Source organism: Porites lutea, chromosome 3, assembly GCF_958299795.1.
Source record: "Porites lutea chromosome 3, jaPorLute2.1, whole genome shotgun sequence".
Lineage (NCBI taxonomy): Eukaryota > Metazoa > Cnidaria > Anthozoa > Scleractinia > Poritidae > Porites > Porites lutea.
The window spans coordinates 43,056,072-43,180,598 of NC_133203.1; the positions used below are offsets into that span (position 1 = coordinate 43,056,072).

The 124,527-nt window shown below is 38.4% G+C and overlaps 8 protein-coding genes across 10 annotated transcripts; 6 read left to right on the forward strand and 2 right to left on the reverse strand.

Moving 5' to 3' along the window:
• The first annotated feature begins 3,982 nt into the window (after nucleotides 1-3,982).
• Nucleotides 3,983-29,574, forward strand: LOC140931185 (cyclin-dependent kinase 4-like). 2 transcript variants are annotated; one of them, XM_073380948.1, is made up of 7 exons: nucleotides 3,983-4,117; nucleotides 20,120-20,537; nucleotides 24,733-24,874; nucleotides 25,926-26,093; nucleotides 26,985-27,145; nucleotides 28,652-28,787; nucleotides 29,293-29,574. In XM_073380948.1, the coding sequence occupies exons 2-7, from the start codon at nucleotides 20,326-20,328 to the stop codon at nucleotides 29,443-29,445; spliced, it is 972 nt and encodes a 323-aa protein (XP_073237049.1). In that variant the 5' UTR covers nucleotides 3,983-4,117; nucleotides 20,120-20,325; the 3' UTR covers nucleotides 29,446-29,574. The 2 variants fall into 2 exon arrangements, with proteins under 2 accessions (XP_073237049.1, XP_073237048.1); XM_073380947.1 differs by lacking the exon at nucleotides 3,983-4,117 and adding an exon at nucleotides 19,698-19,897.
• A 5,496-nt stretch (nucleotides 29,575-35,070) lies between these two features.
• LOC140931184 (THUMP domain-containing protein 1-like) lies at nucleotides 35,071-42,350 on the reverse strand. The gene is made up of 6 exons (XM_073380946.1): nucleotides 42,251-42,350; nucleotides 42,057-42,161; nucleotides 39,610-39,884; nucleotides 38,505-38,625; nucleotides 36,421-36,570; nucleotides 35,071-35,534 (listed from the first exon to the last, which is right to left on the reverse strand). The coding sequence occupies exons 1-6, from the start codon at nucleotides 42,317-42,319 to the stop codon at nucleotides 35,196-35,198; spliced, it is 1,059 nt and encodes a 352-aa protein (XP_073237047.1). The 5' UTR covers nucleotides 42,320-42,350; the 3' UTR covers nucleotides 35,071-35,195.
• A 578-nt stretch (nucleotides 42,351-42,928) lies between these two features.
• On the forward strand, nucleotides 42,929-44,032 carry LOC140929778 (uncharacterized). The gene is made up of 2 exons (XM_073379487.1): nucleotides 42,929-43,231; nucleotides 43,654-44,032. Exons 1-2 carry the CDS (start codon nucleotides 42,938-42,940, stop codon nucleotides 44,020-44,022), a joined length of 663 nt encoding a protein of 220 aa, XP_073235588.1. The 5' UTR covers nucleotides 42,929-42,937; the 3' UTR covers nucleotides 44,023-44,032.
• Nucleotides 44,033-47,417: 3,385 nt separating this feature from the next.
• Nucleotides 47,418-48,323, forward strand: LOC140929779 (histamine N-methyltransferase-like). Its single transcript, XM_073379488.1, has one exon. It carries the CDS (start codon nucleotides 47,559-47,561, stop codon nucleotides 48,321-48,323), a length of 765 nt encoding a protein of 254 aa, XP_073235589.1. The 5' UTR covers nucleotides 47,418-47,558.
• A 764-nt stretch (nucleotides 48,324-49,087) lies between these two features.
• Nucleotides 49,088-63,863, reverse strand: LOC140931186 (ATP-binding cassette sub-family F member 2-like). The gene is made up of 11 exons (XM_073380949.1): nucleotides 63,470-63,863; nucleotides 61,975-62,173; nucleotides 60,685-60,939; nucleotides 60,013-60,115; nucleotides 59,273-59,368; nucleotides 57,701-57,820; nucleotides 56,349-56,438; nucleotides 55,481-55,654; nucleotides 53,571-53,699; nucleotides 51,543-51,746; nucleotides 49,088-50,792 (listed from the first exon to the last, which is right to left on the reverse strand). The coding sequence occupies exons 1-11, from the start codon at nucleotides 63,777-63,779 to the stop codon at nucleotides 50,679-50,681; spliced, it is 1,794 nt and encodes a 597-aa protein (XP_073237050.1). The 5' UTR covers nucleotides 63,780-63,863; the 3' UTR covers nucleotides 49,088-50,678.
• Nucleotides 63,864-63,994: 131 nt separating this feature from the next.
• On the forward strand, nucleotides 63,995-84,120 carry LOC140931187 (cilia- and flagella-associated protein 221-like). The gene is made up of 26 exons (XM_073380950.1): nucleotides 63,995-64,107; nucleotides 64,214-64,314; nucleotides 64,467-64,553; nucleotides 64,767-64,862; nucleotides 65,381-65,481; nucleotides 65,912-66,015; nucleotides 67,011-67,093; nucleotides 67,394-67,470; nucleotides 68,287-68,431; nucleotides 69,519-69,633; nucleotides 69,729-69,775; nucleotides 71,848-71,912; nucleotides 72,672-72,759; nucleotides 73,634-73,723; nucleotides 74,474-74,569; nucleotides 75,587-75,680; nucleotides 76,053-76,183; nucleotides 76,550-76,630; nucleotides 77,778-77,885; nucleotides 78,854-79,105; nucleotides 80,347-80,487; nucleotides 80,960-81,060; nucleotides 81,252-81,344; nucleotides 81,951-82,079; nucleotides 82,173-82,253; nucleotides 83,559-84,120. The coding sequence occupies exons 1-26, from the start codon at nucleotides 64,008-64,010 to the stop codon at nucleotides 83,683-83,685; spliced, it is 2,733 nt and encodes a 910-aa protein (XP_073237051.1). The 5' UTR covers nucleotides 63,995-64,007; the 3' UTR covers nucleotides 83,686-84,120.
• A 2,291-nt stretch (nucleotides 84,121-86,411) lies between these two features.
• LOC140931188 (uncharacterized) lies at nucleotides 86,412-101,708 on the forward strand. 2 transcript variants are annotated; one of them, XM_073380951.1, is made up of 11 exons: nucleotides 86,412-86,549; nucleotides 88,031-88,253; nucleotides 89,031-89,090; nucleotides 89,303-89,595; nucleotides 90,967-91,056; nucleotides 92,532-92,597; nucleotides 93,377-93,954; nucleotides 97,490-97,646; nucleotides 97,996-98,040; nucleotides 98,827-99,470; nucleotides 100,240-101,708. In XM_073380951.1, exons 1-11 carry the CDS (start codon nucleotides 86,501-86,503, stop codon nucleotides 100,405-100,407), a joined length of 2,373 nt encoding a protein of 790 aa, XP_073237052.1. In that variant the 5' UTR covers nucleotides 86,412-86,500; the 3' UTR covers nucleotides 100,408-101,708. The 2 variants fall into 2 exon arrangements, with proteins under 2 accessions (XP_073237052.1, XP_073237053.1); XM_073380952.1 differs by having other exon boundaries at nucleotides 90,970-91,056.
• Nucleotides 101,709-116,125: 14,417 nt separating this feature from the next.
• On the forward strand, nucleotides 116,126-121,410 carry LOC140929780 (uncharacterized). The gene is made up of 5 exons (XM_073379489.1): nucleotides 116,126-118,264; nucleotides 118,534-118,621; nucleotides 119,303-119,536; nucleotides 119,813-119,890; nucleotides 121,169-121,410. Exons 1-5 carry the CDS (start codon nucleotides 116,156-116,158, stop codon nucleotides 121,360-121,362), a joined length of 2,703 nt encoding a protein of 900 aa, XP_073235590.1. The 5' UTR covers nucleotides 116,126-116,155; the 3' UTR covers nucleotides 121,363-121,410.
• Nucleotides 121,411-124,527: the final 3,117 nt, after the last annotated feature.

Below are 124,527 nucleotides of genomic sequence, written 5' to 3' on the forward strand. Positions count from 1 at the left end.
AATGTTAGGGCCTGTTTACATGGAGTGGGGTAACCCGGTCTAGTGGGGTTGGTTTCTTTTGTTTTCACGCTCTGGGGAACACAAAACAAAAGAAACCTACCCCACTAAACCGGGGTCCCCCACTCCATGTAAACAGGGTCTTAATTAGATCTAAGCTTTGAAAGAAAGCCCCATGGTACACACCTACACTTTTACTTTTTGGTTCATTGTTTTGAAAATTGTGTAATTTTTGATAATAACATCCTGATCATGCTACATATATTTACAATTCCGCCAGCAACGCAGGCTAATATCTATAACAATTAACTTTCATTCAAGTATAACACAAACAGAAAAAAAGTGTGTGAAATTTGATTTGTTCGCCATTGCGACATGCAAGATATTTTTGGTCAGTTCAAGTCGTCTGCGCGGCCATGTTTCCTTGGTCACAAAATATTTTTAGTTTAAACGCCACAAATTGTCTATTCTGTACTTGGAGAGAAAGGTGATTTTACGGTGTTGAGGCATAGTTTCACCTTGATGGGGACCAATCTCAGAGGTAAAGAAGCCATTTTTTAAATTTTCTATTACCGTTCTATGGAAATTAACGCGACTTAAATTACCGCGAATTTAGTGGAAAACGACTTTTTCGAACAAAGGAAATTAACGCGAAATAGAGGGTAACAGTTCAAAATGAAGGAAAGTGATGTGACGTTCACAAAGGAACAAAACGTTTTGAGACAAAAGAAAAAAAGTTAAACGTATAATTCGAATGGAAACTTTGTTCGTGGTACTCTCAGTACTCTCCCCAAACGAACGAAGGGGGGTCAAGTGAAGAAATCTGGCCACTTCGAGGGTTATACACAGTTTCACTGTTACTCAGTGGCGGATCCCTACCCTAATAAAATATTCCTCTTTCTTAGTTGTCGAGAATGCATTAGGGCCATTATACTACTACATGAGAAATTTCGGCAATTTGATTGGCTTAGAGCAGTGGTATTTCAGCTTAATTTGAAATACCTACATGTGAAAATTACAAACCTTTTGCGGGTAGTAGTATAAACAAATAATAGCATAATTTGTACGTGATATTTGGCATGAATACCACTCGTGATATTTCAAAATTGTCTCAAATTTCACTCGCCTACCGGCTCGTGAAATTACGTATAACAATTTTGAAATATCACTCGTGGTATTTATGCCAAATACCACTACTAATCATGCTATTACCTATACAAATTATAGAAATAAAATTTCCATTCAATTAAATATTAAAGGCGTAGAATTGAAATTAACGTTTACCAAAATTAACGAGACTTAAAGGCGGAAATTTTTGAAATTTACGTTAAGTGTAAATTTTCTATAAGAAGGTATACATCTGTATCTTAATCCAAGCTTACTTTTCGAACGCTTTATAAATAGTTCTTTTAGAATGAAAAAAAATTCAATAAATAAATGGAAATCTAAAAACTGGTATGAAACGGTTTCGAAATGGATACAGCCGGCGAATAGACTTACATGGCATATCACAGACACAAACAAGAAAGTGAGTTATTTTCATTTCAAATCTTATCGAAGGTAAATTTTAGGGCTTATTTTTTCAGTATTCCCATACATTTTCTTATGACATTCAAATTTAAACGATTCCCTTCGTTTGAGCTGCCTGTGCCTATACCATCGGTTCAGCCGGTTGAGCGGATGAGTTCAAGAAGGGCCTCCGAGTCTGGAGTGATAAAATCACAAACTGCCGTTTAAACAGAATTTTTAAATGCAAAGAAGAAAATCGCGACTTTTGCAATTGCGAATTTTCAGGCAAAATTTCAGGCTAATTTCTTTTAGGATCTGACAAGAACCCATTATGGCTCTTGGAACTGAATAAGTCGCGTCAAGAGAGGATGAAGCCTTACTCCTCTCTTAGCTTGTTCAACTGCTATGATCACTTTTGCATTTTCATTTGTTCAATCCGCAGTTTGTGTAAATTTATGAACTTCATACATTCATCACTTTAAAGAATTTTCTCTATGCTCGTAAAACAACTGTTCGCCTTTACGACTACCCCCACCGGGGGCACTACAGTTGCCCTGTGATGATTCTACCCAGACGCAAACCCCCTCCCCCTGGATAGGACATGCAGAACATGGTCGTCATGTGTTTTCCCCGAGTAGCTCATGTGTCATTCCCCACGCGATTGCCACTTCCGATCTGGTATCTCTATCACTCCCACGCACGGGGTTGTCTTAGGCATGTCTTCGTTTTGAGACTGAAATACCATGCAGATCATTTCGCAAGATAATTTTTGGATGTTTCTTCTCAACAGTTGGTCAGGAATGGGACGTAAGCAAAATACGAGGGAAAGTACCTAGATGGCATAGGTTATAATTTTTATGAAAGTTGATTTTCGCCGATTTTTGATAATTTTTGTAGCATGCATAGCCGGCGGGATCGTTTGCGCGAGGAAAGTTTTGGAACAGGAGCTGCGAAGCCTTGCGGAGCATGAGGCATAGTTTTGTCGGCCATTTGGGACATCAGGGGATAGGAAACCTGACAGCTAGGTTTACCATCCATCCCTTTTGGTGGACTGTGATTTTTAATTGACTGCGCCCGTTTCGGATAAAACAGATAAACTGAAATCTAAGTGCGGTACTAAGGACTTTTTTGAAAGGTCAAATGGAAACAAATTCTCCACAAAACATGACTCGAACACTTTGTTGAACTTCATTTATTTGAATTCGTTACTGTGAGGAAGCTTAAGCATCGACGACGGCGTCGACAGCAACAACGCCACCATTAAAAAGAGTTCGCTTTTTTAAAAACTTGGTCGAAGTTATTTCGATTCGGCTTGAACTGTTTCAATTGTAGATGAATTTTTTTGGATTCCTGGGGAAAAGAACCCAAATTTAGAAAGAGCAAGAGAAGTTCGTCGTGTTGTTTTTACGTCCTCTATAATTATAAAACGTTGCTTAAGAGAATTTCACGTCGTAGTCGTGCGGTGACGGCAAAAAATGAACAAAAAAGTGTGCTGCACTTGCAAAGTTGTTGTTTTGCTTATTAAAACTTTTGCTTTTTTGACGTTCTCGTTGCCATCGCCGTTGTCGTTTCCAAAGCGACCTAATATGGTGTTGCGAAGGCGGTGCCATCTAATATGAACAGCCGTGAGACTGCAGGAGTTTTGATTTTGTTTTTATTCTCAATGCACACTTGCCATCGTTTCAAACTCTATGTGATTATACTTTCAAACTCTAAATGATCCTTCTTGTTTTTTCTTGTACCACAGATATCGTAGACGTGTCTGCCATCTTTGATTTCACTTCGGAGGAAGCTTGGAGAGAGTAGAAATAGCAACCCCTCACCTCCCCCCCTCAGCTCCATTTCCCCTTTTACTCGCCCCAGCTCCTCGCCTTTTTGGAATTCAACATGGTGGTTTCGCGAGCAGAAACATTCGCACGGCAAAAGAAAACGCCTCTAATGTAAGCTACCCTGCCAAACCATACTTCAAATACAGCATGTTGGTTACTTTGACATAACAGTACAGATTTTCAGAAAGCTTCAGCGTGAAAAAAAAAAAAGGCTAATTCATTTGATATGAACATTCCTTGCTGTCGTTGCCCATATAGGGTTCCAGACAAGTCTAATTAGCAACTAAACTCTTTCATCCGGAGCGTTTCTCCAAAATAGAAAACGCGCAAAGTGAGTGCAAGCGGCAAAATTGAAAGATATGATGGAAGGGTCAAAGTTTTTTCATATTGTTTCAGACCGTCCGTTTTCAGAGGGAAATTCTCTTGAATTTGTCTCATTGATGATAATTTTTGCATGGAAAACTTGAGGATTTCGCCCACACGTATTGAGATTTCAATTAAAGCAGTGCTGACCTCGAATCTTAAGAGGTTAATAGTTTCCCTTGCGGTATCCTTTCAGTGTGTCATCCAACTAACGCGTGCTCTCCTGCGGTCATTAATTACAACACGACGAAATAGCTTCCAAAATACCTCAGAGGTCGATAAGCCCAACACTTGAATATAAAATATCTTGTATCAAAATGACCTATTGTAGTTGTCGTAATAACCTCACTCAGGGGAGAACAGCAAGGCAACTGTGTCGTACTGAGCAATTAGAAAGCTGCCAAGTCATACGCTCGACGGTAAGAGTGAATTACTGCTTTACTTTGCTAAGGAAATTGTTACTAGAGAATCATGGCAACTCATCAGTCATGTTAACAGCTAGCAGTATCTCCCCGATTAGTAAGTGACTGTTAATGATTCACACTTTGTATCTAGATTCCATTTTGTTACGCATTTGCTGAAGATAATCGATAGGATGAAATCAATGATGCAACAAAAACAAATACTCTTCAAACCCTTGTCAATTTTCAAGATTCTTCCACATAGATTTTTATTGAAAAACTGAAATAATCATTTTTTTTATCCATTGGTTTATTCTAGTATTTCCTACAGTTTCTCTCAGCTGACAGTCACCTGACACTTATTTTTTGGCTTATTTTCAGAAATTTATTTAGCCCCTTCTACCTTGCATAATTCAAATCTAGTAGGTTAAAAAGACGATGCATGGCTTTTATTTTACGAATGGTCGCCGCACTTTCTTGAGGGATTAAAAACTGATAAAGAGCACAGAATGAAGTTAAAGAATGACGTAATAAAACCTACAATCTTACCATATTGTTCATTTACAAAGTAATTATAGATAAATAAATAGTAAATAAGTAAATAAATAAATAATGGATTGAATAAATAGAACGTTTGCTGAGCCTACTACATTTTACGAAGGCAATTTTTTTTTTAAAAAAGGTCGCTCTTATCTTTGAGGTCACTTAACACTAATTGCTGTCAATCTTAGTTTGTCTAGTGGACTTTGAACGTCGGTGTGCTGAAATCTTCAGGCCGGCAAATAATTGGCTTGTTTTACATAATTCTTTGGCAAATTGTTTCCCTATGAAAGACAAAACCAAAGGGGTGCTACATTGTAATGCAGCAAATATTTCTTAAATTTCTTGTCTAAATAATGCATTTGAATTTTGGGGCGATGATTTCATTCCAAATCCTAAGTTTGCTCGCTAGACAGCCTGCGAATTCAGCCGTTTTTCAATTCTTATCGCCGATTGTGATTGGGACGTTTCGCGAAACCCAGGACCAAACCTGCTCTGGACGGTGCTCAATTTTCGCCGTCTTGGCCATTCATCTCCAGAAGGACATACTTTTTTTTCTTAATTAAACGTTTCCGGTGTTTGTGCTAAAATTAATAAGCAAGGACTTTGTTCTTGCTTTTTAAAAAAATTTATACACCTATCGGCATACCTCCCAGGGGGGTACTCAACAAATGTTAATACGGGGAGGCTCCGCCCCGAGGTCTAACCCCTTACCCTTTATATACCATTTTTCACGAAAAAGGTACCCCTTTCGTATACCTTCTATTGACAAATGGTACCCCTGTCACATACCTTGTTTAGAACTTTGCACCCCTTTTAACTGCTGTAAATGCACTGTCTTTTAAATAGGAATCAATCACAAAAATAGAACGTTTTCTTGACTTTAGAGCGGTTTTCATTTGAGTGTCGAAAAGTAATTGGTTTTGCACTTTCTACAGGATGCGATTGGCTTAAAAGATTCGCGCCACCTTTTAATCCAATCAGAAGTAAAACCAAAGCCAATTGTGACGCGCTCGCATGCATTTTCCCGCGCTTTGCGTCAGCCACATGTAATTACTTCGAGTTTTGATTGGTTCAATGTATTGTCTGTGTCCTATGTGATTGGCCAGAGTAATTACTTTGGTTTTGGTTTTACGACACTCAAACGAAAACCACTCTATAAAGCCATAACATTCATGTGTTAGCCCTTTTAAGCCCTTTCACAGACGCAAATGACAAATTTCTCTACCTTTTTATATACTTCAACTGGTGAAATCCCTACCCTTTCATATACCTGAAGCCTGAAACTGAGATACCCCTGGCCACTTTCGGGCGGAGCCTCCACGTATAGGCCATTATAGGGAGTACCCCCCGGGCATACCACGAAAAAATGCCCTAAGGGCTAATACTTATAACAGTGAACACCACCTAGTAGAATTTGGTCTCAAATTCATTGTGAACGACATGTTAATTCAATCTTGACTGAAAATAATTTCTTTGTTCCAAGAATAACCATGGCCTCCCTACACTATGTGTAGAAATACTTATGATAACAGAATCAACCAGAAAGCAAACCAGCAATGTAAAAGGGCAGTCACTCTTTATAGAGCGACAGAAAAGCTTAGTGACTATTGAATTTCCTGACCTTGAACTGAATTTCACTAAGCGGCCTTGCAGTTTACATTTTCTTCAGTTTCTGAGTGTTGCAGGCCACGAATAGTTTTGCGTTTATTTTCTATTTCCTTACGTTTTATATCCGTGTGACGCGGATTTTTACAGGATTTGGATGGAATAGGTTGATCAACTGCAGAATGTCTCTGCACCAAAATGTCTCTAATTATAATCTTTGCGAAATTCAAACAACGTAATTTCTTGACTTTGCCCTGATTTTGCCCAGAATCGATCTTATAACTTTTTCGTAATTTGCTGACTTAATCCTGACAGTGACAACCTTAAAAAGCTTGCTCTATGTGTCAACATAAAATCATCATGGGGAAGGATTAACGGTGGTTAAAGACATAACTGAGAAAAGGGTCTTCTAAACGCAAAAAGAGAAATCCTTTTGAACAAGACCCCCTGCAGTTTCAGTGACTTCAAGAGATCCCAAAGAGATTTCGGAATTTCAAGGGTGATCACCCCTTCCATGCATTTCTGCACGTGCTCAAGAAGTAGTTAGTTAATAGGTGTTGATAACTCGCAAGAAGCACCTAGTTAGTTAGTTGATGACTAGCTCATTGAAATACAAACCATCTCACAGAAATGGTCACACTACACAAAACCGCGAAGTGACCTGTTAATTGAGCTTGCGCACAACCAACTCACCGAAGTACAGTGGCAACCAACTCGGCTCTTTTAGTCTCACACGCAACCGTTTTTGTCTGGTCACGCAACGTTCGTCTAAGAGAGAATGTGCATTGCGTGACGAGGCAAGAAGACTTTCTCTCTTGTCCTCCTTTGCGATTTGATCAGCATGGCATAGCTATCAGTCAAAAGTTTAGAGAAACACCGGGCCCATTAAGCGCTAGTCTCCCTCGCAGCCGTTTTACGGATGTCACGCAACTTGTGACATCCAAAAAACGGCTGCGAGGGAGACTAATTAAGCGCCAGCTTCCCAGAAGCCTGGTGGTACCGTTTTTGGCTATGTCTGGTAGTTGCATTGGATTTACAAACTGCGAAAAAAATGCCATCACTTTTGGAGTGAAACTTAAGACTTCTTCTTAGTGCACCTTTAGTCCAATTTATCTACTTTTGAAATAAGGAAGCATTATAACCGCCCAGGAACTAATGCCTCCAATCTCCAACCCTCTCTATTCCGCTCTTCTTAGGGATTTGCCTTGACTAACGTGTTAGCGTTTGTTTGCTTTAAAATCTTCTAATCTTTTTATCAGCTCAATTGTGTTGTCTGCTCTTTGGTTTGCTATCTGGACTTGTAGTGTTGACTTTATTAAAGAGGTTATTAACAGCAGTTAAGAGGCTAAATAGTTCCGGTCTTAAAAAAAATGGTGTTAAGTCCGCGCTGTAGGTTCTGTTTGTTTATAAGCAATTACTATTTCGCACAATCTTTTCTTCTCAAGACTTTTCCCTTGGACTTTGGCCCCTCCCATTAAAAAAACACCGGATGAGGCTGTATTTAGCATTTGCGGGGATCGTAAGGTTGATCATGTTAGAGCATGCGGCATAAATTACAAAAAGATTCGCAATGCGCAAGTTTGTGATTTAGCCGACTACCCGGTAGGATCCAGGAGTCGTTGCTTCTGAGCAAACCTGATATATAGTGAAGTGCCAGGGGAATGGGAAAATGTGATATCATCGTTGCTGGAATGTCTCCACTTTTGGCATGACGCGGCATTTACATGTTGGCTAAGATAGCTGTCACGAGGGTTAAAAAAGTGACTTATTTTAGGGGATTTTGATATCTGAACAGTTACTTTATTACAATGAAGTATTACTTTAATGTGTATGAATTGTTCGAGAGATGAATTCAACATTCCTTAGCAAAACTCAAATACTTGACAAAAGACAAAAAGTTTCCGGCCCCGTTGGTCCGAGTTGGTGTTCATCCCAGGGGGGGAAGGGGGGGAGGGGTTACTTGGGTTAATTTTTGCTGGGTATGTGGAGCTGGCCTCTCAGAGCCCCTACCCCATTATAGTCTATTGTGTGGCCAATTATAGACCCCATCTTAGTCACTTTTGGGCAAATATGTAATGTTTGCAATTCCAACTTAGTCACTTCCTATGTTAATTAATTGACCCATTTTTTAGATTGAATGAAGAACACTTTACTTTTCACCCACAGTAAAAACATTCTGATACGTTTACTAACCGTAAATATGAAGGACTGTCTTACCCCCCCCCCCCCCCCCCCAAAAAAAGTGCAACCCCATTCTAGTAACCATATTGAAAATGCGACCCCATTATAGTCAATCCAGTCGTGAAAATGAGAGCCCATCCAGCGACACATCCCCATTAGCCTCTTATAAGGAAGTACCACCCCCCCCCCCCGGGTGCCCATCCGGATAAGATGGAAACCAACATGGTGTCTCCATACAAAGCTCCATCAATTTGAGCTGAATCTTGGGGAGGGTCTTTGCACATTTACCTCCTTTCATTTCCAGGATTTTGGACTTTATTTGAACGGCTTTGATTTTTACTTTGATGGCATGACAGTGAAAACCAGCATGTCTTGACATAAACCGGAAACCGGGCGTGAAAAGTCAAAAGTACATGAAGCGAACATAAATATCAGACTATGCATCAGGTGGTCGTTTACGAGAGGTTACAACAGAAAATCTCAAAACCGACAGCCCCAAAAAGTGGTCGTTGTCGCTGTGAAAAGTTTGGTGTTTTGGATAGGTGGTCGCAACATGTCGCAACCTCTTCCCTGGGTCTCTCTCCTGACCCGTCCAGAGACGTCTCTCTCTCGCTCCGTAGGGACGGGCAAGAGAGAACCCTCGGGACGAGGTTGAGGTTGTCACTTATGGTAGGTGGTCGTTGCCGCCGCATCACCCGAGTGAACTGGGCAGCACTTTTAGAGACCACAAGGAAACTGGGTCGAATTAACTTTCGCACAGCCTTCTGGGACTGTTACTAGGTGTAGGGGAAAGCATTGGCCAATAGCTGAACGGCACGTCCCCAGTAACAGTCCCAGAAACAATTGCGGGATACATTTCATTTCCAGTTCCCATCTCGTTTCTAAAGTGGCGACCTTATCGAGATCATGGTAGTCTAGAATTTTTAGATTACAATTTCGACAGTAACGCGTAGGAGCTGTAGGTTTATCAAAAGCTGTTCAGTTTTTCCCCTTGAAAAAGCTGGATTTATATGGTGTTCAGTGTGTTTCAGGTGTTTCAGTTCTTTTTAGTTTCAAGCCCGGACACCATTGATGAATATTTCAGCTTGTCACGCGTTAGTTATAGAGCTTATCTGATGGGCTCCTGCTTGCCTTAAATAAAAAGTAACCGATTTTTACTACAGTTTGCATACTACAAATAACTCACAACCTGAATCAATAAAGCAATAAAACAAGGTACTGAAATTAGGAAGCTGATGCATCGACGACGACGGTAAGGAAAACGGCAAAAGACTAAAGAACTGTGCACGTGCATCACGCTTTTTTGTACATTTCCCCAGTTGCCGTCGTTGTGGAAGTACTCACTCACGTTTGTTGAAGTGAACAGAAGACAACGATCTTCTAATTCTTTTTAAAACTAAGATACGGTCCTTTAGAATTCAACTCCAGAAAAATTAACCAATATTTGACAACTTGAACGACATGGAATGAGAGCGATGAATTTTGAAACAGCATGGTTCACTTTTTAATAGACGTTTTCGCCACTGTGGTACCTATTAATGAAGGACCTTTATAGGATGAACTACCAGTTCAAGTCGTTCAAGCCACGATCTTTTTTAACCGGTTTTTATCCCTTTCAAAGTTCACTACTCACTGATACATTTCTCTCTTTTTTTTCTCTCGAGTCAATCGTTGCTACACGTGCACTTTGATTTTATCTGTAGTTGACCAACACCCATGTGCATGACTTGCAAGCCCAACTGCTTGACTTGGATGACTGGGATATGATCATCGCTTGCCCAAGGCTCATACTAATTGGACAGCAATGACTAATTAGCATAAAATCCTAATCCTTCGAGTTGTTTGTTTGGCCAGGACAATAGCGATACTCATGCTGTCGTCACCTATTGATATTAATGTGCCAACCAGAAGCGCATTGGTTCTTGAAACAAAGGATGCTTTTGTTTCACTTGTTCCAAATTTGAATAACAAAAAAAATGTTCGTGAACAGTGATGTCTCCTGTAGACCTCTTTAGCTTTTGTTTTTGTTTTCCAAAAGACGATCGCGGAGGAATTTGACCCTGTGTGTTTTCCTCGGCATAAATATGTTATGTGTACATATCCCGGGGGTGACTCGGCATATGAAAAGGGTGGGGATGCTAGTCGGAAATTTTGAATTAAACCCCTAATGGAGACCGATCTGGGCGGAGCCCAAACTTTTTTGGACCCCTAAAAGAGACCATGTTAAAACACAGACATTATATATATTTTTATACTTTTTCGCGTGCAACCCTAAACGAGACCTTCACGGCTAAATATGATGGCGTTTTGCCCAGAACACCCTAGGCGAGACCAAAATCCGAAATTTGTACCCCTAAGCGAGACGAAGAGCATCCCACCCCTTTCATATGGGGAGTCCCCCCTCCGGGGTACATATGCAGTGAATAATCCAAAATTTGAAAGAAATGCTGAAATTTTTCCAGTATCATCACGTAACATCTATTGGGAAAACAAAACACGCAAAGTAAAGAGGTCTATTCTCTTTCCTAAATTTCGTTGCAAAGCTGTATTGTCCGTCAAATTATGTAAAACAAGGTGAGCAGCAAAAAAATCACAAATTCATAAAATCACGTAATTCGTAAAATAATACTCAGAAAATTACTAAATTTACTTTTCGAAAATCACGTCAAGTAGTCGAACTACGGAAGGTGTAAAAGCTTCTTCATAAAAGATGATTAGATAAGCTTTTCCGTGAATAAATTACGTAAATGACTAGAAAATTCCAAAGGACAATTTCAAAATGTAACATGTGAAAACCTGCAGAAGTAACTGACAACTAAAAATATTTTTGATAAACATCTGAAAATCAGGAGACATTCAACATCACAATATAAAAAACAACCTTATCCAAAGTAAAATATATATACTGCATGAATATTCGTTGAAAAAACACGAAAAAAACTCAGCAAAGAAGTGTGTCATTAGCAAACATAAAAGTGATTCACTGGGAATCCTCAGAAGAGGTTAGGGTAAGGTCAATACAGTAAAAACAGGCGTTTAAAAAAGGTTCTTGTATTTTGGGGGTAGTTATTAGAAATTTAACCTACGTAGGTTCCGAAATAAGGTTATTAAATATTATGAAGGGTATGGTTTTACGGTTGAGGTAAGAAAATTTTATAAATTTGGGTTGGGTCCATAAATTTTTTTATACAGTATTTTATTTTAAATTGTAAACTTCATTATTAATTTATGCAAGTTCCATGAAGGAAATTGTCGTCTGTCCTTTTTATAAACCCTGAGTTTCTGCTGTAGGAATTACAATAATACTTTTCACTTTTAATTAAAGTTTGTTACATTACTATATGGTAATATAGTAACTTACAAATATCACAGTCAAGCTCCTTGGTTAAGGGCGTTTATCATAATTTAACTGTAACCCCGCCGATATAAAAACCTGCGTGATCTTACTTGGCTTTACAGGTTCTTATATTTTTGAATATTAGAATATTAAAATGGCGAATTATCTGCTAGCAGGTTCTTAAGCCACCAAGTTCTTACACGCGGAGTTTTATTGTACCTAAACTTTGAATCTGGGAAACATTATTTAAAACCTGACTTAATTGTTAGTTCCACATGTGAGATATGCTTCCCGAATTATATCCGAAACACCAAATAAAATCCTTTTCGAAAACAATATTTCAACCCAAAACACTGGAATTTTTTTCATCGCTAGCTATATTTTATAATTTAACAATATAATCAGTTTTTTTGGCACTGATAACTAGATAAAAATTTTAAAAAATACAAAGCTGCGCTTTTAGGAACGGCAGGGAAAATTTAAAAAATTGTCCCGTTTTGCTATGAAGTACTAAATACATGAAGTGCGGGAAACCATCGCCAAGTATTAGAGGTTGTTTTTCAAGTTGACCACGGATGAATTGACGAGTGGAAAATTAAACTCAAATTGCAACTTCGAGAGCTAAGCTTAAGTTTTTGGTTTTAGGGCGTTATCCACACGAACCCGGTCGTTTTGGAAACCGTATATGTTTTACCCGGATTTGGTGTGAACCGGACTTTAAACCACCCTGGAGAGCAGTTTTAAAAAGATGCGGTTTCGGTGAGCGGATTTACTGGTTTCGTGTGAACGACAGGCTGATTCGCGCAAAAAAATTGTTTAAAAAAAATATCCGGACTCGTGTCAGACGGGGCCTAAGTCACTTCTCACCTCAGTTTTAGGATTCATGTGAAGCTTTCTTTTCAGGGGCCAGGAAGAGGTAACTGCTTTTAATTTTAACAAACAAACGACAAGAATTGCCGTGGGGCAGCTTTTGGGCCTTGGTAGCTCATTCAGGTCCCTTCCACACGAACCCGGATATTTTTGAAACGGTATAAATTTGAATACGAATCGGCTTTCGTTCACACGAAACCAGTAAAACCGGTTGCCGAACCCACATCTTTTTAAAACCGCTCCCCAGAGTGGTTTAAAGCCCAGTCCACATAAACCTGTGTAAACTTAATATGTTTATATAAATATATGCGGTTTCAAAATTCTTCAAATTCGTGTGGACGGGGTATAAGGGCGCTTTAAAAACGAAGAAGGCGACAATGACGAGAGCTCCGGTTAAAAAGCAATAGGGTAATTGGGATGAAGATTGAACGAATAGACGTGAATAGACCTCTTTAGGTTGTATATGAAGGTCTCGGAGGAATTTGCCCTTTTGTTTTTTAATAATTTTGCGTACATGTACACGTGAATAAGGACGACATTTGAATGAAACAGTTCTCTGGAGTATCATCACATGAACCAACTTTGAGCAAAACAAAACATACAAGCAAAATGGGTCTATTCACTCAGTTTTATTCGTTACTGTCGCTGTCTTCGTTGACAAAGCTCCCAACGTCACAGATTCGATTGCCTGACGGACTGATGTATGGGGAAGGTATCCCGGATTCATTTCTCCAGTCGCCAATGTCACTGACAGACAGAAGAAAAAGATAGAAAAACATAATTCTTATTGTCGTTCAAAGTGTGGAGGAAGCAGTTCTAAAACGCACGAGTTGTGGTTAACTGATCGTAACTAATTTCTCATTCTGTTTCCACAGGGGCACCCAACGTTTTCTTTTTAGTAAAGTGACTGTTCGAAGGAGCAATTGCTGCCTAGAAGTTTTTAAAGCTAGAGACAGGCTTAAAATTTCTTGATAACCGTTCCATTCGTTTATGATATTCCGAAATTTTCCTTTAACTCACCATCGAATTTCGGGGGCTGTGTTTTCCACATTTTGATCACCAATATATCCTGATATATTGCGATTATTGTTAAAACGGTCACCTGAAATTTCGATATAAAGACAAAACGTCCCCTATTATTTGCTAATGAACAAAGTACGGCTTGTCCATGACTTCGAACTTTCGACTGGACCCAACACGGTACTAACAGTTTAGCTACCTAAACTGTCGAGACGACCAACACAATAGCTTTTTGGACAGCTCCGTATTAACCAAAAACACTACGAGACATCTAAAGCGTAGAGGAAACCATTCGAGACACTCCAGAAGCATTTGGAAACGTTCAGTCGTTGGGTTGCCCCTGATCATGATTTCATTACGTGACTTTCTATGCGGACCACCGAAGTCGGTTTAAACTAATCAATACTTTTTCCTCCCAATCTATTGTTAGGTATATCTTGACCAGAATACCATCAGAACTAGCTTAGTAGCGGTTTTTCATTTAGGAAACCCTCTTTTGTAAAGCTCTTGAGGTTAGGTTACTCGCAAGGAATATAAGATCAGTAAAGCGAAAAAACGTTTCGCTGATACTTAAAAACGGGTGAAACCAAAGAGCATAATACTCGCTTTTACTAGCATAATCCGACCCTTCGAAATCTTTTATTCTTGAATTTGATAATGCGTTATGATGGTTTTTTGACTCGCGTTTTTTTGCGTTTCAAGTGATCAGCTCGTTGCGCTAAGCGAGCAGATGAAGTAGGTCCTTGAAACCTACTTACAAAACACGCTACATTACAATGAACATGTGAAGTGTAGCAGCTTGCAGACCACGAGAAATGCCTTTTATAACTAATGTAATAATCATCCAGTGTGATATTAATTTCTTGGGCCTGAAACATCCGCATGGGCAGAATCCCTGATTCTTTTCAGACATTTGTTCACCCGCATTAGATTAAAAGCAATATTACATCAATTTCCTACGACAAAAACGAAGTATTTAAAACACTAACAACGCCGTTTTTAAAATATCTTTATTCAGTTTCAATATGGTTTCACTGTCGATGATTCATTGACAGCTGAATGTATTTCTGTCACTGCAAATCACTGTCCAATTTCGTGTCAGAAATTGTCAAGAGTGACCCTCGTGTCTGATTTGAATTTAAAGTTTGATTTTTTTCAGGCAACATCTCTCCAACGAGAAGCTGTTTTCTAAATAAAATAAAATAAAACAAATAAATAATCAGAAATAAATAAGAGTCCATTTTGTTTATTCTCTCAAAACGACACAACGATTTAAGCTGTGAGGACATCTACCGTATCAATAAATTAAAAATAACAATGATCACTTCCAACCATAATTTACCAAGATAAAGAGTTAAGATAAAAAGTTCTTCATTTTCTGCTGTCTAGAATGAACAAATGACTCGACCGCGATTTCTTGCAAGGCCAAATTTTCTAATGTTTGCCCATGAAAACACGCGACGTCGCTTTTATCCCATGAGTCCTTTATTGAGCCGCGCTAGCAAAGATGGCGAGAGGTGAGATTTCCCAGCCAATCACAATGCGTTTCCGCCTCTCTCTCGGTCTTAGTCCTCCCCGAGAAAAGTCTTTTCGGTGGAAGAAGCGCGGGCTCATTTCCCGAACAGCGGCTGGTAATCGAGCCAACTGAACATTCACGAACCCTGGGGACGAGAGGATGGCGAAATCATACAGTGAATTCTTTTTAAGTCCATTAATATCCCAGTCTTTCGTCGACCTTCTTTGAGACAAAAAGTCCAATAAACGTGTGAAACTCTAGAATGATACAAATTGTTCAATGAGATATTGAAATATAATATTATGGCAATACTATTTGTCTAAGACTGAAAAAGAAGTAAATTAGATGTATAGCTAGCTTACTATCTATCAAATCCCCGGGTGGCTCAGCCGGATGCGAGAGGGACCATCACGGTGTGGACACAAGATAACTGTTTTGTTTATTTAAGATACAAAATATTAAGGAGCTACCGATATCAAACCAAACTTCCTACAATGTTGAAAGATATTAGCCATCTCGATCCTTTCATTATTCGCAAACTTAGTAATTTACCAATAAACATGAACTAAAGAACTGAAACTCAAAACACTGAACAAAATCACAAAGCAAAGAGCCATATGGCAAAGTCAAATGAAACTGATAAGAGAACCAGTATTGGAATTTTGGTCTTCAAATTGTTTACTTTAAGAAGAGCTCATATATTTATATTTTTATCATGGTCTATAACACCTAGAGTCTGAGAAATGGGACGGGATTCTTGAGAAGGTATTCAGTTTATAAACAGTAAATAATTATACAACATGGCATGCAACGTGAAAAGGGATTAAACTGATCGCAAATAAATCAAAGAAAACGCTCAGGAGAGCAAGAGGATTTATGTTTCTTTGCTTGTATGCTCGTTTTAGAGCAAGAATAACAAGAAAACTTCGTAGATTTTGCGTGATTCTTTGATGAACCGGAAAACTGATTGATATCTGTATTTTTTCAAGACACTCAAGTAATTTAATGACTGTGAATCGATACGATACTGTCGAGACTGAACTGCAACAATCATGTAGTCAATCGATGATTAAAGCTTATTGTTTGAAAGCAATTTCGAGCAACACTTCGCAGAACGAAGAGAAACCCATGAGGCACTGTTTCCGCTGATTTCTTTATCACATAAAATGATCTGGCCCTCAACGAACTCGGACAGGGTACGTAAAAATAGTACCATGGAAACTGAAAGAAAAAAGCAAGCCAGTCTTCTCTTCGCCAAGTAGAATATTGTTCGAGGAAATGGGATGTTTTCATGATTAAGCATTCAATATTTGACAAGGAACAAAATCTGTATACGTAGAGTCGCGCAAACGAAACATGAAACGAGCTTCCTCTGGCAATGATTGTTTCTATTTTTAGTTTCACTGTTGTCTGATTGGCAAGCACTCGATCAAAAACCTGAATTTTCGCTTTCTTCGTCACTTTCGAATACTTTGCTTGCCACGCCCGCGTGGAACTACTGTATAGATCACTCAAGGCAGGCGGTGTGGTATGCTCTGAAGCAGTTACCGTTAGTTTGAATTTCGGACCAAATGTTATTTTTCCGATACCTTAGTATTTCAGACCTGGATCGATTTTTTCAGAGGCAATAACAACAAGAACACTGTTTGACATGACTATAACAATGTATTACAGTATTGCAAAAGCTACTTGAATTTAACTATTGATTCCTTTTAAAATTAATTTCTAAAATAATTTGAAATATGTTAATCATTGCTTATTTTTAACCATCAGTAGGATTAATTATTCCGGAGACAAGTCTGTCTCTCAATTCAAAGCAAGATATAAATGAAATTAATTGGATGTTAATTAAATAGTCAGTAGAATTCATTACATGTTATAATATGGTCTTATGTGATTGTAGCTGTAGGCGAGGCGACGAATGATAAAATATATACCCAATTCCAGACTCCAGATCCATAAAGCGCAATACCTTGCTCTATTTCAGACCAAGAAAGAAAAAACCCAGACCCTTTGGCACCGCACATATCTATAAAGCTTGTATTAGAGTGTACCCCTAGACTGCTGGCTGCTACGTGTAGCACACTAGGTCAGTACTGCAGTATAGCATGTGTATCAGGCATTTCTTTGGGGGAAGGAGAAGAGAAACGAAAAGAAGGGAAAACGAAGGGAGAAAACAGGGCATCTTCCCTTTTCCTCTTCCTTCTCTTGCCTCCCTTCCCCACTTTGCCTGTACAAGGCCGATACTCACAGTATGTAGAGGAGACTGAACCAAACGCGTTTTACTGCCTGGTAACCAAACCAAATTGATTTTCCACCTAGTACTTATTTGAGCAGTGTTCACGTCGTTAAAGCCAAGCTAGGTTTTTGCGGGCTGTTTTTACAGTACAGATCATTTGACTGAGTAGTTCTAACTTTCGCTCTGGAGTGTTCCCTGAAACAGCCGGTGTGCAGGGAACATTTTAAATCAGGACATTTCTTGAAATCAATGGCTAAAATAATTTGAAACAAACGCTTGTCAGTAAATGGATATAGCTATAAGAGAAATGATCTTTGATTGTAATGTGTATTGTTAGTTGAAATATCCTTTCCACAAATCACTAACAAGGCAATGTATTATGACTTATAAGATTATTACTTTTATCATGGTTAAATCATTTTGATGATGATATCATAATTATCATTATTACTGTATGACGTTCGTTCCTTGATAGCTATCCGATGTCTATGATAATTGTATAGTATCGCTTGATACACAGATACACAGATGACTAACGCAAAAGTGAATGCCAGAAAATGCTTCACCTTTTGTTTTACATACCGCTATATGCCGCACAAACAACTTAAAAATCGTGGGACTTACATACATACCAGTAATGGACACACAACGAAACCAGTGATGAATTATGTGTGAACGAGACGCTCTACCGCGAACTTATTTTGAAACAGCCGGTGTTGAGTTTTAAGCAACAAATGCAATCTTTAATGACCGAGAATGGACAAGGTTATGCATTTTGGACGTTTCGGCAACCAAGCTTGAGGGAATAGAAAGGTTTGAAATACCGCGTTACTCTTTCATAGAAATAAAAAAAACTAAACAAAAAAATGTGAAAATAAACAAGGTCACAAACAATAAACAAGCCACTAAAGAAATTTTAATTTTAAACAGAAACTGACAAATGTAACTATCAATAAGCCAACTAACTACGAATTAAACTTGAACCATACATACCATACACGATAAATTCCTAGATATTTTTAAAAGATATTCTTTCGTAACAGTGATCAAGACTGAGAAGATTTTACATTATTTTCAAGCCCATCAAACCAAATAAAACTTTGTAGCACCAACCAGAACGTCAGTATTTTCAGTTATTTAATAAGAGTTGCATACTTAAAATTGCTGTTAGCCACTCCTCAGTATTATGTGGAAACTGTACCGTTCTCAAGAGGTTTCGAAAGCCAGTGCATTAAAGTCATTCCAGTCTTAAAACCTGATGGCAACCAAAAGGACGTTTCCTCCTGACTTTTACAGCTACTGTGTTTGAAAACTTTATTGGAGTGGACATAAAGTGAAATGTTTACTGCCAATAGCATTTAAGGGAGGTACTCTCGGTGTTATTCAAAGTCACATAATAACAAGGTTGAGCCTTAGCAATTCAAATGATTAATTACATTGTTTGTTCGGTTAAAGAGCCCATGTCCTGTACGTTTCATGCAAAGAACAGCCTGTGAACTCATAGTGTACCAAGCAAACTAGCTTCTAAAGCTACAAGCAAATTGTAGGTGTTACTAAAGTTAACTCTAGTTTTCATTCAGGAGGAAAATTCGACTTTTCATTGTTTTTAATATTGATGAAATCAGTGAAGTTGAACTCTTAATTATTACTTGTTGAGAAGTCAAATCTCCGTGACGAGCAGGTATATATATCTAGGCCGTGAGAATTTACTGGATCGTTCCACCTTTGCGGCTTGTTTATCCGCTTTCAATACACAAGAACTTGCTTTTAATGCGTACATGTATATTGTGAAAACCGAAATCATAGGTCACTGTTTGGAAAAAACATCTGCCAGTCTGCCACTCATCTCCTGATATTGATTGATTCGCCGTTGCCTCGACAACGGGACTTAGATAATCAGAGATAAGATCGGAAAAAATGTTCTCGAGATCTCCATGTTTTGGTATATTGTTGGATGCTAGGAGTTGAGCGTTAGTTTTTTGCCGAGTTTAAATGTATTTTTGGCTGTGATGAGTAGGTGAGGTGAGGTGACAAGAGTTGTTTGGCTCTTATAACTTGACAGAGTGATGGATGGGGAGTGAAATCGGAGAACACCGCGCAGATGGTTAGCCATGTGCTGTAAAACAACATTGGTTTTTAAGCCATCATTCGCTTTCCGTTACTGTCCACTAGGTGGTAAATGAGTTCCTTTTCTTTTTTGTGGCAGAAAATTACGTTTTGAAGGACACTAATTGCCACTATTGGACGTTCTCGAAGAGGGCGTGATAAAAGGGACCAATGAATATACCCCACATTCCGATACACAAGACAACTAAGGCCCCAGCAACCAATCACAGAGTAATTAACAAACCGGAAATAAATAAGCCAAGCGGTGCGCACGTGGAGGCAGTGAGACGTGCAACCTCAGAATTATTTTTTCAGTGTGACTTTTTCATTCATTTGTGTTCTGGGTAGTGTTGTCGGGCAAGCTAAGACAAAATTACATCGGTGAGTAGATCGCGATCTTTCAGGCTAATCCAAAAGGAAAATGTCATTATTCAGCTCTTTTAACATTCTTTGACGTAAATTGCCGGTTGAATTGAAACCGTATGCGATTTCCAATTCCTAAGAGACCTGAGCGGAATTAAAGGTTGAATATTTACCTTGCCTTTGGTGAGCAGTATTCATTTTTGTGGCTGTTTTAGCGAACGATCCTGTTGCTTTCTTTAGCTCGTCGGAGTCTTCCTGGTCAGGGTAACCTTATGGAATACTGAAGACCGCCATCGGAGATTTTGGAGCGAGTTGGCTTCGCGACAAGATAGCAGGACTTCGTCTACCTAAACCATCAGCACCCGCCATGTCACGCTAAAATGATCAAAGCACCGAGAAAGAGAAAGTGAAATCTTGGCCCTTCTTTCGTGTTCTGAATAAGTGGCATGGCTCAAAAATATGAAGAAGTGGCTATGATTGGAAATGGAGCTTACGGGACCGTCTATAAAGCCCGCGATCTTCAAAACGAAGGACGATTTGTGGCTCTGAAGAGGGTGAGAATAATTGTAAACAGCGAGGAAGGAATGCCACTCTCTACCATCCGCGAAATAGCCCTTCTTAAACAGATCGACAATTTCTCTCATGAGAACATTGTTAGGTAAGCTAAGCGATTTGTTTGATTTCTCTCAAGTGATCTAAAGTAATATTTTAGAGATCTAGAGTTGCTGCTGTACCCAGTCGTCCCGAAAATCTTGCGAAACCCTCGACCCTTCCCCATTACGATATTAATCAAACAAATATTTTTATTTTATTTTATTTTTTACTTTACGTACACGAATTGTTTGATTAGTTTCACACAGGCTGGCCAATTAAAACTAACTTCTCGAAAAAAATGGAAAGAGTTTAATTTCTGTTCAATTTAGCTATATTGAGACTTTATTAAAATGCATCTTTTGTTTAATCACTGCATTCCTCCAGCCAGCAAACCTGCCGTTTTTCAATACAAATGTGCTAAGTTCACACATTGATTCGCCCGGGGGGCTATTAGTTAAGATTGTATTCATTTTCGTGAAACACAGTAAGAGATTATAAGGGTTTGCTTTACAGGTACCATGCAAGAAAGTAATTTGGCTCCGAATTCTTGTTTATTCACCACATAATTAAGGGCTTTAGCATTTCAATAGAGGGCAATTCAAGCCTTCAAGGAATAGATCACTGTCTCTTCGGTTGGATTTAGAACAAGCTTTTCTTAGTTTGTTTTCCTAACGCTAAAAAGTTTTTCAGATTTACGAAAAAGTGATTGAATAAAACACGAAAAAGACCGGAACTATTTGGCTGCAGGCATGTAAGTTTGTTGATGTCTCTACACCGGAAGTGAATAACATTGGTCTAGAGCCTTCGTGATTGGCTAAACAGTTTCCCGCGACTTGGTATGGAAATTTAAACCTCGTTCTCGCGCGAACAAATGAAGACCGGAATATTCGCACTTTTTTTCTTTAATAAAACGCCGTTTTCAATGCTTAAATATTAAAAACACCTCCTCTGACATCAAAATCAATAGGATTTACAGAAAGCGATGTTTATTTAGCATTTATCCCTCCATTACACCGAAAACACACTGTATCGACAAGCAGTATTTACATTATCCCGACGTGTCGTGTTTCAGAAATTGGATTCGAGATTGATATGTGCTACGACCTTTCATTGCCGCGCAATTTTCTTGTATGAAAAATGGCAAAGACGTCCATCGCATGATTTGATTAAGGATTAAGTTCCCGTTGAGATTACTACTACTTTTGGGAGTTGTATATCCAAGAATTTCCAAAAGGGATCGGAATGAGGCAATTTTAGAAACCAGCGAAAAATTGATAGACAGCAAGATGCTTTTCATGAAGCCCTTGTAAAGCCATCCTTCGGTAAGTCGTCAAAATAGTGCCTTGCGGCTCTTAGACATTTTCCCGATAAATTATTTAATGTGATCTAAGCCGAGACGGTTTTTTTGCTCATTTATAAGTCCATTGTTTAATATAAACAAAACCGTAAGGAAAACCGTGACCTTAGAGACATCTAAAAAAGCTATGTTTTGCGCGCGGCTTAAGGAGTTTGAAACTTGACACATATCCATGCCGAAACTTTCGATGCAAATTATTTACAAATCAGTGACATTGCTAATTACATGTGTAGCAACTTTCTATTTTACATTTTGGCGCGATCACTGATACAAACTGAGGTACGATTAAAATTCGCAAAATCTTTTTAATTAAGTTTTTGTTTCAGATCAGATGACGTATAAATTGGCTTATTCTTTTTCGTTCAGTCGATGATTTGTTTAGACAAAACACATTGTTGAAAAAGTACATCAAGCACCCAGTTAACAATAGAACCCAGCAGATGACTTTGGCCTTTAGAAAGCTGACGTGATTTCACACGCAAAAGTTAAATTCTTATGTCTCATGGGCAATGACCTTCCAACTTTTAAATCTTTTAATCACGCGAAGTATGAGTTCTATTTCTGTTATAACTGAAGAGTTTATGTATTTCCACCAAATTTTTGACCGATCTGAATGTGAATAACCACTTTTGTTACGTAAGTGTTAAGTTCTTTTTGTTCCATATCTATGCATAATTTCTTCTTTTCATGAGGTCTCAGAAATGCGAATTTTAATTAAAATGTCCTTTGAAGTCAAAGCCAAGCCTTTTAAACTCAACTCCCAAGGGTGGATGGAATGTAATATTTATTCTTAGTGCAACTAAAAGAAAATAACATTGACCTCGAGTTTATGCGGTGTTGGTATGTCTTGATGGCTCCACCCCAATTTTTCTCAAAATATAAATACAATACAGCAACTGAATGAGGTGCTGACATTGGGAATGGAGTATTTAGGATGACAAGCTTCTTTTCTATGTGCTACAGTACAGGCACAATACTATAAGGCTGGAACAAATTTTGGCTCTTGCTGTACAATTTATCTCATTAATCACGCAGTTTAAAATAAGATGTATGTTGTCCTTAGTGGGTAGTGAAAAATACATTTTTGGTTACAGATTAGACAGAATGGTCACTTTTTTTTCTTTAGACCATACCATTTTATTTTAAGAATATTGTGTTTTGTTCTGCCCAGTAGCCTTTTCTCAAAGCAATCAGTCCTCCACATTCTACTATAAAGACACAGCAGGATCAAAAGTATTCCTCAACAAATAAGAAAGAAACAAGAGAAACAAGAGATTGTAGTTTTCTCTGCAAGTAATGTTGTTTCCTCCTTCTGTGAATGGTGTAAATTTAAAGAGATTAAACCAAATTTAGTACAGTTAAACCCCACTTTACGGGCAACAACATAAAATGGACACCTCATTCTTATGAACAGTTTGCTTTTTCCCTGGGAGAAGAACGCCTTTACAGTTGTACCTTTTCTCTAAATTCACCCCGCTTAATACGGAAACCATTTTGTATGGCCTCCTTAGTGTCCATATTAAGGGAGTTTGATTGTACTACTAAACCATGTTTGTAAGTAAACATTCAGTTAAGAAGTTTATCAATTTATCAATACTACGAGTGTAGTAATTCTAATAATAACCTGTCTAGCAACCCTCAGATAAGATGCACCTAAGAACTATAGTTTAACAGCCTTAGCACCTATGGTATACCATCTGGGACCTGTTGGCGGAATAACACCCAATGTCAGACTGCGTATCAAACACCTGGTGTTAAAATACATGTATAGAGCTTGACTGGATGGATGTTTTATGTTCAACTCCTCCCGGGAGAACTCAGTATTTTTGCGAGTTGCCTCTGACTGGGTAAATAACCTTGCCAGGCTATGAAGTTCATTTAGGGTACTAGCCTTCAAATCTAGAGTTCCCAGCTCCCTGCTCTGATCATAACCTGGAGTTGTTTGTGAGTAGTTATTCTGAGATAACCTACACCATGTTTGTAAATATAAACCCACCGGGTTATTTTCCCACCAGCTGGGATTTTTAACTTCTCACGTTCCAGTGAAAATATTAATTGTTTACACTGTTATGTTTATTATCTAGAAAAGCTCCTTAAGGGGTAATTTAAGCTTTCCTATTTACACTTTTTTTGTAATTTTAAATCTCAGCAGGAAATAGTGAACTGATTTTTTTTGCTCTGATCGTGAAGACAGCCAGTGTGTGCCTCCAACACACAGCACTCCTAAATCTAACAGAAACATCAATGATAAAATAACGTGATTCTCTTTGTCAAAGAGTAAAAAAAAAAATTCCATAATTTCAAATCCAACCCTGATGCTTTGGATGACTACAGCTGTAAATGCAATATGCTTTACTCAACTTAGTACATCAAGTCAACTAGATGTTTTGATTTCATAATTATGTATCATAAGGAAGTGCTCTCCAGTTTCCTTGATTAGCTCAGCTGGATTTAGTTCTGCATGCAATCAATAAATAAACCCTCTTCAACTATATTTACACATGATGGTGTTTTTTAAAGCAGTTGTCAAACTGAAACTTCAGGATGTCTCTCGCAAACACTGAGTCAAAGCTCAGTGTGGAAAGACATTTTGATAAGCAGACAATGAGCTCGTCACTTAATATGGCTGCCTTGACAAAACCCTATATGAACTCTCCACTCCCAAAAACAATTTCCATAAGTGACCAGCTCCACCATGGACTCTTTCTTTGCTTGCTGAGGGTTTCTGAGCTGACTGCATGTATTTTAATTTTGGCTCCTTCCAGGATTAAGGGGATTATGTGATAAAATTCCTTGTTTCCTTTCTGAGATTGAATTGCTCTTCCATAAAACAGGAAACTGCTGACAAAAGTGAAAACTACGGGCACGTTTGAAAGGTTCAATTTTTTTCCTGTTACTATAGGTTACTAGATGTATTCCACACCAAATCACCATCACGCCCTGATGAGACCCATTTAACTTTGGTATTTGAACACATTGAGCAAGACCTGAATGCATATCTTGAACATTGCCCTCAACCTGGCCTACCAGAGTGGAAAATCAAGGTATGGGGATTATAACAAAATCTAACAAGTAAAGTTCTTATCCCTGCTTATCCTCAGTGTGCAGAGGCCCTTTGGTCTGCTTATCTAAGAAGATTGTAAGGGCCTCTGCTTGGGAAAATTCCTGTGCACGGTACAACCAGTGAAGTTCCCTTCTTTTTTTCCTTAAAATCAAAACCTCAAATCTTCTTTTTTGGTAATTTACCACTGTATCAGGGTTCGTACAAAAAATTGCAACCATTTTTCAAGGACTTTTCAAGGACCACCTACTAGGAAATTAAAAGTTCAAAGATTGTACAAAAATGCACATTCCCAGTCTACTCTAATAAGGCTTTAAGGCTTGAACTGTTTGCTTCACCAACTTCTCTACATTTTTCAGTTCACTTGTCTTAAATTGATAGTTAAACATGAAACATTGAGGACTTTATGTAAATAACCTTGAAATTCTCTGAGCTATAATTTATATTGTCTTGGACAACCAAAAAGCATCAACAAACACTTTTGAGGCCACTACATTCAAAGTGGAAGAAAATTCAAGGACGTTTTAAGAACTTGCACAGGAATTTAAGGATCTTTTAAGGAAAAAGGGAATTCAAGGACTTTTCAAGGACTTCCCCTAAAATTCAAGGACTTTTCGAGACTATTTTTGAACCCTGTGTATGTGTAGGGAGCTTAACCAACCACAATGACGATGACAACAAAAATGTCACGAAAAAAAAGCTTTGCACATGCATCACATTAATAAATATTGAAAGACGACAAATTGTTCTTTCATGATGGTTCCATCGTTGTGCTTACTAATAATGTGTGCTCTCCAATGACTCTACTTCCACGACAGCTTGAAAAAGCAATAAACTTTGGGGTGTGGTCATTGATGGGTACAGACCAAGCCACAAATATCATTGCTATCATAACAGTGTGTATTGTGATAAAGAGACTCAAAATTAATGGAATACCCCCATTAATGTGTTTTCTGGGCACTCTTCATGGGGTGAATACACTGTAAACTACAGTCTGATCAAGCTGCTTTTAAAACACCTTTTACTTGTGATAGGATATTACACATCAGCTCTTAAATGGTATAGACTTCTTGCATTCCCATCGGATAGTCCATCGAGACCTGAAGCCACAGAATATCCTGATCTCCAAAACTGGTCAAGTGAAGATCGCTGACTTTGGATTGGCAAGAATTTACAGAGATGCCATGGCTTTGACATCAGTGGTGAGTGACTCAGTCAGGCACACTTCTACCGAGACTCTTGTTATTTTTACTGTTATCCTTTTGTTTTACCTGTATGGGGTTAAATACATAACAGATGTTAGTACAATAATTATTGTTAGAAGCCTTTTATTCTTACTGGGGGAAGGGCGGGGGGGGGGGGGGGGGTGCACTCCGGGGAATTCTTGGTGGGGGTGTGCCACCCAGTCCTCCAAATCCTGACCCAGTATTTCAGACTAAAAAATGTAATTTTCCACACCCATTTTCAGACCTGGCCCCGGTTGTTCAAATATTGGATAGCCAGTGGATAAGTAATGGGGAAAATAATAGCACTATCCACTGGATAGAGATTTATCTGCTGGATAGCGCTATGCCGCCTTTGAACTACTGAGGCCTGGCCTTTAGCAGATTAAATTATGTTATCATTTCTTACATTAGAGTGCAAACACAAAAATTCTTCAAATCCAATTGGAATTTGCATATTTCTCTTTCTTTCTTACTCATTTGGAATTGAAATGATAAATACGTTCATATGCTCCCATAGTTTCCTCAAAAACCATACCTGATTCCAGACGAAAATGGGCAAAGTGTATACCCATTTTCAGACCAAAACGGCGCAAAAACCCTACCTGATTCAGCAGCACATACCTATATAGCTTATATAAGGGAGTACCCACCGGGCTTTCTTAGCACAAATTATATCCTGTGGTGTTACCATTCAAAAAAATCTCTTAACTGAGATTTTGCAAAGGTACTATTTATTTCTTTGGATTTCACAATGAGATTCCCTCAATTAAGTACATTTATCAATATATTCCTAAGGGAAATGCATGGATATCAGTGTGGGTTGTTTGGGAATTAAAGGTTAAAGAAGCATGTTTGCTTATGTTTAAGGTTGTGACATTGTGGTACAGAGCTCCTGAAGTGCTTCTTCATTCCAGTTATGCCACAGCTGTGGATATTTGGAGCATTGGGTGTATCATGGCTGAACTTTATAACAGAAAACCATTGTTTGAGGGAAAATCAGAAGTGGATCAACTCAACAGAATTTTTAGGTGAGTATTAAACTGGCATACACACTCTAAAAAATAAAAGGGCCAAATAATCAGAGTCTGCATAACATGAGCAAATCCCATAGTCATAATTTATTAATAAAGGGACATACTAAGTTTCAATATTTCTGGTTTTTGAGGTAAACAAATCTTAATTTTATTTTATAAATGGAGGATATTACATGCCCGTGCGTGCATGGATAGGAGTTGATCACAAGAAGATAAAATTTGTATCCACAAGTGGGCACATAATATTCTGTTTATGATATAGACACTGATAGCGAGATGCAGCGATGCTCTCTTCCTATTGGCTAAGACTGAAGTTGCCATGACAACCGTGATATCTTCACATGTGAAGGATAAAAATTGTATCTTCACTGGATACCAAATTTTCGTCACTGGAAAAATCCTGGTATTTCATCGGTGTCTATAATTATAATAAATAGAGATGTCCCAGTTTCTTTAAATAATTAATATATTCTTCAAAATGTGTCAGTTAATAAAATGCTAAGAGGACTGAGTGAAGTCCAATTCTGTCTGTAATCATATTTGTGATTGAACAAATCGGACTCCTGTTGTTTTGATTTGTTTAATCATGAATACAATTACAGACAGAATTGGACTCCACTCAGTTGGACGAAACGAAGTTCTGTTACCAATTAATCATAACTATAACAAAATTTGTGATGTTTTAGCCCTCAACACAAGACAACACAAGAAATTCTATGAGTTTTCTTACATGCTGTGAAAAAAAGCCATTCAAGTGTGCATGTGCGATGGTGCATACTGTCCAATTTCTTAGGCATGACGTGTACCATCCTTTTACACTGTCGGGGGGGGGGGGGTACTGCCATATATGGGCTATATATGTATGTGCTGCTGTGAAGGATATAGTTTTCAAGCAGTTTACTCTAGGATAGGGTATATAAATCAGAGCGTTTGAGTCTAGAATAGGGTATCATTTTTCAGGAAACTGATCAGTTGGTTGAAGATTTTATCTAGTCTAGGGATTGTGGTATAAGGTTTTGTTTTGTTTTGGCTAGACTAATGTGCTAGTGACCTCAGTAGTTTTTTCTGGAAAACAGCCACTCTAGGATAGGGAAGATTTGGGGAGTTTACTCTAGTATAGGGTAGCAAAATTCAGCTGAACTAGTTCTGGTATAGGTTAAGGGTTCCAGGGTCCCAGCAGCACATCCCCACTCAAAAATTCCTAAAGTACCCCCCCCCCCCCCCCCCCCCACAGACACTGTCCTATTAGTGCTGAAATCAGGACAGTTGATAGCCAATCAGATTTGAGAATTTTGTTATAGTTATGAGTAATGCTGTAATGGCTCGAATGGTTCTACCGGGCATGAGAAATTAGAACACAGGGGTCAGTAGTTATGAGATCTAAGTTTCTGCATGACAATCACACCCTAGGCAAGACACTTCACAGGTATAGATATGTACTTTAGTAAGTCATTTATTTCAAACTGGAAAACTAACTTTCACTGATTTAATATTTTTCAGTGTTATAGGTACCCCTCCACAAGGTGATTGGCCAGCCAATGTTACTTTACCAAGATCATCCTTCTCAAGATATGCTCCTTTTTCTCTGTCTGAACTAATACCAGAGATGTGTGAAAGTGGAACTCACTTACTCAAGGTCAGTATTATTTCTGTTGCCAAAAATCATTGAGAGAATTAAGTAAATGATCATCAGTGGTGAACTGCCATCTTTTTTTGCACACTGTCTTAGTAAATCCAGGTAAAACTGTCTGAAGTTAGTATAAGAAAACGGCTGATATTTTGCCATGCCACCAATGTTTTGCTGCAAAATGATGTTTTAATAATGACTACAGAAATTCCATGCTCGATATATGACATATGCCACTACATTTTAATTTGGGACATGCCATTAAGTTGCTTCAACCGATCAATCAAAATCAATCTATCACATCACTATTTGTGACATATCACAAATACTTGCTTCAACCAATCAAAAGCACTGCCCAGATCTGGGTAGTAAACATCAGCAGTATGGGATTTCTACACTTTCTTAAAAGTTACTTAGAGGGGAAACCAGTGGAGGCATCATGAAAATAATGTTGCTTCTTTTCTCAGGCTATAAAAGTAATCTTTAGTACATGTATGCTCTTTTTTTTTTTCAGAAAATGCTCACATTCAGTCCAAACAAGAGAATTGTTGCCAAACAAGCCATTCAACATGAGTACTTTGAGGAGTTTCACGATGGTAATAAGGAAAACACACAAGGCAGTAGTCCAAACATATCCAACCAAAAGGAAAATACCTCTGCTTTCTGAACCAATGAGGGTTGCAATGTACAACATTGCAGTCATGTTACAATGTCCTTTTAACACTGTGTGAGCGCATTGCAAGAAGTATATTGCATTGTACGTGGGTGTGTTTCAGTGAAGTACATGTATGTAGCCATTGAATTGTATTCACTTGAATTGCATTATAGAATACAGCTTTAATGCATTGCATGCAATTGCATGTTTGGTGTGCATGTTAACAGTATTATTGATGCAAGTCCATTTTCATGGACATAATTGTTTTGCACTATCAATGTATTCAAATTTTGCAAGTCCAGCAAGTTTATATTGATGTGTTTCAAAATATTTACTTCTGCTGTTCTACTGTAGAAAAATATTTTGATTAGATCAAGAAACACCAGTGGTAAGAGATTCTTTCCAAACCATTCATAAACATTTTAAATTTGTTACTGTTAATGATTTCAAGTATTAAATAATATTACTTAATACTTTTACTCCCAGAGTGAATGATGACGTTTTGTACTAAAGGTGGTTCTAACTTTTGAGTTTGTGGACGAAAATATATAGATCCTTCCATGGGTTTTTAAACTTTTGATTTGTAAACACTTGCAACTTTGAGGAGCTATTAATATCTTCCTAGTTTTTTTAGCAATCACTGTCAAATTTGGCAATTTTATTAATTTAAAGGCGCTCTTTGTGGCCAAGTCAATGGATTTCCCCTAACTTGTCCATGTCAAAAGTTGGAAAAAACTCTGGAAAGGTCTATGTACGGTGTGAGTAGTTTCTCATGATTTGTTGTTAAAAAAGTACTAAATGAATATTATTTTTAAATTTTTTGTCCAATAACTCAAAGAAAAATTAAACCAATAATTTAGACAAGAAATAGTCTAATAATTTAGAGAAAATTTCCTCTTTGGGATTGAAAGGGTTAAGGTGAGTTTTTACTAGGGCCAAAAGGGCAATATAAAATTAATGTAACCTACAGTAAATAAACAAAGTAGATTTATTGTTAAAAGTTAAGCAATTAGAAAAAAAAGGGTAAAAAACTAAAATAGACAATTTAATGCACAGTATTGATATATGGCCAACCTCCTGAATTAGGACAACAGTTGTCACTGGGTCAAGTTTCTGAATTTAGGAGGTACAGTGGAACCCCAATTATATAGAGTACTAAAGTGATGACGTCATAAAAACGAAATTTCTGAAATTATGGGATTTGTCAGGATATTCTGAAAGAACAATGTCCAAGAGGCCTACTTACCAAAAATGAGCATTTCGGGGCAAATTGTCTCTGAGATGTTAGCCGGTTAAACTCAGAAAACTCCATACAAATCCTTCTAATTTTTTTTTGGGTCGACCCAAAACAAATTTAGAAGGGTTTGTATGGAGTTTTCTAAGCGTAACTGGGCTACGATCTCAGGGACAATTTGCCCAGAAATGCTCATTTTTGGCAAATAGGCCTCTTGGGCATTGTTCTTTCAGAATATCCTGACAAATCCCATAATTTCAGAAATTTCATTTTTATGACGTCACACTTTAGTACTCTATAGCGATCCTCCGTATAATGATACTATGTCCCCAAAGAAGTTACAGTAAAATGTATGGGACAGATCCCTGATATAATGATCTTCGATAGAGTGATATCCTGAGGTAACAATGAGAATTTAGCAGACCGCATATAAAATCTTTCCTGATAATAATGATATTATCAGTACACAGTCCACTTTGAATTTAATACAACAACATTACAGTAATCGAGTGTTCTTCAATGACTCTGTCAACAGTTTTGCACGATGATATATGAAAATGATACTGTGCCTCTTTATCAACTTAATATCCTCCTTGTCATTCAATTCTATCAGGTTTACCCCAATATAACAATATTTTCGGTTATTTTACGGCCATATTGTTATATTGGGAGTTTTGATATAATGAATCTTCGATATAACAATATAATTTTACTTCTTCCTTGGTATTTAACAATTTTTCCTCAAGCCTGAATGGGCTCTGAGTCAATAGCCCATGAGGCCGAAGGCTAAATGGACTATTGACTCAGAGGCCATGAGGGCAAGAGGAATAATTGTTTCAGTAACATCCCACTAGTTGGTCAAAAATATTGAGACAAAACAACTAAAAGCAAGACTTTAATCCTTTTTTGCCGCCAAAAATTTGGCGCTTTTCGCTACAAGTGGGCTATAACATATAGCCTAGTAGTAGCTCAACCAATCAGAATGCAGCATTGATAATAGATTACTATAGTTGGATTTTACTAATTCGTTATATTGGGGTTCCACGGTATAGATTGTCTGAAGTTAGTGGGAATGGGGAAAGAGGGGTCTGTAATATGGTCAGCAGGGTCCATTAGGAAAGGTCTGACTATAAACACATAAAATTTTCATAAAAAATGTAGCAACCAAAACAATAAATGAAGAAAATCCATTGCTCTTTTGAGTATTTAAGTGTCTCATGAAAGAAGTGATTATTTATTTGAAGAAAAAGGAATCTCTTGAATTGACTTTCAAAATTCAATGCTAAACCAGTAATGTTTCAGATTTGGTAATAGAGTACTAAAGCGATGACGTCATAAAAATGAAATTTCTGAAATTATGGGATTTGTCAGGATATTCTGAAAGAACAATGTCCAAGAGACCTACTTACCAAAACTGAGCATTTCGGGGCAAATTGTCTATGAGATTTTAGCTGGTTAAACTCAGAAAACTCCATACAAAACCCTTCCAATTTTTTTTGGGTCGACCCAAAAACAATTTAGAAGGGTTTGTATGGAGTTTTCTAAGCATAACTGGGCTACGATCTCCGAGACAATTTGCCCCGAAATGCTCATTTTTGGTAAGTAGGCCTCTTGGACATTGTTCGTTCAGAATATCCTGACAAATCCCATAATTTCAGGAATTTCATTTTTATGACGTCACACTTTAGTACTCTATAATGATTGGTTTTAATTTTGTCAATGATACCTGGCAATGACCACAGTACATGGAGTGTCTTGGAATTTTTCTTAGGTAGCTCTTTTTTTTTGAACAAGCAAAAATATGATATGTTTTGGTGTCAGATACACAATAAGTTTTATCAACAAACTTTCTTGGAAAACACTATTTTGGATAGTACCAAAAGCATTGTTAGTATTTTGCTGCAAAAGGATAGATTAGGATATAATGTTAGTGTATGCTACTGGGCACAGCACCTGTAAAACAGTTAACAATAAGATGTACATGGGCTGTTGCTCCTCTAGACTACTGCTGCCTTAGAAATTATCCCAGGCCTATTGTGGCAAAGATACACAAAAAAATTAAGTTACAGTTCTGTTGGCAAGCTTGTATCAACATCAGTAATCTTCCTAAAGATATAATGATGGTCTAGCCTATGTTGAACAAACAACTGGAAGTCTGTAATGGAACACAAACTGACCAGTTAGAATGAATTCTTGTAGTCATGCTGACAGAATAAGACAACTAAGTAGTGTCAGACAGCATATTAAGCATTCTTGTGACAATTAAGCATAGCAGACAAGGCTGCTGAACTTTCAGTCTAGGAAGTTTTATTGGTTCTAGCATGATGAAGCAAATAGTATAGTCTTACAAAGGAGAATAGTTCTACAGGTATTCCTTTTTGTTCTGGAAAAATATTAAAATGACTCTTCTAATTAATAGACTGTTCCATTTAAATGTTCATTTTTTTAAATCTATAGAAGTAATGGGAAGTTCTTCAGTTTTCACTCACTGTGTACTTAATTATGCCATCTCCATGAACAATTTGCCATGTTCTATTAAAATGAGTGGGAATATGGGCATGATTTACGACCAGAAAGATACTGGAGATGATTTGAAGGGACAGTGCAAAGCTAATAAAAAGTTCATGCACTAGGACTGTTTTACTCCAAACTGCAATTATAGTCTCAGCAATGCACCTAACCTTCACAATAAATTATTACAGAATCCCTTAAGACTCTGGAGCATCAGGCACATAATTTACTACTCTCTTTCAGTCAGAATAAACTTGTGAGTGTCCTTGGCAGTTGGCTTGCAGCTGCCTGTGATGTTTTTGCTGTTCATTGGTCACAAATCACGCTGCTTGTCTAGAACATGGCAAATTAAAAAAAAATAAATAAATAGGCAGTCCTTTGTATGTACTGCACATTTGAAAGTCAGGTTTCAAAGTTTTCCTAAAGTGTGATCATCTATGTGTGAGAGTTGTCACCGTGTTCAAAAATGTAATCTTTTGTATCAAAAGGTTCTTGTAACCTGTATTTTGGTGTGAAAAAACATTTTAGCACTATTTTACTTTTGGGAGTGTTCTCAATGTAGAGTACTATAGTCAATCTGAGTGTGTTTTACAACTAAACATTATTCATGGCATGTATTTCATTACTGCTGAAAATTGTTTGTGTAAGGTACAAGTTCAATAAAAATTAAAATTTTTACTATGCTGAAAAGTGTTGTGCCTTACTTTAGACATAAGCAGAACAAACCCAGGGCTCTCTAAGATTTCAAGTTGCTGGTAAAGTAATTATGTTAGTGAGTGGGGGAATTGAACAGTAAGGAAGTTCTTTTGGTTCCATATTTCTTTTGAAAGAAGCAGGGGATCATGTACATATTAGGGAGCTTAAGCAACAACGGCAACAGCTACAAAAACATCACTTAAAAAAAGTGAATTTGAGCTGCCTTGAACTTTATTGCACTTTATCCATCTCATTTAATTTGTCTGATGTTGGCAAATTTTTTTAAAGTTGAATTCTAAAGGACTGTATCGAAGTTCTGGAAAAGAACTGTGTTCCCATCCTTGACAAATCATGAAATAAGGCATTTTCCCGTTGTAGTGGCTGCAAAGAAATGTACAAAAGAGTGTGATGCATGTGCAAAGTCATTGTTTTGCCAATTTAAACCTATTACTTTTTTGCTGTTCTCGTTGAAGTCGCTGTCATTGTTGCTTAAGCTCCCTATCAGCTGGAGGAAATCCCCAGCCCCCTGCCCTCAGTGACAGCCCTGAAAGCATGCTTACTTTTTCCCTTATCAAAATAACATTATTTCCCAGGGTACTTGCTATAATAACCTGAGATCAGGCTCTACTTTTGTTTCCCTTGGTAAATAAAATGGAGAATGTATGGAAGCTGCTAAAATTGGGTCTGATCTGAGGTTATTGCTTTAACCCTTTAAGCCCCAAGATCCACATACAAATTCTCCAGACTGATCTCCATACATTTCTTTTAAGAACAGCTGAGAGAATTTGGTTTACGATCATAGTGTTATCCCTTTAGTAATCAATTTAGTAGTTCTCATAACCTTTACTCTTGATGATCTGCTGATGTTGCTAGGAGAAAATTAATGTTGGTCACTTTTGGGACCTAAAGGCATAATATGGCCTGTATGAGGTGGCTCTGCCAGAAAGGGGTACCTTTGTTTTTAGGCTGTATATACTGGTTAAATGCAAGGATTTCACAAGTTAGAATATAAGAGCAGGTAGGTACCCAAAAGGCCCTCCATTAGAATATTGGTTTACACCATTCTTTTTCTGGTAATACTTCATATTCTAGTGTAATATTTCAAGGTTAAAATGAAGCAATTTTTTAAAACATTGGACAAAAAAAATCAATAACATACCGGTACATGTATATTCAAAGGAATAAGAAAATGGATCAGTGTTTTCAGGTTTTAGGTACGTGAGGTATCCTCAGGGTGGGGCCTCTCCCCAAAACCTTCATTGAGTACCCCTCTATGCGTGATAATATCCCTGTAACAGCAAATACCTGTGTGTGTCAAATTTCACTTGATCAGATTGTTATCCTGGCAGTTTTGACTTTCTCTTTCATCTTTCGGCTCTTTGGTAACTGAGCTAACATGGCTGGCATTTTGGTTTAAAAGTTCACCAGAATTGTCTTGGGACTCTGTATTGTCTTGCGCACATGCAGGATTGTCGACTGTTGTACTATGAGTATCATCTTTACTGACAGTTCTACCTTCTGGTTCAGTTGCTTCATTATTTACTTTGCCATCTTCAATTTTGGAATTTTTTTGGGATTTGTGGATTTGCTCATTTACTTCGTGAATGTTGTACTTTCTCAGTTTGAAGAAATCTTTCACCACACTTATGCAACAGACATTCTAGTGAAAAAAGCAAAAATCCCAATAATTTTTGTGACAACATCAAGAAACCGACGAAAAGGAGCAGAAAAAAGAAAAAAAAAGTTGTGTAGAAAGGGCTAAGGAAGCATTAAACTTTGGGTAACTCTTGTAAGGTTCAGGTTGAGGTTTAAGCCTTATTACGTACTTAATGGGACGGTCAGTTACTTTTGGTACAAAAGGCCAAAAACGTAAGGTTACTTTCTGGGATCATTACATTGGGGGGCTATTTCTCCGCTAGCTCTTACTTTTGAAGGGACCAATAATTTCGTGGGCCCTGGTACTTTCAGGCTAAATTAATATAAAGGTCAAAATTTAATATTATTTTACTTTTAATGAGCCATTACTTTCACTGGGAAGCCTGTTACTATTAGTTGGGTATTCGTTGTGAAAGTGTACACTTAGAAATATCCTTTGAAAGGTCGATTTCTCAAAAAATTAATAAATCACTAAAATGATCTGGAACTAAAGAAAGTTAGGGGATTGAGGCATTATGATCCTATTGCTGTCTAATGTTATTATTTCATTAACAGTGATAAAAAAATGACCTGACTGCATATATATGTTGCTTTACATTAGCACTTTCGCACATGGAAATGGTAAGTTCTTCCACTTCTAAAAATAACGTTCTTAACAATTCCCTAAGAGCTTATGTCACTCATCAACGCAGGAAGAACAAGTTTTTTCTTTACAGAATGATCTATTTGTATGTTCTCAGAATAATAATATTGTTATTACAAAAATTAATTATTTATGATATCATTATTATTTTAATGAAGCATGCACTTGATGTAGGACAGGAGTTTTAATGAAATCCACTGGAATCATTTTGACCAATTATAGTGTGGGCATAATGTTGAACATTTACCTTGATGATCTCCACACAGATTGCTAGATCAGGGTTATTAAGGTCAACTTTATGACCCTTCCCTGCACTCATTACAAGACCTGCTAGCATTGCTATGGTTTCATCTCTGTCCACATTACTGTTGTTCCTGGATCTGTAGATAATGCAAAACTGCAAACCAGCACAGTGTTCAGATGACGCTCACTTATAAATTGCTGGAATAATATTATCATCGTTAGGTGAAAAGAACAATAACACTGTGGGTTTCAAAAATGGCAAACAGAAGTTGAGTTTTCCCTCTTTCAGTGTTCTGACTTTGCACTACAGGGAGGAAGCAGGAAGCAGGAGGCAGCATGGCCTAGTGGTTAGAGCAGTGAACTTGCAATTCGGAGGCCCCGAGTTCAAGTCCCACTCTGACCTCTAGCTGGATTAATTTGTTCACGGTAGTCCCAAATTCAAATCCTCGAGCATGCTGCCTTATAAATAGCAAGCTGGTTTGCCCCTGGCCAGTTGGGATTCTTAACCTTGTTAAGTATAATTTGTATTATTTGTCTATCTGGGTCTTGGGTGACAAGTCCAGCCGCAATGCAGGCTAGTTTCCAATTAGCCTGAGTATCAGGCGTTTCTGGGGAAAAGGGGAAAGATGGAAGCGAAAAAGGGAGAGAGCTGAAGGAGAGAAACGCCTGACACAGATGCTTTTACTGGAGCCTTCCACCCCCACACAGCATGATTCGATACCATCCAATCAAAATCACTTCCGGTCATTGGGTTGTCAGCTTCACGTGTCAAAAAGCTCGCCTAAAATAAATCTCACTTTACGGTCTGGCCAAGCTCCGGTGCTTGTGTTGTTACGATTTCGCTTTTTTCTGAAACCTTTAATGAGGCGTTTTCGAATACATGTTTTTGAGGAATTATACATGTTTTAGGAATTGTGCTAGTGTAAGATCACCAATGCTCTGTTTGTAAATAAACGTTTGCCCGGAAAATTGTAAATTGCTTTTGTTTACAGAGTTACATCAGGCGCTTGTCTGGCAGCTAAAAAGCTGATGTTATCCCTCGTATGCTCGGGTGGTTGAAAGGAGCTGCAAGAATACATAGGAAGGTGCGATGGTGAAACACCTATGCCAGAAATTATCAGGCAGCAGCAAATTCCACCACTTCACAGAGAGCTCGTGAAAGCTGTTACAAGTTCAAAAAGAAGTGAGAGCCTATAGCAAAGTTCAATCCCGTTGGCGAAATATGATGGCACCTGCTTGAGCTTAAGACATTTCAAAAGTGAGAAAATTTTGGAACAGGAAGTGAACGAATTCCAATCACGTACGCTATCGTAACCACCACTAGCAAAGTCAAGCTTTTTAAAAGCATTGGGGCTGTCGGCTATCTCAATACATGGCTACCTCGCTCTATTTTGATTTACAGTAACAATACCCTTTTAACGGCAGGATGTTGTAAATCAGAACTTAGATATCTGAAACACTGATATCGTCTTCTTTGTCCCGGTCTTGTGAAACCAATACTCGGACATAGTTTCGGCAGAAGCTGGTATATATGAGGCTTTTCCATACTCCGAGTACATCTTTCCTTTAAACTACGAGGCCTTGAAAACACAATTCTTGCTCGGGTTTTATTTTTATCCCGGGAAAGAACTTGAGAGCGCCCTCTAGAGCCTCTTTGAATTCCTCTCTGCATCTCTGTCCATAAAAGTATCACATACCGGTAACATGAAATCAAAACATCTATGAAAAATTTCAGTGGCTTCTCCCTGCCGATCCCTCTTGCGGCTGTTGACGTCAGTGGGTATTGTGTGTTATCCAATCACTGCCACATCCAGATTTTGGATGTGTCACACGATTTGCTGAATGGTTTTGTGTCAGGCCTTTTCCAATACTGCGAAATTCCGAAGGTTCAAAGCAGTCACAAAGGGGCAAGGGATGAAGATTAAACGAGCTACTGTGAGCAAAAGCCCCAGCTAGTTCCTCAGTTAAATCAAATATATGAAAAAACAAACAAACAAACAAAACTTAAGGAGGCCTGTCTGTTTTATCCAGTAACTAATGCCTACTAAATAACCTTTTTGTGAATTTAGTAACAAATACTCTTCTTACCTTTGAAGGCTTAGCATCTTCAGCAAAAAATGTTGACTTGAACAATTCTGATGAAAGCTTTTTTATATCCTCATTGGTAGCATGGCAAGAGCCAGCTATTGGAAGAAACCTTTGACAATGTCTGAAAAAGGGGAAAGAGTTATTGATAACAGTTAAAAATCAAACAGAAATCTGGAATGCTTATTCTCACAATTAAGTGAATGACTAATTTCACTCAAAATTCAATGTTTCAGCACTGTTAGCTGGAATCAAATGTCAAACTTGCTTTTATATTGTTCTAAATTGTTCACAGAAGCAAATTTATTATTTTAAGATGTGTAATTCCTCTCAGACTTAATTAATATCTATCCATCCCTAATTTTCTCCAAGCCAAAGCACAATCTCTGGACAACGACAAGTGAGTGAATTAAAGTCACGCCTAACAACTGACATAGCTAATTTTAAAGGGGAGAGGGGTTTCCATGGACTGCTTTGTTTTTATATTCATGTTAGGGCACGTTTTAAAAAGGTTTGTGGACCTACAGAATACTCTAATTTTGTGCCAAATTGTTCTAAGAATAAGCTGGTCAGTAAAATAGCTGTGACATGGGTAAAAGGTAGTTGTTAGGTCCAGGCTTATGGGCTCCTTATTAGGGGTTTTCACTTCACATTTCTAAAATTCTAACTAAGAAACTATAGATTCTTCTGAGTTTCTACTTTCACGAGGTATTACAGCACCTAAAAACTTTTATTTACACAAATTTTTGGTTCCAATGGGCTCTTCGTCTTGTGATAGAAGATGCTTGAATTTCCAGGCTTTTGTGTGAAGTGACATTTGGATGGCGGCCGGGAAAGCTCTTATGTGGGTTAAAAACGTTACTGTTTCTCTGAATATCTCGCATATAAATTACAGCACAGACCTGATTCTTGGCAAGGGTTTTTCTATATTTATTTTCTTTCATTTACCAGATTCTGAACTTCCTATATTGACTGCTTTGTATTATTATTTTTGATGGCATGACAAAGAAAACACAGTATACAACACAATAAAGTTTTCTCCTGCCTCCATCTGTTACTTTTCTTTTCCAAGAATAAAAATTCAACAATTATTATTGTTTGACATTACCTAGTTTTCTTACATCCAGTCTTCAGCATGTCCATTAAAATAGTATGCACCAAATCTGTTGGATCCTTTGAATCTGGCAGGTTTGTTTTGATAAATATAACATTATTTGCTCCACTTAAAACAGCCTGAAATCTTTTTTCTTCAAATGTTCCCTTTAATTCCTCAACCTCTTTAGCTAGGGCATTTTCTACAACATCATCATCGTCATCTTCACTTGAATTATTAGGATGATCGCCCTGCCGATTGTGCTCAGGTCCATATAACTGATCTGCATACTGAAAGTTATTACCATAATAAACAGAATTACAATGAAGGCCATTTCCGAGTTGCCACAGGCCTCTGTTTCAAAGCAAGGCTATGAGTGCCAAAGCTACGGAAGATATAAACATGATTTTTTATTCCCATGTGAATAAAACTCATTTTCACAACAAACGGTTTGCATTTAGCCTCATTTTGAAAGTCACAGTTTTTAGAGCTCAGAAATGGCCAACTGCAAACTTCTGTTTGTAAGCCCTTGGCTTATACAAGGGTTTCTGAGAGCTTGTAAAATAGATGACAAAAAGTGTTTCAAAACAGGCTATATAGCTATAGTGATCAAAATACCTTTTGAAATTACTCCTTAAAGCTTTAAAATGTTGTAAAAAACTCAAATTTATTTAACTACAAGATAGAGGGGGGCTTATATCTGAGAAATTGAGAATCAACCTACAGTACTTAGCTTAAACTATTTTAACCAGAATTTAGTTTTGAGTTGTAACATTTTCATTCTTTTATAAATAATATAAATTTAATAGTAACATCCCCAAGCGACTTTTCAGAAACTATTCACAATGTGAATAAACTTATTAAAAGGATAAGAGAGTAAAATATCGTCAAAGTGTTAAAGAAATAACCTTCTCAATATATTATGATATAATAACAAAAGTTTAGGTTACCTACAGATAAATTGCAAATTGCACTGAGTATGAAGATATTCTTTCATGGAAGAGAAGTGCTATGCTTTATAGTATTGTTATCTAGGCTGTTCCAAATGCTTGTCTCTCTTAAGGTGAAAGTACATTGGCCTGGAGCAGTTTTTAAAGAGGGAATTTGAAGTGAATTGTGCTTGCAAGTAAAGTGATCGTGTCTATTAGAGTGTTTGGAAAATATGCTGCCAAGGTAGCTTGCAGCTAGGCCATTTAAACATTTATAAGCCTACTATGCACACTACCGTGACTTGTTGCATCCACCAAATGCACATACTCATTATCAAAAATAAAACCAAACCTCTCATTTAAGACTGGCCACAAACAAACATGTGCATGTCAGCAGTAACAAAGAAGATTGATCATGAAGTTTGCTGCTCCAGCTTTAAAATGATATGTGACTTCTAATATTCACAATCCCTGCTGGAAGTCTTTCCACTTGGAAATCTGGGACATCTCAAGACTTTTTTCCACTTCTAATTACTTTTCCCAGCTTTAGGTTGAGAATCTTAAGGTGTTTGCCTTTTAAGGGTTGGCAAGTCTCCCTGGAGATAGTCTGCAGTACATCTCTTGCTCTCCAACATGGTGGTTTTGCGGAGTAACTGCAACCTACCCTGCCACTTTTGAAGCTGTATCCCTGTGTATACGTAGTTATCCCTTTTATGCACTTTTCTACCTTCAGTGGCTTTAAGAATGACAAACAGACATACTATAACCTATATAAAATTGTGTTGTCTTACGTGTATATCAAAGTGGGTACGCAGATATGCAGATACACACTTACTATTATTGAAAAGATATTTACTTTGTGGATACGCGGATACGTAGTGTCTGAGTATCAGAGCATCCACCTATCTTTAGCGGCTGCTTTAAAGTGGCAGGGTATTCTGCAGTAAGCCGGTTTTGTACCACGTGAATGACCAGCTGCAAAGGGCCCATTGTCAACACATCATCTAGATCAATGTAGCATATTGACTGGTCAGCCACACTGAAGGAAGGAATAGCCCAGTTTACAGTTACAGGTGGAAATAAGGCTGGAGTTGACATTGTTTTGATACAACCTCCCCAGCTTGCTCTTAACTTAAGTAGTATTTTTCAAGCATAATTTCCATTAAAAAGGGAAGGAGGTTTGTATCAAAATAAGGTCGACATCAGCCTCAGATTCACACACAGGCTAGGATACTAAGTCTACAACTGTAAAATGGTGGCTCATCCGCGGTGTAAAAATCTGTGAAACTCACGAGTGACGTAAAACAATGAATACAGAGAAGCGACTGAGAAGTCAACACAATAGAGCCAAGGAAAATAATAGCTACAAAACAAAGACAAACTTCAGAGGTTTTTACACCGAAGTTGACCCAAAATGGTCTATTTACGGAGTTGAGCCCCAAAACTTAAAAGACAAAGCACCCCGTTCTGGGCCTGGTATTGAGTAGATCACTTCCTACACTTTAACACCATAAAAATTAAATAAAACTTTACCTCGTTGAGGAGGTTGTACGCTTCTCGGACGCACAATTTCTCCCGTTGGTTGCACGTGACAAGTACTCCTTTCATTCCTGGCGCAAGAAGTTCTTGTCCTTTTTTCTGAAAAATGCGCAAATAAATGGGGGCTTCAAACTAATTTTCAAGAAGAAAAAGGTATTACTTTTAAACCAAGTGAGTACTGGACTAACCCTTCTTTTTTGTCCCACGTAAAATGCTTTCGAACGCTTGCGCTTTCCACTGATTTCGTTGTCCGCCATTTTGTTTACTACCCTTGGTCCCAGTCAGTTCAACTAACGAGGGGGAGGTCTGGCGCGAAAATGAAACTGACGATTCTTTGCAAAAAAAGAATAAATTTAGTTTGTATGAGATTTTTTCAGATCTGTTCAGGGTGTGGATCAAACCCTGATCAAACCAAGCAATAACAAACAAAAAAAACAACAAACCAAACAAAAAACAAATGAACGAACAACAACAACAACAACAAAAAACATTCGTACACCATCAAACTGACATAAAGAACATTAGATCAACGCAGGAGCTCAACGAGGGATGTCATCTATTTGCCATACCTAGGTGGCTAGTAATGTATATTACCTAGCCTACGTTGGAGCCTTCAGTCCCGAGATCGCAATTTTGCCCAAGCAAGAACACACAGTCATCCAATACAATGTCCTTATTTAATTGTTGAGTTTTTTTACCCCACAAATTTTCTTAATCTCAAAAGAATTTCCAAGAAGTCCAATGGCCATGTAGTGACTCTCGACCGAATGAGCGCACGAGAAATTCGTAGAAGTCTTTAGTGACGAATTCGATTAATCAATTATGATGTTAATTAAGACGACTTCTGTATTGTGACTTAGAAGGCTCGGGTAAAAATGACTTCTCCTGATTCTGACACAGAAGCGGAATTTGTGCAGTTTGTTTGTTTCCGCACCGATGGACCTGTTCCAGTAGACTTATTTCAACAGTCCTGGATACCATTTGCTGAAGAGTTCTTCGCTCGTGGTATAAAAACAATGATCTTGTCCGAGAAGCTACCATTAAGCGGTGATCTAAGCCCTTACAAATTCATTGCAAAAAGTTACTGGGCCTCGATAACAGCGGTCAAACTAACTTTTGAAAAGGGCTTACCATCTCCCTCTAGCAAAGGTCACATAACAGCCTCTCAGGTAAATATGGTTTATATCATTTTAACGGGGCTGCATCACGAGAATATTGCTGTTTTAGGTCGATTCTGTGCTTAGGGCCTCTTCATATGAGCCCGGTTTTGGAGATCTCGCGCGCCTTACCTCTAAATCGTTTGTAAAAGTTTCGATGTGTTCATATGAGAGGGTGGGCTAGCTCTGTTATCGAGATCTCGGTAATCGGGCTTGAAATTTTGCCACACTTCAGTTTACTGGGATGAAAACGGGATGAATTCTTGCGAAATCTCCGCTATTTTCTCAAGGAACTTGTAAGTTTTATAAATTTATTTTATTTTCAGATGTGAAGTGATGGTAGGGGGAAAAAAGTAAAATTCTTGAACACTTAAGGTTAACGATCGGGATTTGTGTTAAACGTTTTTAGGATGACATTTTCCTTCATTTTTCAGGGTGGGATATTTAAGCTCGTGCACACGGCCAAAGGAGAAACAAACGCCAAGCACAATGTCATCTACAAAGTTGGTTTCAAAGCATTTACAATGATTCCGACGCTAGAAGAATCTCTTACAAAGGAGAAAGTCCTAGATTACGCTGACTATCTTCACGGTCTTAAGGGCTTTGAAACGTTAGCGGTCTATAAATTACATGAATGTTCTGGGCCGATTAAAGAATGGCATTATGACTGGATAATTGAGGCATTTTATAATTCCGTTAGCGTGACAGAAGAGTCAATACTAAAAGACTTGATAAACTGCCCCATGGTGGACAAAACGTGGGAGTTGAGCATACATAAGGACTACATACAAATGACGGCTTAAAATATTAATTGTTTTTCTTTAAAAAGTTTGACGTCTTTACGGCACAAGAATTAAAACAACAGTTAATTTGATGAACCACTTGGGAGATGATTTTATCGAAATAAACTTTACTGGTAACTGTTGCGTTCTATTGGGAAATCCGGATTTTGCAGTCGAACGCGAAATCCGAAAACGTATTTCACCTCCTAGAAAACAGTCCTCAGGGTGAATTTCAATTAAGAAATCCAAATCCGGATTTCATGGATTTCCTTTTGACCATTCGATTAGGAAATCCGAAAAAGGATTTGCAAACAATTCCTGTGAACAGCGAACTTCTTTTTGCTAATTAAGCGTGCGCGTGCAAGACCGATGTTCGTAAGGACAGTTTTTCAAAAATTTTTCGAATTTCTTAATCGAACGGTAAAATCAAAAACAAATATCTCAGCGTTACAATTCTATTGCCGAGTTCGCGTTCTATTACAAATGTGAAATCCGGATTTAGAAATCTAAATCCAGATTTCCCAACTAGCACCATCATGAACTTCTTGTTGGAAATGAGACAAATTGCAAGCTAAGAAAGACAAATAATTTGCTTCTGGCCACTCCTAGTTTTACTAGTGCTGAATTGCACGCGGGTAATCAGAATTGAGCGTATTTCCTCTCGCCATTGACTATTTCGGCAAGCAATTCTGAACAGCCTTTAAGACGTGCCATAAACGCAGAAAGAGTGCCTGAATAATTCCTACTTCCCTTTCCCTTTAAACGTCTTCCATGTAGCTTAAGGTCACTAGGGACACCTTGGGCTCATTATTATGCAATTTTTTAAAGGGTGTGCACGAAGTGCAAGACCAGTGATACCAACAGGTTTACATTTTCGAGATGTTTATAACTGGATAAAAGTATTTATTTCTTTATTTCATTTTACTTGTTTAGCTTCGCCTATTACTGAACAATGAATAATAAATGCTTATTAGGCAGGGGTGCCACAACAGCGTTGAGCCAATTACAGTGGTCCCAGCGTAAGTAAAGTGTTCACTCACTCACTCACATATTTTAATGACGGGGGGGTCCGAAGGATATTTTTTGGGGTCTGACATTTTGGCCAAAAGGGATTTTTTTGGGTCTATGAAAGACGCCGGGATTTTTTTGGGTCGCGAAAACAACAGAGGGATTTTTTCGGGTATTGTAGTTTTCATCAGCTCAAATCAAAAATAACATAAGCGCAATTTATCATTGTGTTTTTTACCAAAACCAAAGTTGAAGTTGGCATGTTTTAGCTTTCCAGAAGATAAATAATAAAATTTGCTGATGCAAAAACACTGAGGGATTTTTTGGGGTATGCTAAAAAAAGTAGGGATCTTTTTGGGTAGACAAATTCTGAAGTTGGGATATTTTTGGGTATAAAATATGAACCTCTGTCGGACCCCCCCGTCATTAAAATATGTGAGTGGGGCCCCTGGGGTGGCAAGGAGACTGCGAACAAATCAAAAGTAACAAATGGAATCTGAATCAAACCTTAAGGCAGCGTGCAAACGGACGCAACAACTCCCAACATCGGTTGCGCCAACAATGTTGGGAGTTGTTGCGTGCGTGTTGGCAGTGGTGTGCAAACGGATGCAACAACTCCCAACAATGTTGGGACCTGCAGTGCATCATGGGAAGGATACAACCCATAAGTCTTTGTAAACCATGCGTAATGAACGTGCATGACCCCAACAATGCTGGAAGAGCTGTGCAAACGGATCTAACATTGTTGCGCTACGCTTCGGCGATCACGGAACAAAAGAAGTGTTGGGAGTTGTTGGCTGAAAAGTTTGGCCAGGTTCAAACTTTGCACAACAACACGCAACAACATGCAACAGAGTGTGCAAACGGACGCAACATGTAACATCCAACGATGTTGGGAGTTGTTGGTCAACAATGTTGCGTCCGTTTGCACGCAGCCTAAGCTTGTTTCAGTGATGTTTAATAATATCTGTAACATGAAAATAGAAAAAAGGAAACCTTTAGAAATTTGAACCAAACTTTAGGGTTCTATAAGAGCCCGCAAAAACAAAAAAAACCCCCGTTGAAAAACTTTCGTCATGCACGTGCCGCCTGACCCGACTGACTGCCTCTGGGTCTTTGCAGGATGCCCTCATCCCTTCCCTGGCCCTATTCTTCAACCTCGTCCCCAGGGCTTTTCCACCCATTTTTTATGGGAAAAGCCCTGGGGACGAGCTTGCCTAATCCCTACCCTCATGTCCCTCACCGTTAGCCCTACTTTAACCCCAACCCCAAACTCTAACCCTAAACCTAAAACAGCATTCTTTTTTAAAAAAATATAGACCCCGGCCCCGACCCCGCGTTTTACTAACAGCCGGCTCTCAGAGTGTCAGATTAGTCAGGTCGAGTAAGGGGAGCGGCGGAAAATCGGCTTAAATTCTAAAACGCGGTATACCAAAAAAAAAAGATAGATAACTGAAGAGACAACATTTCGTGACGCCACCACTTATTTCCCCGTCATTTTCATGGTAGATGGCTACAATAGAAGAAAAGGTTTGCTGGTAATAAAGCAGGCAATAGTGTGACGGGTAACGGGTATTGACCACTCCAGAAAATACCATAACATACTATAATGCTCTTTGTTTGTCACGCCAAAATTTTGCATAAGCATTGTTTTCAGTTTCTCTTGGGGCCATTTTAACTCCCAAGAGAAACTGAAAACAATGCTTATGCAAATTTTTGTAGTAACAAACAAAGACCATTATGGTATGTTATGGTATTTTTTGGAGTGGTCAATTTCTCGTTACGCCGTTACACGTTTGATTACACTACCGTCATTTCACGTTTCAGCGTCTCATTTGGGGTTGATTTCCACTGTCGCGAAATTTTTACGAGTCGTACGTGCGTAAAATTTACCTTCGCAGATGAAATAGAGGCAATGTATGAAAGGTCGCACGTAAGCGTAGATCTAGAAGTTAAACCTTGTTCTACCTCATGTTTAATCTCAACACTTTATATCTTGCCTCTATTTTATTTATATGATTAAAATTTACGTGCGTTAACGTGCGTAGCCAAAAAACGCGTCAGTGGAAATCAACCTTTAGAGAAGAGGGTTTAACGGGGACCCCTGAGTGGTAGGGTTAGGTTTGACACTAACCCGTAACCCTAACCCTAACTCTTAACCCTAACCCTAACCCTAACCCAAAACCTAACCCTAACCCTAAACCTAGCCCTAACCATAGCCCTAACCCTAAAACAGCATTCTTAAAAAGGTAGACCCTGACCCCAACCCCGCGTTTTTACCCTCAGCCTTACCCTTACCGTCACTCTAACCCTAACCCTCATTACATCAAACAAAAACAACAATAGCCTTTTATAAATTTGCAAAATCGATCTTGTACCGTCACGGTGTGTTTGCAGCTATGGACGAGGCAAAAGAAGTGACGGATATCTTTGCCCTATCCTCAGCAGCCCATTATTTGAAGTGCTTTAATTTGTTCCAAAAGAAATCTGGACAGCTTGAAAAGAATGCTGAGATATTGCAAGAACACATCCCGCCGATAATTCAAAGAATGATTCCCGATAGCGTTGGGCAAACATTGAACATTCTAAGTGCTGGAAGTGGGGACGGGAAGATCGACATGATGATACTCAAAATAATCGAGGAGGAGCTACGAAAGAGCAATCACGACCGCCATATGAAGATCTTCAACCGAGCTATTGAGCCTAACGAATATATGTGCGGCCTCTACAAAGCAGTCATCGAAAATCTAACCAGTTCACCAGACGATCGCAACACAAAATTTGAGATCCGTCGGCAAACCTTTGAGGAGTATCAGGGAAGCCAGAAAGGAGCAACTAAAAAGTTCGACATCATACATTTCGTTCACAGCATCTACTATGTTGACATTGAACAAACTTTACTGTACTGTTTTGAAAAAGAGCTTAGTGATAAAGGCTTTGTTATTTGCATTGTAGACTTCGAAGGAATCATATCACCAATCTTTTTGAAGCAGATCAAATTATGGCCCGTTGAAGACGCGGTTAGAAAGGGACACGAAACCGCTGAAAAACTAATCACGATCGCTAATGAAAACGGCTGGAAACATGAAGTGTATACCCATGAATATGAACTCGATGTCACAGATGTGTTTGATCCGCGCTCAACCGAAGGAAACCTTTTGCTGGATTTCCTGACGCAAACAGTAAATTATCGTGAGGTAGCTGACAAAAAACTAGTGGAAGAAACGTTGGCTTTGATAAAAGACTTGTCTATTGAAAGAGATGGAAAGAACTTTGGAGAAAAGAAAGAATCGCTGGTTATAATGTACAAGTAACTTCACTTGACAAGCGAGAAAAAGCATAAATAAATCAAATTATCAAACGGTTGCCTACACACACCTTACGAACCCCCGTCTCTCGGGCCATGTTACATTATTTGGTTTATCAACGAAGAAAACAGGAACAGAGACAGGAAAGAAGATAAATATTTTTTGCGAGCAGGAGAAAAGGTCAATAAAGGTCATACTCAGGGTAATGTCGGTGATCCCTACCAAAATAATAAAATAATAGGGAGTTCAAAATACCATGACGGCGACGAAGGCGAAAGAGTCACTTAAAAAGTGACTTTGCTTTCTTCAAAACTTCGAGGCGATTATCTATTCGCGTTCTTTGTTAAATGTAGGCGAACTCTTAAGAATATCCAATTTCAAAAGAGAAATTAGTCGTTTGTTTGTGAAATTTGGCAATTTCACGTCGTAGTCGTGTAGTGACGGCAAGGAAATTAAACAAAAAGTGTACCGCACTTGCAGAGCTGTTGATTTGCGATTCTAAACCCGTATACAGTTGCGTGCTTTTTTGATGTTCTCTTTGTTGTCGCTTTCGTGACATCTTAAACGCCCTTATGTTTTTTTTTCTAATCGACCTGAGATTAAGTGGCTCCTCTTTAACGTATCATAATTATGCGGACGACTTCACCATATTAAATTGATCATAATTGCACCTATGTGGAGGGATTAAGACTGTTCTAGCGAGTTGGTAAGACAGTTAGAATGGTGAAAGAACAGCTGACGTTATCAGCTTAGAAGAGTTAAAACAAATATTACATCATGAAATCATTTATTGCAATAAATATATTCATTACACGTGGAGTAAAATTGATATGGAATTCACATACCACAATAACTTTCTGCGCACATTCAAATTATTTGGTAAAATAAACCCAGAACAATATACATTACGTTAGAATTCATTGTAACAAATAAATTTATTAAAAGTGAGATACGAAATTAAAACATGCATTGTTGACCAAGCGTGATGGCTGGATATTGGCCTCGCTTTTTTTAGCGTTTTGATTGACCTTGACTTCGTCTAGGTCCTACCCTGGACCAGAGGCTTTTCATGCGCGGTTTCCGGTTTCGGTCACGTCTTAAAAAGTGACCTGTGCGAAAAGCATGCGTGTTGACAAGCATGATGGCTGGATATTGGCTAAGTTATTTTTTGCGTTTTCATAGACCGAGATACCCTGGGTACCACGTTGTTTTCTCTCGCGGCTTTGCCGCTCGTGTCCTCGGGCCACGTCCGACGAAGCTCGTCGTCGCACGCAAGAATAAACCTCTGGTACCCAGGGTGTCTCGGTCCATGAAAACGCAAAAAAACCTTGGCAAATACCCAGCCATCACGCTTATCAACAACGCATGCTTTTCGCGCGGGTCACTTTTCAAGACTTGACCGAAACCGGAAACCGCGCATGAAAAGCCTCTGGCGCACAGGGTAGGAGCGAGACAAAGTCAAGGTCAATCAAAACGCAAAAAAAGCGAGGCAAATATCCCGCCATCTTGATCGAACAAGCATGGTTAATAAAGGATATATAATAAGGTCAAAAGGAGAACTTTTTCTTGCGGCACCAATGCGGAAGGCGGCCAATCAGAAGACAGGATTCGCTTCATCTTGTTTTCATACGTTAAGAATCAAAGGAAAACTCTAGTGTGATGAAGGTTTGTACATTGGATACTCCGTCAGACCAGTGGAGCACTCAGCCTTTGATATGGAGATGATTTTTCATTCTCATGCAAATAAAACTCATTTTCACAAGGAAGGTTGTGCACTTGGCCTCATTTTGAAAGTGAGGGTTTTTGGAACTTGGAAGTGGCCTACTGCTCATAACATGCTCAACCGCGGCACAGTGACAATTCCAAGGGAGTACTTGCATGTAAAGTTAATAAAATTACGAAAAAAGGTCCACAAATGTGTCAGTTATTTGGGACTGTTTAAAGGTAACAAGGCAGTGTCCCCTATCAGTTGTCTTTCTTTCGGCTGTACTAAGTCAACTGTGAGAAGTAATAGGGAGTTTAAACAAAGGCATTTTTCAGCGACGCACGACAACCTTTGCCTTATAATATGCCTTGACTCTACCAAATTTGTAGTACCAACTTCCTTCATTCTAAAGAGACGATTCGCCGGAAAATTTGGGCGAAACCGCTGCCCAAGAAGGCACAAAGTCCAGTTCCGGTTGAAGTGCATCGCTCAAACAACTCTCTGCTTTAAGTCACTAATAACGTGTTTTCAACACACGTTTTAGCTCTAATAATATTCATACAGCCTTCCAGAGTTTCTAACAGCAGCTAGGTTACAATGTATAGACTACTCCAAATAATAATAGCAATTATTGTCCTTAAGTAAAAATAAATAGATTACGCTTTGTGTTTTTTGGTCACTTTCTTCTTCAGCTCCTCCTTGTATGATAAAATATCTCCCTTCCATGGAGTGATAGTCTTTTTCTCGCAGATCCAAATTTCTTTTGCAACCTAGGGAAAATGAACGCAGCAAAAATCTTACATTTGGGAAAGCTGATGGAGTGTACAGCATTTTTGTTGGTAATATTAGGGACCTTAACATGAAAGGACAGCGACGGCAGCGAAAAAGTCGCGCTCTTTCAATCTTCTTTGCGATTATTGTAACTCACTCTTCCTTCGTCAAATGCACGCTAACCCTCCTGAGAACAATTCCCAAGTTCGGAAAGAGAAATAAAATTTCGTCGTCTATCGTTTACGTCCTCCATAAAACGTGAAAATAGGCATTTTCAAGTCGTAGTCGTGCAGCGACAACAAAGAAATGTACAAAAAAGCGTGCTGTACGTGAAAAGTTGTTGTTTTCACTTCCTTGTTGTCGTCGCCGTCAACGGATGTTAAGGTCCCTATTTTTAACTGCTATGCATACTTATTACTGCAACAGACACATTAGGGCCGTTTATGCGAGAAAATAAGCGGCGGCTTACATAAGCTGCGAACTGCTCGTATAAATGGTACAAAATCTATGTTCAGGGAATTTGCCTTTTGTCTTCTCAGAAATTATGCAACATATGTACGCGGATGCATAGGACGACATTTGAGAGAAACAGTTCTCTGGGGTACTATCTCGTAGACTGAAACGGGGAAACAAAACTTACAAGCTAAAAACGTGATCTATTCACCAAGTTTTGAGACGATTATGCGATCAAAACGTATTGTACACATAACAGCGCATTGAACCAGTGAACAGTTTATAATTATTTTCACCTGATTGATCAGCCTGAAATCGTGACTAACAAGCACCAGTCCTCCTTCAAAGTCATTGATGGCATCAGCCAGTGCGTCAATCGTCTCCATATCCAAATGATTTGTAGGTTCATCAAGTAACAAGAGATGAGGTGCCTGGAAGGCTAACCATGCAAACACCACACGACAGCGCTGACCATCGGATAAGTTCTGCATCGGACAGATCTGTTTTCAATTAAAATAAAGCACAAGTTAGAATTTACAAGGTAGCAGGTTCAGACGCCAACGATAATACGCCTGTATTGGTGACATTACCTTTCAAGTCATCAGAAGTCAAAGTGACCTTGAAAATTAAGTGCATGTATTTTGGGCTCTCTGTGCTGGCATTTTTACTTGGGTTTCATGTGTGCAACTTATGTTTGCATTTAAATGCCACTTAACATTAATGACAGGTTTAGCATCTCTGTTCAAAGGGCAGATGACTACAAAGAACAATTCCTACTCTTCCTCCCCTCCCCTTCCCCCTAAGCACACAGAAACTTTACTAGTGTGACTGTAAGTTATAATTCAGGGAAGGAAACTTCAGTCCTATGGAAAAAAACTGAACAGGCAGACAAAAAAAAGGGAGAGCCATTGATTGTTTGCATGCTTGCCTAAATCCTCAGGGACAGCTTGTAGTAAACTGTAGCTGTAAGCTCTCATTCAAGGTGGCTCTATTTTTAATTTGGTTTTAATCTGATGGCTATTAAAACTTAAGTACTACAGCTATCGTTTGGCAATGTCTCATTTTATCACATCTAGTGTAAAATTTTGCTGACATTTTTTACTGAAATTTCTGGTATCAGCTTTTATTGACATAGTAAGTATTCCAAATAAATGTCAGGGAAAAAAATCAGATAATTTCATATTATTGCTGAATGATGGCTGTAGTTCTTCTCAAAGTTTCATAGCCATTGCATTAAAACCGAGAAAAGGATATGACAAAAAGTTCATCATAGTGCAATGCGCCTGTAATAACAATGCAGCCACCATAAACCACACAAAGATGCAGTGTTTATCAATCTACAATTAGTATTGGAAAGAGAGGACAGTTTCACGTCATCAACAGGAATTGAACCCGACCACCGAGGAATTGGTCAAAAACTAATCCATGAGATACTCGCTTTACATTCATGTCCAGTTTACTAACAGGAACAGCAATCAAGAAAGCTTCATCGAAGTGACAGATTAACAAAATTTTTAGAGCTTGGCCATAAAACAACAGGCACCTAGACATATAAAGAGAATGAATAATGAAAAACCCCTGTAGGTGCAGAAGGGGATCAAATTCATGGCCTTACATTCTATTTTCCTCTTTTTCCCATGGATGATAGTGGCATTCTCATTACATCTTTGTTATTATTTCCAGAACCAAGTACCATCTTCTTTCCTCCTTGTTAATGATGAACTTATGCAACAGGACAGGAGAGGAAAGAAGACAGTAAACCTTGTATGACAAGTGTGACAATAATTTTGCTTGAAATAACTTTACGCCAAACTTCACTTTCCTTAAACAGATGTTTTAGCAAAGACCACAAAACATTAATGTTAACTGAGGATAACATGCATGAAATAGCCCTGTCACGTTCGTCTCACACAAGCACTTTGCCATCCTCTTCTTTCTAACGTTCTGTTGCTTAAACTCACTAATATTACCCTGTACACACTTGTTGTTTACCAGTCAGTCAATATCTATCTATATTACCCTGTACACACCTGTTGTTCACCAGTCAGTCCATATCTATCTATATTACCCTGTACACATCTGTTGTTTACCAGTCAGTCCATATCTATCTATATTACCCTGTACACACCTGTTGTTTACCAGTCAGTCCATATCTATCTATATTACCCTGTACACACCTGTTGTTTACCAGTGAGTCCATATCTATCTATATTACATTGTACACACCTGTTGTTTACCAGTTAGTCCATATCTGTCTATATTACCCTGTACACACCTGTTGTTTACCAGTCAGTCCATATCTATCTATATTACCCTGTACACACCTGTTGTTTACCAGTCAGTCCATATCTTCCTATTGATTTCCTCATGTCCTCTACCTCCTTTATGTGAGGAAAACATTTCATCATGAATTCTAGTGCTGACTGGTCCAGCTCCAACATGTCTTGGAGATGCTGCCAGAAATTCCAGAAAAAAATGGTCATATTATTGAAGCATGATATTTAGTTGCTTGGTAATAAATTGTTATTTTTTAGTGCATTTGATTGGCTTAAAAAATCCTCCACCTAACTATGGTAACTCATCAGAAGTAGAGCATTTTAAAACTAATGATATTGGTAGTCTTTACACCAGGCAGGAGCCCATCAAATTTGATGGGCTCCTGCACCAGGCCGTTACATAAGACTTATAAGCTGCTATGTTTTACTTAACCCATTCACCCCTGAACCACCCGTAACCGCCCGTGCGGATCCAGGTCCTTTCTACCCTTTGTGACGTCATCAGTTTTAACGGTCAAGGACAACTTTCTTCGCTAACTTGTGCAGAGTGAAGAGATCTTTCAAACCATACCAGAATGAGCACAATTCAGTCAAGGACACCGGAGAAAGAAGCAAAAAACCACGTGACATTGACCTGAAAATCTCCATGAAAATCTTGTTCCATTACCCACCTACCTTTCCTTTCACCTAATCCTAAGATCCTAAAAGCTTTCCTAAAAACTCTTCCCACCAAATTGAAGCCTACTAAATGCCCAGCAAGAGAAAAAAAAAATGAGGCAAGAAAAGCGAAAAAAGAAGGGAGGAGAGAAAGCGAAAAGTAAAAGTCAAGACTGCTGACTGTCACTTTAAAACCCAAAAACTATCTCGAAATTTTGCTTTCTGCGCATGCCCGAACTTCGCAAGCTGATATTTTGCATCTGGATCAGAAGGCCGCAAAGTGTACAACCTGTAAACCGGTTTGTGGTAAGTTTTAGCTCTTTATAGCACGACAGTGACCAGAAAACCAGTCAACTAGCTTCAAAATGCGTTTTTCAGCAAAATCTCCAGGAGTGAATGGGTTAACCGAAGATATGTGTGTAAAGGCCAAAGAAAAATCTCAAGTTCTTTTACTCTGCATTTCATTAAGGTCGGAAAGTTGAAACGATTGAAGAAAAGTTTCAAGTGACTTGAAAACCATCCTTAAAACCAACTTTGCGACCTTGCTTTTTCTTGAGCTTTTTAGAAGGGCAAAGCATGTCAATCAATCTTATTATGTTGCGTGGGAAAATAGCCTTAAGTTAACCTGAAGTAAAAAAGATAGGTTGTGTGTGAAGCTTCTTTTTACTTGAAGAATTTAAAATTTACTTGTCTTGTCAATACTTTTTAGCTTATTTAGGCTCTAGTGTAAAGACTACCATTATTTTTCCTTAGTCACATGTTGCCCCATCATTGACAATATGGTGCAAGGCATTAACTTCTACAGTAATATTAAGCAAGGGAAATGGCAAGAAATGTGCCTCTTTTCTCTCCTAGCTACGTAACAGCCGCAACTTTCATTTTCTTTAAGACTTGGGCTTACAGTGTATATGTATTCATTTTAACAAACATGTCTCGGCAGTGACAAAACCAATAGCAATCCACTGATGAAGGGCTAAGCCCGAATAGTTTAGACATTGAATGACAACTTAGCACTTTAAATAACCTTTTATCATTTTTTGTGTTTTTCTACGCCTTGCAATAGCTTCAGTTATTTATTATTCTGTGATGTGATTCAAGGCTATGCTTTAAGTAAAACTGTTCAGAGAGAGCTCTGAAATGACTGTAAAATCTAGGGTGCCCAGCATATGATTTGTATGAAAAAGCTAAGATTTTCTAGTTGACTGAGAACAAAATGTTTGGTGCCAGGGGCCACCATGCTCCGCTAGAGCACAGCCCTGTGATTGAGTTAGTTGTAAGCTCATATTTGTGGTTGATCAAACCTGGTGGTAACGGCATATTTTGAGGTGATTATGCCTTCGTATAAGCCCATCAGAAGGTGTCAGTGTTCCATCAAGCAGTTTCAATAGTGTGGACTTGCCAGCTCCATTGGGACCCACCAAAGCCACTCTGGACTCCAAGTCAATTCCAAAGTCCAGATTATCATATATTGCAGGCTAAATAGAGAATAAAATGCTACAGATCAGTTTGGGAATGAACAGTTCTAAAGAGATGACTTTGAGTTCAACCAATAAAACAGAAAAAAGGTTTTACAAGGTTAACAATATTTAGGTTCATGTATATTTTCAGTATTATTAGACAGTGCACTCACTTCAGCAATTCAAAAGCACTCAAATCTGTACAGAATGACATTTTAAAATATACCAATTAAGGCACTGTACATTTAGCAACATTGTGATTCCTAGTATTACAGTTAAATAACTTCAGCATATACCCTTGTAGACAAAGCAGGGCATTTGCTGAGTGTTTTTCTCAATAATATTAAATTATTATGATAAGTAAATTACATGAATTTCATAAATTTGAACTATGGGATGAAGAAATAAATGCAGAGAAGGTGATCACAGGAACACAATGCGATAAGAATGTGACATGCACAGTGTTTGCTCAAAGCAACTAAAAGAACTATAATGATAATAATAATAATAATAAATAAATAATAATAATAATAATAATACACTTTATTTAAAGAGGGTAGCACAGAATAGTTACAGAAACTAGTAAACTTGTGGCCCTCTATCTAAATTAAAATTACAAAAAGGATAAGATTCAGAATATACAAAGTCTAAGTACAAAATAAATAAAACTAAGGAAATATAGAAGTTTTACATCAATATAAATGAGTATAACCTTATCTTTTCCATATTTAAAGCTCATTGCCTGAACCTGGACAACAGGTGGCGCAAGTTTTCCACAGTCAGGGAAATAGAATGTTAGAACCTGGGTAAATAGTAATAAAAAATTATTACAGAACAAGTTTACTAATTAGTTTCTGAACTGAATCATTTAACCTCTGACTGGCCATTAACCCTTAAGGTCCCAAGGGTGACTGACATCAATTTTCTCCTAACAATAGGACAATTGCACGATGACGATATTTGACTGCAACTACCAGAATTCATTTTGGTTTTGCTTTGTTATTTAAAGTTGTCAATCCCGCCGAGGATTAAAGAACAATAGCCTTAATTAATTTGCACAAGAAAACAACAAACTCAAGGATTCTGGTAGTTGTAGTAAAATGACATCATCGTGCAATTATTGTCCTATCTACATGTTACAGGTCAAGTTAACATTTTTTAAGCGAGGTTGATTCTCTATTTCCTTTGTCTCCTTGTCCAAATTGTTCAAGAGTTGGGGCTAAGAACAAAGGAAATTAAGAATCAACCCAGGTTGAAAACTTCTAAATTGAATATAATTTCCAGTGATTTTGTTACCTCTGCATCCTTTGTGTACATGTATAAAGCACATTTAACTATTAAAAAATACCTACTTTACGGACAAGCCACATGGAAGGATTTCACCCATTGATTTTAGGGATCAATATAGGTTTCTGGGAAAACCCCCACCTACCCCTCCCCTAAGCCATCATTTTGCCCTAAGCGAGAAGTATTAAGTGTTAATGTTAGCTTAGGGAAGGGGTAGGTGGGCAGTTTCCCAGAAAGCTAAATTGACCCATAATAATAATGCCAAAGATTTACCAAAATGCCAATGAAATGTTGAAGGGCTTGAGTTGAGTGTTACCGTGGGCTGATGTTTTACTTTGTACAAGATGGTATTAAACAGATTTCACTTAAAACAACAGATACTTTCAATGAGAAACAAGTTACATGTATGAGGTGAGGGAAACATAATATCACGTGAAACACTAGCCTGCAAGCAACATCTCAGGACTTGTCTCATCTGTATGTACATGTTGTGCGTTGCAATTTACAAAACAAATTTTCTTGTGCAAAAACTCCTTTAACCTAAACTTTTAAACCCTAAGATGATCAGCATTGAATTTCATCTGACTTGTAATATCTTTGCTTTATAAAACAGTGTAGTCATGAAAATTAAGGAAATGATCCCGTAAGATGAATTTTAATGACACTAAAACAACTTCTCATCAAAATTTCTGGTACCTGGAGGCAACCGATGAGAATTGAAATTTTGATATTAGGGTTTATGGAGTAAAAAAATAGTTGGTATGGAAATGTTCTTACCTTGTCCCTTGCGACCTTCTCTGTGAGTCCATTAGCCACCATTTTACTCAGGACTTTTTCTTTACTTTGTGCTTGCCTTGCCAGCTTGGCACTTCCGTGACCAAACCTAGCAATGTAGTCCTGTGATGACCAATAAAACAAATCTGTTATATTGTATCCCTGGGAAAACATTTTTGGCAATAATGATAGCACTAATATTATAATGCATGTTTACATCGGGCAAGCAAATTTCACTTCCACCAAGCCTAATTTTGAAATACCGTAAAATTCCGAAAATAAGCCCCTCCATGTATAAGCCCCTCCAAATATAAACCCCTCAAAAAAGTCCTTTGAAAAATATAAGCCCCGGGGCTTATTTTCGAAATTTTACGGTAATTGTAAAGTTGCCAAGCTTTGCTTAAATGAATTCTCATGACAGTTGAGTTTAAAGGAATGCCCAAGAACACAATAATAAGAGCAAATAAGAAGAACTTTGCTTACAAACGAGACTTGGCAGTGAAATGTGCTTGTCTGATTGTCGTTGAAGGGTTGTCACTAAGATTGCTAGTTGCAGGGTAAATACAACAAGTAGGCAAAGAATCAAACAGCTAGGGGTTTCTTTTGGTTCTATTTTTCTTTTATTTTCCTATGAAAGTAGCCGGGGGCAATCCCGCCTCTTAATGACACCCCTACTGTTGCCATTTTGGTATCTTAAAGTCCCTTCTAAGCGAGCTGTGTTGTCAAATTTATCAAACTTCAAACAGTGGGAAATGCGGCCAAACTGAGTGAAACGTGGAAAGAGGGTATGTTAAATACAAAAGGAGGCATGAGTTTAAAAAAACTTGTTAAACTGACAATTGATATTTTTCAAAGTTCATTCTTGCTGTTTATAATGTTTGATACAGTGCTTGGAAGACAAATACTATTAGGCACAAAGCTGAGATTTTGTCATGCTTAAGTAATTTTTCTAGTTCCATAGCGAAGAAGGACACGTAACTGGCATTATCAACAAAATGAACTCAGGGCTCGAAATTGCCGCTGATATGGTTCCCTGCAATACCACAAGCATTTTCTCCTTGGCAACTAAAAATTCTGGTTTAGTTGCCACTTTGGTGACCAGATTTCTCTATGATTTAGATTTAAATTAAAAGAGTAAAGTTAAAGCCAGTTTACCTCGAAATTCATATTAACTTCTGTTCACGATATTTTCAAACAATCAAGTCTGATGGATCACCCCATACTATGAGCTTCGTCATTTATATTATGATTATATTACTGGTGATTAAAAATTTGCATCTGGTGACCATATTTCTCCAGTTGGTTGCCAAAAGGCGACCTGAGGATTTTTTTAATTTTGAGCCCTGGAACTAGTCAGCAATGGCAAAGCCCCATATTAGGCCATGACAATTTGGTTGTATTGACAGGATGGTATCGGACAGAATAATGTCCAACCATTGCGGCAGTCAAAAAGTTGTAATAAATAAGTAAAAAAAAAAAACAAGATTAAACTTATGATTTTGATAGTGCTTTAGTTTCATAACCTTCTGTTTGGCTTCTGCAGGGAAAATAATGCTGATTACATGCAACACTCACCTTCATGTGTTTGATTTGATCTTGTTCTCGGGCATACTGTTTCATCTGGTTCTCCTCAATTTCTGCTCTTGTCTTGACGTAGGAATCATAATTACCCTTCAGTAAAAGATAGCAATCACAACTTAACAAGTAATATGGGCATAGCTTAGATTTGTACACAATGTGGCTGTACTAAAGGGAAAGATTCAATTACTTTAGCTCATTTAGCACAGTTACCATACAACAGTTTATTGACACTCCCCTGGTGGGGCTTTTTAGTGACAAATTTGCAAAACAAATAAATTTAAAAAAAGGGTTTACAATTCAACTAAAAAGGAAAGAATGCAGTAAAAAAATACAATAAAACATGTCTATTTAAAAGTTAGTTATATAATAAAATCCTATCACTACAAGCTATACTTGTAACATGCATAATTATTTTAAAGTTAAAAATAAAATACCCAGTATAATTTTATACCACAATTACACGCTTCTTAAATAGTCAGTAATCAATTTATTTTTCAGGTAAAATTTTAAAGAAGAAATTGATTTTGAGGTTTTAAGAGTACTATCTAGATTGTTCCAGACGTGCACCATGTGGTAATAAAAAGTTCTCTGACCCGCATTTGATTTATTTACAGTTGAGATAATAAAAATTATACAAGATCTGACAAGAAAATGGGCAGAATATTTAAACTGGCACACTAACAGATGACATTATGGCTGAAATTAAATAGTCACTGAGAATGATTTTTGCTCACCCCATAATACACAAGCTTTCCCTTGTGCATGTGAATGATATTTGTGCACACACCATTAAGAAAATCCTGAGAGTGAGAAATCATCACTAATATCCTCTTGTAACTGCAAAGAACCACAAAGAAGAAAAGCACTTTCGATGATGCAGCCATGCAGATAAAAGATGAGAAGACTATCAGCAAATCATCCATCAAACTTTGCAATACAGTAATGGTACCCTTTAAAGCTTATAGATAGCTTGATACTTTAATAGTAGCTCCCCTTGGGGCTTTTCAGTCACTATTTACATGATCAGCTCAAAAAAATATATTACACTAAAATCACTGCTCCGAAAGAAACTGATCCATAATTCAGTTTTGTTAATTAACTTGTTGTCATCTTAGTTGTTGCAGATGTTAACAGGTCTAAGAATAAATGATTGTTGACCAGCAGCTGTTTAAAACAATGGTATTTCAAGGGTATCATACTTGTGGGTCACCAGGCTATGGAGTGAGGATTGTTTGGGAAGTTTGTCACATAAACAGCTACATGTAGAGAGGTTGTTAAACACACTTATTATGCCCTAACCTGTTGAGCTGGAGAAATTAAGTGGGTTGACATGATGGAATTCCCTAGAATTTGTAACAATTTTATTTGCAACAACACAGATGACAAATAAAATTAAACCATCAGACCTTTTCAGCTCCTCTTCCAACCAAACACAAGCATCCAAGTCCAAGTGATTTGTGGGTTCATCCAATAACAGAAGAGTTGGTTTTACAAACAGGGCTCTTGCTAATGCGATTCTCATGCGCCAACCTCCAGAGAAATCTTTGGTTTTAGTCTGTTGCATTAACGGAGTAAAGCCTAAACCACTCAGGATTTCAGCACCTCGGGTCTCGGCCTTGTCTGCATCAAGCTCGTCAAGTCTTTCAAAGACATCTAATAACCTGCAAGAAATAATGATTTAAGTACCATAATACAGGGCTGTCACTCTAGGGCCTTGGCAGCGTGCAAAGAAAGTCGTGTCTGATAGCCCGGGGCTACTGGATTTTGCAATCGGGCTAGTGAATTCTGTTCTTTACTTGCCTGAAGGGGAAGTGAAGTTTTTGGGGAAATTCAAATTACAGAAGAACTGTAATCAATGCTGATCATCAAAAATTTCTTGGGGCTACTTAAAAAACTCTTGGGCTCGTACATACTAGCAACAACTTGCCTAAATGGCAAGCTGTAAAACCTACTTTCTTTGCACCCTGCATTAAGGCCGGGTAGGTTCTCTGGTTACTCTTATTAAGACCCTCAGCTACTTTCACAGGAAACAAACGGAAAAAGAAACAAAAGAACCTCCTTACTGTTCATTTCCTTGCCTACTTAGTGCATACAGTACCTGGCAACTTGAAATCACAGGTACAGCCCTTAAGACATGACACCACAGTAATGTTGATCTTTCCTCACAGTCACTTCAATCTTTATTTTCTTACCACAACCAGTACACATGGCTCTTTTAAAATCTTCCTTATAGCTCTACAGATAAAGGGATGCACCATGGGAGATGTACTGGAAAAAAGCCTAGAAAGATTTCTGATCTACTAGCTATGATTATGTTTGCTTTAAAACCAAAAGAATTTAACAGAAGACTAAGAGTGTTTTCATCATATCAGAGGGAATGATTGTTGTCTTTTATTATCAAAAACATATAATTGTAGACTTAAAAGTCGATTCACACGTCTCGAAACTCAAACAAATCGAGTTTTGAGACCCCTGAATTGAGTTTCAAGGATCTGCTTACTTATTAAAGTTTATCGATCTATGGGCTCCTAACTTTTTATTTAAGGAGCCCCACAGAGCTTCCAAAACATTTTCTTTGGCAGCAGCCTAAATGAACCAAAATAAACCTAATACACATTAAAATACAACATTAGTAGGACGGTGAGTGCTTATCTTTTAAGAAGCTGATAATGTTAGCAATAAACATGCATTGATACCTCTCACTTCCTTCATCTCCAAGTTTTGTGAGTTCAGCGGCCTCTGCTTCCAGCCTCATCCTCTCCTCATCAACCTCCATGACGCATTGAAGAGCTGTCTTATCAGATGCTTCTATCTCATTTTTGAGATGAAAAATGTCAATGTGGGAAGGAATTGGGATATCTCTGTTGCCTATTGTTTCAAGCATAGTTGATTTACCTACACAGAAAAATAACAAATCAGTCCAAAACTGATAGCAAAGGCAATGGTATTTAGAAAATAGCAAAGAGCGGCATGCCATGAAAACCAATCTTTAAAGGCAACATATCATGCATGTAAAGGTCAAAATGATACATGTATTTACCATGCTTAACACCCACAACCATAATTATATTTTCTTTTTACATACAGTTGCCACCCAATAACTCGAACCCTTGCAACTTGAAAAACATGTTAACTTGAACCAAAATCGATTTCCCCTGGATTTCCTTCATACATTTACTGTAATTTTACCCTTGGTGGCTCGAACCTCCCGCTAACTCGAGGTAACTTTTGTTTCCCTTCAGGTCATTTCTGTATAATTTTACCCTCAACAGCTCGAGGTTATGCTAAAAGTGCATGAAAAAAAAAACAACAACAAAAAAACAGTGCACTGCAGTCTGAAACATTGAATTTATTTCAAAACAACCGTGTATTCTGTGTCTTTTTTCATCAGTCTTTTCTGTACTTTTATCTAGCCCTGTCTATTGATCAAGCTTTGTTGCTTAATTCCTTTTTCTAAATATAATTATCTCTTGCTGCCTTTGAAGTGAAGTGTTGATGAAACTAGCATTCCTTTCCCATGCCATTTCCTCATTAATTTTATGGTTGTATTTACTTTGAACTCCCAACAGCTCGAACTCCTGATAACTCTAACTTTTTGCAATTTCCCTGGAAGATTCAAGTTATCAGGAGTCGACTGTAAATATAAAATAAAAATTCTGTGGTGGAAAGCTAGGAAAATCCTACAGGTGAATGAGAAAACATACTATACGTCTTATAATATGTAAGCTTACGTACGTAAGCAATTTTATTTTGATATTCTAAGTAAACACAGTGCTAAAGGTTATTTTGGTCATTATATTGTAAGTTAGTACGTACAAATCGAGAACAAAGTTCTTTCGTTTATGGATCGAAACCCCTACGCTTTAAAAGAGAGGAAATTAAAAGTAAGCTGAAGTTAAGGGAAAGAATTTAGTTTAATTCGTTCGGTCTATAATAAATTCAGCTTAACAAGCTCGGAGGGAAAAAAGTTCCCTCAAAAATTTTTTTTGGACTAACAGGAAGCTAGTGGACAAGTATAATACATCATTGTTCTCTACAGAGACGTTTACACGTACATCCTTATTCTACAAGACTAGAAACATTTAAAAAATTAAGAAATTTTCCGTGTAAAAATAATTTGAGAATGTTTATATAAAGTAAAATCACTTTATTATTAAGACACGTTTGTATTCGAAATTCGAATCTACTTACCACAACCATTAAGGCCCAATAAACCATATCTGCGACCACAATTTAACTCCAATTTTGTATCTGTTAAGAGTTCAACACCGTGGAAAGTTATCGAAAAGTTTTCGATCTTCAAATCTCGAGACTGGAAGTGTGAAGCCAAAACGCCGGTACAGGAACGACTCGACAAATCCAACTTGACGGCGCCATTTTCCGTCCCTCGCGAATCTTCTACATCATTTTCTGTTGTTTCTGCCGCAGGTTTCGGCTTTCCTCTTGCTTGAGCTGCGGCTTTCTTTTTTGCTTGACGTTTCTTTGCCGCTTCTGAAGGCATTCTTCTCGTCTTCCCCCCAAAATTTTAACAGGAATTTTCAATATCGTTCTCCACGACAGCAAACAAAATTTGATACGATTGCGCCATAGAGAGAGGAAGGAAAACATGTGCTTGTTCCCAGGCTGTCTTAGACAAATTTGGACATACGTATAAATTTTGGAGACTGGGGCTGATTGCTCTTGCTACCTTGTTTCCATGACTACTCGTCGGGAGAAAGGGATTTTCAAAATGGCGGTGGCCCGCACAAGAGCGATGGTTTCGGAGAGTTTTGATAGCTTTGTGGCTCCTGTGATCCAAAAATCCGTTCCTAATCACCTCTTGGAAACAAGTAAGAATATTAGAAAATAAAAGGAAATGATTTTAGTCTTCCTAGGACAAATATTTGTTGGGATTTTAACGGTGATATTTTTGACACTCAAACTTTGTTTCTGTAGAAATTTATGCCAAAGTTGGACAAAACTCGATTGTACAAGCCAGACCATCAGTGATTCACTTTGCTGGATTTCAAGTTGGTAAAAAAACTACCCGAACCCTTGTAAGTAACGTATTTTATATATTTTTAGTTTAATTTGCATTTTATACAGTTAGAAACAGATTTCTTTTGTTGCTTGCAATTTTACATTGAAGGCTTAGCCCTGATCAGCGAGAATATTCCTGAGTTTTTCCTCTATTTTCATTTGCCCTTAGAGATTAGCAAATGTTTCTGATGAAAGCCAAAGAATGCACATCCTTCCACCATCAACAAAGTATTTTTACATCAAATACACAAAAAAGGTAAGCTTATTAATCACCTTAGGTAATTTTATTTACTCATCTGTCAATATTAAGCATGACTGTGTTATTCATTGTTATATTTTAGAAAAAATAATATTTTTGTTAGGTTTACTGTATATAGGCCTGTAATAACCAGTAAGAACTACCCCTAGTGGAGCTGCTGTTCACTTTGAGATTTTGATATTTGATCATTTTGTCTTTGTTATTTCGTAGGAAAAGCTTGTTCCTGGAATGTTTATTGAAGTGGTTGTTGAGTTTACCCCAGATGAATGGAGATACTATTATGACTGCATTCGAATTCACACCAAGGTACAGTTTAAATAAACCTCGTCTTGAATGAGTGCAATACAGTTTGCTGCCTTTATAATTCTGATGCTGTAGTTTCCAAATGTAATACATGTACAATGAATTATGTCGTCCAGGCCCCAGTTGTTCAAATATTGGATAGTACTAATCCACCGGATAAACCACCATCCAGTAGCTGAGTATTTTAGGGAAACCAATTGCGTTATCTACTGTATAAATTATATCCAATGGATAGCACTATCCAATGTTTAAACAACCAGGACCTGATTTTCAGGAACAATGCATTTTTTTCAGTTTTAGTCATGCCAAGAATCAGTAAAAGAGTCCAGATGGGAATTAAACCTAAAAAAAAAAAGTGAAAATTAAAAAATTAAACCTTGTGCTGACCTACAGCATCAGCCCAACTTGCATTCATAAATCAAGAATTGTATAGTTTAATAGCATCATTGTATAAGTAAAGGGTGTTATTCTCAACATAGCGAAGTGATATTGTGGTCTCTGTGTTACTGTTGTTGTTTAAGGCCGAGGAAAACCTCATAATTCCTGTTCATGCTTATCCTGTGATGAATACAGATGGATTTCCCAGAGAAGTTCACTTTCCTTTGGTTCCATTGGGTGAAAAGTAAGATAAAAAGCAGAAATATATGGTAAAGTTATGATGTCTATGTATGACATTGATAAATGTTCATTAAATGCTTAAGAATTTCATAAGGATAACATTTTAATCAAGAGCAAGTCATCAGGGAGAGCTGTGAAGCTACCTTTTCGAACAAAACTACAGTTATTTTGTAGGTCAATTTTGTCAAAATTAAATTCAGGCTGAAATTTTTCAATTTTGGTTCATTCTCAGCTTCCTTTGTCTCAGTTAACCCCAATCATAAAATTATTAAAGAGTTCTGAGGTAACAAGACAAACTGAAAAGTACACTAGGTTACAAAATTTTGACTTGAATTTTACTTTAATTGACTTATAATGGATACCAGTACATGTATATATACAAGACTGGGATTTGGCTGTTGTGTTTACAGTAACATTATGTATTTCTTTTCCAGGATCACCCATGTGATTCCTCTCAAGTGCAGTATTCCTGTTGATTTTGAGTTTACATTGAGTCATGTACAGACACACCCTGCTTTTTTAGTGGATCCTATGTCAGGTAACACAGTATTGTACCACTCAATTAGAAGTTGAACTTGTGTTATGACTGTATCTTGTGGGATCCATGATGAAAAATCTATGCTCTACAAATAATATTATTGAGCATAGCAAAAGTTACCCTGTGAGCAGAGGCTACATTTTCGCTGTTTGAGCTGTCATGTGAAAAGAAGCCTCTGCTGACAACTGTTCAAATCTGTCCAGAAATCTGGACAAATAAATTAAAAAACCGGGTTTTTTCCCTGTTCTTGACTGGTTTAGAGCATTGCATGAGTCTTGTGTGAGCCTTGCTCAGCAGATCAGAGTTGTCGCAACTGTTTTATTCCAGTGAAACTCGTGCCATTTGACAACACACCTGACGATTAATTTGTTCGCGAATCGCAATGACAAATTTTGCGCATACACAATAGAAAATTGAACAGTTGTCAGCAGAGGCTACTTTTTGCATGCCAGCTCACCCAGTGAAAATGTAGCCTCTGCTTGCAGGGTAAGCAAAAGTTGTTATCATGATATAAATTTGCGGGCTTCCTTTAGGTAAAGTAAAATTAATTTACGTGTAAGTGGCGTATCTAGGGAAGGGCCCCTGCAGGTCCCCTTATTTTTGACGACATCTAAGGTATTGTAGTTCATTTGGCCTGTAAGGATCCCCACCTTTCTCAACTCAACCTCTGGATCTGCTGTTGATTTATGTTAGCCAAATGTTAAAAGCTGTGTTACTATCCTTGAGGTAAACTAAAGGTGCAATGTTTCCTTATCACATCTATATACTGCTGTATATGAATAATGATATATTGTTAATATTTGCTGTGGTGGACTTGAAACTGGTCAATTATCCTGGCAGACACCTTATAAACAGTAGTTAATTACAAAAATGTCTGCATGTTTTATTAAATTGCAAATATTCTTTCAAATAATTATGTGTGCTATATTATTATTATTTTGTAGATCTTTTAACTGATTTATGTCAAGCCCATACATTCTTTTTTAATTTTTTAGGAATTGTGAGAGGTAATAGTGAGGTGGAAATTAAAGTGACTTTCGCACCAATGGATTTTTCTACAGCTCATATGAAACTTCAGGTGAGATTACTTAATGGATAATCATTGCATGAATTCACAGTTGATAGCTATTGTTTGTAAGATGGAACTCAGAACCTAAGAAGAGCACAAACATACATTCTACTGACTAATAATGGCTGCCATTTTTGGCTATTAATTATTCTAATTGTAAATTGCACCATATTCAAGTTTCCTCTTAAAAAAATGACCATACATGCCATTTGTTGGGCTTTAATTTAGACTGGTGCACCCATTCTTTAAGACTTAAATTGTCTGTTGAATGAGCATTTGCAAACTTTTTACTGTTATTTCTTACTGTAGCTAATGGTATCCCAATTCAATATGGCTCCTCTTGTCTGCTCTTTTACTGGAACATCAGAACCTGGACTAACAAAGAGGTTTGTTCATCTTTGGCCTATATGCCACACTGTTTATGCTCACTGATGAATATTCTTGTTCTTACAGGTTTCTTATAGTTTCTGGAGATATTTTTCCTAAAAAGTTCAGTTCACATTTAGTGATTTTTTTTTTCATTCTTGGTATCCACTTTATACTTGTAATGTAAAATGTATCAAAGTGAATTTGTCCCTGTTCCTTTATCACTAAATGAGTCTGAACTATTGACATGCTAAATTTTTGGTTTTTTGGGCCACTGAAAGCACATGTACACTTGCATTATGACCAGTAATTTCAAACCAATTGGCTTTTTAGGGTTAGGAGAGCTGCTTAATGACTCAGGCCATTATGACTGCCTGTTTTATTTCTATTTCCATCTCAGTTATACCTGTAAGTTTTATGAGACATGTCATGTTGGTCATCTGACTCTCACTCTAATATCCCCCTACTTTTGGCCAAGGAATATGTTGTCATTGTTTTAGAGTTTTCAGGTTTAATCAGTATATGGTACCTAAAAATGTCATTTACTGATCACATAGCAGTGATACAAATGCAAAGTAGTGGTAATATTACTTTTGTCACCCATTGCAATGTTCTAGAAAATCCATTTCCACCTTGTGGATGGTCTTTGGAAATTTTGAGGGGGAGCGGAGACCTTAAGGCCAAAATCCTAAGGGAATTATTATTTTTTAATGTGAAATTTCCAGGAGGGGTGAGGGGGGAGATTGAAATTAAAAACCCTGTTTGGGAGAGCTTTTTTTGGAACAACTCAATTTTTTTTATTTAATGAATACCCTTGCAATTATTGCATTTTACAGATTAAAATCCAAGGAATGGACTGAGGAATTGCCCCCTCTTCCACCCAGTGGAGTGTTGGATCCACTTTTGATTGATCCTCTTGGTAGAACAAGACTAAAGAAACTAAAAACTAGACTGTGGACTCCAGGAGAAAATAAAACACAGGTGGGCAGAATAAAAGCAAATGTGTTTTACAGGCCATCATGTCCTTTTGCTGTCGTATTTGTGGTCATCTATACCTGGGGGTACTCCGTATAATGACCTTTACATGTATGGGGACGTTCTGCCCAAAAGGGGTATCTTTTTCAGGCTTCAGGTATATGAAAGGGTGGGGAAATCTGTCAGTCTGTAAAAAGGCCCAGAAGGGTTAAAAAGATGAATTTTATGGCTGTGAAAAAGTTGGGAAAACATTCTGGTTTATAGTTTATTCATCTGTTAAGAAAATGTATTTACACAAGCAGTTAAAACTAGGTACATTCAAACCTCTTTTAATAATACGAACACCAAAGGGAAAGAACCAAGTGTCCACTTTACAGAGGTGTCCGTATTATAGAGGTAGGGAATGTATGATTTTTGGAATTTCTCGGACCAAACGAACTGTCCGTAATAATGAGGTGTCCATATTACAGAGGTGTCTGTAAGGAGAGGTTACACTGTATATATGTGAAAGGTGTACCATTTGTCAATAGAGGGTATATGAAAGGGGTACGTCTTCTGTCAAGAATGGTGTATAAAAAGGTTAGGGGTTGGACCTCAGGGCAGAGCCTCCCCGTATGAAACTTTGTCGAATATTCCCCCTTTCCGTGGCATCTGTATCACTTGTAGGGTATCCTTGAGAGGGAGGTACCCTTGCCATTGGCGTTGGTGACTTTACTTTAAGATTTTGGTTATTGGTGCAGTCACAAACACAACCCACAAAATACTCTGCAGACCCTGTCTTTGTTGTCTATCAACTGAGCTTGTCCTGTGGTAGTTAAACTGTTTATTGTACATTATCAAGAGAGAATAAGCTAGATTATTCTCTCTTGACATTATACATCACGATGTTTTTTCTCCGGGTAGTCCGGTTTCCTCCTCTCCTCCAAAACCAACATTTACAAATTCCAATTCGACTAGGAATCAGAACCACTTAGTGGATGTGCTACAACTAACTCATTATTTATTTATTTATTCAATGTCATGAAACCAGTCCATAGTAAATACTATTTACCATTGATGAATCATGGCCCTTTTTTTACTTTTTTATCCACAGGAAGTGGTCAAAGATGGATTGAGATTTCCTGCTGTGGGTCTTGATAATCCATCAACAGTGTCATGTATTTTGCTGCAACAACCAGGAAAACTGAAGGCTAAACAAATTAGAGAAGGTAAGGAGAAGGCAAAGAGTTTTGCAGCCATCACACTTTGTTGCCTATGTGATAAAGCGAGTGAAATTCAAGAGCCATAATGTTTTTCCTTGCAGCTGTTCAGGCTCAAAAAGATGTAACTGGCAGCACAAAACAGATGAAAGTAAGTGCAGAAATCTTCCTTAATGCAGGGTTCGTATGGGTCATAAAACCTGGAAAATAATGAAATTAAGAATTTCATTTTCCAGGCCTGGAAAACCATGAAGTTTAATTGCTGATTGTGGAAAGTTATGAACAATTAAAATTATGTTTGGTAAATTATTTACTACAGATGTCAAAGCAAGGACAATGTAAGATAGAGATGTCGAATAATAATGCGGATGGCAGGCATTTTGGTGGACACCAGCGTTTGTGTCTGTTTAACTGGGTTTGGTAAAAAAAATTCGCTAAACAAGGAAAGTTTTGAAATTTTTGAGAGCTGACAGCTAAACCTAAGAATGTTGAAAACTTTAAAAGGTCATGCAAAGTAACTCTACAGGGGCATAGCCAGGATTTTTTCAGAGGTGTGCACAATTTTCCAAATCCCCGTGCAACCCCCCCTCCCTCGCACCCCCTGCCCAAACTCCAAAATCTGTACCTTGATTCAAGGCGAGGTTGTGAACCCAAAAAGGCGGCATAGACTTTTACAACTTACTTAAAAGTATGGTGTAAAACTCTATGTCTCCCTTTTGGGTTCAATGACTAAAACACGTCAATGGCTTATCATTAATTATGCCAACAAACTAGTGGTCAGACTTTTACTTACAAACTAGTGATAATGCTACAGTCATGTACCTAACTTTCGCCTGTGATCAACACTACAGCAGTCTTGTGTGGTCCATTCTTAAACTGTTTTTCTTTGCTTTCATAAGAAAATTGACGCAATTACAAAACGTTCCAGTTTTTATTTTTGTTTGTTTTGAGTCTTTCACTTACTCATTACAGAATCAAAAATTTCCTTTCCAAGTGTATAGTGACGGAATTTTGATTTACCCCTTAGGTTAATTGACAGAGAATAATGTGGACTTAGCCAAGCCTAAAAATTTATAGACTGACCTTTTACAGTGTACAGTGGTTATTGAATTTTGATGGGTGATGAATTTGAGCCGGCAACAACACCTTTGATGTTAGCCGATCACCCATTTTGACAGCTGTTAAATGGAAAGGACAGGAGGGGGTCATTTGATTAAGAAAATACTTTCTCTAATTCATAAATAATTCATAAAGAAAATACAAAGGAAATTGATGTTTAATGAGTGTTTGGAAATCAGATGAAAATGTGCTCATTTTTGCGTCCTTAATTTCTCCTTCTAAAATCATTTTGTTTGAGAAGTAATATCAAGTAATATCAAGCACAGTGATTCATCACCAGATGAAACACCTCGAAGTTCGTCAAAAATACTCCGCTGCGCGTCGTATGTTCAACTCTCTTCTCATCTCATGAGCATGAGACGCAGTGTTTCATCACTAGATGAAACACTGCGTCTCATGCTTGATAAGTATGTGTAATCAAATGGTGACGAGTGAAATTAGGGAATAATTTCACGCGCGTTTTGTCCAAATCCTTATAATTTCCCGAGCCTTTAGGCTCGGGAAATTATAAGGATTTGGACAAAACGCGCGTGAAATTATTCCTTAATTTCACGAGTATACCATTTGATTACCTATTAATATCACGGGTGACGAATTACGTTAGCAATCGAGGATTTTTGACTTGTTTATCCTGGATCGTATCGATCGATCGTGAACTCCACTCTCTCAAACGTTTAGAGCTAAAATTTGGCTTAAGTTTTCAGAATTTTTCGACAACATACCTCCAAGAATCCTTCTTGATGTGCTCTTTCGTGTGTTCATGTTTTCTAAAGCGTTTTTTTATGCTCTGACATCTTCATTCATGACATTTTAAAACTTCCTCGCCATCTTGAAACGGAGACGTACAGTATGTTGCCATGGCAATTTAGTAATTTCACATGTGAAATTACAAATTAACGCTGAAATTTCGCGCCAAAATTAAGGAGTAATTCGTCACCTATGTTATTAATTGAGTAATTTTGAACTTTTCCTCCTAACGTAACTGGTTCTTCTGGACAAGAAAATAATGGTATTGCATTACACAGAAACAGTTGTGAGTGAACAAGCCCTCTGGGAATATTTGTTAAGTATTTTAATTATCTACTCTTTAATTTCATTGCAAAGGAAACGAAGTTTGAATATGAAGTCCATCAAAACATACAAGAGGAAAGACAAAACCAGCTTAGATGGTAAGTTACAAAGTTCTCTGCTAAGATTTTATACATGTTTGTAAGAAATTTTTAGGGACCTTACGATCCGACGACGGTGACGGAGATTGCAACAAGAACGTCAAAATGGCAATAGGTTTGAATAAGCAAAACAACAACCTAGCCTGCGAGTAAGCTCCCCAATTATGGCGAGCGAGGCGAGTTGCGAGAGAACGCGCGAGTGACTCTCGCGTGACTTCTCGAGATTCCTCCGACAACGTGGCCTGCGAGTAAGCTCCCCAGTTATGGTGAGCGGGGTGAGCAGCGCGACAACGCGCGAGTGACTCTCGTGTGACTTCTTGAGATTCCCCAAAATGCCCACAGACTAAACAACAACAGTGCACGCACATCACACTAGTTTGTACATTTCTTTAAGGTCACAGCAAGACTACGACGTGAAAATGCCTAATTTCACATTTTATGGAGGACGGAAACCGAACCACAACGAGTTTTTCTTTCTCATTCTGAACTTGGATGTGGTTCTTAGGAGTTCAACTCCAGAAGAGTTCGCTAACATTTGACAAAGTAATGGAGTTGAAATAATTAAAGCAAAGTTTTCGCTGCCGTCACCTTCCTCAGATCTGAGGTCTCTTTTGACAAGTTACTAAACTGCTGATGGTTTTATCATTTTTTGCCCATCTGATTATTTTTTTCTGTTGAGTCTTAAAAGTTCAAATGAATAAATATTTTCATGTGCTGTGTCATGCTGGTTTATATGGTAGTTCGTGTTGTTTATATCAGGTGCGTGAGGTTAGGTGAAGATCCAATCTCAGATGCTACCAGAAAACAAATCTGTGAGACAAGAACCCTTACTGAACAAGAATATAGGGTAAATACAATTTGATAGCTTTTAAGCCAAAGTGAAACTTGTTGGTAGACTGAACGTGTTCTTACGCGAGAGACTCCTCTCACCAATGCGTCACACCCTTTCTGTTGACACACTAACATACAGTGCGGATCAGTTAAGATCAAACTTTCGACGTATTAAATCGTGTACCTTAATCGATTTCTTCAAGAACGCCAAGTTAAGCTAGTTTTATACACCTGCGTTAAGCGATATGTTCACTCGGACCAAGAGAAAATGCGTTCGGACTGCTTTGAGCGTTACCACAACTTTCAAACAGTCCGAAAATCTGCTAATTGGTGGAGCGCCGTAAAAGGAGACGCAATCCAAATGCAGCGCGCTTATTTTCGAAATGTAATTCAAGTTATTTTTCTTAGATAACGAAAGCTTAATATAAATATCTTCTCTTTATTTTCTTATGGAGCTTAAACAACCACGATGATGAGGGTAACGAAAACGTCTAAGAAAAAAAAAAATGGTCATGTGAGATAATCACATAACCATCACACTTTTACTTTGTATTCTTTGACCCACACTGCACGACTACGACGTGAAACTTCCTTATGCGGGGTTTTATGGAGGACGTGAACGTACGACGACGAATTTTCCTTCTTCTTTTTGAACTTGGAAATAGCTTTTAAGAATTCACCTCCAGGAAAAGTCGCCTAAAAATTGAGATAATTTGAGCGAGGCCTAATAAACTTGATAAAGTTTAAAGAACGGAAATTAGTTTTATAGTGATGCCTTACCTGTCTTCATCGTCGTGGCTTCTTTAACTCCCAATATTTTAATATTTGATACTTAATTCGCGTCAATATGGGTTTGTCACTAATTTAACTTGTCCTTATGAACTTTACAGCTTAAACGCGGTGATCCAGTGACAGAAGTGGAATACGATCGATCGTGCGTTGGCTGTGAGATGAGGAGAATACACAGACGCGCTAATGAAGTAAGTTATATTTTGAGTAGCCTGCCGGCAAGCTATCCCCTTCGAGTGGCGACAGGAGCCGACAGCGAAGTGAGCCGCGCGAGAACACGCAGTGTAACTTCTCACGATATCCCCCAATTGAAAAGCTTGCTCGCAGGCTGTATTTTTGAGGGAGTTAGTACTGTACTGAGTCTGTACTGGTAAAACTTTTGTCGAAACTTTCACCCGGCATTTATGCTTATACTTTGTTGTTGTTGTTGTTTTCACATTTTGTTTAGCCTGTTCAAGGCGTTCAGAGCTCGGCTAAAAAATTGACGAGGGAAAAATAAAGCGGAGACTAGAGCGAAAAACCTGGGCTCTCTCCCCTCGCTTTGCTTTTGAGCTCTACGAGTATGATTTGACTCACTTCCTACCACATCAACGCCTTCATTAGGCCACATTTTGTGTGCTGGAAACATTCCAACGTCTACTAAATGCCTGTATAAAAATTGCCGTTCTGACATCAGATGTGATTCTAACATAATGCCAAAGATGGGATTATGATAGCCTGCGAAAACAGCCGTTTCTCCCCGCTCTCTGAGTCGCAGACGTTCCTCCCGCGTGAAACGTCCCCAGCGGTGAAGAGCGAGGAGAAACGGCTGTTTTCGCAGGCTAGGATTGTGATGGTGTTAGATTTATTCCTTTTAAGGTGAGACGGAACATGGACGAAAGCTACCTTATCTTTTCTTATTGTCCCTAAATAATGTACATTTTTGTTCAATGCTTTCACAGATAGCAGAACACGAGCCCAGATTCGATCTTCTTGTGAACGATGAGTGGAGCAAAAGACACATGGTGATACAGAAGTTTGTTCAAGCAGGAAGAAAGGTAAAACATGCCAGCATATGCCATCACTCTTCGCATTAACTTCATCTGGGTCGGTTAATTTTCAGTCTTCCCTTGCATTATTTTTCCCACTAACCTGATGGACGCCCCAGGCAGGTTCTAACCACAGTATTTTTTTAAAACGCTCTTCAGGGGCTTTTTCATCTGAGAAGTACATTATTTTTTTGCATTAACACACAGGGTTTTTTTAAACTTTCGAACATGCGTTTTGTCGGTTGTTCATCAGGCCCGGATTGTTCAAACGTTGGATAGCACTATCTAGTGGATAAGTATTAGGTAATCCAATTGCACTATCCACGGGATAGCGATTTATATATCCGGTGGATAGCGCTGTCCACCTTTTGAACAACTGGGGCCAACATCCTTAGCTTTTCACAGCTATCCATTCTCGACCTGCTCAATAGTTGCCGACCGTGGCCTAGGATCAGCTGGTTACGGGTCAGACAGGAAAGAAGAAACATTTACAAAAATCAAAACTTGATTAAACTTTAACTTTACCAATTGTATTTTTTTGTCTGCTGTGCTTGTTTTTTCTCATGCAATATTTGTGAGATGCAAAAGTCACTGCGTTTGCAGCTGCACGAGCGCGCGAAATCTATCGCGCGCGCAGTAGAAACTTGTGCTGCTATTATGATGTCATAGGTTTTGCTTTTGAATTCACCGAGCCGAAAGCATTTGAGAGGCACAAAACTTACTTTGTTTGAACAGCATGCAGCTTTGCGTTTTATATGGTCTTTTTTGCGCTTTCAGACTGAGCCCTGCAGAAATGTTTTTAGGATTCAATGAGACTCAGTTTTTCACCCACAGTATGCAAAGACAACTGTGTGACTTAAATGCATTTTGACGGAGTGGCCTCGAGAAAATATGGAGAGTTCTTCATCCTTTCACCCAACCGCTCTTTGGGTTTCACTGTTTCGGTGGAGGTTTCTTCTAAGACAAGCTTACCTTAAGCTTGACTGATATTTAACCTGTTCGGCGATGTTTTCTATTTCGTTTTAGGTTATAGTGAGGCTAAGGGCAAGCAAGCATTTAAATTCTTTAGGAGAGTTTGTCACGGACTGGAGAAAAGGCAAATTCACTCGGGAGCATACAAGTAAGTGTTTATTAACCTGATGCAAAAGTTAGTTCGTGGATGCATTTAAAAATGTATTTTGCTTTAATACAATGATATAAAAATTGCTAATAGACTGTACGCGGTTTGTTAACAAAGGACAAATTCAGGTCCCGACAAGTAAGCAACAAATACAGCTTACGTTTATCGCATCTTGTAATTTGTTTAACGTGTAAAATCATTCTCGCCATCACCCTAGACATATGCTGTACATTGACTTTGCCCGAAGAAATCTTATTTTTCCTTCTTGAATTTTTGTATTGTTCACCCAGGTTTGTTTTGTTTTTGTTTTTGTTTTTTTGTTTCTATCTCGCACTGCTTGCGTTGAGAGTTTTTTTGGTCATTTCTTTGTAGGAAGCCAACTCGCCGAGAGTGAAGGAGAAAAGTTATTTGATGAAGTCGGGGTACCGTTACAAATTCAGTCTGCGTCTATCTTCCCGTTTTCGTTCCCTTCTTACAAGTCTCCTGACATGAAAGATGACATGGTTAGTCCTACATAGTCTTACCGAACTCAGTTTTATTTTGAACATTGCCTTCAAGTGCGTAAGAAAGAAAGTACTTGACAATAGAGCGAAGGTCCGTAGTGGGTTCATTCATAAAGGTTATGAGAGCCCATATAAAGCAAAGCGACTGACATGAAACGTAAACGTCTTGTTCGCACTTATATCTGAAGGTCGCTTATGAGTTTTCAAAGTCAGACTCCGCTCCAAGGCCAAGAAACAAAATGTATATTGTGCTTATTTAAATGACATGCCCAAGAATAACCGTCTGACAGACTCGTTGGTGTATTTTTTTCGTATAGAGCGAAAGCAAAGTATTTTCTGAGTGTTATCATACTTGTTTTTCAACAGGATGTCGATGCGCTTGGTACCTTGAACGTTCAACCAACCGTGGTTAAAGTGAAGACGCATGTTCCTTATTATAACTTAAAGGTAATTCCTGAATGCAATATAATAAAAAATTGGTTGTTGTGAAGTTTGTTTGAAAATATGAGACATAAACTATCTGTGAAGTTCGTTTCGAAGCGAAACAAACGGTAGTGTGGTGATTATCGATTAGGGGCAGCCAACGACTGTTTCCTGTAAAATATCTCTGATTGTTTAGAATTTTCTTTAGTTCAGATTAGATTTATAGTTTAGATTTCTAGATGACTGTTCCATTCAAGTGCAATTTTCTAAGATTATCTAATAAATCCCTCACGATTTTCTAAAGTCTAATTTTTCACATTTCGCTTCTCAGGTTAAGCTATTTTTCGTCGAAAAAAGAAAATCTAAATTTTCGGATTCAAAAATGTGATGAAAAGAGGAATTAGTAAAATTCTCACTTTCGTAATACGTTGAATGACATCTAAAATTTTCGGGAGAATAATACTGAAGCCCTTGTAATTTCGAAAAGACTCAAGTTCCCCTAGGATGACCGAACAGATACAAATTTTATAGCTCCTCTTAGAATGCATTTCTAGAGATCTAAAAGTACTCTGGAGAACCTTATAAGTGTTTTCAGTGTATTTAGGAGGAAACCGTCCTTGGGTGCCTCTGCATAGGGCGGGTCAAGGATATGAGTCGTGGGGTTTTTCAGTTTCGGGTGCGGGAAAGTTTGAAAATCCTGGAAATTTAAATTTATTTGGGATACATTAGTATACTTTGCACTCTTGGCGACTATGATTGCAAAGAGGAAAGGTCCTCAACTCGCATCTCAGTCTTGCTTATATTAAAAACAGCAGTCTCAAACCTCACTTTGATCGCAAGTTTAAATTGTAGCTCTGAACTTGAATACATCACTAGACTGCGTGAAAGCTCTCCATTTGGGGGATTCGAGAGAAGTCTTGCAATAACCGAACGCGAAAGAACACGCGTATGTGAGGGGCGCGTTCTCTTGCGGCTTGCTCGCTTGCCATAATTTAGAGCTTGCTCCCATAAGTTATGGGAGCTTCGTTGCTATGGTCCCTCTGTTTCTTAATTACGTCATTACGTCTAGTTCTTAGTACTTGTATTTGTAACAATTACATAACGTCCAATCGAAAAATAGTTAAATAATCACATAGGGGAAGTTAACTTAGGAGTTAAATTTCTTTTTCAGGTACCTAAGCGGTATGAAATCTTGGGTTACAATCCTCATTCCGTAGCCGATGCATCATCTGGATACGTCCCACCAAAGCTGGTTCGCACCTTAAGAGTTGGCGCCGAGGTATTCTAAAACATATGCTGACATACACAACAGCCTCATTGAGCTCTCTTAAGCCCCGTACAAACGGACGCAACGTTGTCGGCCAACAACTCCCAACATTATTGGATGTTACATGTTACGTCCGTTTGCACACCCTGTTGCATGTTGTTGCGTGTTATTGGGAGTTTTTGCGCAAAGTTTGAAACCGGTTAAAGTTTTGAGCCACAACTCTCCAACATTTCTTTTGTTCAGTGTTAGCCGAGGCGTAGCGCAACAATGTTGGATCTGTTTGCACAGCTTTTCCAACATTGTTGGGGCGACGCACGCTCATTACACATGGTCTCCAAAGTGTAATGGGTTGTATCCTTTCCACGATGCACTGCAGATCCCAACAATGTTGGACCGACAGTGTTGGGAGTTGTTGCGTCCGTGTCGGCAGTGGCGTGAAAACGGATGCAATAACTCCTAACATTGTTGGACCAACAATGTTGGGAGTTATTGTGTCCGTTGCACGTAGCTTCAGGCCTACTATGCACTCAGTTGGGCAACGTTGAAACTGCTGTAATCGTTTACCATTAGACAACCGTTTAGAATTTTTAAATCAAATTTGTCTGTCGTTTTGCGTCAGACACACATCGGTGGAGACGTGAGCGATTTGGGGTAACCTTAGGGAGTTTTTCGCACATTTTTTAGACGGAGAAACAGACGCGTGAAAAGGCTTAACTGTGTATTTGCAGTAGTGATGGGCTACTGGTATTTGTTATGATTGTAGTTTCCCTGTAACTCCTAGCTTCGTTTTAAACTTTTTTTTTTTACCTAAGCTAAAGCTTGAAAAAAAAATTCAGCCTCTAGAAAACTTAGTTTATCAGTCTTCGCATGTTCTGAATTGTCACCTTTTTTATTTTTAATCCTTTACATCTTCATTAAAAGGAGTTTAAGCCATTCGTTGTTTGAATCTAAGTTTGATGAAACGTAAACTTTTTTTTCAGGACGAGATAATAAACTTGGTCAGCAGTCTTCCTCTAACGTCAGTGAAAAGTCCCAGTCCTGTCCCGACAACAGACGGTGGAGAGGAGACTAAGGAAGAGGCTGAGGGTGACAGAGCTGCGAGTCCTAAAATGGCAAGCCCTATAATCGCCACCCCGCATGAGGACCTACCTACACAGGAGCATGAAGCAGTACCCCTCGTGGTACCCGCGGCACTTTTTAGACCCACCTCGTATCACCCCATGCATATTTTTGTGAGTAGTTGCTATTATTTTTTATCGCACAAATACAGAGAGTTATACACGTGAAAGATCATGGCAGTTTAAATATTTAAAATCATAGATTCACTTTCTTATTTTTATCTTCTACGGGTGTAATACGATCAAAGTGCCCGCTCTCAGTGCTACAAGGACAGTACCAATTTCCCGGACGTTAAATCCCCGTCCACCCTCTTTTTTTTTCAGGTTTTTTGTTTGCAAATTTCTAAGTTGCCGTGACATGACTGAGATGAACTGTCAGGTGTTTTAAAAATCTTCCTCCTGCGGTTCAAATACCCGAAATGATCGATTAAGCCTCGCTCTCAAATAAGCGCAGCACCTTTACCGAAAATAACTTAATAAGCGGTGCTCTCGAATAAGCGCTGCGGTGGTAATTTTGGTATTAACAAACTAACGCCCCACCTTTGCTACGGCGCTTGATATCGCTTGAGAAATAAGACCTCTGCCAACTCGTGAGCTCTAAAGTTTTAATGTAGGGAAACTCTTGAAACCATGTTCATATGACGGTTCAAAGTGTACATATTTTATACTTATTTGTACATACCAAGTATGGGCCTCACTTAATTCTCTCTATATTTCCCTCGGGGTTTAGACTGCAAAACAGTCCGTATTTTTGCGTATTCAAGTACGCGCGAGCAGTCAAACAAAAGGTGTGGAACGAGGCTGAAAACAGAGAGCAAGACTGGGGAGAGACGCTCGCACGGTTCGCGCGCGTAAGACTCTTACGCCACGCTTTACTGATTTCTTTACTGATTTTGAGGAAAAAACCGACTGTTTTGCAGTCTACTCGGGGTTTTATCAGTAGTTGAAATAAGTGCCGCTCTCGTATAGGCGCCACACCTATAACTGGGAAAATGAAATAAGCGCCGCGGCGCTTAATCAATCATTTACGATACACTGATGAAATTTCTTACATAGTATTTGCTTTCACACGGAGTTGTATGATTTAACGCATTGATAAAACTGTAAAACATTTATAAAAATGTCCTTACAGCAATCAATGTGCTGTACGTTGTAACCACATCCATAGGGAAACAAAACGCAGGCAACGTGGTATTGAAATCATTCTTTCTATTTTCTGGAGGTCAGACCCACTGGCAAAACAAGACAAGAGCGAGTAGCCATCACAAACAAAGAGCAGTGTTTTCTTTATTATAAACGCTCTTTTCCTGGACAAGTTTTTTGTAAATGAATTAACGATTATTTTTGCTCCACAGAATCCCGCACCTGGCCTTCAAGTATTTAAACCGCCGCTACCTTACGCAGAAGTGGATGAAGATTATCACCTGTGTCCCCTGCCTCGCAACAGGACAACAGGAAAACCAGGAAAACAGGGGAGAAAATACCTTGAAAGACAGGTGAATCAATCTTGTTCCAACCAAAAAAAAAAAATATGTTTCCAATTTCCAAAGATACTGGATGGTAGATACAACTGAGTTTTGCAGGTAATTCCAACAGACCTAGAGAAATATTTGAAACAAATCTAATTTGAGGCTTTCATGAAAGTTGGTGATCACATTATTTATGAGAAAACCGTGGAATTAAGTCACTACAACTAATGCTTGCTCTCAGTGGAGGGACGTTAGCTTTAACATTAACACTAACGATAACTCAAGAAAACTGAAGAACCGTAAGCAGGAGTCAATTGAAGAAATTTTTACGAGTGTAATTTAAACTTGTAGCCATTGGTTTTTAGAACAATAGCTATACTTTTAAATTACACTTTTTAAAAGTATTGTTAATTATACCTCAACGTTCATGATAAAAAAAAATAATGAAATGTTTTATTTAAAATTTTATAAAGAGCAAACAAACATCTTTTCTCTTCAGGATGTTATTCCCGGCGTCATGACTTGGAAACGGTTTCCATGCCAACCTCTGGTATCCATGGCAACAAATCCCACGCTATCAAATGTTTGGATTCCTCGATGGTAAGTGTATATGCGATTTCTCTTATATATATAAATTTTTGTTTCTTCTCAACAGAGGGTTTAACGTGACTATCAAAAGAAGTAATCTACGAGCAGGGCTTTTACCTGTACCGGGAACAGATGACGTACTTGAAGTATGTGCAAAACCTCGCAACCTGGAAAAAATAACTGCGTTTTTTTTTTCACCGTAGGACTGATCCGTTCAGCAATGATCTGTTGCCAACTGAGGTCCCAGCTTTGTTGACTGGTCTCCCTGATGAGGATATCATGAGTGATGATGAAATGTAAGTCAGATGTATCACTGGATTTTGCGTAGTACTCTACACTTCTTCTGACTTTTGTTTTTCGGACACCAAGCACATCTCACGGACTGTAGCTAAATTCCAGGCAAAAACGGATTACAGGTATTTGAGTGAAATAAATTCCTGTTATTACGGATTCTCGCAATTAAGTTAAAACGACTACCTCACGGCCCCGGTGTCTTTACATCAGGGCGGCGCCCCGCTATACATGTTAGAGTGATTTAGCAACAGAAAGGGAACGTCAATTAAAGACTGGAAAGCGCGCAGAAAAGACTGAACCCGACTTCCTGTGCTCAATTTGTCATGCAACGTCACACGACGCTCTGGAGCAGCGTTGCGTGACGAATCAAAGGACTACAAGAGTTCACATTGATAATACTAATAGCGTGTCAACACTTGAACACGTTCAGACTTGAACCATATGGGCAAAAGTGCGTTAGATGAGATCTGGTACACTTTTGTGCAACTTGACTTGAGCGTATTTCGGAAAGTATGGACAAGTAAGTACTAGTAAGTAAGTAATCGGCTTTATAACAGGGTTCCCACATTGTGGCTCTCCATCTTTTACTTTATCTATCACTTACTTAGGGACGAAGAGGGAGCTGACCCTGGTCTCAAGGAGATCCCAGTCCCCACTCCCGAAATGGTTCGAGCCCAGTTTCCCACGGCGGAAAGCATTGTGAGCGAGCAAGAACAGCAAGTGACATCACAGCTGAGGTAAGCTGTTTAACTTGAAAAATCTTTTTACTTTTCAGTAACATCTTTCTCGTTTTAAACTCAGTTTAATGTTGCTGTTCGTCATTTTTGTAGTGAAATGATGCTACACACAGGTGGAACTACAAAGATGTCAGCAGCTGCGTCAGCGGCGGTAACCGCAACGTTTGTTCCAAGGTACTGCAGGCTTAAAAACTTCCCTATGGACTTAAAAGAATTCAACCTCACGTGTTCGCTGCTCAACCACCCCCCCCCCCCCCCCAAAAAAAAAAAATAAAATAATAAAATAAAAATTGTAAAACGATATTTAGATAGAGTAGGAACACTAAACTGCAGGCCTCGGTTGTTTCACGTTGGATAGCGCTATCCACCGCCGGGATAAATCACTATCCATCGGATAAGTTTTAGGGAATCCAATTGCGTTATCTTTCGATGGAAATTTATCCAGTGAATAGCGTTATCCACCTTTCGAACAACTGGGATCAGGAGGCTATCGACCTTCAAACTGTCAAGTTAAACTGTATATGCGAAACGGTAATTGAATTGGTATGGTAAATTGAATGCTTTGAAGAGTGTCCAAAGGGTGTAAAGCCTGTCCTCAGATCTCACCTAAGAATTGCTCTGTTGAGGAGCAGTAGTTATTTCCAGAAATGCAGGCTACTGAGATGCATGATATTTTATGATAGCCACCACAAAGTGTCCTCGTGATTAATGGATCAACAAAACGCGAAATAGGCCTTTTCCGAGTTCCAGTTTCTTTTCTTGAACTTTGCAGTCTTTTAGAATTCAACTCAAAAAAAAACTTCCCAACATTTGACGAATTCAACGAGATGGAACATTACAAGCGCGATAAAGTTTGAGGCAGCGTGAATTTACTTTTTTAAATGACGTTTTTGAAGCCGTCGCCTTCGTTGTTGCTTAAGTTCCCTACTCTCACTTTAAAAATGAGGCCAAGTGCAAAGTTTTTCTTGTGAAAATAAGTTTCATTTGCATGAGAAGTAAAAAATCCTTTTCATATCAATGGCTTTGTACTTACCCTCGCTTTGAAACAGGGTTTGGGGCAACTTAGTCTCCCTCGCAGCCGTTTTTTGGATGTCACGCAACGCTCTCCCCGAAAGAGCATTGCGTGACATCCAAAAAACGGCTGCGAGGGAGACTAGGGGCAACTCGGAAATTGACATTTCTGTTAGATAGAGAGTAATAAGAAAATACCAAATACATCTTCCTTGAAAGTGGTAGCAGTAGTACTTTTCCGCACCTGCAGAATTCAAAATAATTTTTTTTGCTGTGTGCTAGAAAAATTCTTGCACTGTATTGCTCGTGCCGCCAGGATTGCTTTTCGAGTTGCTTTGAGAAATAAATACACATTGTTTGCGTCATCTGGTAATGATAAAACAGAGCATTCTCGACACAAACTGACCAGTAGAAAATTGTATAAAAATAGAACATGGCCACGACGCTGATTGTTTCTTTATTTTGCAGGGAAAAGCGGGAAAAAGAGCTAAATGAATTCTTGAAGCAGCGACAAAACAGACTTGGATTAAGAATCAAACAACGGATACAGTCCATCAATGATGCCATGACTTCGCCTAATCAAGAACTTAAATAAAACGCGGAAGCGCCTTTGAAATGTCTTTTCATGTTAGCACGAGGTTATTTTGGCCGATCGATGCGCGTTTGCTTGCAGCTAGCCGTAAGTGAGGTGTTTTGGCGTAGGTTTATTTGTCCTCGTTATTGTGTAAAGGGGGTTTTCTTTGCATGGACTTTAATGCAACTGTAAATATTAGGGCTGTATGTACCGTCGTTGCCTTGCTTTCTTTCAAAGGTTTTGTTGCATGGACGTTTATATGCAACTTGTAAATATTATCTTAGGGTTGTATAATTATTATTGTAAAAAGCGTACACTCGAAGACAAATTTCATTTCATTCGTGGGTTTGGTATGACAGTCACTAATTGGTCAGTGTCATTTCATAATTTATATTCGCATTATCACAGACGACGGTATATTGTACAGAAATTAAAGAAACTTAATTTCAATAGATTTCCTGTGTCCGAGTAGTAGTACCTATTAAGTGCTGAGGGAAGGTTTGAAGAGAATCAAATACCATAAATCCTCTATTAAGCCCCCCCCCCCCCCCGCTCAAAAAAGCCCCCTCCCTCTAATAAGCTCCCCCTTTTCAGGGGAAGAAAGTTTATAAGGCCTCTCTCTCTATTACCCCCCCTCCCGTCCCCTAAATATTCTTCACTAATAAATGGTGGACTGTATTAATCAATCACAACTGTAAAACTTCGTGTGGACTGGATTTGTTTTTGATCCTCAGCTTCGTGACCTCCAACTTCTTGTACTTGAGCGTTTCCACTTTGTATTCTAGGTTTTTTATGGAGAACTTATACCATCGTCTTTCTTTAAATTAAATAAGCCCCCGTCTCTATTAAGCCCCCCCCCCCTCAAATGGGATTGAAATAATTAAGCCCCCCCGGGGGGTTTAATAGAGGATTTACGGTAAAGTTATCTCAATCTAAGCGCCTACATGCGCGGGGTCAAGGAACAAAAAAAAAAAATGGAAACAAAACAATAACAGCAAAAAAAAAGGAAGACCAAGAGTAGAACGATATGATCTAAAACTTACAAGCAAGGTGAATAAAGCATTAGTGGCGAAAAGACTCAATTAATTTTCCCGCAGGATCGAAATGGGGAGTCCGAGCCAGTATATAATGCAAGTTAAAAAACACATGGTCAACGGTTCCGCGTGTGGTATAAAGTTAAGAATGCACTTGAGAGGAATGCTAAACTTACCAGAACTCCAGGTATAGTTTGTTGAGGTCGGCGTGCATCCATGCTCTGGGAATATGAAGTACGCTCGCACTATCGAATTTGATTAGGCGAATATTTTGCCTGTCATAACTCTTCTTTTCCCATTATTAGAGTAGCCAGCCGAGCATTTCCGCTACCTCATAAACGTTCCCACAGCCTGTCGCAAGCCGAGTGGCTCTGGGGACGAAAAATGCCTCTACCTCAGATATAATCCTGTCACTGCGCATGCACCAATCAGTGATTTTCTGAGTCCTCGTTACCAGAGCAATCAAAAAATCTGTTTGCATTGCCTCCGGTGAGGTCGATATTATTTTAAGCCTTCTTTTTGCCAAAAAGCCTATGAAGTCTGAACCACCGGATGTGATTTGAGAAAGATCGTCCGTACTCTCTATAGAGATAAATCAGTTGTCATGAACAGTAACAGAGATTCAGTGAAACTAATCATTGGATTAAAAAAAAAGAGAATATTCAGAATGTTAAGCAATTTTGGTTGGCCAGTAATAGATTTGCATGATAGGCTACTTGACATAGTGTAAAGCGAACACTGCTTTCAATTTCGACGCCACGCGAAATAGAGTGGTTTTCGTTTGAGTGTCGTAAAACTAAAACCAAAGTTATTACTCTGGCCAATCACATAGGACACAGACAATACATTGAACCAATCAAAACTCGAAGTAATTACATGTGGCTGACGCAAAGCGCGGGAAAATGCATGCGAGCGCGTCACAATTGGCTTTGGTTTTGCTTCTGATTGGATAAAAAGGTGGCGCGAATCTTTTAAGCCAATCGCATCGTGTAGAAAGTGCAAAACCAATTACTTTTCGACACTCAAATGAAAACCGCTCTATATGTTGTGATTCAATTTTATCCCTGGTTTAAGTGTTATGACTAGGAGTTTGAAACCCCCAAAAAACAATTAAACCAAGGATTAAGGGGCAGCATGGTTAAAAGCATTAATATTATTTTTCGTTAATTTCTTCTCTTTTTCTTAAATAACTGGCCAAGATTTCATTCAATCAAAAAATGACTCGATTAATTTACAGTGTCCTTAATTCAATAATTATTTGTGAATTTTTGGCTGATTTTTCGAACGTTTGTCATCTATAAAACGTAGGGGGTTGGGGTGGGGGGTTGGGGGGAGACGTTTAAAATTTTGGAAAAAAGGGAAAATATTGGATTTGGGGGTTGTTAAAAATTACAATATGAAGTGAATAATTAGTAAACAACACATAGTCCGCCACTACGGCAAGGTATTATCTAATGCTCCCGTAAACTGAACCACAACATAGTATGGACCATTTCAATAAACTCGGACTAACACTTCTCCAATCCCTGCTCGTGTTTAACCGCCCTTTAAAAGAAAATGCGTTCTTTTGTCCGTTAAAGAACTGTTCCCGAAAAAAAGGCAATTGATACTTCCTGATTACTCAATGGCTCTTGACCTAGATTCACTATGACATATGCAGGAGAGAATAAAGGGGCTTTACCCTCTCTTGCATATATCGTGTTTCCCCTCCTATTGTTTGCGCCACTGCATTGTTTAATGTGACACAGCAGTTGCGAGTCTGACGCAGTAATTGCAAACGAAATGTTTCTTTCCTAACTTCAATGGAACAGTCGTCCAGATTCAACAAACTGGATTCTTCAGGTGTGCAAGGTAAGGTTCATGATTTTAAGGCCCATGCATGTTAAGAACCAACCTCAAGCCAACGTTTCCTTGAGTAATGGAATGTGCAGTGAAATTTACCTACGTCTACATTGAAATTTGGCGCATATGGACTGTTCAACCTGCTGAATGCAGTAGTTTAGTTCGTTTTTACATTATTTGGTCAAGAAATCGGACGTTTTTAGTCGAGTTCTTTTTTAAAAAAATACTTGGTTTTTGATCGAGCTCAGTGATGTGTTGTTGCGGTGGCGGAAGTTCCCACATACTTTCGCTTTCAAAATCGGGTTTTGTCTGCTGATATCAAATGCCGGCCGGTCCCAGGAAAGGGGGGGGGGGGGGGTGTACTCAGCCCCCTCGTATAGCTTCTATTGACAAATAATGTTACAACTTTCACACACCTTGTTTAGCCCTTTTGATCCCTTTTAACTGCTGTAAATGCACTGTCGTTTAAATAGGAAATAATCACAAAAATAGAACGTTTCCTCGACTTTAGAAAGCCATAAAATTCATCTGTTAACCCTTTTTGGGTCCTTTCACAGACCCCAATGACAGATATCCCTTCCCTTTTATATATACTTACTTCAACAAGTGAAATCCCTACCCTTTCAAAGGTACTCCTTCCGGGCGGAGCCTCTCGGTATAGGCCATTATAGGTAGTACCTCCCCCCCCCCGGGCGGCCGGTTCAGCTCAGTTGTGGTCACTTATACTATTCTATTCTTCAAGTCATCTTTTCGCCAACTGAGGGATGAATATTTTACATTCTATATTTCCTGTTATTTCAATTATGACATTTTTGTACCATGCTCAGTTTTAATGTTAATATTCCGGGGAGTGGCGAACGCAACCACACAACGCTCCCTCTCCCCTTATGGTCAGTTTGAGAGAACATAAAACAAATCTGAATCCAAATGAGGCATATCAAATAAAGTTAAAACTCTCAACGTACAGAAGGCGAACCACTTGGCTAGAATCGTGGCCACGAATTTCAATTCGGGGCTAGCAAGTACAATTTCAGTTAGCGGTCTTAAATGCTAGACTGCGGAGATTCGAGGCTTCTAAATTAAAAGTCTGGCACTCTGACCGTTTTCAATATTTTGTCGCGTTTTTCATTGTCAAAATAGAGTTTATAGTTACCAAACAAACCGAATTGCCAAAAAAATCACGGTCATCCAGCGTTGTTATTTACAGTTCATGACCTCTGGTGGCTTAAGTCGTCTCACAATAGAATCCTTTTGCAGCGTCATGACTTCTAGTCAAATCTGCCCTCCTTTTCTGACTGGGGTTACATGATTGGGAATGGATGACGGGCATACATCACTACTTTTGGGACCCTTTTTCTATGCTCATGTTGTAAAAATTTGCTCGCAGGATTACTTGACGATCCGAAGAAAAGGAAGATATTAAAAACCACTACTTTTAAAACCATGATTACTTTTATTCATATTCACCAGAAAATTTTTGTTTCTGACAGATCGCGGTTACTCAGCCTGCCAGAGTTTGCAGTTTATTCGGGGTTTACAGGACTTCACAGATACATCACCTTCAACGGTTTTTGTTAGAGGAAACCGCTGGCCTAACTATCAAGAAGTCGTAACAAGGTATCCCCTCTGTGGTTCTTCTGAGTTGCTGTATTCGGTAGGTTGCATTCAGGGACAATCTACTCTAAGCTTTGGATTGATAGTTCCGGATAACAGGTACGTTATGCATCATCTTATTCATTGCCTCATAACTCGATAGTGGCGTATAAAACTGAGTGAGAGATCATCACCTGTTGTTGATGTATCAGTTAAGTGCCTTTTGAAACGTGGGAAGGTTTCTCAATAACAGGTCAAAAAATGGCAGCGACCGTTTTCGAAAGGAAAATTTGCATCATTCTCCAATCAATCAGACTGAAAACCTCTGACAGAGCCTATATAAAATTTGAAGTAGGGGACAACATATATTATGGGCAATGTAAAATTCTTGTATTTTAGCTCAAAACGGTACTAACCTGTTCATTGCAGCTCAAATATAGTGTTAGTAAAAGCCTCATCCATTGGTTAAGTTCACTTAATTTTGTCCGAGAAAGGCTGATCTTAAGAGAAGAGGTGTGGCACGAGCTGAGTTTATCGCAAAAGTCGCTGCGCATATTTTCCTTCCAATTGCAAGTGGTCGTAGCTTCTTTTTTATGTTTCCAATTCTCAAAAACTAACCGTCAGTGAAACACCTCCAGCGATTATGAACTTTTTGTTACAGTGGAGTCTCTCAGGTGCTTCAAAGAACATTCAAAAAGGTGTTGTGAATGCATTTTGTTATGAACCACTCTGTATCCTTTTTGAAAGTCTGGTCAGGCCGAAAGACAATTTTTCGCGTATCAGGAAAAATCTGGGTCATTTACAGCTTCAAAGCAGAGACTGGGTCATTTCACCACTCTAATGTCCCAACAGAATCAATCTTTATTCTCTTAATATTGTCGTTCTGTTTAATTTTAGGAGAAATCATTTGGTAGGCCTGCAGTATGGTGAAGATCAGAAATTAAGAGGAACGCTTTGGTAATACAATAACTAACGGATCCATTTTTTATGTTCCATTGTTTAGCTTAAACCTAGGAGTAGACAGGCTGAAGAGAATTGTTGTGCAAAGTTCAGATCACATAACAAAGGAATTTCACTCAATGCTCGTGAGGGAGAGGTTAATAGTATAGTCTCAAATCTAGCCTGGCTTATGTTTTTTGGTTTCAACATGTGTTGATCTTTAATTACAGGGCTTGGAACAGCAAGTCAAGACAGATCTTTCGCAAACCGTTCGATTCAAGACATTGCGCTGGTGCTTCATCGAAAATCGTGTGTTATGACTGCGACGTCACCAGCGGGAGTCTTTTGAGCGTTCGTCGTGATCCAGAGAAGAAACGTATTTATTTCAATATTAATGGCAAGGAAGCATGGGTCTCTATTGGTGGCTATGCGCAAAGTATCTGTTACGGATACGCTCGCTTGACTTCAATAGAAAATGACAGCGAAATTGAGGTCACTCTAATTCGAGGCAAAGCAAAAGAAGGTATCTGTGAGATAACGACGTTCTTTAACGCGAAAGTAGTTACTTAGTCTTGTACATTGATTTCTGCTCTAATATCATAGGTGACGAATTACTCCTTAATTTTGGCGCGAAATTTCAGCGTTTATTTGTAATTTCACATGTGAAATTGCCATGGCAACCTGCCGTACGTCTCCGTTTCAGGATGGCGAGGAAGTTTTAAAATGTTATGAATGAAGATGTCGGGGCATAAAAAGACGCTTTAGAAAACCTGAACACACGAAAGAGCACATCAAGAAGGATTCTTAGAGGTATGTTGTGGAAAAATTCTGAAAACTTAAGCCAAATTTTAGCTCTAAACGTTTGAGAGAGTGGAGTTCGCGATCGATCGATACGATCCAGGATAAACAAGTCAAAAATCCTCGATTGCTAACGTAATTCGTCACCCATGATATTAATAGGTAATCAAATGGTATATTCGTGAAATTAGGGAATAATTTCACTTGCGTTTTGTCCAAATCCTAATAATTTCCCTTGCCTAAAGGCTCAGGTAATTATAAGGATTTGGACAAAACGGGCGTGAAATTATTCCCTAATTTCACTCGTCACCATTTGATTACACATACTATACTTATTGCCCTTGATATTGTTTTAAAAATTACAAGTGCCTACTGTCAACGCCAAAAAAAACGCACTCTATTTGAGTTTAAATGAACAGCCAAAAATACTAATCGAGGACCGTGACAGGGGCCAATAACCCAGAGCGAGCAACTTCCATGCGTTCGTGTCACGGTGTTTCCACGGACCAGTATATTTTTAGAATGGTTTTGGCACGAATTTTGAATATCTTTCAAATTCCACAAAACCAGTCAGCAAAACCTACAGACTTAAAAATGATATTTTTTGCCTCTTACTAAAGTTTAGTTTTCCTTTTTGATATCTTCTACTTCGAATGCGCTCACAGACATGGTGGAGATTCCATTTTCTCGGGAAAAAAGTGCCCTAAAATGTGTCTAAAAATAAACTGGTCCGTAAAAACACCGTCACATAGGCCTAGTATGGGAGTTGCTCGCTCCGAGTTATGGGCTCCTGGCGAGGACAGTAGACACAGTAGTCTCCAGAGTCTCCGGCCAGTACTAGTACATACTGGAGATGGTACCGCCATTTTACGTGGTCATCAAAGCTGCGTCTAAGATCTAGCCATTTTCAAAGCAAAACCGCTTACATAATTATTTCAAAAACCTGGGTATTAATCCAGCCTCTGCGACTTTGCGCCCTGCAGTGAAGCGCCCTACAGACTGAGCTATCCTTCCACAGCAACGCAACTGCTTAAGTTTCATTAACTTCATTTTTCTAATGAATAGTACTTAACATTTTAACTCATGGTCTTTTTAGTAGGATTGTTTCAGCAAAATTCGCCTTCGTTAGAAGAAGTGACATTTGTACATGAGAATTCGGAGTCCTGCTGGAAGCCAGTTGTTAGAGGTTGGTAAAAACACGTTTAAATGTGCGGAACTTTTGCCCGTAATTTTGAGCAGCTAGCTAATTTGATAGTAGATTCTTATTATCTTTCAGATTTCTTGTCCCCTTTTAGGCCTGAAATCACACTGAGAAATCTGTCACTACATATTAATCGATGCTTATATTAAAAATTTAACCCAAAATTGTTATTGCTACACTGAAAATTAAAAACATCTATTCTAGCCCCAGAGTGGTAATTCAGCCCCTTCTGGGGCCATTTGAACACAATTTAAGCCAAAACAGCGAAATCAAAAGGATAATCCTACCCATGCTGGGTCACGCCTATTTCAGCCCTCCGGTCCGTCGTCCGCAGGGATTTTCCCTAAAAATGGGAGAGACGGGAAAAGCCCTGGCATTGGCTGGTCACGTGTCTTGGATGTAATAAATTTGCGAGGTTTGCATAATCAAAAGTGTCAAACTAAGATTGCAGAAACATTGCCTGAGATTAGCGTGCTTGTTCGACTTAAATGTGCCTTAAATCGTTGTAATTTTCCGTCGTTCTGTATGAAACCACTTCAGGTTGAGTACTTTGAATGCTTACCGGGCGGTTTCGGCAAATCTCTGCTCTTTCAGCTTCTACCAGATTTCTTGCCTGTCAAAGCAGACAAGAATATTGTGATAATTGTTTCTCCTTTTAACTCTGTTATAGAGGATCAACTCTAAGTGCTGCAGAAAAGAGGAATTTCTCCTGATGTTCTTTTTTTCTGCCCCTCCCATTTTTCTGGGAAACGCCCTGGCCGGGGGGACAAGGTTGAATCAGCCCTAGCTAGATTTTCGGATCTTTCTGATTTACCGTGTAGTCAAAGATTTATCCCAAAATTGTCGTCGCCAGCAATTGTCATGATAAGCCACTAACAATGACATTTCTTATTTTAGCTGAAAGGATTTCAGCTAAAATAAGAAATCAGTCGGTACATATTAACCGTTACATATATTAAGAAATGAACGCAAAATTGTCATTTTGCTAGCCAACCCGAAAGAATAAAAAAACATCAAGATGGCTAACCCACTTAAGAATAGAAGATTTAAAGAAAGACAACAGGAGAAGATAGGGGATATTGACTAAAAGGATGAATCTCGAATTATTATGAGATAAGCAATTATCAAGCTGCTTGCTTTAAACTATCGAAATCCTCCCCCCCCCCCCCCCCCACCCCGCATGAAACGAAATCTGGATTCCCGCATTTGGATTTTTTCTTTTAAAAATTGGAATCCAGAATTTAGAATCCAAGTTCTACTGACAGACTGGAATCCAGTATTTGGAACCCGGAATCCCACTAACGATTGGAATCCTGAATCAAAGTTCCACTTGCAAATACTGGAATCCAGTACTTGGAACGCGGAATCCTCGGAGTGGAATCCAGAATCCAAGACTGTCTTGGATTCCCTTATATGGGGTGATTGAAACGTGTACTAATCTAAAGCTGATTTCTTTTAAGGGTTTAAGAGGCTTTTAATCGACTTCCCAGGCAAAACAAAGGAAGTTAATGAAGAACCTCAAGAAGGTCTGTGTTGCTTGTTTAAAATTCTATCACCCATTCCTCCTTTGTCGTTCGAGGCTACATTGGGAGTCAGATTGGGAGGCAAAGTTTGACTTCTTGCATTCAGTCTAGGTGGTATGTATGTCCACCGTACCTCCAATTGCAAGACTGTAATGCGAGCTTAACGTGAGTGACCTTGTATTCTACAATCAGGATGACGTCAGGCTCACTTTCAGACTGTGATCTAGCCACGAACATAGTAGAGGCGGATCTGTGGGAAGGCCTCCTATTTTAAATCCTTTCAACCAAAGCGAGGAACGCAGGGCCGAGAAATGTTAACGGGAGCTTAAGCAACCGCTGCGGCTATGGCAACTACGAAGAACGGTAAAAATCAATAGGTTTAGGTTAGCAAAACAACAACAAAGACTACGAAGTGAAACTTCAATCCTAATTTCACATTTTATGGAGGACGTAAACGCAAGAAACTGATTATACTTTTCTTTTTCTGAACTCTGCAACAGTCTTTTAGAATTCAAGTCCAGAAAAATTCGTTAAAACTTGACCTATTCAACCGAAACGCCGGAACAGGAGCGATGAAGTTTGAAACAGCGCAAACTCGCCTTTGAAGTATCTATTTTGCAGCCGTTACTGTCGTGGTTTCTTCAGCTCTCTAGTTTTTTGCGAAGGGGGTCCCCCCTCACAAATTGGATCCGCCTGTACATATTCTGCCTCTTTTTCTTGCTATCTCCTAGCCTCCATTTTTTCTTTCCAGTATTCACAAGATTTTAATTTCCTTATTACAGATGTACCACAGCTCTGCCATTACGAACTAAACCAACGTCCCCAGGGAATTTGCCTCATCATAAACAACGCCTCAAACTTAAGCCTCGCAGAAGAAGTGTTACTCTCTAACCTTCTTAGTTCATTCGCATTTGATGTGCAGATCAGGCAAAATCTTACAATGCTTGAGATTAACAGAGTTGCCCAAGAATTTGCATCTAAAGATCATAGCAACTACGGCGTCTTTGTCTTTTTTGTCATCTCACTTGGTAGCCACGATCACGAAATTTCTGGGGTAGATGGGAGAAAGGCAAGCGTCGAGCAGGTCATGTCCGAGTTTACTTCTGGCAATTGTCCCTCTCTACAGAACAAACCCAAACTGTTTTTTGTTCAGAGGTTTACGATGTCTCCTTCTAAACTCGAAGAAAGTCATGACAGCTCATTGTTTTTACCCTACTGCGACGGTGAAGCAGAGTCGAAATTTTCCCCCAAAAATTCGGCTGGTTGGGATGTTTGCCCCGAAGAAGCCGATTTTCTGCTGGCTTGCGCATGCTCTCAAACCAATAAAGCTCAGCAAATTCCGGAGTCGTCCTTCATACAGGTTAGAAATTACATTAATTGGACTCTGCTTAAGGAAATAAAAATATAATCACGAGAAAGAGTGTTTTGGCATGGTGAAAAAACACTGTTAAAGCGGTGTGAACAAACAGTTATGGCGCTTCCGACCGGCTCTAAGGAGCTTCGATAGATGTCCAATCCAATGAAATCAATGAATATAAAACGCTTTTAATTACTAGATTTCTAGCTGCGGTTAAAATCAGTCATCTATCTTACCTACCCGAGAGGGTGGTTAATTCCTATAGTTATTTAATTTTTTCATGAATTACTCTTGAAGTCGAGGAAAGAAGCTTTTTTGTTTTTGCATATTTCTTGGTACCACTCCCCTTCTCGTCAATGGCCCTCCCGTATATATTAAAGTTCGCACAGTTCGGCAGGACGTACTTGTGCATTCCCACGTAAACCAAATAACGCACTCGGAGAGGGTCGTTTCCAGTTGAATTAATGGACAATAGGATCTGGACAGAACGATTTACGTCTTACTCCGAATGGATTGAAATAGTTTGATACATACATACATACATAACCTTTATTAAAGTGTCTAATCGTTCTAGTGCCTATTCGCACTAATCGGGGACACCTTTAAAACTAAATTACATCATTAAAAGAGACTAATTAAGTACTATAATAATAATAATAATAATAATAATAATAATAATAATAATAATAATAATAATAATAGAATTTACATAGCGCTTATACATCGCTGTTCTAAGCGCTTTACAATGTAAAAAAGGACACAAGAATATCATCAATCATAAGCTTGCATATAACACTACTGTACATATTGGGAAATTTATAACATGCACATCTTAAAAAGGAAAGAAAACAAATATAATGAAAGTAAATGCCATATACCTTTTTAAAAAGAAACGTTTTCAACTTAGATTTAAAAAGATTAACATCAGAACAAGCTCGAATTTCAAAGGGGAGCTTGTTCCACAGGCGGAGCGCAGCAACGGAAAACGCTCGCTGGCCATAAGTTTTCATGTTAAAATTTGGTTCTTCAAGGTGTAAATGATCCCTTGATGACCGTAATGTCCTTGATTGATGGTAAAATTTTAAAATATCTTCAAGATAACGGGGACCGGAGTCATTCAATGTTTTAAAAGTTATTAAATTTATTTTAAAAACAACAACAACAATATAAGGCATGTGTATATATATATATATATATATATATATGTTGTGTAAAAAAACGGTACCGTAAGAAAGCTGTTTTTTTACACTGATATATATTTGTAAAAGGACAGCTTTTTTACAAAAATATATTTTTGTAAAAAAACGGTACCGTAAGAAAGCTGTTTTTTTACACTGATATATATTTGTAAAAGGACAGCTTTTTTACAAAAATATATTTTTGTAAAAAAACGGTACCGTAAGAAAGCTGTTTTTTTACATTGATATATATTTGTAAAAGGACAGCTTTTTTACAAAAATATATTTTGTAAAAAAACGGTCATACTCTAAATGTTGCTGGCGAATTCAGCTTGTGTTCATATTAAAGTTGTTCAGCCTTTACAAGTGTTTTCTGGCTTTTTTCTCGATCTCTAAAATAAAACACGCATTGCCGTACCTTACAGACGCCTTTATAGTCCCTAATTCTTATAAACGAATCGGCTGGTGTTTTTATGGCCTTACAAGTTGCTCTGTGTATTGCAAAAATTAGACTAACAAGCGTGTGTATGTACGCTTGTAGCTATGGGCTAGCGTTTCCTTTTGCTTGATTAGCCGACTGAACATGTTCCTACATCATAGTTGTAACGCAGACATGACACTCTTGCATGCATCAACATGGATTTCAACATAGCATGAATCCCGTGATAGAAGTCTAGCGCAACATACATAATACAGGAAATTGTCTAACAATTGCCGTCGTTGATTCTTGCTGAAGATTTTTTGCTAGAAATTGAGTTATAATTTATTTGTCCACTGCTAAGAGCATCAAAGCATTATAGCCAAGTATTTTGTTGACAGTTAAACTGATTATTGCAGCTGATAAACTTGGGAAAATAGATAAATAATACAGAACAATATTCTGTACAGTTTTCGGCTTGAACAAAAGTAGCAATGAAGGAGAGAATAGAAGGCTTTGGTTGCTGCAAGAGATTGTGACAGGCATTGCTTATAAATAAGACAGTGAATAACCCAGCTATTCTATTATTGCCTAACATGCAGTTACTGCCGTGCGTGACCTCAGCCGATAAGCATAACAAATGAAATTACTGCCTGTTCCTTCTTCGCATCCAACAATTAGAAGGTCCTGGAAAATTGAATGACAAAGGAAACAAGAAGAAATAATAAAAAGAATAAAAAGAACGTAAATTTTTAACGCTGTCAGCGAGTTAACAAGGGAATTTAAAAGCCCCGTAATAAAGGGGACACGGGAACGTGAACGTGACTAGCCGGATATCTTAAAATGTACGGTTTGAGAAGCGCACGAAAACTACAGTTCAATAAAGTTCGAACCATGCTATAGAAAACAGCCTGTCTTCGATAAATGGGTTTGTCAAATGGTCTATGTGTGTAAAATAGCAGGATTTTTACATAAAAAGGCAGCTTTCCGAGTACAAAAATATCTTTCGTAAAAAAACAGATTTTTTACATAAAAAAGCAGCTTTTTTACAAAAATATATTTTTGTAAAAAAGTAGTATTTTTACAACCGGTCAACTTGTAAAAAAGCAGCTTTTTTACATAAAAATATATTTTTGTAAAAAAGCAGTATTTTTACAACCGGTTAACTTGCAAAAAAGCAGCTTTTTTACATAAAAAAGCTGCTTTTTTACAAAAATTTATTTTTGTAAAAAAGCAGTATTTTTACAACCGTTCTATTTGTAAAAAAGCAGCTTTTTTACATAAAAATGACGCTCTTTTACAAGGACCGTTTTTTTATGCAACATATAGATATAGCCGGAAATTAACACTATTCAAGCTTAGTACTCTTTTACACTTTAAAACTAAGTTCTAAATGTACTCTTTAACACTTTGAAGCTAAGTTCGAAATTTACAAAATACAAACTAAATGCATATATGAGCTCGGACACTAAAATGAATAAGTAAATATGGGTACGTCCAGTTAATCTAAGCATAAACGGCATTCACTCCCACATCCTTTAAGAAATGATGTTACATCCTTCTTACGTATCATTGTCCTAAAAGTTGCGAAAGTTCCAATATTTCTCTCCTCCTTGCTTAATTTTGACCACAATTGTGGTCCGAGAAATCTGAGAGAATGTCTTCCATAAGTAACAGTTTTAAACCGAGGTAAGACGAAATCTGCATTTCTTAGGTTATATCTCTTACTATTAGTATTCTCCTCGTTGATATTAAAAATGTCCGCAATTTGGTTCACTGTTAATTTGTTTTTTACTTTAAACATCAAAATGAGTATATCCTGCAACCTCCTATTTTGTAAAGTAGTTAACTTAGCTCTTTTCAGCAAGGTGTCACAACTTTAGGTAGTAGTAGTATTACCGGTATATCTCAGTGATGTACAGAAATTTGTTCTCTTTATTAGGTCTTGGCAATGGTCTTTACCAGTTACTGTCATTTGGGGTATGATTTGCTTGAATTGCTTACAAAAGTTAATGAGCTGTTGGTGATTGAAGCAAACAGAGCATCGCTTGTTCAGGTGCCATACCTGACTCATACACTGAGAGCTAAATTGTATCTAGGTGAGAAACTATTATTAAGGAGCATTGAGGTTAATAATGACAGATATAAAACAAATAGATTTTTTTCCTTAAGGTGAGTTTTCACAAGAAGCATTAGACAGAACGAACAAAACAAAAACGTATCATACTAAGACAAAATGCATGTTTTGTCAGGGCTGATATGGCTTTCCTATTGAAAACTTGTTCACTTTCATACCAAAAGATGTTTTCGTTGGTCCGTTTTCAGTTCAGTTTCCAATTTAACAGTGTCCTTTTTTATTTTCAGACTTTAGACACCAGATTAAGATACTCATTCAAGTAAAATGGAGAAGTAATATTGCACTAAACTGATTCTTGTTTGGTAATTTAGGTTCTATACTGAATCCTACCCAAGAAACAGCCTCTTTCATTCCAGGTACGTATGACGTAATGGGGGTATTCACAGCATGGCATACGAAGAAAATAGTTTTAAATTTACTACGATCATAACTGCTGAATCATTAGCGACTGATCAAAAATCGTAGGCCAGTCCCCACGAATCAGGGAGAACAAATACTGGAGCAGTTTAAAAAATGTCTTGAGTGTGAAAAAATTAATAAAAGCTATTAAATTACAAAAAAAATGTCTTGATTGGTGTGGATGGGTCCTAAGATTTTTTTTATCAATCAGCTAATTGTATATAATGTTTAAAAGAACTCAGGCATTTTCTGTTACTTACTTTCCATGGTTCCTAATACTTTAGAGTCAGCTACGCACCATGTTAACGAGATGTTAGGTAGGCCCTCCCAGAAGGAAAGTCTATGGACTAAAAAACTCCATGCCTGGCAATTTTTCAAGCCAAGAAAGCATTAAATGATATGAAAATAAGATTTAAAAAAGGTAGAACTTGAATGTTTTTGTCTTTACGGCCGGGATACGCGGGTACTACGCACTTTGAATACCAGGAAAATCTCTAATTAAATTAAGCTACCCCCCGACCCCCCCAAAGAATAAAACTTTCCTACCACCAAAAATCCCCGAATCGAAAATTTTAAACTCAAGAAAATCCGGCTTCGATGAACCCCGTCACTTGAAATCCCGTTCCCCCTCCCCCTCTGGAGTAAACCGTCAATATTAAATTCACTTACAGCATAAAGGATGCACGTGGCGCGTTTACAATGCATTGACTCCCAGCTTAAATGTGTTTCTTTCATTTCTCAAGGTCCGCCTCAGCTGAACCGCTATGAAATCAACCGAACTCCCCATGGATACTGCATTATCATTAACAACCTTACGTTTGAAGACGAAAACCTGTCCGACCGCCATGGAGCAAGTAAAGACGTAGACAGCCTCAGGCAGTTGTTCACTGATCTCAAATTCACCGTAGTAATCCAAAAAGATTTGGACAAACACGAGATCGAAAGAGTGGCTGAGAAGTTTGCGAAGAAAGATCACCGCGAGTTTGGTGCGTTTTTTTTCATTCTCATGTCGCATGGTGGAAACCGAGATTGCATTCTGGGGGTAAAGGGAAGGAAAACTTCCGTCGAAAATCTAATGGTAGAGTTCCAAGCAAGGAATTGCCCCTCACTAAAAGGAAAACCAAAGGTGTTTATCATCCAGACCTGCAGAGGCGTTCGTGAGTGTATAAATGAAACATTCGTATCTCCAGTTGGGAGTATTCAGTCACAGGATGTGCTATCTACGTCACCATCTTCAGATGCCCAGTCTACTGGACGTCCTTCTACAGCGGATTCCACTCTTGCAAGAAGTGTGTTTCCGACGGAAGCTGACTTTCTTTTGGCGTTTGCTACCGTGCCAAGTTTTGTGTCCTTCCGGTTCAAGGAGTTTGGTACTATATTTATACAGGTACGTATGAGTATTAGGTTATTCCTGTTGCTGTGACTCTACATTGATTTAGTGATACGGAGGATTAGGATGAAATTTTGTGTAGCCTCTTGCACTGTCATAACTGGAGTGAGAAGAATAGCGAGGTGTCGTTAAAGGGGTTTTCAGTATCACTAAAAATGTTATTACTAAGGAAAGAAGGCAGGAAATTTTGAATATCTTTTTAATAGTTAAGTAGCCTTTTATATTAAGTCTGTAAAATAGAAAAATAAGTGCTTTTACTTATTTTAGATATAGTTGATAGTTTTTTAAAAAGTTAAAACTTTTAAATAAAACTCTAGTCAGTTTTTAAATACTATTTTTACTTGTTTTTAATTGTGTATGTTAATGTTACAAGTTTATCAGTTTTATCTTAACTGTCACACGTTTACCCTCTTTAAATGAAGGCTTTACCTTACCTTACCTTAACTTACGATGTAGCAGGGAATGAATTGATTCCCCGGGGAGTTCTTCCTATAATGGGCCATACGTAAAGGCTTCGTTCGAAACGTTGGTTAAAATATATTAAATTTTAAGGAAATCTGTCGTTTCGGTCTGTAAAAGGACCTAAAAGGACTAACGGCATTTTGTGGCGGTGACAAAGGGAAGAAACTTCCTGGCTTAGTGATTAATTTTTTTCAAAAGGCGGTGTATTTGCAAAACTAGGTCGAAGACTGGGTTATATTGGCATTTGTCATCGCAACACTGTTATTAAACTGAGAAAAAAATTTTTTTTCTTGCTTCAAACCAGGCTCTGGTCGAAGTTATCAGAGAACATCACCACCATCATCATTTTCTGGATATTTTAACCGAAGTTACCAAACGTGTGGTTGAGAGACAGAACCCAGAACACAACATAAAGTGCCGTGTCCAAGTTCCAGCACCCATGCACACACTCACCAAGCATCTGTATTTGTGAGAAGACTGGATCAAAGTATTAACAACAAAGAGCAAAAGCGTTTCTGAGCGCTAGGAAATCATCTCTTTAAGAACCCAAAGACACTTCGCATGACAACTTTAAGTTAAGCCAGATTATTTACCCTTGTGCGTCATATAGGAATGTTTTGTCAGCCACAAACCTTAGTGTTTTTTTTTTTCGAAAACCTTTGTTGCTTTGCAGATCGCCGAAGTGCTATATCAGCAAAGTTGTTCGCCGACATAATAAACGAATAGAATGAAGAGTTGTAACATATGTAGTCACTGTGAGGTCTTGAAGCGAAGACCTCATATTTTGCTTTGAGATATCCAGTGAAAAGTGCAAGCAATAAGAAACAAGAAACATTCAAAAGGAAATGCCCCAGTAAGACATCAGCACAGTTAAATGTCTCCTTGTGCCAGAAAAAAGCATGTTTGGTGTTTTGCCAGGGCTACCAACAGCCTAAATGGAGACAAACTAAAGTTACTTTTGTTGTAATTAGTTTGAAAACAATGAAATACGAGGCTGATTGGACATAGACAGCTAAAACAGATTTCCTTCTTACCCCAGCATTTCCTTGAGGGTAGAGTTTACTGTTTTAAGTTAGTTGCATGTCTCGTTTCATTCTTTCATGCTTATCCAAGATCGCTTGTAACGTGTTACTGTTTGTCCATTTTGGCGAACCTGGCACAATTAAAAAGGTTCATTCGCACCTTTTGGTAGGGTTACCAGTTCGCCCCTAACGTAGACTTGAAACACGTAGGTAAACTGTTAAAACTTTGTACATTCCATGGCTCAGTTGCATTACTCATTCAGTCGGGCACTCGCCCGACTACAGCTGACTAAAGACTGCCATTAAGGCGGACTTATGTTGTCATGTACATATTATATTTTTGCTTTAAAAATTGTCATATAATTAAAATATCATATGCAGTATTATAAACATAAAAAGGAGTCTAAACTTCTAAATAGGTTAGTGGCAGCATATGTGTGTATTTAAAATTGACATCCGTTTGGTGGAAAACTTCGACCAGGAAAACAGAACTACTGTCTGTTCAGACCTTCCCTTTAAGTTACTTCTAAAGTTTTTCACTGTAACAACTAGAAAGTTGGGTTTTCTTTCATTCTAGCCGGATTTTGCGGAAACATTTGTAAATGGTAAACAACCCATGCCTGCCGGCTGTGCAAACACCAATCAGAGCATAGGATGCGGCCAAGCTCGATGCACTGATCAACGCTTGTATGTTTTAATACTGATTGCATATTATTGTATAGACTTGTACTGAGGAAGATATACTTGCCAATATACTTGTCTGTTTGGTTTTTATTTGCCTAAATAATGCGAAGCAATGCTGGTTACGGTGCGCAACCTCAACATCCCAAAACAAGGTGCCGATTCGCCATAATAGCACTAAATTCCTCAGGCAAGATATGTCTCTCAGCTTTTCTGCTTGCGGCTCGATCTCAAATGATATGTCTTTGGGTGGGATAAGTTCTTGGTGGGGAAAATTTGTTAAATTACGCGCGTTATCGAGGTTGTAAAATCTGAACAGGTTACTAAAAAAAATGAGCTCTCTTGGCTTCCACTGGCTGTTGCATGTCCACATTGTGACATATAACCCTTGACTGCCTTCCGTATCAGAGTTGAGAAGTCACAGTGCTAGTTCCATGGTAGGGATGACAATTTAGTGTCACTCTTACAAAGTCACAATAAGTCTTAATCAGACCGATAGCAACGATATTAAGGTGGACGATGCCTTCTCCATCTGAACGGGTGCGTCTTCCGGAGTGCCACAGTTGTCCTTACTTAGACCCCTACTGTTCAACAACTTCATAAACGAAATTTCCCTGGTCTCTATGGTGCATATGTTGGCAAAAATGTAGGAAGTTTTCACTTTGGAATCGCAGTGTGGACGACTTATTTATCACACCCTGGTCCCATGATAATAACATGGCTAACACTCTGTCTGCGTATCAATATTTTTCGACCATCAGGCTGATAGCTAATCTATCATCGTACCAAGTCACTGAGCCCACATATCGAATATATAATGGGTCGATCAGTAATCTATCTGACTATCAGAATCTGTAGTCAAAGCTTTATGTGAGGTCGGGTCGACTAAGTCATTTTTCAAGGACCGTTTTTGAAATCTATTCCTAGACTATGTACCGTTCCGTGAATCAAAATTCTTAACGCGTCGGTATCCTTTATTGCCAAACTAAAAGCCTATTTACTATTTATGATAATCTTCAAAGGTGTAACCCCTCAGGCGCTGATACAATTGACCACTCCAGAAAATACCATAACATACCATAATGCTCTATGTATGTCACCCCCAAATGTTGCATAATCATAGTCTTCAGTTTCTCTTGGGAGTTAAAATGGCCCCAAGAGAAACTGAAAACAATGCTTATACAAAATTTTGAGCTGACAAACAAAGAGTATTATAGTATGTTATGGCATTTACTGCATGTAGTGGTCAATTCTGGCAACATCGTTTAGTATTAAAGTTAGAGTTATTGCCACGCATTCTGTCTTTGCAAATCAGTTTTTCTACGACTTTGAGGGCGCCTCACGATAATGGCCGAATTTATACTAGCGATAAATTCGCTTCAAGATGAATTATTATCCATTCCAGGAGCCCATAACCCGTGTCCATTCATAACATTTCGCCGTTTCTGATTGGCTCAAAGCCCAGGCTAATTCTTCATAACCAACTGTCAAATTTGGAGGATGCGAGCAATAGACCTATTCGGCTAACTCAATGTTGTACCCAATTCAAATCTCCCTGGGTTAAGATTCTTTGTGTATTGTATTTGCACTATAAAATGGCACTCACATATAAATGATATGGAAATTCCTAAAACGAAACGTTTTATTCCCAAAGGGTTTGAATTGGGCACAACATTGAGTTAGCCGAATAGGTCTTTATACTATCAATTCGATGGTATATTGACTTGGAAAGGAGGTTGATCAATGGCATATTGATTTGGAAAGGAGGTGGCATGGGCAAAAGACCATCAATCAACCAAGAGCAGCGGCCCAGCTGTTTATTCACGAGTGAACTAAAAATAATGGCGTTCACGCGGCTATTCGAAGACGAAATAGCCTAAATATTCTGAATAAAACTAAACGGAAAGAAAGCAGGATACGCAGAACATATTGCTCGATAGATGTTATCTACTTTTTGATGATCGATTGAGGACATTGAGGAGTATCTGTAAGAAAAAACCTGAGTGTGTTTACAATCCGGAAACTGTGCAAAAAATAGGCCAAAGTTTAAAAGAAAGTCAACGAGGAGGTAAGCTTGTTCAGGACTTAAAAATATTTTGAATGAATAATAAAACAGTTATTGAACTCCTGTAGCAAAGCCGCGGGGCCAAAATATTGTTTCATATTGTTCTCGTTCAAAAGCTATCAAGTGTCCCCCGTTGTTAACGGACTATTGATTCTGTTTTTATTCAGAAATCCATTGGTGAAATGAATGATCAATATTCCAACACTATTGAACATTCGTATGTTGAATGGATCGATAAAAAAAGCCTTACCAGTATTTTTATGGCTAAAATTCATCGGGGCTCAATCTTGACACAGACATTACATTATAAATTTCATGGGAATTAATATTGAATTAAAGAACGGAATCAATTTCTAATTAATGAATTCATAACCTGTGAACGATGAAAATGCTTGGCTGGCTTCGAATGTAAGAGCTTGCCTGAACACAATCAAACGGTTTGTAATTTATCATTTCTTCCAAGGGCATCTTTTTGTATTGAGGTCCAATAAGTGATGAAGGGTGGCATTAAACAAAGACAAATCCATTGATTCTGTTGTTCGATCCGTAACTTACTGTTAAGTTCTAACAAGAGCAATAATGGCTCCCCGGGGGGGGGGGGGGGGGGGTACACCTGGTAATTCTTTGTGGGAGTGTGCCGCCCAGTTCTCCAAATCCTGACCCTATTTCAGACCAACAAATGTCATTTTCCACACCCGTTTTCAGACCAGACCTCTAAAATCCATACCCGTTTTCAGACCAATTATGCTGGCCAAATACTAACTATTTGCTTGATTTAGTAAAGAGATCTGTTAAATTTTCTGTCAATTCTTTGGCTATAAGTGAGTCTATCTCGATAATAACTAAGACATCAAAATGCAGTCTAGTCGTAATTTCTCAACTTGTTAACACTCGTAATATGCTTTGGTTGCTTGTTCCAATAAAGAACGAAATTTTTAGGCCTACAAAATCATTTACCAGCCTAAAGAAGGCACGAAAAAAGGGCCATCTTGATTTATGGCACCCGCTTAGGCCCAGTTCTCCCCCAAAACCTTGAAGGGGAAAAAAGTTTCCCGAGAGGCGGAACTACATGACATGTATTACGTAAAACAAATAAAACCTGAGTCATCGAAAGACAGTCTACACAACCGGTACGCGCTAGGTTAAAGCATGGTTTGTGCAAAGGCCCGACAGAATTGAGGACAAAAAGAATGGAAATCGGAATACAAGAAGCTACTTACAAAGGTAAGTGTGAGAAATAATGGCGTGAAATCTACCACGTAAAGAATCGAGTCAAGTGGAAGCGTTTATACAAAAGACTTCAACATCCAGAGGAGTAGCAAGTAATGGAATGGGAGATTTGTCGAGACCTTAGACAAAATGTTAGGCCGTTCCAATGCCGCAGAACAGCTTCTAGATAGGGATAGTAAACTTCAGTGTCGTGCTAGTAGCCTTCTCGGTCATAAGACTGATTGTTTCGCTTTTCCATGGTTCACTTGCTTGGTTTTGACTCGTAACACGTAAACGTTAATCTAGAGCTTTTTACTGAACTGTCCCAGGATTCAGGATTGCCGTTAGAAAGTTTCCGTTTATGTGTGTTAAAAAAAAAAAAATCCATGGAATGCTTTTAGCATAGACTAATTCTTGTTGTCCATGTTCACCCGTGTGACAACTGTACTATATGCAAATTTCGAGTGTTGACCTGACACTTAAAATCATTGGGCCAATTTTGTAAACGTAGGTTAGCTAGTGTTTAACAAAACCGCGTTCTAAGTCATTTTCAATTTGCCCAACGATTTTATCTAAACATCATTTATTGTGAACAGTTTTATGACAGCATATTGAGAAGACTAGAAATTAAAGTATTTTTCTTCTTAAAACAATCCACCAAAGAAGAGATCTGGAGGTTCAAAGATTCGTTGAACCGCGGCTTAAGTTAGACTCCACTGTTTTTTTCTGGTTGCTAAGAACTTTTTTGCAGAGTGTAAAGGTTGCAATTACCAGCTGAGAGTTTTAACAAGGTAGTCAGCACCGCCAGCAAGGATAAAACTACTCTGTGAACGCCAGGGAACTAATATCAGACCATTCACTTTTCGAAAAAAACTGTTATAATATGAGAACCACGGAGGGCTGTCATTTCCAACTTGGTTAACGATAATAAATAAACATCACCAACTTTAGCGGGCAAAACGCAGTCGATGTTTTCGTTTAATAAGGGGTTTAGTTGTAAGGGGCCTCATACTGAGGATTTTTTGGCGGGGGGCTGAGGCCTTGGGGCAGGCGGAAGCCAGAAAATTTTCACTTGTTACTCAAAATGTTCTTGATGATAATAAATTCAATGGAAAAAAATCGAAATATATTTTGTTTGCTAAACAAAAGACCGCCTGCGAGTTGACGAAGTATGGCAGTAATGCTTATTCCAATTTGTACTTGTGATATGGAACAATTATTATTATTTTTTTTTTAAAAAAGGGTACATTAATGCATTAAATAAACTCTGTAGCTTGTAATTTGAAAACAATTTTTTTTTACGACACTGCGGACAGAAAGCCACTCGAACCGACATAAAATAAAGCGTCACGCAATCGTTCTTGAATTTCCCTTCTAGCAGAGGTCTCTCACGGCAAGAGAAAATTCAATGATTTGAAAGAGAGTGACCTTTGCCTGCCCCCGATGCGTTTTCCATCACTCATGCACTGACGTATCCTTAAAAACCATTAATGTTTAGTCACGTGCGACACAACTTACAGAACCGGTTTGCGCGATAACAACGTGGGCTGAGAAGTTTCCAGGATGCAATCTCAACAGGGCAGGAGTATTCCACATTAAACGAACCGGTTTTGAAAACCAGTGAGTCTCGGCCACAAATGTTGCCGGCGGCTTCATAAAACGACGCGTCGGAGGCCAACAGAGGTCTCTCTATTTCATTTTCTCTTGCCGTAAGAGACCTCTGCTAGGAGAGAATTCTCGACTCCATGATGAGTGCTAATATTTCCTTTAGACAATCGCTATTTCTTAAAAGCAAGTCATGATATTGGAAGGTTACGCAACTTCCTTGTCCTGCTGTTCTATATATAAATCACTATCAAGAGAGGATAAAGGGGACAGAGAAGGCATCCCCCATACACACCCTATTACATTGGTAATTCGTCTCGAGTTATTTTTAAGACCACAGATCCCAAGGGGGATTAGACAACAGCCAATCACATAGTGCGAATGTGTTCCGCGTGGATAAGCCACGCTCAGAGCCACGTGTTCTTCACGAATTGACGCAGAACAAAATGGCGGAAGACGCGGAGAGTGATATTGCTATTCGTTTTGTCGACGAAAACGACTACAGAGAGATTTCTGCTAAAGCTGTGTCAGCGAAACGGAAATTAAAAAAGAATCGCCTTTCCTGGCTTTTTTCTAAGCATTGCTACGACGTTGATTCGAGCAAAGCTGAGAGTTCTAGCAAAGAAGATGAAAAAGTCAGTGCACGCGAGGAGGAAGCTGTAACCGAAACGGAGAGTGCTAATGAAATACAAGAAAAAGTAGAAAGCTCCTATTCCGATGAAAGTTCAGCAGATGAAGCGAAGAGGAGGAATTGTGCAGGGAAGCATAAACCTGCGCCTTCGAGTTCGACCGTCACCAAATCAAGCAAAAGGGCGCCGAAGAAATCAAATAAACGGAAAGAGAGTCTTTCGAAAGAAGAGATGTAGCGATTCCTTTTTTCCAGGTGAGCGCCGACTCATTTCGCTTCAATATTCAGGAATGCTCCCGATCTCTTTACGCTTTCATTGCCTTTCGCCCGACATGTTTTACACGGCGTTTAGTCATGCGAAACCTCCATGAAACATCCACGCAGCGCGCGAGGTAACTTTAATTTTTTACCCGGATTCTAAAAATAATTCGAGACGAATTACCCATGGAATAGGGTGTTTATGGGGGATGCCTTCTCTGTCCCCTTTATCCTCTCTTGTCACCACTTAAAGTTGTTTCAGGTATTCTTGACACTCGGTACACATGGTATGGTGTTGCATTAATAATAACTTAATTATTAGATCAAGGCTGAGGGTTTAGCTGTTGTTATGGAAGAACTTATAAGTAACGAAGTGACATGTGACGTAGGTGAAAAGGTGTAGAGGTATGACACGAAAAAAATTGGTCAGAATGTCCTACTACAAAAGAGCCTTGTTTGAGACTAATAAGTAGCAGCTTAAAAAGCAAATCGGTCGGCAGCAGATAAAGGAAAGTAAATTGAAGTGAACGTTTGGTTCGCTCAGTTGAACATAATGAGGAAGCATCGATCATAATTAAAGGACAATGTACAAGGATTCCGGCTGAATTATTCCAAACGAATGTGATGCATGGAAGAATAGCTAGTCAATTTGAAGACTGTCATGCTGCTTTCTTCCCTACAGAAAACGGTAACTTACCGTTTTCTGCAGGGAAAGCCAACTACACCAAGAAGGAAATGCGTCCCGACCTGTAATTCCCTGGGACTACTTCCTGATATAAGCCATAATGGTACATTGGGCCGCCCCAAAGGGTATAGTTTTGCGCCGTTTTGGCCTGAAAATGGGTATAGATTTTGCCCATTTTGGTCTGTAATCGGGTATAGTTTACGAGGGAACTACGTTACCGTAGTGCATGAATGTTTTCGTCGTTTCAATTCCGAACAAGAGAGGATAAAGGGTATGAATAAGAAAGAAAGTGTAATATGCGAATGTAATACGTGTGTTGCGTTTTGTGACCAACCCAGGTCTGAAAACGGGTGTGGAAAATGACATTTTTTGGTCTGAAATGTGGTCTGGATTCGGAGAAGAGGGCGGCACACCTCCACCAAGAATTCTCTGGAGAACTCCACAAGCTGTGATTTTAGTTTACGGTGTTGTCAAATGTCACGAAAAGACTAGCCCTCCTGGATGCTCACTCATACGTATACAAAGGACGGAGGTTTCATGCCCTGCAGTTTTTAAATTGTTGTATTCTCAATAAATCTTTTAACTGTTTCTTTTTTAGAGTGTTGAAAGATTATCAACTGGAATAAAAAATGAGCAGTGGTGAAGACAAGAATTCAGGTTAGTGAAAAACAAGACATTCAACAATTTTCCCCAGATATTTTCTTGTATTTTCCTTTCTTATCAAGTTTTCCATGCTTATTACAGCAAAACATTTTTTGTAACCTCATCAGACCCGAATAACGATGTGGTTTATTCTAATAAGTTATCTTGCCAGCATGGTGTCTATAATTTGAATTTTGTAAATTTATCACTCAGGAGTTTTGACCGATCACTACCGTTTTACGTAATTGGTAAAGTAGTGATTTCAAAGTAAGATTATCAACATTATTCAGCTTATCCTTTTCTATGAAATTTCGATGGATGAACTGATTTTTGATTCGAATAAAAAGCATTTTACTGAATTAATGTGATGGAACTATTACAAATTTAAGGCTGGGCGGATTCTTCAAATAAGGGATATAGCTTTAACCAGTGCTCTGCCTTTAGGCTTACCTTATTGCAAACTACCGATGGGACAAATTTTTCAGTGTACGAACCTTGTTCGAACAAGTAATAGACTAGTGGGTAGGGGTAGTGGTGTCCCAAGCATTCGTATTGGGGGTGGGGGAAGAGAAGCATAAGTTCTCATAACTATGTTGGTAAAGCATTGCAGCTCTAACGGAGACTATATGGGCTCTTATCCCGTTAAAGCCCTGAAATTTTTTTTCGGGTCAATTTGCAATTGCTTAAAATGTAATTAAAGCTGCGACGATCATATCTTTATTAAAACTGGAATAGCTTCGAGTTTAAGTTGTTGTGCGTTCAAGGTTAAAAATTTTGCTCTTCCACTTTCTCCTTCCTTTACTCTTTGTCAATAATAACAGTTGGTAGGTCCGAGAGAAGATGGAGCAGTGACCCTCTAAGAGGTAAGTCGTCGGCTAATAAAATCTGTTAGCATTTCAGTCATCAGCAGAGAGCGAGAAAAACCAAACCAAACCACTTAACTGCTGTTTCGAAGACCAATCATGGGAGCAAATTAACGTGTCTAAGTTAATCCCCGCCCCCAAGCGCATTCATTCGCATTCTCCTTGCCATTATCTGCAGGATGCTGGTGAAGTAGTTTTTGATTATTTAATGTTTACAGACTAAGCTTAAATTTAGGATGAAAAGGTATTTTTTTCGAGTTTACCTATGATGTCAAGGTTTAAAAATTTTGCGTCGTCAAGCCAAAAGTGGCATGAGTGAGTTATGCAATGCAGCTCAATGCCTTCTCGTGGTATAGCCTGAATATCCCACCACTGACATGATTTTTCTTTATACACATGGTTACTCACACCGTAACGTAACGTTAACACGTTAAGAATTGAACTCACTCATGGAATATTTTACTGTGAAACACTCGGAAGCTGAATAACAAGTACAGTTGAACCTCTCTACAACGGCCACTTTTGTCTGTCCTCCAGGTGGCCGTTGTAGAAAGGTTCGACTGTATATGAACCTTAAAAAACGATATTAAAATATGCTCAAACAAAACTCAAGTGAAACTATGAGCCAATGGCGCGTGGTTTAAATGCAAAACATTTTGACATTAGTTTAAATTACTTTTGCCGACAGTAATACAGCCTCGTGCAAAATATTTTGAGCTTTTTAGCCTTCTACGATTGGGACAAGTATGGAAAAAATCCTTGTTGCTTTCAAGATGTTGTGAAGGCAACCGAACCCTATTTTTGGTGATATTACCCGTTGCATACCATCAAATATGCAACGAGTTGCTTGCTTTCCGATTAGCTGTATTGTTTATGGCATGGGATAAATTTTGGTATACCAATGTATTGCCGTTTCTCAGCTCCTGCGTTTCTATAATGCCGTGGCACCTCTATTCAGGTGACACCCTCGGAACCAAGGCAAGGGTGCCCTGAATGGTTGGGCTGAGGTTTGTTAATAATAAGCCAAAAAATAAAATGTTTATTTTTTATTCTGCCTCGGAATCTACTGCAGACATTATTTCAAGCAGAGAGATACATGTAATGGATAAAAAATCACGATTAACTTACCTCTGTGATGTTGTGTGTTGAATCTTTCAAGTGCGGTAGAACATCAATTTTAGTTGACGTTGTTCATGTGTTAAAAGTTGTCGCCATTGTGGTTAGTGTACACTTAAACTTACCAAAGATTTTACTGGTCAGTCTCTTTTTGAGTGCTAAGGTGTTCCCTGATTGGAGGTTTCATCTGGGTTTTAAGACCCGGAAAAAGTGTCCCTTTCCCCTGAATAGAGGTGTCCCTTCAATAGAGGTAACGTAACAAATACAAAAACTGTGTGAACATTCTCCCGAGACCAAATTTTGTAACCACTGAATGGAGGTGTCCCTTAAATAGAGGTGTCTCAAAGGAGAGGTTCCACTGTACACGCAGACAGAATTTTTATTTATTTTTGTTTCCAGACATCGGTGCATTTTTAAATCTCACTCGTCGATCATAGTTTGTGAATTTCGATATTAAGGTGTTTCAGTCGCTTTAAAAGTGATTTTATCCTTGTCTGATCGTCATAAAATTTTTACCAATGATTGACTATAGATTGAAATTTGTCAAAATGTAGGTTTTAGTAAAATCGATATTACTATGACGACAATAAACAAACAACTTTGAAATTGAAAAACGCCTAATTTTGCGCGATCTAGACCAGCTACTTAAAATCCAGCAAGAGGAACTTAAAGGTTGGTGTTTAGCAAATAAACTCCGTAAGAAGTAGAAAATTCTGTTTGAATTCGACTGAAAGGAAAATATATTTCAAACCTAAATTTTCGCGCTACAACATTCACTGTTTTGACGTTACGCTAATTTTCCCAAATTGATGCGGACAATACATATATCCATGACTAGTACATTTCAGTGTGAGTATTGTCGATGTTTTACTACAATGTACTAGTCATGGTGGTATGTAGCGCGCATTATTTTAGCATAACGTCAAAACAGTGAATGTTGTAACGCAGATTTTTGACAGGTTCGTAGGAAAGGTTTGTCTTGAAATTTTATCTTGCAGTGAATCAATCTCAATAAAAGTGTCAGACCTTGTTATATACATTATCAAGATTATGTGAAGAGATTTTAAAAAAATTCGCTCACGAGTCGTTTCAGAGAAAAGTCCAAATTTTGAATGAAGTTGCAATTATACAGGTGGTAGGAAAACGGGTTAGTTTTCAAGATCGCAAGAACGAAAATACAAGGAAATTTTTTAGCTTCGAAATATGATATTAAGCAATATGGTATTAATATGATATTAAGCAGCATTCTGACTAAGAATAATTTGAGTCATTTATAACGTGTTTATTAAATAATCTATCACGGCTGTTGAAAATTTAATGTTCGAAATATATTTTCGTTTTAGTCGAATTCAAACATAGAGAATTTTTTACTTCTTACGGAGAAGTGTTGGAGTGTTGGATTTCAGTAGCTGGTCTAGATCACACAAAATTCGGCTTTTATCAATTTCAAAGGGATTTGTATATTGTTACATTTTCACAAATTTCAATCCATAGCCAATTACTGTGAAAATTTTATAGCAATCGGACAAGGAAAAAAACACTTTTAAGGCGATTGAAAAATATCGGTACGGCCTCTGAAAAACTGTATCGAAACACCTTAAGTGTTGTCAAAAACGGATTCCGTTTCTGTTCTTTTCTCTCATGGACATCCTGAGATTCGTGTAAGGGAAACATCACGCTTAAACTGATTTGTTTTCATTGACGGAGATGGTAATATTTGTCTCCTATCAGGTAAAAGAAGACCTGGCTCTAAACGTCATCCTCGTCCCAAGACGACTTATATAGGTAATTAATCGTATGTTATAAAGTGCAGTATTTTCTTTTTTGCAGAACAAGGCGGGCAAAATCTATCCAGTTTTTTAATGGGATTGTAATAGATACTCTTTTTTTCCTAGACAGCACAAATTTTGACCCTGAAAGTCCATATCGTCCTCAAGCTGTCGATGCAGGTAATTCATTGTTTTGCCAATTAGCCTTTTTTCCTCCCAAGTACTCTAAATTCAAATACTTCTAAATCAAAAAAGCCTTTCCACATCTCACTTTAGTGTGTAAGCAAAATGAAAATGAAATGAGGTCAAAACTTGGGTGCACAATTTCAAGCAAATCACTGTGTTTTGTGGATACTCCAAGCTTCGAGTCGGTACCTTTGTTCAAGTAAATGGGGGAAAGGCCTATTCCTATAGTAACAATTACTTATACTTTATTATTAGTCAACAAAAACACATGTTTATGAATTTTCCTTTCTATGCAATTTTAATGCATATTTGATATGTTAATTGATGAATTTATTAGATAGTTCAAACAACCATGTCTTTTTTTCCTAGACAGCACATATTTTGACCCTGAAAGTTCATATCGTCCTCAAGCTCTCGATGGAGGTAATTCATTGTTTTGCCAATTAGCCTTTTTACTTCCCAAGTACTCTAAATTCAAATACTTCTAAATCAAAAAACCTTTCCACATCTCCCTTTAGTGTGTAAGCAAAATGAAAATGAAATGAGGTCAAAACTTGGGTGCATAATTTCAAGCAAATCACTGTGTTTTGTGGATACCTTTTGTTCAAGTAAATGGGGGAAAGGCCTATTCCTATAGTAACAATTACTCATACTTTATCATTAGTCAACAACACATGTTTATGAATTTTCCTTTCTATGCAATTTTAATGCATATTTGATATGTTAATTGATGAATTTATTAGATAGTTCAAACAACTATGTTAAAGCCAAAGCACTTATGCATTTGCTCAGAAGCTGAAAACATGATTGAGCGTTTTTTTTCTAGAGCCAGCCGCTTGAAAATGTTCACTGCACGGCTGCTGCCAGTGTTCCTAGCGACAATTCTATCCGCTTTCTTCTGCAATGTCTCTTATTTCCGATTCTCTCTCTTACCACCACAACCATTAATTGCACCAAATCAGTTTGCCAACAAATTTCCTACCAATTTCTCGATTTATTTTCAATCAAGAAGATTCCAAACGAAAAACCCATCCATTGTCAAAGAAACGCTTTCGAGGAAAGAGTTGCATTCTATTTTCTTTATTGAGAGCACTCGCCTCCCACCAATGTATCCCGGGTTCAAATCCGGGCGTCGAAGCCATATGTGAGTTGATTTTGTTATTAGTTCTCTTCCTTGCTCCGAGAGGTTTTTCTCCGGGTACTCCTGTTTTCCCCTCTCCCTAAAAACCAACATTTCTAAGTTCCAATTGGACCAGGAATCAAGTAGACGAAGAACCACTATGTGGATGTGATACGTGCAAATCGTTATTTATTATTTATTTATTTATTTATTTATTGATTTATTGTTCCAAACCAGTTAAACCAACTAAAAGTAGCACATCATCTTGTCCAACTGAGATTCCACCGCACGTTGTTGAAAAGATGAAGACAAAATCCTATCACTTCATTGGCGTTGATGCATTCCTCAGCAAGTAATGAGATTACTCTGCATTTATTAATGAGATAAAGATTAAAGGCTATGACGTCTTCGGCGTTAATGTGCTCCACTTCAAATTAATGAGATTGCCTCTCAAAAATGGTTAATTCGGTGCGCCCTATACTACTAACACTTGGGACTAAATTTTTCACATTGTTGTTGCTATTATTATGACCATTAACATTCATTATTATTATTATGGCAGTACAAACGTCTGGATGCCCAGAGTAAAAAATAAAAGCTTTGGCTGGGCGGCAAACCGTAACCAGCCGCAGCATCGACTAAAATTAGTGGTAACAATAACACAATAATTTGCGCAAAAAAAAAAAACCTGGGTAAAAATGATTTGATTAAAATGTCATAAAAATAAATAAATAAATCCTACAAGCTTTATGGACGTCTTAATTACAAAATAAAAATATTCATAAGTTGAAGACCATCGTTCATATAGCTGTCCATTTTATGGGAACGTCTAAGGTATGTACATAAAATTTCGATAATGTACAAGATTAAGTATCTGTTAAAATAGGTGTCAAAATTCCAGTATATATCTAAGCGCTAGCTTGAACATTCTAGCAATGTGTAATGAACTAGACAGGATTGCCTTTTGCATTTGGCTCATAATTGATTCACTCTTGTCTCCTACGAGCTCTTTTATATTTTTCTCAACCTCTTTCGAACAGCCCCCAAGGACATCCGTGATGATGTTATACTGATTGACCTTGTACTCAGGATATCGGTTCGTCAGCTCTAGTCTCAGTTGACTGTATTTCGTTGTCTTCTGGAAATCTTTAGACTCTCTATTTTCCAGCTATGGACAGCTCATTTCAATCACTCTGACTTGCTCGCTGGTCTTGTCAGTGACTGTGGCGTCGATTCTATTAGCTTTTACTTGAGTTGCGTCACCTAATAATGGGACGTCCCAGAAGGCGGTCGCGTGCTCATTCTCATGCAGCGGCTTGGGTGTGACTTGTGAGAACGACGGTTCAACTTTAGTAATGAGATCTAAAGATCTAAGAACTTCAAAGAATAAGATCTGGCAAGCATTGTTATGTCTCTGTAGGAACTTAGCCTGTGCCAGTGCACTACAGCCAGATAGGGAAATCCCCGCATAAGCGGCATTTTTCATCAGTAACTTGTGATTTTGTTTCTCTGTTGTAGTAAACCTTGGTAGGTAACAGCTGTTAGTAAAGCTCTTGTACTCCAGCGATGGTATGCGTTGGGGCATTCTTCCATGAAGAAAGCAACGCAAAGCATTCCTCCAGTTTAACTTTCTCGTCCTCCCATCTGTTCTTAATAAGCTTTCCTTTCCATCTCTCCTCAGATACCGTTGATTGTATCTCCTGCTGGCGGACTTTGTAGATTGCCTGCTTTCCCTTCTTAGCTTCGACTTCTTTGCCATCGGCAACAGCAACTGGGTTAGGGAAGTTTAACCACAACTGTAGATCCAGCTCCTCTGCATGCTTCTTAGCATCTTTAATGATGGAGTGGCTTCCATTTTGTACGGCTAGCTCTTCAAACGACCTTACTGCTGCCATCGTAGGGTCAGCGTTAAAATAAAGCTTTACTGCTGCTTTGATCTTAGTGTTCTTGTATTCATTCTCCACGGACTTGAGACCTCTTCCACCGAGCTTCCTAGACATGTACAGTATCGCTATCGATCCCTTAGGGTGATTTCCTCCATTCTCCACGTTGATCTTTCTTCCCTTTCGGTCAAGCTGTTGGATGTTTGCTATCGGCCAAGTTTGTGTCAACATCAAGTATGTAAGTATTTTTATTATTATTATTATCATTATTATTATTATTGTCATTGTCATTATGGCTAAAGACGTTGTTCCTATATCACATGTATACTAGGTCAGCAACTATTAATAGAAGTAAAGGGCGTCATCGTGCCTTTTGGAATTGCAATGATATCGCTCTAAAAAAACTAATATTTTATTTTGTGTTTATAGTTCCCTCGGATATTCAGGCGCGAGGTCCTGAGGCAATTGAAGCCTACAACAATGCTCTTATGGACGGGAGAGCGTATATTAAAAGAGTACCAATCATGATAATCGGGCAAGCTCGAACAGGAAAAACTAGTCTAAAGAAATCTCTAAGAGGAGAAAAGTTCGATCCAAAGGAACAAAGCACTGTAGGAATAGAGACTGACCCTTCATACTTCAAAGTTTCGACGGAAATTTGGAGAGCAGGGGACAATAGCAACAAGAATATTGATCCTGGGTCAGAGGATTTCTTCGAGCAGAATATCGCACAGTCAATATTTGGGGCATTAAAAAATGTTAAAATATCTCAGAGTCCGCCCTTAAGGAAACCAGGCAATGATAGCTCTGATACACCAATTACGGACGCAATATTGAGCCAAAGACACAGTCATTCGTTTGAAGAAGAAATACCAGAAAGTATAGCAACAAGGGTGGAAAAACTTCTACAAAATAATGAGAATGTTGAAGAAGAGGAAGAAATATTTTCCATTCTGTGGGATTTTGGTGGACAGTCCGTTTACTATGCCACCCACCCAATCTTTCTGACAGAGAAAGCGATCTACATCTTAGCTTGCGACCTAAGTCGTAATCCCTACAACAAAGCAGACTCTCTAGTCAGAAAAGGACTCTATAGGAACAAGGAAGACCTCTGCAACGACACAAACCTAGACTACCTTGATTTTTGGCTGTCATCCGTGTATTCTTTGGTCGGTCCAGATGCTATTGGCCAGGACAACTCTCCTTCAGACGCCAAAACTGCGAGATTGCCCCCAGTTTTTTTCGTGTGTACTCACGCCGATAAACCCTACAGTAGTGCCACTGATCCTAGAGGTCTGGCGGTCGATATCTATGGATTTCTCCGAAGCAAGCCTTATAAAAGCCATTTGTTTAAGGACGTTTTTGTTGTCGACAACACGAAATCAGGGAGCCGACATGGTTGTCCAGAGGTAACACGCCTAAGAAAAAAATTGTTGTCTGTTGCCCAAGGTCTTCCTCAGCTGAAGGAGGCAATCCCATTAAAGTGGTTAAGGTTTGAAAGTATTCTTCGGCTTTTACGTGAAGACAGTTGCAAATTGATGGCCATTGGCGAAGCTAGGAAGCTTGCTTCTGATAAGTGCGGGATCGATCACGATGGACAGTTTCGGACTATGCTTGACTTTTTGCATGATCAAAAGGTTCTAATTCATTTTAACGAAACACAAGAACTAAACAACTTGGTGATTTTGGACCCCCAGTGGCTCATTGATATCTTCAAGAAAGTAATTACTATTAGGCGTTACGAGCCGGATACAGAAGATAACGTTGAACGGTTTTGGCTCAAGCTGCAGGAGACTGGTATCCTAGATGAAAGGCTTCTGCTTCACGAGTGGAAACATTTGATTGATGTGTACAGTAAAGAAACCTGTGGATGCCTTATCGCGATAATGGAGAGATTCAGCTTGCTCTGTCCCTGGCCATCTGACGGAGGAAACATACAATACCTTGTGCCGTCCATGCTGATGTCACCCCCTACAAATAAAGTATTGGAGCTCCTTGCTTCTGTGAGAACGCCTTCACTTTTCGTGAGGTTTGAAGTAGGTCGAGTGCCTCCAGGCCTGTTCACGCGACTAGTGCTCCAGTTTTACCAATGGTGTAACGAAGAGTGGAAGAGCCAGATACAACCCCAGCTGTTCAGAAATTTTGCTCTGTTCTACATCCTTCCTGATCAAGGGGTGTTCGTCATCATTATGTGTCATTCCTCTTTTATTGAAATCGCCCTTCACGATGGAAGCGATTTTTGTGGAGCGATGCCGCTAGATTTCACTGAAGATTATTCCAATCTAACCAGTCGTGCAATACATCGTCAACTCAGATTGATTCTCGAGTGCATGCGCAGAGAGTTTAGCTGGCTGAAGAACATGAGATACGAAATGTGCATCTGCTGTCCAGTGTGTTCACAGGAAGGCTCTGTCACATGTCGAGCTCACAAGGTGCGCGGCTGTGAGTGTCTTCACTTGTTGTCTGAATGCGAGCTTCAGAAATGTCAGCATTGCACTCGACCTGGTTTGCGGGGAGATTGTAGAATTCTCATCAAAATGTTTGCACCTTGGTTTTCATTTTCAGGCCCTAACGAGAGCAGGAACCTGCTTAATCAGGTTTGTTTCTTATTTTCGCCAACTACTATGTACATCTGTGTATGATTTATACTTTTAGAAAACCACTACAACTACTGAAGCAATCTCTTTAAAATCTTAGATATACGCAATGAAAGCATAAGCTATTTCAGGCTGGGCAGAAGGCATATATCTTGTCTCCGTGATCTGAGTTTACCATAGCAGAAAACAACAACAACATAAGTAAGCAAGGGTTTCAAAAATGTTTATTCAGAATTTTCTTATCTTTTATCGTGTGTTTTTTCAATCAGCAAAGTGCATCTGGATGCAGTGATGTGAGAGAAAGAATTTCTGAAACTTACCAAGGATGTGAGAACACCATTAAATCATTTTACAAAGGTCAGTTGTAAAATTCCAATTCTTATATATTCTTATTCTTCCAATTCTTATATACTGCATTTATATTTTGTCAATTTATTATAGCAGTCACTTGAAGTCTGCTGTTTTCTTTAATTAGCCAACCGTTCTGTGACCCAAATCAATAAACAAGTGTTAGCTTGATCATTAACGGCCAGGATAAATCCGAAGAAACCATAATGCCCAATTCCTTGACACACTTTCGAGTTTTAAGACTCGTACCCAATGAGTATTTAGGGAGGGAGGGTTCACATATGTGCGTTGTACGTAAAACTTCGCACCTCTCGGAGTTAAAATGAAGTTGTCATTTAGATGCCACAGTTGACAGTTCTCTGTACACTTTGGTGTCGTCAGCAAACATACTTACTGTAGAAGAGATGCTAAATGATATATCATCGACAAAAAAATAAGGAATAAAACTTGGCCCAGGATTGTACCACAGGGAACCCCGACGTTGCACAAGACCAGGATGAGTGGAAGCGTCGAACAATCACAAATTGCTTGCGTTCGGTCAAAAAGCTTCTAAACCAACGCGGTCCTGTGACATTTTAATAGTCAATAGCCGTTCGTGAGTCAAACGCTTTTGAGAAACTTAATCTAATCTGACGTCTTTTCACTCAATTTACAAAAGCGGTGACTTAAACATGTTACTTTAACTTTCAGAACTGTCTCTTGTTCTCCCCAATGATGTTCTTCAGTGCATTCACACTCAGTCGAACGAGCCCGAGGAAATTGTAGTTCTATTTCAAGAGTGTCTGAAATTAACCCCAGCAGATCTGAAAAATCCAGTGCCAAAGACGCAACGATGGATTCGGTGTCTAGCTAATAAGGCTAAATCTCAAAAAAGAACCGACGTAATTGAGTACTTGAGGACGATAGTACCTGCCGGTACTACAGGTACGTCCACAACAAAAGCACTATGTAAAAATTCGTTCTTTCTTTTATTACCACGAGGAGAGATACTTCCAAGTAGTAAGTGAAGTTTTTCCCGCATCTTTCTTGCAAGAACTTGGAAGAACACCTCTAGTTTCAACAATATAGCGACCTCGTTTTCGCCACCTTTAGAAAAAGTTCATGTTGGAACTTTGTACAGTAGAGGTAGAAGTATGTACACAGGTTTGCATGTACAGTTATGGTAGTTATTTTATTCACACCATGTTGTTTGGTAACCAGGTCCCTTACTGAACGAGAACCTTGATGTGCTTTCTATTCCCTTTAAGATGAGAAAGGAACTAACATTTAGTCTATGTGGTAAGTGCCATTTGTTATTTCCTGCAAGCTTCTCACATGTGTTCCCAAAATTATGTCTATACAATATTGTCAAAGTCATGTCAAAAGATTATTTCCAGGTTCCGGACATAAAATTATACCCAATACAACAACAACAATTTTATTAAGGTTTGCCCATCTAAATTAACTGAATCATGGTTAGAAAACTAACTCGGCACGGAGGACCATGGCAGTTAATGACGCAACTTATGCAGTTGCTCAAAAAAAAGCCTGAAAAAAAACTTCTTATCTAGGTTACCAACGTTAAGTGCGACGACGACGGCAAACTTTCTAATGCGACATTTTCTGGAAGAACACAACAAGCTACGACAAATTTTCCATTATCATTTTAAACGTCAAAGAAATCAAGTCCAGAAAAATTCGACTATATTTGACAAATTGAACAAAAGCCTAAATGCTAAAGGTCCTCTAGCTCACAAGCGTTGCCCCCCAGGAGAAAAGAAGACTCTGGAATCCAGGGATGGATTAGAATTAGCGCTAATTGAACTGCTTTTCACGTCCGAGTGGTGCTACGAATTATAGGATAAAGAAGTAACATACAAAAAGTGTGATGCACGAGCCAAGGTGGTGTTTTGCTTATCTAAAAGTATTGCTTTTAAAATTTGTTGTTGTCGCCTCCATCGATGTCAATTAAACCACTATTCCTCTTTTTACAAAATGAGAGAGCTCTTTTCGCTCGTTTGCATTGACTGAGGGGCTGATACAGGCTAGGGTAGTCGGGACAGCCACAATCTTTTGGCCGCTTATTTGTTAAAGTAGACCAAAATGTTTACAAAACCGCTAACTAGAGCTTCTCGATACATACCAAGCAAATCCTTCTTTCTAGCAATCGGCTTAAGCTATCTCCATGATCTTTCACATGCGTTTTTAAAACGACTGAAACTACTATGAGGTGAAATTGCATTTCAAAAGCCCCTCGCTTTCTACAGATAACGGCCGACCATCTATATTGTCCAGTTTTTAACGTATTTTTAACCATAAAAACTTCATCTTAATATATCTCGATAGCGCTCTTACCGATTTCGCTTAAACTCCACAAACTTCAGAAGTGTTAAATTAAAAACATGGCTCAAACTTCCAAGAAAAGGCCACGCAGTTGTCTTCAAGAAGGCATCTGATGTCACACAAAAATACCATTCAGTGTTCTAGATGGTAGGTCTTTCCTTACAAGCGCAACTGTTTCTATAAACATTTCGATAAAACAGAATCTGAAACTTTTAAATCGCTTTTGTTTGCTAGGTGGAGAAGAATGGAAACAGCTTGCAGAGAACTTTGGCATGTCTTACAACGAGATCCGCTTTCTTGATAAGAGAACCACCAACCCGTGCGACGTTGTTCTTGATCTTATTGCGAAACACCGCTATTTGATGGTTGGGGAACTTTATGACAGACTCGTCATGAGCGGATTTCCAGGATCAGCCGACTTACTATAAATTATGATAAGCTCTTTGCTATTATTTTGCTTCAAGTACATGTTCAGTTCAGTTGTTCCGCGAGGTAGTTATATAGAATACAAAAGTATCCTGTCGATTGATCTCATGACAGTATCGTTCTTCGCACGTCCGGCAAAAAGTGTATCTGTAGGTTTCGTTAATTGTATACAGAACTGAAAATTAACTATTAGTTTAAATAATCATCATTGGATAAGTGTTGAAATAAATATTTTCGCACACAATCAAAAAGAAAAAAGAGAAGAAAAGAAAAGAGAACTAAAAAATGTTATAATTTTCTTTTGTTATTTTAATACTACAAAGATGCAGTTTCTGGCTCAGTAGCATGAGGTGGTGCCTCACTCAACCTGGACTATCATAGGTATTTGCAGTGTTATCAATTTTTGCAAAGTGTAGAACTCTGATACACGCTTAAGAGGCCCCGCGCCTAAGAAACGACCGGTGATTTCCGGCTAAAAAATAAAATCGGCCGATTTTTATCTCCTGAGTAGAGGTTACCGAATACTATTCAAAAATGAATTTCTTTTGTTTCAGTTTCGCTTTAAACGAAAAATATCGAGCCGCAAACTTTTTCCGTCTGATAGCAGCAAAATCAGGCCTAAAATAAGCTCTCGCAAAAAACGGTCCAGAAATCACTATCGCGACGCAAAACAACGAGAAAACTACACAGTGATGAAGAAAAAGGCCTTTTAATGCTATATCATTCGATAAACATCGAAAAACTGCCGAAGGGAATAAAAAATAAATTTTCAAATATTGCATATTAAATTAGATGGAGCGTTGGAGTTGATTTTAAAATAACAATTTCTCAAAAGTCCAACGCTGCTGAAAGCAATCACAGTGATGAATCAGACATTGGAGGGATATACATCACGTTTTCGGAAAAACATTTTTCGGCCAAAGTATACTGACGTTGTAAAAACCGTTCAAAGTTACCGTATTTACCGTTAAGTTGCCACTTCGGCGAAACACTTCTCTGTTGCCAATATGGCCAAGGATAGCGTGGTAAAGCCTTGCTATGCGCTTAAAACCATCCTAAATAGAAGTATATAGAATTAAAAGAGAAAGGAAAATGAAAGATTCGCAGAAAAAGAGAATAACTCGAAATCACCATCCGGCTAAGGAGAGTTGAATCTTGGAAATGTTGTCGCGTGACAGCGTTCATTTGTCCAAACTGCAGCGGGATCCAAACAAATACGTGAAATGTAAGTTTAAAAAACAGTCTTTCTATCACCAGAAATCGTGAAGTAAAACAGTTTTATGTTTTTCCTATTAATGACGATGAATTCAGCCTCAGCTAGTCTCCAAGTACTTTGAATGTGGGCTGCTTGTATTTCGTTACATACATTCCAACGGACGTTACGGGTCAGCACGTGTGGGGGTCAGCGGTTATTTCAGTATTTACCAATTTTTCTCACGGTAGCGCGGTATTTAATTTTGCGAGGAAACGTGAGACGACCTCGAATTGATCGGTACAACGAACGGAAAAGATACCCTACCAATTTCATCACAAATTATCTGTCAGAAATTGTGTAATGGTAATCATTTACCATTAATCTAAAGTCTTAAAAATACTGACGTGCATTAAACTAGCCTGCGCAGCAGGCGCTTGGAAGTAGCACAGGGTCCAGAGGAGATACTCGTTAGAACATCAGAACCCGTCGAAAACCTCTAAAAAATGGGTTATTTTGATCGCATTACAGTTTCTTTACACATTCTATAGTCGCCCTTCGGGCGACGTGCTGTGCGCCAGCGAGGATATGGCTTGCGGATATTGATTTTCAAAAGTTGATCCGGGTCAGATAAGAAGCGAAGAAATCGTTTAGAGTAGATTTATAAAGATTCCATTGGGCTAATTAATCGTGCTAAGCGACAGGTATAGACATTTTTCAAGGTGAGTTTCATTGATTCACACGAAATTCCTCTGGACCCTGTGGAAGTAGTGGGCGCGAGAGAGAACGGGCGCGCGCGAAGGAGACACGCGAGGGGTCATCCAAACGCCTGCTACGCAGGCTAGCATTAAGCAGGAGAGGGCAATGAACAGTACCGCAATACCGTGATCTTCTTTTACCGAATACCGTTAACCAAAAGGATGAAATACCGCATACCGCAGAGCTAAATGATACCGCAATACCCCACTTTAAAATCCAAATTACCGAAATACCGCTTGAAAAAAAGCTCAGTACCGTAAGCCCCCATTTCCCCCTCCATGCTGTTGAAGAGTTGATAGAATATTTGGGCTTAAAACATCCACTTATATTTGATGTTTACCATCTTTGTCATAATTATCACAGCAACAAACTTTCATCTTTCATTGTTATTGTTGAAAGACATGTGCGGGTATTTCGAAATACCTTACAAATCTACAGATCTAAAAAGAGACCTTTTAGCCAAGGTTTCAGTGTAAAGGAATGTGACTGAGTGCAGCAAAAAATAATTTCATTCTGTAACTTTCCTGCGCAAGAGTTTGAGTGCATGGTATGCTGTCCAATCGGTAATGTGACAATTTGTTCGTTGTGCATTGGTTATCATCTAAATATCATAAATATTATTGTGGAAACAAATTATGAAGCATAGTATAAAATGAAGTTGCAAAATGAGTGAGGCACTTTCATCGATTTAAAAGTCCTACCGGTCTCCTATATTATATGATGTCCTCCCCAATATTTGGGTGACCCTATTCGGCGGAATAGCGGAATACATGCAATCAGTTGTAAAATACGGAATATACGTAATTCTCTAAAACCCGGAATTTACAGAATATTCTGTATTTGATTTGAACTGGACTGACGAAAAAGCAGAGGCAATATTAAAAATTCAATTTTCGTACTGCCGTAAGCCACACTATAGACCTTATGACGGTTTTGAAAGCCATCTTGACGGGTGAAGGGTCCGGTATCACGGGAATCTAATGTCGGATAACTTTCATTAAACGGCTGTTCTAAAAAAAAGAATTGTAAACTTAAGCTTGACAGGATTGTACTACCAATTAATGGGGGCCGCACCTGCGCCTAAATTTGTCCGGTCGCTTGCTTTAGATTTTCCAGAGTCTTCAAAGTCTTCAAAGGAATGATCTCTTCTTCAAATTTTGTCGAGATTGCTCGGCGGGTCGTTCTGGCGAGGAAGGATCCAGGGACAACAAGTCCG

Coding starts and splice junctions, on each gene's coding strand:
- LOC140931185 (XM_073380948.1), top strand. CDS start 20,326: ATGGCTCAAAAATATGAAGAAGTGGCTATGATTGGAAATGGAGCTTAC. Junction 24,875..25,925: donor TACCAGAGTGGAAAATCAAG/GTATGGGGATTA, acceptor TACTTGTGATAG/GATATTACACATCAGCTCTT. Junction 28,788..29,292: donor GTGGAACTCACTTACTCAAG/GTCAGTATTATT, acceptor TTTTTTTTTCAG/AAAATGCTCACATTCAGTCC.
- LOC140931184 (XM_073380946.1), bottom strand. CDS start 42,319: ATGGCGGACAACGAAATCAGTGGAAAGCGCAAGCGTTCGAAAGCATTT. Junction 38,626..39,609: donor ACTGGATGTAAGAAAACTAG/GTAATGTCAAAC, acceptor CCCCTTTTTCAG/ACATTGTCAAAGGTTTCTTC. Junction 36,571..38,504: donor AAGATGCTAAGCCTTCAAAG/GTAAGAAGAGTA, acceptor GCTGGTTTGCAG/TTTTGCATTATCTACAGATC.
- LOC140929778 (XM_073379487.1), top strand. CDS start 42,938: ATGACTTCTCCTGATTCTGACACAGAAGCGGAATTTGTGCAGTTTGTT. Junction 43,232..43,653: donor GTCACATAACAGCCTCTCAG/GTAAATATGGTT, acceptor TTCATTTTTCAG/GGTGGGATATTTAAGCTCGT.
- LOC140929779 (XM_073379488.1), top strand. CDS start 47,559: ATGATTCCCGATAGCGTTGGGCAAACATTGAACATTCTAAGTGCTGGA.
- LOC140931186 (XM_073380949.1), bottom strand. CDS start 63,779: ATGCCTTCAGAAGCGGCAAAGAAACGTCAAGCAAAAAAGAAAGCCGCA. Junction 60,940..61,974: donor GGAGATGAAGGAAGTGAGAG/GTATCAATGCAT, acceptor TATTTCTTGCAG/GTTATTAGATGTCTTTGAAA. Junction 53,700..55,480: donor AAATATGCCGTTACCACCAG/GTTTGATCAACC, acceptor AATTTCTGGCAG/CATCTCCAAGACATGTTGGA.
- LOC140931187 (XM_073380950.1), top strand. CDS start 64,008: ATGGCGGTGGCCCGCACAAGAGCGATGGTTTCGGAGAGTTTTGATAGC. Junction 64,108..64,213: donor TAATCACCTCTTGGAAACAA/GTAAGAATATTA, acceptor TTGTTTCTGTAG/AAATTTATGCCAAAGTTGGA. Junction 64,315..64,466: donor AAAAAACTACCCGAACCCTT/GTAAGTAACGTA, acceptor ATTTGCCCTTAG/AGATTAGCAAATGTTTCTGA.
- LOC140931188 (XM_073380951.1), top strand. CDS start 86,501: ATGGAACAGTCGTCCAGATTCAACAAACTGGATTCTTCAGGTGTGCAA. Junction 93,955..97,489: donor CGGAGTCGTCCTTCATACAG/GTTAGAAATTAC, acceptor TCTCTTTATTAG/GTCTTGGCAATGGTCTTTAC. Junction 98,041..98,826: donor AACAGCCTCTTTCATTCCAG/GTACGTATGACG, acceptor TCATTTCTCAAG/GTCCGCCTCAGCTGAACCGC.
- LOC140929780 (XM_073379489.1), top strand. CDS start 116,156: ATGGACGGGAGAGCGTATATTAAAAGAGTACCAATCATGATAATCGGG. Junction 118,265..118,533: donor GCAGGAACCTGCTTAATCAG/GTTTGTTTCTTA, acceptor TTTTTCAATCAG/CAAAGTGCATCTGGATGCAG. Junction 119,891..121,168: donor ACTAACATTTAGTCTATGTG/GTAAGTGCCATT, acceptor TTTGTTTGCTAG/GTGGAGAAGAATGGAAACAG.